Here is a 118,415-nt window from a genome sequence, read left to right as displayed (position 1 = left end):
AGGGTTAGTGCAGCTACAGTCACTAGTTACAGTCACAACCCACAATGACACACAAAGACCACAACTCTGTTGAAAATTAAATAAACTTTATCCGAACAAAAGATGTACATATTGTGTGTGTGAAATATTGTGGTGTCCCCTGGTTGAAGGGCATTTATTGTGGGAATGAGAACTGAATGAGAAATGTACCAGGTGATGCGGTTGTCCTACAGTCTAGCTTTTGAATTAGTCATGAACAAGTCTTGACTCTGTCTAGAAGACAATCATGTGGTATTTGGATTGACTTTTTTTGTGTCGGGATAGGTTATAAACGCATGGCCAAAGGGGCTTTTCATTGTGGTGGATTGTGTGGAGTTGTGTTTTTAATCTGCAAATGTGCTCGGCGGTTTAGAGGCTGTTGTTTGTTTGTTTGTTTGTTTGTTTGTTTGTTTGTTTGTTTGTTTGTTTGTTTGGTTGGTTGGTTGGTTGTTGGTTGGTTGGTTGGTTGGTTGGTTGGTTGGTTGGTTGGTTGGTTGGTTGGTTGGTTGGTTGGTTGGTTGGTTGGTTGGTTGGTTGGTTGAGAGTGTAGAAGGTGCCAGGGCCGGCAGGACTGAGATGGATTGATTTTGTAGGTTTTTAATCTCAACTCAATTGAGTACAAATGCAGCTTGTACCTGACTCCAATAAAGCAAAGCACCAGGTGAAGATTAGAGTTCAGGTATAGTGAGTGAGTGAGTGAGTGAGTGAGTGAGTGAGTGAGTGAGTGAGTGAGTGAGTGAGTGAGTGAGTGAGTGAGTGAGTGAGTGAGTGAGTGAGTGAGTGAGTGAGTGAGTGAGTGAGTGAGTGAGTGAGTGAGTGAGTGAGTGAGTTTTTGTTCTTGTCTTTCCTCTTCATGCATGGAGAGATGAGTGGGGATGGGTAGCATTACCTTGAAGTTTGTACAGATCCCAGTGTAGGATTTCCTGGCCTCTGCTCCTCCAAAAGATTCCAATGGGTCCTCTGCATTTAGATGCTTAGGCATCCATTACTTTGAAGTGTAGGTTTTTAATCTCAACACAATTGAGTACAAATGCAGTTTGTACTTGACTCCAATAAAACCGGTGACACATTGTTTTTTCAAAATAAAAGCAAAATGCTATTTATTATTTGGTGTTGCAGAAAGAGTCCCCAGATTTGTCCAGACAGTCACCTGCAAGAAGACACGACAGGGAAAGCGTTAGCAGTGATATGAGAGATACTTAGGTAAAGTTTGACTTAGGCTGTCCTACACAGCTATGAAGCACAGGGCAGAGAGAGAGAGAGAGAGAGAGAGAGAGAGAGAGAGAGAGAGAGAGAGAGAGAGAGAGAGAGAGAGAGAGAGAGAGAAGCAATGGCCTGGGAGAAGTGCAGAAAAGAGAAGCACCTTACCTTCCCCTGCTCGGTGCCTCCAACCCAGTTCCTCCATCCTCTACAGCTGATAGCAACGAAGCACAGGGCAGAGAGAGTGAGACAGACAATGAAAAGCGGCGTTACTGGCCTCTGTCGGCCTCGTCCGCTCGGTTGAGTCGCGCAGGTAGAGTCGCAGGTCTTTACCCACGTCGGTCTTCACACACGGGCTGCACGCGGGCTGACGCTGGCTGACGCTTCAGCGGTGCGATACTGCTCAAGTACCACACTGCTGATCGCTCACACCTGTGAACGGCCAATCGCGTGGCAGCGGCCGAGCCTCCGCACGGCTGCACCTCGTTAACTCCTAATTGGCTCCTCCTCCTCCTCCTCCTCCTCCTCCTCCTCCTCCTCCTCCTCCTCCTCTTCTTCTCTCTCCCAGCTGACAACACACAAAATCACAAAATCATTCTGACACTTTCCAGCAACAACTATTCCTTTGTACAAAACACAAAAGGTGTATCTCCATTAATCAATCGCTCCCTCTAAAATGACTCTGTTCTGAGTAAAGACATCAAACAATCATTGGAGCTCATTGACATCATTGCCCAAAAACCCACCACCTCTATAGCCATAAACAACAAACTCTTAACACCTTCTGCTTCTTTCAGCAGAAACACAAACAACTTCATCTGCCGGTCCCAGACACGCCGACAGGAAATAGAGACACTGCTGACTCATCTAAACAACACACAAACAAATGACTGAAAATCACTAAAAATACACAGAGCAGTAATGAACTCTTGTTACTGAAAACCACTTTTACTACAGTACAATTCAAAACTCTGCATGAAACTGTTCACACATAAAAGTACCACACAACACAGTCTCTCAATAAACATGTTACATTTTCCTTACCCAACAATCAACTTCCTGCAGTGAACCCTTGTCAACACAAACACAGACATCTCTCTCTCTCTCTCTCTCTCTCTCTCTCTCCATTTCACCTCTGTGTATACACACATTACTGACATTCAGTGCAAACATCTAATCAAAGCATTTCACTCACTAAACATATTACACAAGCTCTATTACTCTTATCTTGTCAAACACGTATCTGCTTTAACTTTGAAGCTACGGTCGGTATGTGGTGCTCCAGCTCGCCCTCTCTCTCTTTCTCTTTCTCTTTCTCTCTCTCTCTCTCTCTCTCTCTCTCTCACTCACACACACAATCTGTCACATCCTGCTCCACTGTCAGGACTGCTGTGTCATCTGTGAACATGAATAAACACTATCCCATCAATAGTAAACACCCAGTAACAAATACAATACAAGCATTCCATCCATCCAACCACAGGAACATTGCCACCTCACCTGTCTGGCAGACTCCAGCAGAGCGGCCACCTCAGCCGCCCCCAGCTGCTGCACCATCTTGTAGAGCGCCCCGTCTTTGTTCTGCAGCAGAGTGAAGGGACGGTCTAGCTCCCGGATGGTTCCACTGTCCAGCACCTTACAACACAAACAATCAATCAATCAATCAATCAATCAATCAATCAAACAAACAAACAAACAAACAAACAAACAAACATCCATCACTTTCATTGTCTAATCTTTTAGCAGCATCCATGCAGGTGTTCAGTAACAGAACAAGTGGACTGCACATGAGTTTAAACAACAACTCAACTTACTTAACTTTAAGTAAGTAAGAAAGTAAGAAAACTAAAAATGCACAAGACAGTAAAACAAGGTGCTTAAACAACCATTCCTACACAGTAATCATGTCCATGTACTTTGTGGATGCAGCTCCACACACACACTTTTTACTATTATTAACGCTGCGTTAACATGAGCTGGAGAACACTCACCAGTATCCGGTCGCTGTCTATGATGGTGTTGAGGCGATGAGCGATGGTGAGCACCGTGCATTCTCGAAACTTGTCCCGGATGGTTCTCTGGATCAGCTCGTCCGTCCTGCACAAAACACAATCACAACACAGACAGTCATCCAGTGGAAACTAAAGGAAACTAAACCTTTACCGCACTCAGGGCTCGTGTGTGTGTGTGTGTGTGTGTGTGTGTGTGTGTGTGTGTGTCTCATACCTGGGGTCCACGTTGGCCGTGGCCTCGTCAATGATGAGGATGCGGTTCTTCCTCAGGATGGCTCTGGCCAGACACACCAGCTGCCTCTGACCCACGCTGAAGTTAGAGCCCGACTCGGCCAGAACCATCTCCAACTTCCCGGGCAGCTCCTCCACGACCGACTTCAGCTGCACCTGCACATGCATACACACAGAGTCAGCTGAAGAACAGGAGATACTGACGCAGCTCTGATCGGATACTCACCTCCTCCAGGGCCCTCCACAGCTCTTCATCGGCATGCTGCCCGAAAGGGTCCAGGTTCTTCCTCACGGTGTCAGTGAACAGCACCGGGTCCTGCGGCACACGGAGCGACAGACACGCTGAAACCACAAGCTGCGCTTCCCTCGCATCCCAAACATCCTTCACTTCAATAACAGCTGCATTACACCGCAGTAAAAACACTGTCATTACAATTGCTCGATTCTAACAAGCATGTTCACAAAATTAAATACCCACGCGTCATCTCTACCTGGGGAATGATGGACATCCTCTGACGCAGGTCGTGGAGGCCGATCTCTGACGTCAGGACGCCGTCTATGTGGATCTCTCCCTGCGGCTCAGCCAGGCGGAACAGGGCCGACACCAGGGAGCTTTTCCCAGCGCCCGTCCTCCCCACGATCCCGACCTGACGCAGCGGGGACACACGGACATGAAACCAGCACGTGCAGTAACGTCATGTGCGTAAAGTCTCTCTTGAACCGTCCGTCACGTCTCACCTTCTCATGCGCTTGGAAAGTGGCGCTGATGTCTCTGAGGACCGGGGGCCCGTCTTCGCTGTAGGACAAGTTCACCCGGCTGAAGGTCACCAGTCCTCGGCTGGGCCAGTCGGCAGGAGGACGGTTCTGGGTCTCCCAGGGTGCCTCGCTCTTCAGCTCTGTGTACTCCACCACCCGCTCCACCGAGGTCATCTGAGGACATAAAGAGGTTGATTGAGTCCCCGGCTCTGACTCGACACCCCCGGACCGGCGGTTCCGTCCTCACCATGTTCTCCACCTCCGCACTCTGCCTCACGGTCCACTGGAAGTTTCCGATCAGCGTCACGGCATAGGTCAGCACGAGCCCCACCCCTCCGGCTTCAAGCCCTGACACACACACACAAGGACAAAGACATGCTGAAATAGGATATTTTTGCATTTTGATGTTTTAGTAAACAAACAAACAAACAAACAAACGAACGAACAAACAAACAAACAAACACACAATGTACCGCCCTGAAACACAGAGAGGCTCCAAAAATAAAATAAACAATAACTACACAAACACTGATTTTTCACAGCACTGGCTCTACACCACCACAACAACTATACTATGACGTTTTGTGCCATTTTTACGCCTTATTAGACTGTGACGTTTTTTGACATTTTATGCCTTATTATACTATGACGTTTTCTGGCATTTTTATGCCTTAGTATACTGTGACGTTTTGTGCCATTTTTATGCCTTATTATACTATGACGTTTTCTGGCATTTTTATGCCTTAGTATACTGTGACGTTTTGTGCCATTTTTATCTTCTACTATACTATGACATTTTTTGACATTTTTACGCCTTATTATACTGTGACGTTTTTTGACATTTTTACGCCTTATTATACTGTGACGTTTTGTGCCATTTTTATGCCTTATTATACTATGACGTTTTCTGGCATTTTTATGCCTTAGTATACTGTGACGTTTTGTGCCTGACTATAATATCACGTTTTTTGGCATTTTTACGCTCTACTATACTATGACGTTTTTTGACATTTTTACGCCTTAGTATACTATGACGTTTTTTGACATTTTTACGCCTTATTATACTGTGACGTTTTTTGACATTTTTATGCTGTACTATACTATGACGTTTTGTGCCATTTTTACGCTCTACTATACTATGACGTTTTTTGACATTTTTATGCCTTAGTATACTGTGACGTTTTGTGCCATTTTTACGCTCTACTATACTATGACGTTTTGTGCCATTTTTACGCTCTACTATACTATGACGTTTTTTGGCATTTTTACGCCTTAGTATACTGTGACGTTTTTTGACATTTTTACGCCTTAGTATACTGTGACGTTTTTTGACATTTTTACGCCTTATTATACTGTGACGTTTTGTGCCTGACTATACTATGACGTTTTTTGACATTTTTACGCCTTATTATACTGTGACGTTTTTTGACATTTTTACGCCTTAGTATACTGTGACGTTTTTTGACATTTTTACGCCTTATTATACTGTGACGTTTTGTGCCTGACTATACTATGACGTTTTTTGACATTTTTACGCCTTATTATACTGTGACGTTTTTTGACATTTTTATGCTGTACTATACTGTGACGTTTTGTGCCATTTTTACGCTCTACTATACTATGACGTTTTTTGACATTTTTACGCCTTATTATACTGTGACGTTTTTTGGCATTTTTACGCCTTAGTATACTGTGACGTTTTTTGACATTTTTACGCCTTAGTATACTGTGACGTTTTTTGACATTTTTACGCCTTATTATACTGTGACGTTTTGTGCCTGACTATACTATGACGTTTTTTGACATTTTTACGCCTTAGTATACTGTGACGTTTTGTGCCATTTTTATGCTCTACTATAATATGACGTTTTTTAGCATTTTTACGCCTTAGTATACTGTGACATTTTGTGCCTGACTATAATATCACGTTTTTTGGCATTTTTACGCTCTACTATACTATGACGTTTTTTGACATTTTTACGCCTTAGTATACTGTGACGTTTTTTGACATTTTTACGCCTTAGTATACTGTGACGTTTTGTGCCATTTTTACGCTCTACTATACTATGACGTTTTGTGCCATTTTTACGCTCTACTATACTATGACGTTTTTTGCCATTTTTACGCTCTACTATACTATGACGTTTTTTGACATTTTTATGCCTTAGTATACTGTGACGTTTTTTGGCATTTTTACGCCTTAGTATACTGTGACGTTTTGTGCCATTTTTACGCTCTACTATACTATGACGTTTTTTGACATTTTTACGCCTTAGTATACTGTGACGTTTTGTGCCATTTTTACGCTCTACTATACTATGACGTTTTGTGCCATTTTTACGCTCTACTATACTATGACGTTTTTTGACATTTTTACGCCTTATTATACTATGACGTTTTTTGACATTTTTATGCCTGATTATACTGTGACGTTTTGTGCCTGACTATACTATGACGTTTTTTGACATTTTTACGCTGTACTATACTGTGACGTTTTTTGACATTTTTACGCCTTATTATACTGTGACGTTTTTTGACATTTTTATGCCTTAGTATACTGTGACATTTTGTGCCATTTTTACGCTCTACTATACTATGACGTTTTGTGCCATTTTTACGCTCTACTATACTATGACGTTTTGTGCCATTTTTACGCTCTACTATACTATGACGTTTTTTGCCATTTTTACGCTCTACTATACTATGACGTTTTTTGACATTTTTACGCCTTAGTATACTATGACGTTTTTTGACATTTTTACGCCTTATTATACTGTGACGTTTTTTGACATTTTTACGCCTTAGTATACTATGACGTTTTTTGACATTTTTACGCCTTAGTATACTATGACGTTTTTTGACATTTTTACGCCTTATTATACTGTGACGTTTTTTGACATTTTTATGCCTTAGTATACTATGACGTTTTTTGACATTTTTACGCCTTATTATACTGTGACGTTTTTTGACATTTTTATGCCTGAGTATACTATGACGTTTTTTGACATTTTTATGCCTGACTATACTATGACGTTTTTTTGGCATTTTTATGCCTTACCATACTGTGACGTTTTGTGCCATTTTTATCTTCTACTATACTATGACGTTTTGTGCCATTTTTACGCTCTACTATACTATGACGTTTTGTGCCATTTTTACGCTCTACTATACTATGACGTTTTGTGCCATTTTTACGCTCTACTATACTATGACGTTTTTTGCCATTTTTACGCTCTACTATACTATGACGTTTTTTGCCATTTTTACGCTCTACTATACTATGACGTTTTTTGACATTTTTACGCCTTATTATACTATGACGTTTTTTGACATTTTTACGCCTTAGTATACTGTGACGTTTTGTGCCTGACTATACTATGACGTTTTTTGACATTTTTAAGCCTTAGTATACTGTGACGTTTTGTGCCATTTTTACGCCTTATTATACTGTGACGTTTTTTGACATTTTTACGCCTTATTATACTGTGACGTTTTGTGCCATTTTTACGCCTTATTATACTGTGACGTTTTGTGCCATTTTTACGCCTTATTATACTGTGACGTTTTGTGCCTGACTATACTATGACGTTTTTTGACATTTTTAAGCCTTAGTATACTGTGACATTTTGTGCCATTTTTACGCCTTATTATACTGTGACGTTTTGTGCCTGACTATACTATGACGTTTTTTGACATTTTTAAGCCTTAGTATACTGTGACGTTTTGTGCCATTTTTACGCCTTATTATACTGTGACATTTTTTGACATTTTTACGCCTTATTATACTGTGACGTTTTGTGCCATTTTTACGCCTTATTATACTGTGACGTTTTGTGCCATTTTTACACCTTATTATACTGTGACGTTTTGTGCCTGACTATACTATGACGTTTTTTGACATTTTTACGCCTTAGTATACTGTGACGTTTTGTGCCATTTTTATGCTCTACTATACTATGACGTTTTGTGCCATTTTTATCTTCTACTATACTATGACGTTTTTTGACATTTTTACGCCTTAGTATACTGTGACGTTTTGTGCCATTTTTATGCTCTACTATACTATGACGTTTTTTGCCATTTTTATGCCTTATTATACTATGACGTTTTGTGCCATTTTTATCTTCTACTATACTATGACGTTTTTTGGCATTTTTATGCTGTACTATACTATGACGTTTTTTGACATTTTTATGCCTTATTATACTATGACGTTTTCTGGCATTTTTACGCCTTAGTATACTGTGACGTTTTTTGACATTTTTACGCCTTATTATACTGTGTCGTTTTTTGACATTTTTACGCCTTAGTATACTGTGACGTTTTTTGCCATTTTTACACCTTAGTATACTGTGACGTTTTTTGCCATTTTTACGCCTTATTATACTGTGACGTTTTTTGACATTTTTATGCTGTACTATACTGTGACGTTTTTTGACATTTTTACGCCTTAGTATACTGTGACGTTTTTTGACATTTTTATGCCTTAGTATACTGTGACATTTTGTGCCATTTTTACGCTCTACTATACTATGACGTTTTGTGCCATTTTTACGCTGTACTATACTGTGACGTTTTGTGCCATTTTTACGCTGTACTATACTATGACGTTTTGTGCCATTTTTACGCTGTACTATACTATGACGTTTTTTGCCATTTTTACGCTCTACTATACTATGACGTTTTTTGACATTTTTACGCCTTAGTATACTATGACGTTTTTTGACATTTTTACGCCTTATTATACTGTGACGTTTTTTGACATTTTTATGCCTTATTATACTGTGACGTTTTGTGCCTGACTATACTATGACGTTTTTTGACATTTTTACGCCTTATTATACTGTGACGTTTTGTGCCTGACTATACTATGACGTTTTTTGACATTTTTACGCTGTACTATACTGTGACGTTTTTTGACATTTTTACGCCTTATTATACTGTGACGTTTTTTGACATTTTTATGCCTTAGTATACTGTGACATTTTGTGCCATTTTTATGCCTTATTATACTGTGACGTTTTGTGCCTGACTATACTATGACGTTTTTTGACATTTTTACGCTGTACTATACTGTGACGTTTTTTGACATTTTTACGCCTTATTATACTGTGACGTTTTTTGACATTTTTATGCCTTAGTATACTGTGACATTTTGTGCCATTTTTACGCTCTACTATACTATGACGTTTTGTGCCATTTTTACGCCTTATTATACTGTGACGTTTTGTGCCTGACTATACTATGACGTTTTTTGACATTTTTACGCTGTACTATACTGTGACGTTTTTTGACATTTTTACGCCTTATTATACTGTGACGTTTTTTGACATTTTTATGCCTTAGTATACTATGACGTTTTTTGCCATTTTTATGCCTTATTATACTGTGACGTTTTGTGCCTGACTATACTATGACGTTTTTTGACATTTTTACGCTGTACTATACTGTGACGTTTTTTGACATTTTTACGCCTTATTATACTGTGACGTTTTTTGACATTTTTATGCCTTAGTATACTGTGACATTTTGTGCCATTTTTACGCTCTACTATACTATGACGTTTTGTGCCATTTTTACGCTCTACTATACTATGACGTTTTTTGACATTTTTATGCCTTAGTATACTGTGACGTTTTGTGCCATTTTTACGCTCTACTATACTATGACGTTTTGTGCCATTTTTACGCTCTACTATACTATGACGTTTTTTGGCATTTTTACGCCTTAGTATACTGTGACGTTTTTTGACATTTTTACGCCTTAGTATACTGTGACGTTTTTTGACATTTTTACGCCTTATTATACTGTGACGTTTTGTGCCTGACTATACTATGACGTTTTTTGACATTTTTACGCCTTAGTATACTGTGACGTTTTGTGCCATTTTTATGCTCTACTATAATATGACGTTTTTTAGCATTTTTACGCCTTAGTATACTGTGACGTTTTTTGCCATTTTTATGCCTTATTATACTATGACGTTTTGTGCCTGACTATAATATGACGTTTTTTGACATTTTTTGACATTTTTACGCTCTACTATACTATGACGTTTTTTGACATTTTTACGCCTTAGTATACTGTGACGTTTTTTGACATTTTTACGCTTAGTATACTGTGACGTTTTGTGCCATTTTTACGCTCTACTATACTATGACGTTTTGTGCCATTTTTACGCTCTACTATACTATGACGTTTTTTGCCATTTTTACGCTCTACTATACTATGACGTTTTTTGACATTTTTATGCCTTAGTATATACTGTGACGTTTTTTGGCATTTTTACGCCTTAGTATACTGTGACGTTTTGTGCCATTTTTACGCTCTACTATACTATGACGTTTTTTGACATTTTTACGCCTTAGTATACTGTGACGTTTTGTGCCATTTTTACGCTCTACTATACTATGACGTTTTGTGCCATTTTTACGCTCTACTATACTATGACGTTTTTTGACATTTTTACGCCTTATTATACTATGACGTTTTTTGACATTTTTATGCCTTAGTATACTATGACGTTTTTTGCCATTTTTATGCCTGATTATACTGTGACGTTTTGTGCCTGACTATACTATGACGTTTTTTGACATTTTTACGCTGTACTATACTGTGACGTTTTTTGACATTTTTACGCCTTATTATACTGTGACGTTTTTTGACATTTTTATGCCTTAGTATACTGTGACATTTTGTGCCATTTTTACGCTCTACTATACTATGACGTTTTGTGCCATTTTTACGCTCTACTATACTATGACGTTTTGTGCCATTTTTACGCTCTACTATACTATGACGTTTTTTGCCATTTTTACGCTCTACTATACTATGACGTTTTTTGACATTTTTACGCCTTAGTATACTATGACGTTTTTTGACATTTTTACGCCTTATTATACTGTGACGTTTTTTGACATTTTTACGCCTTAGTATACTATGACGTTTTTTGACATTTTTACGCCTTAGTATACTATGACGTTTTTTGACATTTTTACGCCTTATTATACTGTGACGTTTTTTGACATTTTTATGCCTTAGTATACTATGACGTTTTTTGACATTTTTACGCCTTATTATACTGTGACGTTTTTTGACATTTTTATGCCTGAGTATACTATGACGTTTTTTGACATTTTTATGCCTGACTATACTATGACGTTTTTTTGGCATTTTTATGCCTTACCATACTGTGACGTTTTGTGCCTGACTATACTGTGACGTTTTGTGCCATTTTTATCTTCTACTATACTATGACGTTTTGTGCCATTTTTACGCTCTACTATACTATGACGTTTTGTGCCATTTTTACGCTCTACTATACTATGACGTTTTGTGCCATTTTTACGCTCTACTATACTATGACGTTTTTTGCCATTTTTACGCTCTACTATACTATGACGTTTTTTGCCATTTTTACGCTCTACTATACTATGACGTTTTTTGCCATTTTTATCTTCTACTATACTATGACGTTTTTTGGCATTTTTACGCCTTAGTATACTGTGACGTTTTGTGCCTGACTATACTATGACGTTTTTTGACATTTTTAAGCCTTAGTATACTGTGACGTTTTGTGCCATTTTTACGCCTTATTATACTGTGACGTTTTTTGACATTTTTACGCCTTATTATACTGTGACGTTTTGTGCCATTTTTACGCCTTATTATACTGTGACGTTTTGTGCCATTTTTACGCCTTATTATACTGTGACGTTTTGTGCCTGACTATACTATGACGTTTTTTGACATTTTTAAGCCTTAGTATACTGTGACGTTTTTTGACATTTTTTGACATTTTTACGCCTTATTATACTGTGACGTTTTTTGACATTTTTATGCTTTACTATACTATGACGTTTTTTGACATTTTTAAGCCTTAGTATACTGTGACGTTTTGTGCCATTTTTACGCCTTATTATACTGTGACATTTTTTGACATTTTTACGCCTTATTATACTGTGACGTTTTGTGCCATTTTTACGCCTTATTATACTGTGACGTTTTGTGCCATTTTTACACCTTATTATACTGTGACGTTTTGTGCCTGACTATACTATGACGTTTTTTGACATTTTTACGCCTTAGTATACTGTGACGTTTTGTGCCATTTTTATGCTCTACTATACTATGACGTTTTGTGCCATTTTTATCTTCTACTATACTATGACGTTTTTTGACATTTTTACGCCTTAGTATACTGTGACGTTTTGTGCCATTTTTATGCTCTACTATACTATGACGTTTTTTGCCATTTTTATGCCTTATTATACTATGACGTTTTGTGCCATTTTTATCTTCTACTATACTATGACGTTTTTTGGCATTTTTATGCTGTACTATACTATGACGTTTTTTGACATTTTTATGCCTTATTATACTATGACGTTTTCTGGCATTTTTATGCCTTATTATACTATGACGTTTTTTGCCATTTTTACGCCTTAGTATACTGTGACGTTTTTTGACATTTTTACGCCTTATTATACTGTGACGTTTTTTGACATTTTTACGCCTTAGTATACTGTGACGTTTTTTGCCATTTTTACACCTTAGTATACTGTGACGTTTTTTGCCATTTTTACGCCTTATTATACTGTGACGTTTTTTGACATTTTTATGCTGTACTATACTGTGACGTTTTTTGACATTTTTACGCCTTAGTATACTGTGACGTTTTTTGACATTTTTATGCCTTAGTATACTGTGACATTTTGTGCCATTTTTACGCTCTACTATACTATGACGTTTTGTGCCATTTTTACGCTGTACTATACTGTGACGTTTTGTGCCATTTTTACGCTGTACTATACTATGACGTTTTGTGCCATTTTTACGCTGTACTATACTATGACGTTTTTTGCCATTTTTACGCTCTACTATACTATGACGTTTTTTGACATTTTTACGCCTTAGTATACTATGACGTTTTTTGACATTTTTACGCCTTATTATACTGTGACGTTTTTTGACATTTTTATGCCTTATTATACTGTGACGTTTTGTGCCATTTTTATCTCTACTATACTATGACGTTTTTTGACATTTTTACGCCTTATTATACTGTGACGTTTTGTGCCTGACTATACTATGACGTTTTTTGACATTTTTACGCTGTACTATACTGTGACGTTTTTTGACATTTTTACGCCTTATTATACTGTGACGTTTTTTGACATTTTTATGCCTTAGTATACTGTGACATTTTGTGCCATTTTTATGCCTTATTATACTGTGACGTTTTGTGCCTGACTATACTATGACGTTTTTTGACATTTTTACGCTGTACTATACTGTGACGTTTTTTGACATTTTTACGCCTTAGTATACTGTGACATTTTGTGCCATTTTTACGCTCTACTATACTATGACGTTTTGTGCCATTTTTACGCCTTATTATACTGTGACGTTTTGTGCCTGACTATACTATGACGTTTTTTGACATTTTTACGCTGTACTATACTGTGACGTTTTTTGACATTTTTACGCCTTATTATACTGTGACGTTTTTTGACATTTTTATGCCTTAGTATACTATGACGTTTTTTGCCATTTTTATGCCTTATTATACTGTGACGTTTTGTGCCTGACTATACTATGACGTTTTTTGACATTTTTACGCTGTACTATACTGTGACGTTTTTTGACATTTTTACGCCTTATTATACTGTGACGTTTTTTGACATTTTTATGCCTTAGTATACTGTGACATTTTGTGCCATTTTTACGCTCTACTATACTATGACGTTTTGTGCCATTTTTACGCTCTACTATACTATGACGTTTTGTGCCATTTTTACGCTCTACTATACTATGACGTTTTTTGCCATTTTTACGCTCTACTATACTATGACGTTTTTTGACATTTTTACGCCTTAGTATACTATGACGTTTTTTGACATTTTTACGCCTTATTATACTGTGACGTTTTTTGACATTTTTATGCCTTAGTATACTATGACGTTTTTTGACATTTTTATGCCTGATTATACTGTGACGTTTTTTGACATTTTTATGCCTTAGTATACTATGACGTTTTTTTGAAATTTTATGCCATACTATACTATGACGTTTTTTTGGCATTTTTATGCCTTACCATACTGTGACGTTTTGTGCCTGACTATACTGTGACGTTTTGTGCCATTTTTATCTTCTACTATACTATGACGTTTTGTGCCATTTTTACGCTCTACTATACTATGACGTTTTGTGCCATTTTTACGCTCTACTATACTATGACGTTTTGTGCCATTTTTACGCTCTACTATACTATGACGTTTTGTGCCATTTTTACGCTCTACTATACTATGACGTTTTTTGACATTTTATGCCTTATTATACTATGACGTTTTTTGCCATTTTTATCTTCTACTATACTATGACGTTTTTTGGCATTTTTACGCCTTAGTATACTGTGACGTTTTGTGCCTGACTATACTATGACGTTTTTTGACATTTTTAAGCCTTAGTATACTGTGACGTTTTGTGCCATTTTTACGCTCTACTATACTATGACGTTTTGTGCCATTTTTACGCTCTACTATACTATGACGTTTTTTGCCATTTTTACGCTCTACTATACTATGACGTTTTTTGACATTTTTACGCCTTAGTATACTATGACGTTTTTTGACATTTTTACGCCTTATTATACTGTGACGTTTTTTGACATTTTTACGCCTTAGTATACTGTGACGTTTTTTGACATTTTTACGCCTTAGTATACTGTGACGTTTTGTGCCATTTTTACGCTCTACTATACTATGACGTTTTTTGACATTTTTACGCCTTAGTATACTGTGACGTTTTGTGCCATTTTTACACTCTACTATACTATGACGTTTTGTGCCATTTTTACGCTCTACTATACTATGACGTTTTTTGGCATTTTTACGCCTTAGTATACTGTGACGTTTTGTGACATTTTTACGCCTTAGTATACTGTGACGTTTTTTGACATTTTTACGCCTTATTATACTGTGACGTTTTGTGCCTGACTATACTATGACGTTTTTTGACATTTTTACGCTGTACTATACTGTGACGTTTTTTGACATTTTTACGCCTTATTATACTGTGACGTTTTTTGACATTTTTATGCTGTACTATACTGTGACGTTTTTTGACATTTTTACGCCTTATTATACTGTGACGTTTTTTGACATTTTTATGCCTTAGTATACTGTGACGTTTTGTGCCATTTTTACGCTCTACTATACTATGACGTTTTGTGCCATTTTTACGCTCTACTATACTATGACGTTTTTTGCCATTTTTACGCTCTACTATACTATCACGTTTTTTGACATTTTTACGCCTTAGTATACTGTGACGTTTTGTGCCATTTTTATGCTCTACTATACTATGACGTTTTGTGCCATTTTTACGCTCTACTATACTATGACGTTTTTTGACATTTTTACGCCTTATTATACTATGACGTTTTGTGCCATTTTTACGCTCTACTATACTATGACGTTTTTTAGCATTTTTACGCCTTAGTATACTGTGACGTTTTGTGCCTGACTATAATATCACGTTTTTTGGCATTTTTATGCTCTACTATACTATGACGTTTTTTGACATTTTTACGCCTTAGTATACTATGACGTTTTTTGACAATTTTACGCCTTATTATACTGTGACGTTTTTTGACATTTTTACGCCTTAGTATACTGTGACGTTTTTTGACATTTTTACGCCTTAGTATACTGTGACGTTTTGTGCCATTTTTACGCTCTACTATACTATGACATTTTGTGCCATTTTTACGCTCTACTATACTATGACGTTTTTTGACATTTTTACGCCTTAGTATACTGTGACGTTTTGTGCCATTTTTACGCTCTACTATACTATGACGTTTTGTGCCATTTTTACGCTCTACTATACTATGACGTTTTTTGGCATTTTTACGCCTTAGTATACTGTGACGTTTTGTGACATTTTTACGCCTTAGTATACTGTGACGTTTTTTGACATTTTTACGCCTTATTATACTGTGACGTTTTGTGCCTGACTATACTATGACGTTTTTTGACATTTTTACGCTGTACTATACTGTGACGTTTTTTGACATTTTTACGCCTTATTATACTGTGACGTTTTTTGACATTTTTATGCTGTACTATACTGTGACGTTTTTTGACATTTTTACGCCTTATTATACTGTGACGTTTTTTGACATTTTTATGCCTTAGTATACTGTGACGTTTTGTGCCATTTTTACGCTCTACTATACTATGACGTTTTGTGCCATTTTTACGCTCTACTATACTATGACGTTTTTTGCCATTTTTACGCTCTACTATACTATCACGTTTTTTGACATTTTTACGCCTTAGTATACTGTGACGTTTTGTGCCATTTTTATGCTCTACTATACTATGACGTTTTGTGCCATTTTTACGCTCTACTATACTATGACGTTTTTTGACATTTTTACGCCTTATTATACTATGACGTTTTGTGCCATTTTTACGCTCTACTATACTATGACGTTTTTTAGCATTTTTACGCCTTAGTATACTGTGACGTTTTGTGCCATTTTTATGCCTTAGTATACTGTGACGTTTTGTGCCTGACTATAATATCACGTTTTTTGGCATTTTTATGCTCTACTATACTATGACGTTTTTTGACATTTTTACGCCTTAGTATACTATGACGTTTTTTGACAATTTTACGCCTTATTATACTGTGACGTTTTTTGACATTTTTATGCCTTAGTATACTGTGACGTTTTTTGACATTTTTACGCCTTAGTATACTGTGACGTTTTGTGCCATTTTTACGCTCTACTATACTATGACGTTTTGTGCCATTTTTACGCTCTACTATACTATGACGTTTTTTGACATTTTTACGCCTTAGTATACTGTGACGTTTTGTGCCATTTTTATGCTCTACTATACTATGACGTTTTGTGCCATTTTTACGCTCTACTATACTATGACGTTTTTTGACATTTTTACGCCTTAGTATACTGTGACGTTTTGTGCCATTTTTACGCTCTACTATACTATGACGTTTTTTGCCATTTTTACGCTCTACTATACTATGACGTTTTGTGCCATTTTTACGCTCTACTATACTATGACGTTTTGTGCCATTTTTACGCTCTACTATACTATGACGTTTTCTGGCATTTTTATGCCTTAGTATACTGTGATGTTTTTTGCCATTTTTACACTCTACTATACTATGACGTTTTGTGCCATTTTTACACTCTACTATACTATGACGTTTTGTGCCATTTTTACGCTCTACTATACTATGACGTTTTCTGGCATTTTTATGCCTTAGTATACTGTGACGTTTTTTGCCATTTTTACACTCTACTATACTATGACGTTTTGTGCCATTTTTACGCTCTACTATACTATGACGTTTTCTGGCATTTTTATGCCTTAGTATACTGTGATGTTTTTTGCCATTTTTACGCCTTAGTATACTATGACGTTTTTTGACATTTTTACGCCTTAGTATACTATGACGTTTTGTGCCATTTTTATCTTCTACTATACTATGACGTTTTTTGGCATTTTTATGCTCTACTATACTGTGACGTTTTTTGACATTTTTACGCCTTATTATACTGTGACGTTTTTTGACATTTTTACGCCTTAGTATACTGTGACGTTTTGTGCCATTTTTATCTTCTACTATACTATGACGTTTTTTGACATTTTTACGCCTTATTATACTGTGACGTTTTTTGACATTTTTACGCCTTAGTATACTGTGACGTTTTTTTGACATTTTTACGCCTTAGTATACTATGACGTTTTGTGCCATTTTTACGCCTTATTATACTATGACGTTTTTTGACATTTTTACGCCTTATTATACTATGACGTTTTTTGCCATTTTTACGCCTTATTATACTGTGACGTTTTTTGACATTTTTACGCCTTAGTATACTGTGACGTTTTGTGCCATTTTTACGCTCTACTATACTGTGACGTTTTTTGACATTTTTACGCCTTAGTATACTATGACGTTTTGTGCCATTTTTATCTTCTACTATACTATGACGTTTTTTGGCATTTTTATGCTCTACTATACTGTGACGTTTTTTGACATTTTTACGCCTTATTATACTGTGACGTTTTTTGACATTTTTACGCCTTATTATACTGTGACGTTTTTTGACATTTTTACGCCTTAGTATACTGTGACGTTTTGTGCCATTTTTATGCTCTACTATACTGTGACGTTTTTTGACATTTTTACGCCTTATTATACTATGACGTTTTATGCCATTTTTACGCTCTACTATACTGTGACGTTTTGTGCCATTTTTACGCTCTACTATACTGTGACGTTTTTTGACATTTTTACGCTCTACTATACTATGACGTTTTGTGCCATTTTTACGCTCTACTATACTATGACGTTTTGTGCCATTTTTACGCTCTACTATACTGTGACGTTTTGTGCCATTTTTATCTTCTACTATACTATGACGTTTTTTGGCATTTTTACGCCTTATTATACTGTGACGTTTTTTGACATTTTTTGACATTTTTACGCCTTAGTATACTATGACATTTTTTGACATTTTTACGCCTTAGTATACTGTGACGTTTTGTGCCTGACTATACTATGACGTTTTTTGACATTTTTACGCCTTATTATACTATGACGTTTTGTGCCATTTTTATCTTCTACTATACTATGACGTTTTTTGGCATTTTTATGCTCTACTATACTATGACGTTTTTTGCCATTTTTACGCTCTACTATACTATGACGTTTTTTGCCATTTTTACGCTCTACTATACTATGACGTTTTTTGCCATTTTTACGCTCTACTATACTATGACGTTTTGTGACATTTTATGCTCTACTATAATATGACGTTTTTTAGCATTTTTACGCCTTATTATACTGTGACGTTTTGTGCCTGACTATAATATCACGTTTTTTGCCATTTTTATTCCTTATTATACTATGACGTTTTCTGGCATTTTTATACCTTAGTATACTATGACGTTTTTTGACATTTTTATGCTCTACTATAATATGACTTTTTTTGGCATTTTTATGCCTTATTATACTATGACGTTTTTTGAAATTTTATACTATACTATGACGTTTTACCATCCATACCTTCAGCTGTAACACAGCCAAAATGATCAGCAAATCAAAAAAGTAAAGAAAATGTCCAAAAAAGGACAGAGGGACCCCTGAGGGTTAATAAATCCCATGAACCGCTATTTAAATTACCACTATTATGTTTTTTTCTGTGCTAAATTTAACATTACTGGGGAGGAGAGCAACGCGACTAGAAGTGACAACGAGAGAGGGCTAGTAGCTTCTCCTCTCCTCTGTCTCAGCGGAGACCGTCACAACTTCATTCACTCTTTTAACAAAACAAAAAAAAAGCAACAAAGGAAGCAGTAAATGGACTTGCATATTTAAGACCTAACTAAATGTCATTTAAGACCTAACATGCGGCTAATGTAAAGCTAGCAGAGCTTGGAGAGTTGGTTATCTGGTTGCTAGGCACACGCAGGTCAGCTGCCGTTGCCATGGCAATGTGAAAATCTGCCCAGAATTTGGCTTCTACATGGCTTCAAACAAACATTTGGCGGAAGAATAATAAACCCGAAACAGAATATTAATAGATGCCCCGAGGCACTCCTCTAGCTGAGCACCCGTGCTACTAACAACAACAACAACAACAACAACAACAACAACAACAACAACAACAACAACAACAACAGCAACAAGTCTCCATTTAAACACTCCAAAGCGCACGGTCTACACTTCATGGCGCAAATCTATGTCACTTTTCACTATTATAATGGCGGGAAAAAACGGTTCCAGCTCCAGGCTCGTGCTTCTACGTGACTCCACTCAGTCTCTTCATTAATCACGGGAGAGCTCTGCCAACCAGCCAATCACAGCGCCATCCCCCGTGCCCTTTAAAAGCCAGGCGGCGCACTTGCAACGTGGCGCATTGATAGTACAATGACGCAGTGACGTCACTGCACAAAGCACGTTATAATGTCACATTATGACATGTGTAAATACGTTTTCGGTTCATTATGAAACTTTGCTAACATACATTTAGCCCAGCTGCTGCTGCTGCTGCTGCTCACTGTGCGCATGCGTTTACTGTTCAATAGCTTTCCGCTGCCTCAACATATCAATGTGCCTCACCACAGCACGCGCATGGACGCACAGGTGCCAACTAGCTGCAGACGGAACACAGGTCGGATGTTGTGTGACGCGGGTGCATACCTCCGGTCACACAGCGCAGCGTGCCGGAGAGACGGCGACACCTGATCAAATACACCTCATAGATCTCTGTGTAACGTCTCGTGTCGGCTTTCACCCCGTCGTTTTCATGGATTTCACACCTGTCTCCACGCGGGGTTGAAGAAGGTTGGTCGTGGACAGGAAGTAGATCAACGCACCGGGTTTTCGGCTGCTCCTGGGCAGGACAAGTATTCCTTTCTTTTTCTTCTTTCTTTCTTTGTATTTTTATTCAACTGTCAACTCTGAACTGAATTTATAAATCCTCCTTATGTTGCATCTGCACAAACACAAATCCTGCTACACTCACCTGTCCTTCAAAAACCTGTGACAGCTGTAATAAACTGTGACTGAGCAGCGAATCCCTGTCACACGAGCTCTAATCAACTCAACGGGTTCTCACCATCTCTGAGTAAGATGCAGCCGAATGTGGTGAAGGTGATGAAGAGGGAGCAGATGCTGTCGAGGCGAAGAGCGAACCAGCGGGACGTCATCAGGAACAGGAACCAGGCCTCTGAGGAGAAGAGCGCAGACACACGGGAACAGGTACGTCACCAAACTGACTGGAATCGTTACACCTTCTTATGTCACCTGCAGTCCCACTTTAAAAACAACTGAGCAGCTGAAAGGGTGAAGCGGAGTCTGACCCGAGTGCAGGTCCTGATGGGCGTCGAAGGATTTCCTTAACCTCTCCTCGGCTCTGAAGGCTCGGATCGTCCACAGACCCTGAAGAGACGAGGACAGGTGGGAGAAGACGGGACTCCGAGCTGCGGGAACACATCATAAACATCTGTTTCTAACACACACACAGTCATTTAGCTTCCTGTTTCAACCCTCGTCGCCCTTCGTAACCTACTTGTGGACTCGAGGCGTTTGACGTCCCGTGACGTGCTGAGGTAGAAGCGTCTCAAGTACAGGAAGATGAACAGCAGAGGAACGACGGGGATCAGGATGAGAGGGATGACCGAGGCCGCCACCGCCACCACGCCCACGTTCTGCAAGAACAACTACAGAACAAGAACCACGCTGACGCTTTCATCTACGACTAAAACATCTGGAAGCAGAGAACAGACAGGGAGGTAATAATGTCTCACTTGATAGAAGTCCACAAAGGTGATGGGTAACATCGAGTCCATCTGGCTGATGTCTTTGGAAAACCTGTTGAGAATTCTTCCTGCAAAGCGGATAAAAGCAAAATCAGACATGAAGTTGATCATATCTTATATCTGGTACTCACTGCATGTAAAACCTGAGGTGCACGAGCCAGGAAGTGACTGAGTGACATGAACAACCGGCAGGTTTTGAAGAGGTGGTGAACTCACCGATGGGATTGGCGTCGAAGAAGGCGACGGGCGTGCGGAGGACGGCGCTGAACATGTGGTTGTGCAGTTTCTGAGCTGATCTCACCAGCCCGTGAAAGATCACTAAGCTCCTGGCGTAGCCGAACACCACGGCGACTGCAGTCAAACCTGGAAGCAGAAGCATGTGTCACACCTGTTCTCATATATATATATATATATATATATATATATATATATATATATATATATATATATATATATATATATATATATATATATATATATATATATATATATATATATATATATATATATATATATATATATATATATATATATATTATATATATATATATATATATATATATATATATATATGTTTTACACCTGGACATGATGGAGCTCACCTGAATAAACACCGAGGTAAAACGTGAGGTCGAACTCTTGATCTGAGTGAGTAGCATTCACTCCATTTCTGATGCTAACAGCTGTGGCCGTGCTGTTGAAATACATCTCTCTCACCCTGTCACACACACACACACACACACACACACACACACACACACACAACACACACACACACACACACACACACAGTCAGAGAGAGAAAAGATCATTCAGCAGGTTCACAAACAGTAACATAAACCACATGTAAACGTCAGATGTGAAGAGCTCACCAGTAGACCAGCCACCAGTCCTGCAGGATATAAGCAACCTGTGGATCGACACAGAGTTCAGTTCAGTAGCTGCATATTCACAATAAATCAGGATCTATCAAAAGAAGTGTGTGATGGAAATGTTGAGTTTGTCTCTAGAATTACAGGAAATGAACCTGAAGGAAGGACGAGGAATTATTTATTATTTGATGTACACATTTATGTATCTGCTCATCTTTTGGTACTTGGATGATTTGTGTTCATTATTAAATAGTGACCCTGTTGTCGGGTTACAGGTGTGACACTGTGCAGCTGTGAGAAGGAGCTCCAGGTGTGAGTGTGAATACTCGAGGCCGGTGAGCCTCGGCTTACCTCGGCCACGACACTGAGCAGCACGATAACCAGTAAGACCACGATGCTGCAGCCTGTGGTGAAGTACTTGAGATAAATGTGACCGGCGACGTCTCCTTCCATCCGACTCTCCTCTGCCGCGGTGCAAACTGTTTCAACCTGCAAAAAACAGGCTGTTAACGACCCACATCTTCACCACAGTTCAGCTTAAAACAAGCAGAATGGAAATCACACAAAAACAGACACTGTGCAATTAAAAGGGTGGTAAGTTACTTTTGCAAACTCATTTTATTTTGAAAATGTACTCACAGGAAGCTGGTCTGTGCAGTTGCTCTCCTGCAGCAGGAGGCTGCTGTGGGAACCGTGCGAGTGGTTCATCTTCTGGCTGTGTAACGACAGTTTGTCCAGGTCGGCCGATCGAGCCCATTGCTCCTGCTCCTCGTCACTCCTCAGCATAGACACTGTGTCCGGATGGGAGGAGCACAGCTCGCTGTAGGAACCCTGAGCCGTCACGTGACCCTGAGACACACACAGGAACAAAACATGAAGTGTAGAATTAAAGAAAACAAACTGCACATTTTCATTCTCTTTAGAAGAGCAAGCTGAAAGCGCCGTCTGAAGTGCAACAAGCGGCAGCAGGTGTCTGTGAATGTGTTGCACAAACCTCCTTCAGGACCAGGATCTGGTCGGCGGCCCTGAGGTGCTGCAGCTGGTGTGTGACCAGGACACGACACTTGTTCTTCAACAGGCCGCAGATGCACCTGCTCGTGAACACACAGACACATTTCGTCCGACACTTTCTACACACTACAATTTTAAGTTCAGCTGTGCAGCACAAGGCGACAGGTGATCACTCACTGCTCAAAAAGATGTTTCCCGACCTCAGCGTCCACTGCGCTTAAAGGATCGTCCAGGAGGTAGATGTCTGCGTCCTGATACACGGCCCTGAAACACACACACACACACACACACACACACACACACACACACACACACACACACACACACACAGTTTAGTGTATGAAGATTAACAATCTTGACGAGACAGAAATTTAATGAAATGTACGTGGACTGTAACAACAGGCCCCAGACTATTACTAACCGTCCTCCTCTGGATTCAGACAAACCTGACCTTGTGCACACCTGCACAAATCAACCTAGCATGTTGCTACATGTTCCCTCCCCCAGAACCCCGAGGGGAGCAGCCCCACAGACAGACACAGTGATGCCTGACATGCTGCTTCACTTCCTGGTCCATGTGAATGCAGACTTTCTGGTTGTGACTCCCTCCTACCTGGCCAGGTTGATACGAGCTTTCTGTCCCCCACTGAGTGTGGCCCCTCTGTCCCCGATCAGCGTCAGGTCTCCGTCCGGGAGCAGCTCCAGGTCCTGCGCTCAAAGATGAAAAACAACTCAAACTCTGACTGAACACCTCGGCTCTGGATTCAAAGTCAGACGTGTTGACACAAACTTCCTAATCTTCTGACTTCCACATCAGTGACAAGACATACAAACAGAAGAGATCATTTCTACTCGCTTCTATTGACAAACACAATCAGAGATAACATTGGACTTCCAATATGGCCGCCACAGAGTCTGCTCCCTCCATCAGCTGACAGGGACCCGCTCACACCCCACCTTCTTTAGAGCGCAGGCTCTGATGACTTTCTCATACCGCTGGAGGTTCAGCTCCCTCCCGAACAGGATATTACTGCGGATGGTTCCCGGAAACACCCAGGGCTGCTGGGACGCATAGGTCAGCTGACCTTTGACCTTCAGACTCCCCGTGTCCTGAGGCAGCTCTCCCAAGATGGCGCTCAGCAGGGAGGACTGGTGGGAACACAAACAGAGTCAACACTTTTCCCTTTGTTGGTGGTCAGGTCAACCGTGTCCCTGTTAGCCTGAAGCTAAGCTTGTTTACACAGGTTCACTCACCTTCCCGGCCCCCACTGGTCCAATTACAATCAGGAGTTGGTGTGACATCACGCTGACGGAGACATTTTGGAGAGATGGAGCGTCCGAACTCTGACGGGAAACATTTAGAGAATTAAAAAGAAAACAAGTGTCAGATCTGAAATCATGTAAAATCAATTTGAAAACTACATTCAGGTTTTTAGTACGCAGGTGCGCTCGCTCCTCATTTCAGAGTTGAAATATTCACCTTATCCCAGTAGCAGGTCAACTTCTCAATCTCTATGGAGCTTTCCTCCTTCCCCTCCAGAGGCAGCCCCGAGGTTTTTCTCTCCACCTCTTCCAGCAGGAGGAAACTCTGGGAAGACGTTAATCAATATGGTTTCTGTTTGCAGTGGTTTCGTTTTAACTCTCTACAACGTCAAACTGCTGCTTCTCAAAAACACACAATTTTTAAACATTCACTGCGATGACAGATTCCTGGAAGTCACTAAAGAAGCAAGGTATGTAATGTGTAACTAAACATTCAGCAAGCACTGCAGTAAATCCTTAAAATGGCTAAAGGTCACATGTTTTCTTCTTCTACTGTGTTTTATTTGAAGTGTTTGATCCATAAGAAGAAATATTAAAAAGAACCAAAAACCATGTCAGTGTAGTTTTACATCTCCTCTCTCAGGCGTCTGTCTGCAGCTCAACAGGTCAGAGAGCCAATCAGGAGAGAGGAGGCTCTGATATACATGTTAAACAAAGTGACTGATTCAACCGATTAAAGAAAACAGAAGTACCGAGATCCTCTGGACGCTGACCGCGGTCTCCGACACCTTCTCCACGGCCAGCGGGAAGAACAGGGTGACCGTGAGCTTGATGGTACCGTAGAGGGACACGGTGACAAACACGCTGCTGGCGGTGATGGCGTTGCCCAGGAGGGCGTAGACGGTGAAGGTAATGAAGACGATGATCTTGCTGCTGGCGAAGAAGGAGGCCATGTTGAGTCCTCGGAGGTAGGAGCTGTACAGTATCTGACGGATCTCTTTCCTGGGAACAGACGACAACACGTACAGAATTTAGATTCATGCTTTCATGTTGTAAAGTTTTGAGTTTCTTTGAGGGTTTGCAGGAACTTTTTTAAAAAAAGGAATGAGGATTTCCTGTTTTATTTACTGCCACACATTCAGCCATTCAATATCTTTATCAGGCACAGATAACTTGACCTCTTTACAAAGTATTACCCTTTTCTTTCAGCTTTAAGCTTCATGCTTTCATGTGTAAAGCCCTTCTTAGGCGCTGAGCCACGACCACCAACTTTCAAAGCAGTGATTTATTTCAGTGGATGGAAACTCCACTTTCATCGTTTGATCTGTCGTTTTTTATGGAGTGATGCTGCTGTTGATCATTTCCACTTGAACACTTTAAAGAGTCAAGATGTTATGTATTTATTTTCTTTTTATCTTTCTACATCACTTCAAACTGCAACTCGAGTCTCACAAAGCGTAGTCGGATCAGGACGGATATTTGATTTTCAATAAGTTTGGAATCTTTTCTGTGTGTGTGTGTGTGTCTGTTTCTTTTCAAGGCACATGTGGGTTAAATGCTCAGCTATGTGAAATATTCAGGGAGAACAGACTCTTTTCCCCCCTCAGTGCATACCACTGCTTCATATGAAGTGTCCTCAGGCGAAATCCACGTTGCTGTAAAAAGAAAAAACGTCAAGATGCTTCGATTCTTTTTCCAGATGAAGATGGAGCTCTTTGCTTTCACCGTTACTTCATAAACACCGTGGGTAATGTTGTTTTTGGTGACATGTCGCTTCGTGTCAATGATTTCCATGTAAGTTCCTAGAAAGGAGTTGGATGTGTAACTGAAACAACTGTTAACGTGACACCATTAATCCATTATGACACACTCTGCCCCTCGGACTGTAAAGTGTTGTTAGAAGGGGTTTCTATCTTCATCTGGCCGGACATGAGTGTTCAGCGTGTTTTAAAAAAGTCAAATAAAGCAAACACTTCACTCAGCTTCACTTTTACTGCTGGAACCAGCTGACGGCTGATAATCCTGACAAACTACTCGTCAACGTGAACAATCTTTCTGTCAAAATATTTTGTCCTCAGTGGAAACGGACTGACAGCTTAATTAATGAAACATAACAATTAGAGCCTCATTTTCACATTGCACCGTGTCAAAACACTTAAGAGGTTCCCGAGGACCATAAATCATGAGCAAAGTCTAAAAGTCTCAGCCTTATCCTCAAGATTTATTCGCCTTTAGCCTAAAATGTGAACTTTGTGGTGATAACTGATCCTGCCATTTTCTGACCTCACTAAAGGGCAGCACACACCAGCGGTGCTGAACCTGCCTGAAACACCCACACCTGCTGTCTGTTAATGATATACTGTGTGTGTGTGTGTGTGTGTGTGTGTTCACCTTAACTGTGCAATAATTCATCCTAGAGTAAGCTGCTTTCATTTAAACATTTGCTCTGACAGTTTGTGTGACAACACCTGATCCTAATGGTTAACACTTCTGATCCACAGCTGTACATTCACCTCCAGTTTGCACCAGCTGTCACTTCTTTCATCGCTCATCCAGTTTGTTTTGGTTTGACTCATGATTCATCAGAAAAATATCCTGATTAGCAAGAGGGCAAAACTAAATGTTGGAACACGTCCTGGCAAAAACAACTGTCCCAGCAAACACATTCCAGTAGATATTATTTCTGTCCTCACCTTCTGACTTCAGTAACCAGAGCTGAGAACGGCTTCTCCCAGGCGTACATCTTGATGATCCTGACGCCGGACACCACCTCGTTCATGATGCGAATTCTATTGTCAGTAAAGACGGACGTTTTGCTCCTGCAAAAAATAAAAAATAAAATAAATAAATAAAATATTTTGCTTCCTAGTGGTCAGATAGAAGAAGAGATGGAAGTCGCAGGAAAGGCGGCGACCACAATCCCCTTCCTAGAGTCACAGTGTTGAAAAATGGCCACTGAAGAACATTATGATGTCACAGTGAAGTTGACCTTTGACCCTTTGGATATAAAATGTAATTATGACGCAGTTTAACTGGTTCCTACCTGAAGATGCCAAAGAGTTTTCCGAACCAGGTCTGCACGGGCAGCATGAGGGCGACGGCCGCCACGCCCGCCAGACACGTCGGGCCGATCTCGTACCAAAGGAAGAAGACGATCACCATCGCTTGTAGAGGCCCCACCCACAGGTAGTGCAGGTTGAGTGTAATCTACGCGCACACCAAAACATTTACATTTTTTTCTCAATTGTCAGCACTCATAAATCTCACAGGTCTCACAACCTCTTTCAAACATTTACTCAAACAAACAAACTAATAAAAAAAAAAAAGGCTTCGAGCCGACAAGGTTAAATGTTAATGTGATTATCGTTAGCTAATACGTATTCAACCATTATCTCTTTCTCAGATTAAATCGAAGGCAACTGGACTTGTATTTGTCTGTGGAAGACGTTTCGCCTCTTATCCAAGCGGGAAAGGACCCAGGTATTTAACCTCTTAAATACCTGGGTCCTACTCCACTTTCTTGGTCAGACTAGTGCGGACTAGAGAGACCAATACATAGGAACTGATGAAGCCGCTTGGATAAGAGGCGAAACGTCTTCCACAGACAAATACAAGTTGCCTTCGATTTAATCTGAGAAAGAGATAACTATGACCTGGACGAATGAGAACTTGCTCAGACGTATTCAACCATTGTTAACCGTTGTACCCTTCAGTCAATCATTTATTGTTGCGTCACCTCATCGAAGCGGTTGACATCATTCGAAAGGAGGTTGACAATCTGTCCGGTGGTGGTTTGTCCCATGGATTCACTGCTGAGAGCCAGAGCCTGAGGGGGGAGGGGGAGGGGGAGGGGGAGAGTAGGACTCTTTAAGACTTGGAAGCATATTTCTAAAGACGTCTTTGAATTCCGCCGAATCTTTCACTTACCTTCCTGTATATCATGTGACACATGGCCACTCGTATCCTCATGCCCATTTTCTGAACCTGGTAGAAGTAGAGATGTTGGAGGATAGTCAGGGCGAAGGCGGAGAGGGACATCGCGGCGGCGTAAACGCAAACCGTGCAGAGACTCCTACGGTCGTCTGGGTCGTAATTCTCAAAGTACAGGATTATTTTCCCCAGTAGCAGCGACTGGATCACTTTAATGGCCTCCTTTTCAAGACAAAAAACACAGGGATGAGAAATACACATTAGGCCGTGAGATCCTGGACGTGGGAAGAAGAGTCACATTAAAAACTGGTTGCTGCTTGTTGTCTCACGCCACAGTTACTCAAACAAGAATCCAACACCTGACATTAGCAGAAACAACATGAACACACCAGTGTAAATGTGAACAACCCAGCCGCGGCGTAGGACCTCCCGTAGCACCGGATGAGGACGCTGGTGAGGTTCGGTTTCCGCAGTTCCTTCGTGGCCTTTTTAACTTCGTGGTCCCAAAGTCTGCAACAGAAAAAACAACAGGTAACAACATTGATTCGACGTACAACTGATTGGTTTCTGGGAAAAGCAAGTGATACCCAACTTCTTTTTGTAATTAAAACCTGAGGAACATCAAGTAACCAAAACATGAGATAACGTCACAGTTTTCACTTTCCTCTTCTTTACAAACACTGGTGTGTTTGGGATCGTCGAGATGTTGGAAAACTCCTCTCCCGCAGAGAGTCCTGAGACCGGGAGTCACCCTTTCATTCGGTATTTGGATAAACAAACTTGGTTCAACCCTGCCAAACAAATTCAATTTGGTTTGATCCGACCAAAGAATGTGCTTCTTCTTGGCGTCTTCACACAGTCTGATCAGTCACTGAAACACCAGTTTCCCACATACCAACCTTAAACAAAGTCAAAAGCACTGACACTTCTGTTTTTCAATGCAAGGCTGTGGCTTCTGTTATTGACAGTGCGGCTCTTCCTGTAGCTCCTGATCACTGCGTTCAGGCAGCTCCTCAACACGTGGAGCCGTGCTGCTTTTCGACACAACCCAGACCAAAAACTGAACAAGCTGCTTCTTTTATGACTTAGAATCTTTTTTATTTAATTATATATATATTCCTTCACCAGAATATATATCTACTTTTAGCCTAAAAAGTAAGATTCCCCCCCTTAAAGCTCTCATTGATTTATTCAAACTCCAGGTCACATTAAAGCCAAAACTACGACTACAACTGAAACATAATTTCATCAAGTCTCTACGTTCTTGGCAAAATAAATGTGCTTGTAGTTTCTGAAACTGCTCAGAAAAAAAAACCATGGTCTTCCCGTTTTGGGAGTGACTTAACGGCGTACCTCTGCAGCGCCTCTCCCAGTGTCTGAGAGCGATCCTCGGGGACAACGCCGTACATGTCACTTTCCTCCAGCCTCCGCTTGTGGCCCAGGTGCAGCAGCGGGGTCAACCAGCTGAAACGGACAGGTAATGATGCAGTTAGAAAGCAGGTAACACAGACACTTGAGTTACTTATTGCTTTTGTGGAAACAGGAGACACCGCCAATGTTTCTCTGCACTAACACAACAACTCTAATAGGTTAGAAGTGATTGGCTTTAATAGAAAAAGGGGGGGGGGGGGGGGGGCGTGAGATGGAAATCAATCATTCAAACATTTCTGTGTTAAGTGGATGATCCGTATGTCTACTGTGTAACCGTTCTGTCTTTACAAACTGATGCACCGAGCAGCTGTCCTCACCTGTAGAAACGACACCCTGGAGTTTTTAATGAAACAACCCCCCCCCCACACACACACACACACACCTTCGGTCATGCTTTTGTCAGCTTCACTGGAATTCTCTCCTTCAAGCTAAAAAACAAACAAAAAAACCCTTTCAACCCCCCACCCCACACCTATGCATGGTTCCAATGCTGTTATCTAGTCTGCTTACAACACAACAGTCTACAAGGAGGAGGTCCAGCACCTGGGGGCATGGTGCGCTGATAACCCAGAGTGCACTGTTCTAACCCTGCTCCTAACCAACGAGCTATTTGTCACATGCAGCGAGGACAGCTTCTACTTTGTCCTTTTCTCTCTGTGCTCCATCATGTTCTTCTAATGTGCATGAAGAGGCACGCTCAAACCTGAGGCTGTGTCACACAGGATCATACACTGCTGCCCGGGTGGGGTTAGGTGGGGTGGGGTGGGGGGGTTGGCTGGAGAGCAACTCCTGCATGTATTCCTTGAATGTTTGTTTTGACCAAACACAGCGGGTAAAAGTCACTGAACAAATGCCACAGGTTGTAAACATCTAACGCCGCCGATTTAATTATCGGCGCGGTAATAAAAGAAGATCTTTGAATTTCTCAGATTGATTAAATCTTAATCCATTTCATGCAAACTGTCAAACTCAGTCGCCAATGCAAAAGGAAATCTAGGAATTACTGTTTCACCGCTTCAGCTTCCAGCCGTGTCTGAAACGTGCAGCTGTAAACATAAAACCTGCGGAGCGCATCGCAGCCGATGGTCCGAAATTCCTCTACACTGCTTTGGAAAACGACTTTGCATGTGAGTTTCCACAGGTGGTTCAAGTTGTGAAAACTCAACTTCTCAAATTAAAACAATTCTAAAAAAAAATCTTCCAAGTGAAACGTTATTTCTAATACGCGACATGTCCTTCCAACTCCAGCTTCAATTGAACAGCTTTCCACACTGATTTACGCACCGCTATACTGATTTATTGAAAACCAATCACTTCACGTACAGGCTGCGTGCCGAATCCAATATCGTGATTTAATCACTTACCACAAAAAGACCCTTGAACAAAAGCCGGCAGTTGCCAGCGGGTTGTGTCCGTCCGCCTTGGTGCTCTCCATGGTGTTTTTGGCTTCAGTTCAGGAGGCTGCACAGGCGCAACTGTCCGCAGCACTCGCGCACTCAGGCACAACTTAATTCAACCACATGTGTAGTTAGGTAACATCATGTAACACTGAGACTCGGCCAATAACAGTGTGACATGCGAGGGTCTGCGCGGAGCCGTCTTCAAGTGCTGTTAAATATATCCTAAACCCCCGGAAGGACGATCGACAGCTGAATGCGAAAGTCTGACACTGTGGAGTGTGACGTCGGGAGCGCGCAGGACCTCACACTGAACAACAATAAACATCTGCATTACGCTGTTATTGATAGCCTGATTGAAAAAAACAAAAAAAAGTTTCAGTAGCCTGAAGGTTTAGATAATCCTTTGTAATTAATATTATTTAATTGATATTGTAATTACTACTATTAGTTTATTACAACTGCAATCTGGTATAACTGCCTTTTTTATAGTAGTATCAGTTGTATTTATCATTATTATTATTATTATTATTATTATTGTTCTTATTATTATTATTATTATTGTTGTTGTTATTGATATTATTATTATTATTAGCAATGCACATATTTTATTGTCTTTTTCCATTTTATTAAATGTATTTTGTGTAACGTCTGGGTTACAGGTTGATCTTTCAAAGTGTATTTGTATCACAGTCATAGATGTAAAGGCTAGACAAGACAAGCTGTTTGCCTCACATTCCACAAACCTATGTTTCCGAGCAGCACTTGAAGGCATCAGTCTGCGCAATTTTTATTTTTTTTTCTCTTTCCACGCCTATCTTCAAAAGTACCAATCACATGCTCTAAGCCGTAGTTAAACAGAACAAACACGTGGACTGGAGCCAAAATTAAGTCCTAAGAGCCACGGTGGTCCAAGATCCGAGACCGGAAATGTAGGTCACAACCTCTCACGGTCTGCGCCTCGTCAACAAAAGCACAATTCACATACAACATACGTAGATCTGCAGCAGCAGCAGCAGCAGCAGCAGGGTGAGGCGCGATGTGCAGGAAATAAAAAAAGCCCCCGCGGCGGGAAGCCCTTATGTCTGAGTTATGAGAAGCAAAGTAGGCCACAGCAGGTTCGAAACACTGGTATCATGTGACTCCTGCTAAATTACAAAACACGTCCCTCAACTTTGACCCTTGGACTTCTAGAGGAATTTCACTGCACGCACATTTCCTTCCAGACACAGCTAGAGACCATTAATAATTATAATAATGTATTTTAATAACTAGATCATTTCATCTTAATTGCTGAATCGAACTTAAGCTAATAATAACAAGGGGCCAGCATATGTTGCTTGGCCCCCTATAGATACAGCACAGTAAAGGATTTGAGTCTTTTGTTTTGAATCTGAGCTGCACCAACATGAGAGGCCCCACAGGAAGCTTTAACGCCCAGTCATTTCATTTTACGCCCAATTTATGCCGTCATTCAAAGTCCACAGTCGTCAGTCGTCCCATCCTGATGGTGTTTCTGATTAAAGACATTATAATATTATTATTATTATTGTTAGAATAGAAATCTTTGAGACAGCTTTGAGGCCTGTAATAACATTAAAGTGGAATATTAGTTAAGTTTTGATGCAGGAGCAGTTTATATTTGTTAAAGCAGGGTCGATTCGATTCATTTGTCCTGTTAATACTATAGTGTTCACTTCTCTCGTGTTGCTGGAAACAGTTTTATGTCATGTTTAAAAGCCACAGAGACACATGCATTATCATGAAATCAGTAGATTTCTCTTATTTAGTCTTGCAGTTCCTGAGCGCCACCAGCAGAGGGCTCAGAGTCCATTCATACAGTGTTCATGCTCTGACAGCAGTCATCTTTAACTGCCTCATTTAAAGAGGATAAAAACAGCATCTAGGCTCCCTGATTTAAAAAAACAAAAACAAAAAGTTTAGTAATTACATTAACCTTATATTGCATTAGCTGGTATTGTTTCCCTGTTGTTGTACTGCAGAGTGTGAGTGAAACACCCTGCAGAGGTGATGGCGCTGTGCTGCAGCTGTGCTGGGACCAGGATCCCTTTGAGTGAAGGTGTAATAAAGATCTGACACCAGACATTTGCATGTGATAAATCTCACAGACGGCAACAGTCAGAACAGTTTACACCTGTCCTCCAGCGTCTACCTGTAATAGTTGACAACTTAAAAAATTAACCTAATTTGATGCTAATTTCTAATTTCAAACTTTACCTGAAGTTGTTATCACTCAATCCGTTTCTATTGGCTGTCATGTCAGCAGTCACTGCTGCATCCCAGGCCACAGCTGTGTGTCTGTGTGTGTGTGTGTGTGTGTCACATCTTATTTACACCAGGGGCCAAGGACTGTGTGTGACCTAGTTACTGAAAAGCCCGAGAGGCAAAGTAAAAAACACGCTGTGCAGTTGGCAGCGAGGGGAAGAAGCCGTTTTCTGTTTGAGACATGGATTGACATTTGTTGATTTGGTGCCAAAAAGAATGATGTGTACTTTACAGTGTGCTTCCAGTTACTTACCACGCGAAGAGAGAGAGGCGGGGACACATCTTGGCAGGCCGGTGTGAGTAACGAGCTTTAATGGGAAGAACATTTTGTCATTTACCTGTACGGAGCCGATACAGATACACTGCAACACGTACCTGGTGCACATAATGAAACAGCACTGTTACAATAGACGTTTTATTAGGTTGGTAACAGGATTTTGACTTGTGATCAATTGAAGTTGTCACTCAGTGTTTCTACTGTTATAGATGACTAATACAGTATGAAAGACATTAGAGCCACACTGATGTGAGCTCCACTTAAGTCCGATTAAAGCTTTATAATTCTGATGACAGTGCGTTTTCTTTGAGAGGAAGCCAATATTAAAACAAGATTTCTTTTGTTTCTAATTTGCAGAGCAGTTGATCTTCATGAGAAGCCGCACAAAAACAGGACAGTGCGGTTTTTCTAGCTGTATGTTATAACCGTGTTCTTCAACATTCAAGTGGCTTGTATCAGGTAAAACACAAAACATCAAATTCTGCTGCCAAAAGGGAGCCTACTGCAGCTGCCCAGTACGACCACCTACTGAGCAGCTGACACACAAGGATCCCTCGACAGCAGTCTGTGAGGTACAACGTGTGACGTGACGCCGAGGGGTTTGTTATAGAGTCCAGGCCAGTTGTGTGAAGTCCCACCTCAGTATCCAGCAGGAAACAGGCAGTAAAAGGCAGCTACTGTCACTAGCTGCTTGAGTCCTGAGCTGCTGCTGCTGCTGCTGCGTCATTCTGCGGTAAACTGAGCAGCTCCTGGATCCTCTCCATGTCCTTATTGGTTTCCTCCGCCTGACAGCTGACGTTCAGATCTCCAATCAGATCGTCCGTCAACTGCAAACGGGCCGTCCTGATGATTTGAAAAAAAAAAAGAAAAAAGGAGAGTCATCAGGACAAAAAGAAACTTTTAATGTCTTGGCGTGTGACAGGATTATTATTAAAATCATCTAAACTTACCATTCTGTCAGTTTGAGCTCATAAAGTTCCCTGCGCTCCCTCCTCCTCCTCTCTCGGACGGTTTCTCCGGCCAGAGACTGCATGCTGATGATCAGAGCGCCAGTGGGAATCCTGAACAGAATCGCTTTATTATAAACAAACATCTAGAATATCTTAAATTGCTTTATATAAAAGCTGCATATGAGACTTTTCCAGTTGACCGTCTCCCGGTGAAATTAGACGACGGATGTCATAAGTTCCTTAAACACTTCCTGTAATTGCATAATCTGTTTTGTACCATGTTCTGTAACCGCAGCTACTTCCATTGCATAAATCCTCCAAGCTGTCAGTCATTTACACAACTGTAGCAACCTTTTCCTCTCAGCTGCGCCGCTCCACCTTCCAGTCACACCTCCACCGTGTGCCTGGACGAGGGGGATGAATCCGGGGCGAGATCTGGAGCGTGATGTGCTTTCCGATTAGCTGCCTGCTTTCATTTCACCCCCTTCTGCCCCGGCTGCACCTGGCGTAGCCGGGGCTGGGGCTGTTTGCACACATCAAACGCTCCAGGTGGCCAGTCACTGAGGCAGACAGTGAGAGGGAGAGCAGGAGGAGGAAGAGGAGGAGGAGGAGGAGGAGGAGGCAAAGCCGGTATAGAGCCAACACAGAGCTGATGATCAGAGACAAGGAACCAGCCCCTCCAGTCTGTTACACCATCAAATACCTCGCACTCAATCTCCATTATACGATCACATTCAAATCTGCTCTTGGCTGTGTTCGCTCGGCTCAGAGAGAAATGAGTGAAAAGTGGGACAGAGAGAGCCGAGGGTTGAGGAGAGAGTCCCGATCAGACCGTGGTAGATGGAGATGAGAGGCTGGAATAACAGAGATGGTATAAATGAAGAGGGGCAGCTGCTGCCTTGGCCTGCCTCCTTGCTCTAGTACCCAAAACATGGCACTCTGTGGTGCACATGAGTCCCCCTGGCAGCCTGAACAGAGTCAGAGGTGGAGAGTGGGGAAGTGGGGTGTGTGTGTGTGTGTGTGTGTGTGTGTGTGTGTGTGTGTGTGTGTGTGTGTGTGTGTGTGTGTGGGGGGGGGGGGGTTCAGCTGGACGGCAGAGGGTCGCTGGGAGGGGTGCAGCTGGCTGCCAGAGTACTCACTGCTCTCAAGCACACAGGCGCGAATGTCGACACGCACGAGCGAATATGCATGTCTGTTAAAAGACACAAACGCTGTAACGAGGATTGAAATCCGTCTCTCAGATCAGTGGCTGTAAAAAAAGTTAACGAGTTGGAGGGTGATCAACGTGTGTGAATGGACGCTCCGCGGAAGCAGAAGCCAAACTCACCCCAGCACTGCTCCGATGATCGTCCCAGCCACCAGGCCTCCGAGGCCCAGGTTCAATCTGAAGAGGCCTCCAGTCACAGCTACACACACACACACACACACACACACACACACACACACACACACACATCATTATCGACATCATTCATAACTCAATGTGCTGGCATGCGTTTTACTGCACGTCTTAAAACAATATGTCATCAGGTTAACGACGGTTATTACAGTTTCATTATTGTTGTCAGTGCCAAAGATTTTACTACGGATGATTTCAGAGGCTGAAAAAACAGTTTCTGCTCAATATAAAAAGACATTTCCAGGACAGTGAATTTCTGGTGTTTTGAAATATTATTTTTGGGGTATTTTAGGCTTTTATTTTGAAAGCTGCATTAGATTAGCTGCATAAAGACAGATGTGGTTTCTGGATGAATGGGATCATGCTGCAGCAGTGAGTTAACACGTTTCTGTGGACATTCGTCAAGTTTATAGCCATGAAAATTAAAAATAAATGATTATATTATTATACAAATATTATTACATAAGTCCTAGATACACTAAAAGGTCAGGCAGAAAGCAGGAACAGGAGTGAACTGTGCAGCAGCTCATTGAAACTGCCGCGGTTTTTATGGGACAACTCCCAGATGGGAGATGTGCGAGTGTGACAGTCATGTTGTGACACAGCTTTCCCTGGATAATAAAAAAAAAAAGAAAAGAAAAGGAGGAGTTATTCATCAGACTCACCTCCAGCTGCTGCATAATTACTGAGGCTGTACTTGTCTCTGTACACAGACAGTCCTGTGCTGACCGAGCTGCAGGGGGAGGGAGGGGACACACAGGTGAGCGAAAGACAGTTAGACACAAACTCTGCTCAGCTGCATTTCGTAATAATAACAACAATAAAGTAAATTAAACATTAAGTGGTTGCGTACAGACCCTATAACAGTGTTCATGTCGGATGCAAAATAACATCATTAAATTATTAAATTGCAATCTCTCAGTTGTGGAAGCAGCAAGCAACTAAAGTGTGAGACAAGTTAGAAAATAACATAACCATCTTAAAGGGAAGCTGTATTATCCTGTACAGAACTTTTCCATTATTGTGTGTATTTTCAAGACAGGAGTTGTCAGAGAGGAGCGCAGTGACCTTTGTTGTTATCATTAGCTATAATAAGGCATGAATCGAGTCTCTATTGTGTCTGTCTCATTTCAGTAGGAATGTGAGGTCACTCTCATATATTCTGGGTATAAATTCTGTGTGAATCTTGCATCCTTTGAACATTTGCACTGTGAGCTCTGGTGTGTAACTTGTTCCCTCGCTGCAAGAATAAATATCCTACTCTTATAATTTTCAGACGGTATTCCTGAGTTTATTTGATAATTTTCCTAACAATCTACTCATCTTCTTTTTGTTGCTTACTTGAACAAGGTGACAAACGCAGCCACCCTCCAGCTCCACCTCCACCCGTATCTCACGAAACCTCGGATAGCTGCATTGTGGGCCGAGCGCTGAGTCAAACAGAAACAGACGCCGTACCGTAAAAACACTGCTGCTTATCCTCATGAAACTCTGACATCATCATTATTATATTATCTATTATTTTTCCGACCTGTGCACTCAAAGTCATCAGGTCAAGGGTTACTCTCACCATTCACACCACTTCCAGATCATCACATCTGGATTATCTCACCAGCAAATTAAGGTTAAGTCGTAATTATTGTGAATCTTCGTCTCAAACGTTCCCTAAACCCTCTCCTAGTTTCCACATGTTCACACACAAACACCGAATACAGATTTCACTTACCACCGCTTCTACACGACTACTGTAGATTTCCGCCTGGCTGACCTGGATGTACCTCTGCCTGGCGTGGCGTGCAGCTGGAAGGCCTCCGTAGATCAAGCCCGCTAGAGCGGCCACTACACCGCTCTTCACCACGTTGGTCAGCTCCTCTGGGTACCTCTGTGTCACACTACAGGCAGACGAGAGCGACAGCGTGTTGCGTTAGCGGTGCTACTTCAGGTTATCTCTGATTCTTCTACGATGCCAGTCTCCCTCTGTTATTGATGAAAAGAGTCCAGTGCACTTCATGTCCCTGAAGGATCTGACTCGGGCTGACGCTACTGTTTGTTTTATTTATCACTTAATCTGCCAATAATTTTTATGATTTAAAGAATCTGAAAAGCTTTACGCTAAAGAGAAAGAAAGAAAAGCATCACATCCTTACAAATAAGAAGCTGGAACTAAAGGATGTTTTGCATTTTTGCTTGAAAAGAGCAAGATCTGAGATCACATCGTCTACATCTGGAGTATAAACAACAACAATACCAACCAAGTGGAAGCAGAGACAGGGACAAACTGTTTCTAACAACGTTCAAGAGATTTAGATTTGAGATTTTGAAAGAGAGCGAGGTGATAAAGGGGTTAAAGACAAAACTCAAGATGGAACAACAAGAGATTGACAAACACTAACTCTCTGTCAAAGAGGTCCTTGATGCGGTCCCATCCTGTGTCTGGGAATTCTGGCTTGCCCAAATTGCTTGGCATGGTGCTCAGAGAGGAGATGGGTGCAGGACTGGTGGAGGAGGAGGAGGAGGAGGAGGAGGGCATCTGTGCAGGCTGGGCAGCAGCCACATCAGCTGCGTGGACCCTGGGGAGCAGGAAGCAGAAGGAGGGAGGCCTGGCGCTGTGGATGAGGCCCTGCAGTAGGCCAGTGCTCGGCGTGCCCCAGGGGGCAGAATCTGCCTGCCATCTTTGCAGAGCGAAGCCTGTTCTGGGCTGCTCTGGACGCATCACGCTTCAGCTGGCGTTAGACTGCAGCAGAGAGGCAGAAACACATGGCCACGGGTTGGGATGTTGCACTCACTGCCTCGACTTAAGCTCCATCCTCAAAACAAATAGCCTTAAGGCAAATGAAATCCTGGCAGGACTACACAGGCTGTCAGACTCAGCAGCTGTTAAATGGTGCAGTCTTATCAAAACACACACAAGCAGATTCCCTGGGAAAACATTTCTTACTTGACCTCAAAATACGTCATTAAGCTTTCAGTGCACTGCTGTCACCCTCAGGTCCTCTGAGTGGGACGCATTGGCTGGTCCAGGGTCAAAGGTTAAGAAATACGGTGACTTTTTATTTACAAATTTAGCTCTATGACTTGGGAAATGCCACCAAATAAATATAAATGTAACACAAGAGCACGAGATCAGTTATTTATTTCATACATCCTCCATAAACATATCCTACATGTCCTTATTTGTCGTTTCATAATGTGTAATATAGTACCATAAACAAATAAGTCTAATTCTGATTTGACACTTTTGAGCAAACAGCTTCACAAATGTGAATAATTTTGGCTTTTGTTTAATTCAGGCATTTATCAATACCTGTGCTATTTCAGGTAGGTAAACTACTAATAGACAAAGTGGTTAAACTAGGAAGAAATAATGACAACAAAGTCAATCGCAGCCATGTTTCTGACAGTCCACCTGCTGACTTTCTCTAATTAGCCTAATGATACAGAGCTGTGTCAGGTCAGCATGACTTCTCCAGTGTTGTTAGCTAGGCTAATGTCACGCTATTTTCCTTTCTCTGTGACGAAGACACCAAACTACTTCACATTATAACGTGTAACATAACGTAAAACTAAGGTTTGAATTCCGGCAGTGTGTTTACATGTCACGTTCCTCCAAAAACTGTAAATAAAAAATGTAAATAATCATGGCTGTCCGATAATGGAGGCATTAGCGCTAGCTGTTTGCATGCTAGTAGCTTCGTGTGATACTAACGGTAATAACAGTTTACCTGCAGCCGAGGCGGGATTTCTCTACGACGAACCGTTTCTTTTATGAATCCTGGTTAATCCCACGTCAACTCCAGATACTGTTTATATTCCGGTTTCTTATCATTGTCCTTCTGCTGTCTTGTTTCTCACCTGTGACTTTCTGACACAGCACCAGCATCCTGACCTCTGTCCTCCGCCAGGAAGCTACTGCACCCAATGTGAAGACAGCGCCGCCTGTCGGTGGAGGACTGAGCATTACACTGAATAGACGGCTAAGAGCTAAGAGTGCTAATTGCAAGTGTTTACAAACCTGTGCACAGGTGAAGACATGTAAATAAAAATAAATAAATAAATAAATTTTAAAAAATCACAAACAAAGACGTCATGAGTGAAATGTTTTTTTTAAGAACCAAAGTTTAAGAACAAAACCGCTGCACAAGCTGTGACAACAATTTGAATGTCACATGATCAGGCACATGATCACAGCTTTTTGGTCAAATCAACATTTTAACGGAGCATTTTTTTTTTTCCCCCACAGTAAAACAGACTGTTAAAAAAAAACATTTAAGAGAACTTGCTTGCTCACAGTACAACGCGAATACTACAACATATTCAACATTATCCTGTATGGATTACACACAATCAGTCATGTCTGAACCCAAATAGAGATTATTTTCAGAATAAAAGTAAAAACAATTAACATGATTCAGAGTGAAACAAATTAAAAGTCATTATTGCTATCTGTTGGCACTTTGTGTGAAATGAAATGCTTGTAATTCTTTTGTACTTTTAAGTCATGGAACCTCAGAACTTATCAAGAAGCTATTATTGCATTGTTTGCATCAACAAGTACATGGATATATACGTTGGTGTAGTGAAACTTGGTAACAGTCTGCTGGAGTTTCTCCGGCGGTCCAGTGGAGGGCGATGTAACAAAACAAAACAAAACAGCTCATATTTAAGCTACTTGAAACACAAAGATCAACAGTCTAAAATGTTCAACATGACACTTTCTCCCATCAAGAACACTAATCCATCTACTTCATATTAACTATCAGCTGAGTGAGTATCACTTTAGGTTATTCTTCATGTTTATATTAACAGGACTTGTGCAGATATGGACCTTAAACCGTTACGTTTCTCAGAGAAGACTGTCTGTATTATTCTATGTACAAAAAGGTCAGACAACGATAGTGGATATTTGCCATTTCTCAAGAAATTCTCCCAACATATTACACTACATTAAATATGCAGCAGCATGACATCTGTAACTATTATTATTGGTACATCCTCTGTGTTAACAGCCAGCAAAACACTTTGCTATAATTTCAAATTAAATATTAGACTTGTAGGTGCGCCACAGCTAAGTGTGCAGGATTCAATTTAAGCGAACGTGTCATTTTTCTTTAGCAAGGCACTGAACCTTTTCTACCCCGTCCTTGTTTTTCATAATAATTTCAAACAAATTCAAAATAATAATGTGAAATTCTGCAAGTCAGATTATACACTGCATGTTAAAGGGGTTGTCCATCAATTCAGCAACTTACTTGATGGAAAAAGGAAAAACAATGGTTGAAATCCTAGCAGCAGAAGCCCAAATATCACAACCTTTACTCCCTTGTTTTGCTCAAACTTAAAAAAAAAAATAAAAAAATAAAAAAAATAAAAAAAAATCCTACATTTCCCATAATGCAATTGTTTTAATTAAACACTTCCTGCCACAGCTTGCCAACTCAAGTTCACACACAGGCTTTGCAGTAGCATTTTTGTGTAAAACCTGTGGAATGCCCCTTTAGTGAGTAAAATAAAAGCTTAGCAACAAACGTCTCCCCCATGTTTCTTTGCTGGTGAGTTTAGTTTGTTATTTTTTGGAACCAGAAAATGATCTATGAAGATTTGAAGATAAGAAGTGGCACCTGAAGATATGGCAGTGAAACCAGAGTCAACTATCAGCTACACCTGTGTAATACTAAGCTCCGCCCCTTGTAACTGTTACTCCTCTAAGAGCACATGGGCGTCAATCGACCAATCGTGCTCTTCGTTAGACTACAACACTGAGCTCATTAAAAAATAAGTGTGAAAAGTATCTGGTCAAAGCTTTTTGACTTTATATCAGCTAAAAACTGTGGCGTTATTTTAACAAAACTGGAACGCGAGTGGTTACATTCATTATCTAGAGTTTCCCTTCACTACAACCGCTCCGGTCCCCGCCGAGCCTCCGTCTTATAGCTCCGTCTTGCTGGGTCTGTGGACAATCTGGTTGTAGCCGTTCCTTCTTTTGGGTTTGTAGGTGAGAAGTTGGCTGAACTCGGTGAGGAGTCTCTCCCAGTAGCAGGAAACATCTCGCATCCGCAGGTGGTCCAGGATGAAGTCCTTACCCCTGCAGGGAGGGGGAACAGGAAGTCAGTCACACTGCTGCTGCATGAGAACAGAGCGATTTCATGGCTGCTACAGTAGGTTTCAGTTATTGGATGTGATCCGTCACCTTGTGGCGATCTCCTGCGCTACGGCATCGTTCTCTTTGACAAACTGTAGAAGTTCCCTGAGGACACAGAGCATGTAAAGACATATTTACAGTTACCAAACACACATTCACACACCTGTGTCCTGGTTCAGGTGCTGACATGTGTCTTTCATTATGAGTTTAAATTACTGACACAGGTGTGTGAATTTTAATATGGAACATCTCCCGTTCCTCCTACTGCGACACGTTCACATGTAACTGCCAACATCCATTCCAGAAGACCAGTTATAAAAGTGTAGATTAAAATAATCTTGATAATTTAGTAATTTAAGTCTTTAATGCTTTTCTGTTCTACCGGATTCTTAACTGTAAAGACATGACATTTTCTAAACCAAAAAAAGCACCAAAAGTTAATCAATAATGAAAATAATTAATAGTTGCAGCCAAATAAAAGTATGATTTTTTTTGCAGGCATCTAATGAAAGTAGATTTTAAAAAATATGAGAGAATATATTTCATCTTCTGAGGTGTTTTTACTTGCTGTGTGTTTTCCCTTCATTGATTTATCTAAGTAACTCACTCACTAACTGTTATTGTAGATTAAGAAAATCAGCAAATATTCACATTTGAACAACTAAAATCAATGAAACCAGAAAGACTTAGACCTGGATTTGAATCCTACAAAGGATTATTATGACAGAGGAGAACAGTACCTGACGTCAGACAGATCCTGCTTGACTGGGATGTAGTGCACCCAGGGCTTGAGCTGAGGGTAGAAAAACTCCTGCCACTCATCCCCCACATGAAACACCAGAGAACCACAGAGGAAGAGATGTTTGAGGCGGAAGCTGGCCGCCACACCCCGGAAGTTAAATAAATACCTTGAAGAGAAGGAGGGTAGGACGTTTGGTGAGAAGGTGCTTCCCCAGAATCGTGGATGAATATTATGTCGAGGTCATCTTCAAATGTTAATGCATTAAAAGACCTTTTCAACTTGTCTACTTTTATTCTTGATCTAAAAACAGAGTGAGGACTCCAGCTTACTTGTATTTGCAGTGATCAACCAGTGGGATTTCTTTGGCTGGGGGTCTCCCTAGTGTATCCTATGACAGAAACAGAAACATGATCGGGTCGTCAAAAAACCGGGAAGAATACTGGAGAAGGATGATTTCAATATTTCATAGCTTTATAGTTATTATGAATGTATTTGACCCCGGCGTAGTTTCAGTATGACAGACCCTCTCAGACTTCCAGGCCTGGTTCTTTGTGTATTCTGCATCCACCAGCTCTGGAGCCTCTCTGGACAGAAGGATCAGAGGGTCTCGCTCTGGACTGGTCCTGTCCAAAAACAGAAAAAAGAAAAGAGTCTGTGTGAAAATCAGAGAAAATACGTCTGGTGGGAATCTTGGCATTACAGGTAGCGAGTAAAAATCTGCCGCCAAAGTTTGCAAGCGAAAGGTGAGGCACTGTTTGACAGGTAAAGATGCAATGAGAGCATTTTCTCTTGCTAAAAGGCACAGTGGCACAAACTGTAAACGCCCCTACAGTGTCTAGCTGGCATTGCTAAGAGATAGTCACCTCGTATAAAGTCTGCACTTTGCCACCAACTGCGATAAGAGGATAGTGGCGTTAAGAATTGTTACCAATGAAAATCAGGTAAGTGACATTTGCACTGTCGTGGAAAAACAAACTCGACTCACCGAGAGCCTCTGAAGAATCCTCTGGACTCCTTCTTCTTCCACGGCCACTGAGCTGCAGACCTAACGGAGCGTATCGTACGGATAAGACACACTGAAATCACACGCTTGATGAAATATGGAGGCATATTATTAGTGTTTATTTGTTCCATTAAATCAGTTTCTAATTTTGTGAACACTTAATTAATAATTTAGCCCATCAAATGGCAAAAATAAGAATCAAAAACAAGTAAGAATCACAAGTTACCAAACCTAAAGTGACTTTTTACCCAAGTATTCTTTTCATCTGGTAAAGCATCATATCTGTGAGTCTAAAATTAGATGATATTTACTATATTTACATTATAAACAAACCAAAACAATTCATGAATCATCAAAGTTGGTTATAAAATGTCTTTTAGGGCTGCATCTAGATTATAAAATGGCAGAAAATGGTGATAAATGTCTTCAAATTTACTTGTTCTGTTTGAAAGAAACTTCTAAAACCCAAAGATATTTAATTATAATCAGAGGACACAAAAACACCTGCAAGTACTCATTCTAGAAAATTTTATCTGTTATCTACTTTATTTCGACAGACTATTAAACTAACTGGTTTATAATTGTGTAAAAGTGATGAGCCTTACTTTTTCAGGTCATCCCTCATCAGATCCCATCTCCCCAGCCCAGTGGGGTATATGGGCCACACAGCGGGCCCGCCCTCCCAAAATGTCCACGCCGGGTACATGATGTCCTGGTAGTCTGAGGTCTGCTCAAACCAAAACACACGCACATCAAAACTAGTTATTGCATCTAATAAACATTCACGTTATGTGTGCATTAAAGTACAGCCCATAGTCTGACCTTACTGAAAGAGAAAACAGGCAGGGTCGGCTGCACCCAGTTGGGGACTTGGGGGTAATCTCTGACATTAACCACCATCTCCAAGTCAGGTAACCTATCGATCACCTCCAGGATGAAATGCTCCACGCCGCTGCACCTGAAAACAGGGAACTGATTTAAGCAAAGCTGTAAATACATGCATGCAAGTTTTGGCTGTTAAAATAAATTGGAGTAATATAACTCTCGATTGAATTTAAACTTTACCTGGCAGGGAACATACAGTTGTTTTCTCTGTACAACTTTTGACCAATAATCTGGTAGTGGGTGCCCACCCCTCTTTGAACAGTTGCAGCCATGAACTCCTCAGAGATTCCTCCTTTAAAGGGACGCAAGTCATGTTGCAGGACACTGAAACAGAAATCAAGAGGAAAAACGATTCCAACTACACATCATTTATTCAATGCTTTAAAAAATTACATTTCTAGTCTGGTTAGTATGTTTAGAAAAACAACCTATTGGGTTGACATTATTTATGAAATCTTGAGGATGGAAAGAATTACTTTATATATTAGGTTGCAACAGGACAAATTCATGAACATATGGGAAAGACAGATAAGGTAAATAACACCTGTACGTTGTTTTATAAAAAGGGTTTTGAGTTATCGGGCAGGAACACCCACTTTTTTTTTGTTATCTGGATCTATTATGTTCTTATGTTTAACTCTGTTTGATATTTTATGTATTAAGTATTTACTTGTTTATGTTTTTGGATTCTATTTAATTTCCTTAATCTTAATCTTGTTGAATGCCTATAATTTAATTTACTTCACTGGTCCCAAATTGTTTCCATATGATCTATTTTGCCCTATTAAATTCCTAATTTTTGTGATAAACAAAAATGCATTGGTTTATTGTATGATTGTTTTCCTGAACTGTGATATAATATTTAAAAAGGACAGATAGACTGGCATCACACTCACCTTAGATGGCAGCTGCAGTTGACAGGGTTGCAGGAAGTGTACTCTTTAACAACATCAGATATATTTTCTCTAATTTTCTTCCACTCTTTGCCTGTTAAAACGCATAAAAATGTCAATATGTGTCAGTAAAGGTTTCAGTATTGTACCAAACCTGCCTCCCTTAATGACGGATCACAATACAGACTCATCCACTGTCAGGAAACAAGAGATTAGTAGGTCATTATCCCTCAATTAGGATCCTCGTGTGTCCTTTACGTTATATTGGTGAGCGCTAATTAGCAGTTAGCACACCTATAGGTAAAAGGTGCGCCCAGTCTTAATGAATATAAACATCTTAGCGAATATACGTCTTATTTTACATTGTTACTGTTAGCGAAAACGCAAACTTTTAACCGCAGTTCACCTTAAAGTTAGCTAACAGCTTAGTTGTGTTAGCTCGTAAGCTAGTTAGCTAGCTCGTGAAGTGATGAATGACTCCCAACATCAAAAGTTATCTCGCGGCGGCGCAGCGAAACAAACGGCGGCAAAGTCTCGCTGCTGCTTTTAAAACCATTTCAATAGTCGTATTTGTTTTGTTTTTTTAAATTAAAAAAAAGTTTTACCTGCTGCAGCGACCAAACATAAATCACAAACTTGCAGGAGTGTTAAAAGCCTCCACAGCCAAAGGCACTCCATTTTTCTCTCTATCCTCTAGCTGCGCCTGATTAGGGGGGGGGATCTGTGATCTGTTATTTCTGTCTGAATCCGGACATTACGGTAATGCGCACAGCAAAATTTAAATTTAACGTTACCGTAACCTTCGAGGAGACTGGCTCAAAGTGGCATTAAAGGGATACTCCTCTCAAAATCTGTATCACAATTATATTCATACCCACTAATGTCTATTCAATCCTCATTAGTTTGAAAGCATGAGATATCTTTTTCATTGCATTTGCATATTCATTTTGATATGGATAATGACATTGCTGATGGAATTCCCAAAGCTTCCCTGCTCTCATTTCTGGATCTATTTCAAGGGGCATGAATGGCCACCTCATGAATGATTGTCCTTTTAATGTGCCTGCCTGACTGGGTTTCTCAGTCAGGAAGAGAAGGAGGAGGAGGAAATAAATCCTCCTGAGATGTGGCCGGTAAAGCTAAGTGACGGAGAGAGGAGGAGACAGAAGACAGGTGGAGAAGGAGTGATATGAAAGGAAGAGAGAGAGAGCGAGAGAGAGAGAGAGAAAACTGGTCAAATATTAGCTAGAGAAGTGACAGAGATCAAATCAGTGGGTGCATTTTATCTTGTGCATGGCATCTCTTCACGCTGGGCCTTGAGAGGTTCTTTGATTTCCCTGCCAACTTCAATCCGGCTCACAGACCACCTCAGCAACAATGCAGCAGCTCTGGCTTCCTCTGCTGTGCGGCCTCTGCCTCCTCCTGGCTTTCCTGTGCAGCGCCGAGGAAGGTCTCGAGTTCCCCAACTTCGATGGGAAGGACAGGGTGCTGGACATGAACGAGCGCAACTACAGGAAGGCTCTGAAGAGGTACGACCTGCTGTGTCTGTTCTACCACGAGCCCCTGCCGGCCAACAAGGGTCTGCAGAAGCGCTTCCAGATGACAGAGCTGGTGCTGGAGGTAAGGCAGGGAGGAGGGGGAGGGGGAAGATGGGAGTAAAGACACATAAAAGCTCAAGATGTCGGAGGAGTGCTGCTATTCTGTCTCTGTCACAAAAGGTTTATAAATGGCATAAACAATTAACCTGTAAGTGCATTATTTAAACTACTTCAGCATCCACACTGACATTGCTACTGGCTTCCTCAGTTACAGATACCTGAGTCCTGCCAAGAAGATGTCATGACTGATCAAAGGCTTTAAAAGATTTATCTACTGTAACATACCGTGCCATGATATATCTAATGTCACCGATAACATGAACATGTCTGAATAGGCTACAGCTCAACCCCCCCCCCCCGGGTTGGCCTCACAGCCATGCTCGTTTGACTCTAACCTGTCATAACAAGTCATTGTATAGTCAGTGAATGCCTCGTTCCTACTCTGTCTCCTTGACGTGCAGCCTGTCTAAGGTTGAAGAGAGGCAGGCTTCATAACTGTCATGCTTTCACAGACTGATAGACAGAGTCAGTGTCTCACCTGCACACGCTCTCAACTGGCAGGTAGTGATTTCAATCCCATTATTCCCCCTCCTCTGTGGTTCGCACATACCCTGGGATTGTTTCTAGGTCATTCTGTTAATTATAGCTTGTTCCCCAAACTCTACTATCTGACTGTGAACTAGAAATAAGTAGATGTATTCAGGGCCGGGATGATGATGATTATTCGCTCTTTGCTTCCTTTTCAGTTGTCAGTTTTTGCATTCCTATTACGTCTCATGCACCGCTTTGAAAGCAGAAACACAAAGAGTAAAACTGAGTTTCAGCCTCTTCAGTGGAATTTATAAATCTCTTTTCCTTCCTCAAGAAGCGCGAGGTGAAAGGCAAAGCAGCTTTCCCTCCAAACAAGTAATCTCCACAGGGGGCTCTCAGCACACACGCACACGCTCACCTCGGTAATGAGTGGATGTATTGACGAAGACAGCAGCAGCTAAGGATGAGAACTCGGATACACAGTGCAGAGAAGGTGTTGATAAAAGGTGTTTTGATCCACGGGTAATTGTTATTGTAATTCCAGTTGCTCTTTTTCAAGGATAACATGTTAATAATCAACACCAATTAAATTATTTTTATGATCCAGATGAGAAAAAACTTCACGAGAAAGAGCAACAATTTTGAAAATAGTATGAAGTAGCCTGTTTTATTAATCATTTCACAACCGTTAAAGTCAAAGTCAACCACGGCCCTGGGTCCTCGGCCCGAGTCTGGCCCATATCCTTCCACATCTGGGCAGAGTCCAGCTGTTTGCCTCCGACACTGACTGCAGAGCAAGAGATAGTTGAGGCTCAATCATTTGTTCTTTTGCGCTGACCTGATGCTAAGTGACATTTGTCTGTGTGAACACTCAGCTCACAGCTCAGGTCCTGGAGAACAAAGACATAGGTTTTGGGATGGTGGACTCCCAGAGGGACGTCAAAGTCGCCAGGAAACTGGGTACGTGTATTCGCACGTTCATCATTCCACAGGAATCAGCCGCTGAATGTTTCTAAAAGTCACAGAAAACACTCCTGTCTGTCTAATTAGGTCTGGAGGAGGTGGGCAGCTTGTACGTTTTCAAGGACGACCGTGTCATTGAGTTTGACGGCGAGCTCTCAGCGGACACGCTGGTGGAGTTCCTGCTGGATGTGAGTGGAGAACTGATTCTGCTACTTTCAGATGTGTAATCTCGTCAACCGCGGAGGGAAGAAATCCTCAAGCAATTAGCAGCTGCAGCCTCATTAAAGTTCTTGTAAATGATGTAATTCACAGTAACACAAGTTTCAGCATGAAAAAACACTCATGTCATTTAACACCAAAGGTATTTCTGATTGATGCCATAATGTGCGACATTTTTTACATCAATAAATTTAAAGAAATAGTTGAAATGAATATGGGGCTACATGGGCTAATATGGGCCAGCTGCTTGTTAGCTTAGCTTAGCTTAGCTTGATGACTGGAACTAGGGGAATCAGCTAGCCTAGCCAAAGGTAACAGAAGTGTAAAAAAGGGGGGTTATGTGCAAGACTGAGCTATTTCTTAGCTAGGATTAGCTCTAGTAAGCAGATATTGTTAGCATTTGACAGAGCAAAGTTAGCTAAACTAAGCTAACCCACTTGTAGCGTCTTATTTAACAGGCGCACATGAGAGTGGTATCAATCTTCTCGTCTAACTCCCAGCGAGAAGATGAATAAGCACATTTCCCAAAAATGTCAAACTGTGTCTTTGAGCTTTGCTGCTCTGTAGCGTGTCTTGGCAGCAAAAATCACCTACCTGTGTCATACTGCCCCCTAGGTGTTGGAGGACCCAGTGGAAATGATCAACACCGCCATGGAGCTGCGAGCCTTCGAGAGAATGGAGGAGGACATCCGCCTCATTGGATACTTTAAGGGAGAAGATTCATGTTAGTTTATCACCAAAACAAACGTGTAAATGAATGTGTTTGTATCTACAAAGACACAGGAGTGTGTGTGGTGGGACGGGAATACATGTACATCTACACTGGCTGTCCCCTCCATACATTCCCCAGACGCTAATGGGATCTAGAGGCTAATGGAGCTACATCACCACGTAGCATAACCGGCTGCTTAAGGGAAACCTGATTCCAGACTGTGGCGCTCTCACTCAGTCCCACGAGAGCCTTTAAATAACTTCTGGTTCTCTGTCTAATAGGTCAAACTGCAATTATAGTTCCTCTCAAAAAAGAAAAAGAAAGGCAGAAAAAGTGAGACCGGGAAGATGCTATCTGGTCCGATATGACAGTGGCATGAAGTTTCATTACAAAGCCTATTTCTGTCCACAGATAGGTTGGTCCTTGGTGGTGACCTTGTTGGGAGCAGAGCCCGGAGCGCGTTACAAGCGTATAAAACTGTATTAAGGGAGACTTCGTTACAAGGGTGAAGACAGTTGAATCATGATGGGAAATTGAATGAACAGAGTGCGGTTTCGCTGCTTGCCTCCCCGATCACATACTGCAGAATCGGCCGGGAATGCGACCAGAATGTGAATGTGGGTTTCCACACTTTAAATCTGTTTTGTTTTTCCTTTTCTCAGCTTCTGTTTCTGTCTCTCTCCCTCTCAGACTATAAAGCTTTCCAGGAGGCATCAGAGCGTTTTCAACCTTACATCAAGTTCTTTGCTACATTTGATAAATCTGTAAGTCTTCATGTACAAATTAAAACCTTTATTCTCCAACACATAAGATTCATTATGCATCTATCACGTTGCTTTAACACACGCATTAAAAGGAATAGAGCAACATTTTGGGGGGAGAGGAGATTAATACCACTCTTATATTCAAACACTGAATATGAAGGTAGAGCCTGCAGCTGGATAGCGTAGCTTAGCATAAATATTGGGAAAAGATTGTGGTTTTACAGCAGGAACATACTTCCTGGAGTTTTGTCATCAGTAATTAATTGAATTTTAGCTTGGAGGAGAGAAACAGCTTAGCTAACCCTGTTTCCCACTAGCTGCTTCCAATGTTTATGCTAAGCTAAGCTCACTGGCTAGTGGCTGTTTCCTTATTTAATTTACAGAAATGAGAGCAGTATCTCTCTTCTTTTTTTTCCTTTACTAATTTAATATTGAACACTTTGGGCTTCCATAATGTCATCTTTTTTACAGTCTTTATGCTAAGCTACGCTAACAAGCTGCGTATTGTAGCTTCATATTTAACCATTAGATATGTGGTATCATTCTTCTCATCTAAGTCATTTCTTTAATGAATAGAAACTTTTTTTTTAAATATAAAGTATATACTCATGATGAAATCCTTATGTTTCAGGTAGCCAAACATCTGTCCCTCAAGATGAACGAGGTGAATTTCTATGAGCCGTTTATGGAGGAGCCTGCCATCCTGCCCGGCAGACCCCTGTCAGAGATGGACATCGTCGAGTTTGTCACCCAACACAGAAGGTTGGTTTGATTTCTATTATTTTAACCGCTGGTGTTTAAGCATTTGGGTGTGGTTTTTTTTTTTAGGGAAATGTGTTTTTTACAGGGCCACGCTGAGGAAGCTCCGGGCAGAGAATATGTTTGAGACATGGGTGAGTAGTGGTTTTGCATAAATGTATTTTCAGTGAAGTGATTAAAACTTATTCGGGGGTGTCACATCAGATCAGGTCTGTAAACGTTCCTCTGTTTCTAGGAAGACGACATGGACGGAATACATATCGTTGCGTTTGCTGAGGAAGAAGATCCAGGTCTGTATCTCTGAATCAAAGCTTTTAGCCTTTAGGATTTGGATTTTATTTCTATTTTTATTTGCTTCAGCACCCGTAGGTGAGCTCAGGTTCCTCTGCTCTGTCATCCCCAGACGGCTACGAGTTCCTGGAGATCCTGAAAGACGTGGCCAGAGACAACACCAACAACCCAGAGCTCAGCATAGTCTGGATCGATCCGGATGACTTCCCTCTGGTTCTGCCTCATCATCATCATCATCATCATCAGAAAACAAATACACACAAAATCTGTACACACTGGTCAACTGATAAACCTAAGTGAATCTGGTTTGTCTTGTCCCTCCAGCTGACCACTTACTGGGAGAAAACCTTCAAGTTGGACCTGTTTCGACCTCAAATTGGTGTCGTCAACGTAACAGATGTAAGTGAGAGAAAAGTGAAGTGTTTCTGTTTTTACCCTCCATCTTGAACCGGATCCTTTGTGTTCCAGGCCGACAGCGTGTGGCTGGACATGTCCAACGACGAGGACTTGCCCACTGCGGAGGAGCTGGAGGACTGGATAGAGGACGTCTTGTCGGGGAGGGTGAACACCGAGGACGACGATGAGTCAGCCGATGACCAGGAAAACCCTGACAGCTACATCACGGAGGATAGCGACGGAAGTCACGACCAAGACGACGATGACGACGGTGATGACTAAACTGAATGTCTCGGGCTCGGCACATTAGAAACAGATTGTTGACTCATTCAAATGTTCTCATTTCAAAGACGTGAAATTGAAAAAAGAAAAGTGAAGTAATTTAATGTCTCCCAAAAATACAAAATCTAGAGAAGTAGGCTGGAGTTTAATTAGTTAGATAAAACAGAGCTGATTAAAGGTCATCGTGGCCCAGTTTATAACAAAGTTAGCCGGGAGCAGTGATTCTCCTAAAGTCACAGAGGATGGAGATATCAGCAAAATAAAGTTTCATGTAAGTTAAAGCTGCAATAATCCATTTTGTCAACACAACTACTGGCCAATGTTGTTGCTTATTCACCCTTAGACACAACATTAGCATTTATTGGGTGTTTATTAAAAAAACCAAAACAAAGAGCTGAAAGATGCATGAAAAAAGCTGAACCGGGTGTGATCACTTCTTCATATAAAAATAATGATTATAGCAGCTTTAAGGTTGAAATAAAGGATTCAGTAGTTAATATAAGGAATTCTGCTGGTGTGTGTTTATGTGAAAATAAAAGACAAATGTTTTGGTTCTAAATAGAATAGCACTTGAATTGTTGTTTTCTCGTGATTAAATTAAGGGCAAATAAAAATTGAACACTTCTATATATTAAATAGTAACAATCTAATACAAACCTGCATTAAAGGAAAGTAATAAAAGCACTTTTTGAATGTAGACTTGGTGCAAATTTTCACAATGTAAAACAAGAGTTAATAAAAGTACATGACTACAATGTGCAGGTGTTTTACTGTGAACTACACACTTTCCTTAAGAGACTCCACATCGAGGCTCAAGACAACAGATTGGCACTTTCTCTCCCTCAGTCAATTAGCAACTTCACCTTGAATTATTCAAACACCGGTGAATAATTCAGCATTGTTATGCCTCCTAAAGGGAGTAGGGACCTGGACCGTGAGGCCGGGGGAGGTCGGAGGGCGAAGGAGTCGGGCTCAAAGGCTGCCCGCCGGGGCCCTACACACTGCATCAGGAGCGGACACACTCCCGCTGAACCCGTACCACTGGACATGAATTAATAATACAGGGCCATGCAAGAATCATTACTCCCCTGGAGGTGGATGTGGTGCGGTGTGTAAACAGGATGCTTGTACGATGGTGTGGGATTTACACATAATCCATGGCACAGACAGAAAGATGAGAACATTAAACGGTGTGTGTGTGTGTGTGTGTGTGTGTGTGAATTTAAATGTGACCTGGGGCACGACGACATGTCACACTCCCTCCTGAGGAAGAGGGAGCAGACAGTGTGCAAGGTGCAAGTGTTGTGATGTTGTGCAGGGGCCTCTAGGTTACATAATCCTGTGAATGTCAAGTGTGATGGTGTTTTACATGAACGCAGACTTAAGGGAGAGCATGAAGACTGATCTCTCTCTCTCGAACACACACACACACACACACACACACACACACACACCCAAGAGAGGAAGAGTGACATCAACACAGTACGAGGATCTAACAGCTTCGATATATAAAACAGCAAAGAACAAAGAAAAGACATGAGTAAGACGCATTAAGGTGGAGATTTGTGTTCAGAAGTGAAACCTGCAGAAGCTAGAGGCATTTCCTGCTCCACGCTTTGATCCGCACATAACCAACCCATTACCAGATAAACAGAGAGGGAGGGATGAAGGCAAGAAAAACATTCCATTTAGATGCAAATGCTCCTCATTTTCCACTCGATCCATCCCTCCGCTCTCCGTCCTGGTCCTGCGTGGATCAGGCGGCTGCGGGAGGGGACGGGAGGGGAGGATGGAGGGTCGGGGGGGGGGGATTAAACCGCGGACAGATGAGTTCCGACAGGCGGCCTCGCGCCACAGGCTCGCAGAAAGGATGAGGTTGTTCGTTTTCAGCATGGGACCCTGACATTGACATTCATTTACCCACGAGGCCCGGCTGCGCAGCTCTGACAGGCTGACGGCAAAGCCAATTACCACAGAGCTCCATGACAACAAAAAGCCACCAAAATAAGGCTGAAAAAAAAAAAAAGAAAAGAAATGTTGCTCCGGCACGTCAGGCAGCAGGAGCAGACGCTTTAATGGGCAGCGACAGAGGTGAGCGTTGAGCCGGCCTGCGGTGGAGGCCAGAAACTGGTGCATATGGAGATGCTGAGGATTAAGCTTGAAGGGATGGCGGAGAGGTAATGAAAGATACCGTGTGCACCTGAAACTGAGCCATTAAGAGAAAAAAAAGAAAAAGAAAAACCCATTTAAAAACAGCTGGTGGTGGGTGCAGACTTTCTAATTTTAGCTTTGCAGTTTGATATCAGTTTACAGTTTGGCTGCGGGGAAAATGGAATAAATAAAAATCATCAATGGTCAACGTTAGTTTTTATGGAAACTGAGAATGTAGGTTCATTATCACGGAATATAAATTAAGTTTTTGACCTGGTTAACACGTCCATGTGGTGTTCACAAGACACATCATGAGCTAAATAATCAGTTAACGCCCTGAACTGCAGTGAACCAATGACAGATTCAGGGTTTCATACGTCACAAACCTTAGGAACCAATCCTGTCACCTTGTGGGGACAGGGGGGCGGGGCTAAATAAACCTGAAACCTCGTCAGTATACAGAAAGAGAGAGTTAGCATTAGCACAACTGCTAACACTGTGTCAGCCACTGCCAGTTAGAAGCTAACAAACAACATAAACAAATGAAAGATGCTAACTATGCTAATGGTTCTGATCCATCTGCTAGCCTCTGGTTCTGGTCTCAGCAGACTCCTCCTCCTCTAACCATCAAGGCCTGATCCAGATCTCACGCAGAAGAAACGGGGGCCCGAGTCTGGCCCGAGTCTGGCCCATATACTTCAACATCTGGGTAGATTAACCTCTGGTATTGACCTGACAGCTGAAAGCTTTTCTGTGTGTGTGCGTGGCTGAATTGGTCCAGATGTGGAAGCGGCATCCCCCAGAACACAACGCCATACAGCAGATATACAGATGTTCATAAAAATGTTTTATTTTTTTTAATTTATTCATTTATTTATTTTTTTTTACAAATGCTAATGCTGTGAAACCGACACATCCGTCACACTGCAGTGTCACGTGATCAGCGTGAAGCTTTTGTCGTCCGACAAAAAAAAACAAAAACAAAAACAAACCAAGTGACATCGGACTGTAACCTGCCGACGGCATGACAGACGGTGGTGATGAAGAGGGGGGGGGGGGCTGGTCATGTGAACTGGAATGGCATACATACATACACACACACACACACACACACACACACACACACACACGCTTGTTTACATAAATAGATACAGTGTAAAAACAGGAGGCACAGTCACATTGGGATCATACAAAGTTCATCTGTCAGTAGGTACAAAACAAACGACCAGGTGCTTAAAAAAAAAGTGTTTGTTTTTTTGTTGTTTTGTTTGTTGTTGTTTTTTTCCAGACAGATTAACAGTTACAAGTTTACAGCGACAGAATGCTTTATGTTTCATATGAAAACATGTCTCCCCCCCCCTCAGGCAGACAGAGTGACAATATTACGTTTACCAGCCAGGGGGCAGCAGGCGACAACCCTGCTCCGACACACAGAGGACATTGTTCTCATGACGCCTTCTTCCTCCTCCAGAGTGAGACGCTCGGTGTGAACCCTTGAACACACCAGGTGAATTTACTGGGAAGTCGAATCAGACCGCATCTTACAAAGTGTCACTTTAGTGCCATTAGCTTCGTTTGACTGTGTTTTCTCTCTCTCTCTCTCTCTCTCTCTCTGGCTTTACAGGAAACGGCCGAGTCATCAGGTGATCCAGTCTTCCAGCGAAGAAGCGTCTCCGTCCTCGAGGGATCCAACAGAGGTGAGACAAGGTAGTGCGGGACAAACCGGACGATCCAGTCGGGAAGGAGGTTCCACCCTCTTCGTGCTGATTCATTATCATCTATTAAATATTCTAGTGATACAAGCGAAACTTTAGACTTTAGAAACGCTGCTAGTTCTCAAACCAGTGGGAGGGAGGAACTGCTCTTTACTTCTCATTTAAACTGAGTATAATGAATATTTCCACAAGCCAAAACAATGTGAAGAAACTTAAACGCTTCCTCCAGGATTTTCACATTAAAATGATCTCAGCCTGGGGCGGGCGAGTAGCCTAATGGTTTTGATGATCTTTGATGCATGTCATACCTCTCTCTCTCTCTCTCTCTCTCTCTCTCTTGTGTTTCCTGTTTCACGGTCAAGTGTAGCAGCATTCCTTCTTTTTACAGGTAGGCTTTTAATGTGAAAAACAAACAAACCTCACAGGTGGTCTGTCGAGACTGAGAGCAAGAAAATAAGATTCTGTTGTTGTGGAAATGTGCATTATACTAAATATGCCGTAGACACATCCACTGAGAACAGACAGTAACCCGCAGTCTGGTCTGGAGTGATCAGTAGTACTTTTTTATCTTTGACATCGTGGCTGCGTCTCTCCTCCTCGCCGCCTTCCCTCTCCATCACGTCAGGCGGCTCCGGCGGACATGAAAGCCCTGAGAAGGTCACTGAAGCGATGAGGCAGGGCAAATGTTTTTGGGCACGTTTCCGTCTCTGTGCATCTCTCATGGTCTGCTTCATCCCGAGCCCAACACAGCATGCGTGTGTTGTTCCCAGCTGGGGTGGAAGTATTTTCCTGATGCGGCTCCATCGCACCTGGAGCCCCAAAGCGTCCGACTTCTGCTGCTAAAACTAGCAGGAAATGTCGGGAGTCTGAGTCTCAAGCGTCGCTGCAGACGTCCTGAAGTAGTGATGAGGAGAGGAGAACAGTCCGAGATCCTGATGAGATCATATATTCCAACCTTTGTAGGCATTTACAAACATACATGAATGTGCATTTAATGCAAAATCTGATAGAAGTTTGGTTTCATTGTTTTGTCAAATGCATTTAATTTGGTTTTTCAAGAGAAATAAATCCAGTTCATTCTCAATCTGTTGACGCCTGAAAACGTCCGCGTACTTTCAAATGTTGTAGACGAGACGGCGGCACAGGTGAGATCTGTCACGCGTTTCCAATCGAGCTTCAAACATCGAACATCAGAGTCACAGCGAGGTCGTCCTTAGTGGTTCGTCCGTCTGTCCGTCCCATGGAAATAAAGGAGAGACCGAGACAAAAAAAAAGTCTCTGTGAGGACGTCAGGAGTGTTTCCGTCTCGTTCGACTCCAGCATCTCAAACACAAAAGGAACGAATGATTGTGACACACACACACACACACACACATTCACACACACTCACTCATACTGTATGTGCACGCAAGTCCATGTCCGAGGTGTCCGAGCTCCTGCGACGATTCTTCTTTTCGTCCAAATCAAACATTAAAAAAAAAAAAAATCAATGTATTCAAACGTGTGTGATATATATAGATTCATATATAATATATAAAAACTCCAAAAAAGTAAAAATAAAAACTGCAAACCCAAAATGAAAACATTTGAGAGCGAGAAAAAAAAGAAAAAGAAAAGAAAAAGAAACGTCCTACACAGATGTTTCGGACTGTAGCCGCAGGACGAACTTGTGTGACTTGGGGTCGATGTATTCCTCCGACATCTGGATGTAAGGGATCTTCTTCGTTGTCACCACCAGGTTGAAGTCCACGCACTTGAGCAGGAAGACGGAGCCGTCCTTCAGGCCGCTGGTGACCGACGCCTCGCTGATCAGCGTCCACTGCCGGGCCAGCCAGTGGTCCCGGCTGTACTGCAGGGTGGGGCCCGGGGTCAGGTAGCTCTCCAGGAACGCCTGCGCAGGAGGGGGTGAAGAAGAAACTCAACTGTCACACCTTGGAACAAGAACCAGGCTGTGTGTGTGTGTGTGTGTGTGTGTGTGTGTGTGAGAGTCTGACCTTGGGCGTCATGTTGTTGGTGATGCAGAAGGCCAGGTGCTGCTGGATGCTCTCCATGCTGTGGCAGTGCTGCTGCTTGGTGGTCCTCAGGTACTTCTGCAGGGCCCGAGCCATGGAGGGGAAGATGGCCTGCGCCGCCTCCCGCGGGTCCATCACGTCCCCCGGAGCCTTCTTCTGATCCTCCTCCTGCATGCGCTTGATGTGAGTGAACGCCTCCTCTACCGCCACCACGAGTCTGGGAGGGAGGGAAGCTCAGATTAGAGTCTGATGATGGGGCGCCGACGTTTTAACGAGTCCAACCAGAAGAGCTCTTTACTCACCGCGCTTTGCGTTTGCGGACACGCCGCTCGTGCTCGGCCTCCTCGTAGTACAGCTCGTTGTGGCTGGAGTCTCGGCGGCGGGCGGCGGCCGCGATCATGGCTCTGGACTGGGAGTGGGCCAGTCCCGTCGCCGCATTGTTCCCCGGGCCTGTCGGGACAAACAGATCGGTTACCGCCGTGTGCGGTTCACAGGTGAAGAGTAAAGGAACAAAGAAATCTGTGGTGATGACATAAAGTGCAATGTGAGGGAACAAGCTGCTTCAGAGTGGAGGGGCAGATTATCGATGCTCATAAACCTTTTATCTCCAGGATTATTAAAAACCCCGGAGCCGACAGGAAAAGCCACAAAGTCGTAATTATAAATTGTTCAAACATCTAAAACTCGGCTATTGATATTCAAACACTCCCATTACTCTGGCCACTCGGCGCCTCAGGGAAGGAACGCGGCGGCCAATTAAACAAGCGTCTCGGGAGAACTTCAAAAGTGTATATTTTGGGAACGAGGAGGCAGCTGATGAACCGTCTGATGTAAGTGCAGGTTAAAAGAAGGAGGAGCGGCTGAATTATTGATGCGGGCCGGAGATCACGCACGGACAGAATAATTCATGGTCCGAGAGCAGCAGCACCGAGTCCTCAGCACTTCCTGCTGCTGCTGTCAGAGATGATCAACCTGCTGGTGTTTATATGTTCTGAAGTTCAACTCGAGCAACAGAAAAATAATACTGCATCAAAACTACAAGTACAATTTATTCAAAGAAGGTACACAACTGAGTGTAAGTCATGACTACACCACCTCCGAACACAACACACACTTCATAATTACATACATAAGTGAATGATAATTAATATAGAAACACATTTAGGACCCACTTATTTCTTTGATTGATTTTGCAGATGCAGTTGGAAAAAACACCTCGTATCTGCTGGGAATCATTTCCAATCCCCGATGTTGTCCAGCAGAGAAAGTAATATGAAAACCAAACGGCTTGTCAGGCGTCATAAAATATCAACTCAGCGTAATTGAGTTCTACAGCTGCTCTGCGCTCAGGGCTTCTCCACTCTTTAATTAAAGAAAGATTATTTTCCGTCCCCGAGTTCGACTTATTTGTTACAGCGGAGAGAAAGAAAGTCGGAGCGGGAAGTAAAAGCTCGAGACGAGGAGAGAGAGAGAGAGAGAGAGAGAGAGAGAGATGAAGAGGCCCCTGACCAGCTGCTGCAGGATGAGAATGAAGGAGGACGAGACACGAGAGAGAAATGACAAGACCGGCAGCGTAATAGCTATTGATTTATCAGCCGTCTCCCACGAACATCTGAGGGGAGGGAGAAGAAAGGAGGGAGACAAATGGTTTCAGAGGAGGAAAAAAAGAAAAGAAAAAGGAAGAGGGAGTCAAGTTAGTGCCATTAAATGAAGCTTGAGTACACTTAAGGGAGAGCGATAATTTAATAGAGGGTTTGTGTTGCAGTCAGCCAGCTGTCGCCAGGACCACGCTGAACTTCTGCATCAACCTGTGGCATGCGGCGAGCGGAGGGGAAGTGGCGAGCGTGTGAAGCAAGACTCAGGAGCGTGTTTGGTTTGTGCAGTGAACGGCGAAGGTGTGTGAAGGCGCTCCGGTTACTTACTGTCCAACAGGTAGGCTTTCAGTTTAGCTTTAAAGACGTCTTAAAGCGAGAGCGACGGTGCAAAGAGACACATGAGGAGAAAGTCAACAGCTGATTCACACCTGCTCCAGAGGTACGAGACGCCGCTCCTCCGACAGAGGCGCGTATCAAATGACCACACTTCCATTTTTGCAGGTTGTAGCCCATTAACTACAAATCACCTGCGTTTCAAGTTACAGTTGACAATTTTTCAATTACGCCTCGTCTACGGATCAATTTACTTCCTTCCAGGCAGCCGTTCGTTTCGGCGCATTCCAGCACAGTCAGGAAATCAAGTCGACCTGCAGGGACTTGAACTGTGAACTCACAGAAGATGGAGGAGGCGTGGCGAGGAGCAACTCGGGGGACAAGCTGAAATATCGTTGAGCGATGATGCAGGAGAAATATTTTAAAGGTCGCATATGTCGAAAGGCAGACGACCATGTGATGTTTGATTATAGATCAGGTCTAGCTTCTATATTAATACTGTGAAAGCATCAAAGCCTCAGTCCACAGAGAAATGCTCACAGCCTGTATTCAGACACTGAGACTTAAAACCAGCTGTTTATGAGGCAAAAATACAAAAGAATTCAGTTTCCTGCAGCTTAAATGTGAGAACTCTCCTCGTCTTTGGGTTTTGGACTGTTGTTCAGATACAACAAGGAATCTGAATAAATGAATTTTTACACAATTTTTATGACATTTCAAAGACAAAATACCCGTCCCGCCCCGAAATCACCGAACTCAATAAACACAACACGTTTTAAATATATACAGATTGTAAATCACAGACAAGACAAACGACACACAGAAAAAAGACCGTCCCACTCACCCTCAGCTGGGGCTGCTGGGAACTCACCATCCACGTTGTAGACCTTGAGGCCGGCCAGGTGCTTGGCGGCGCGGGTCTTGGAGGCGGAGAGCAACGCCGGGTTATTGACTGAGAAGTCACAGTAGTAGTGCTCTAAGATGGCGAGAGCTGCCCGCTGAATACTGAAGGAGAAGAAGAAGAAGACAGGAGGATTAAAATAAGTCGGGTGGCGTATCTTAACATGGGATGTATGTAACTATGCTCCATAGCAACATCATGTCTCTGTCACACAGGAGTGGAAAATAATCAGACATGGGACAGCGGCAGTGTGACGGTTACCATAGCTACCACACACAGACTGATAGCCACAACACAGGAAGTGATGTCTGAGGGGGAGCAGCTCAGATCACCGGTGGATCAGAGAGCGTGCCGGGTCTTGTCCTTCATAACACAGCACCATTAAACCAATTCAACATCATGGTGCGGGGGTGTTTTCATGTTTCACATTTTTTTAAATAATATACAGCCTCACTGTCGTGGAAGTGAGAGGTTAAAGCAAGAGCACATTCTTCCTGTGATACACAGAGTTCTGCTGCTACAGCCGCGCTCGCTGCGGTGTGATGCTAATATCGGCTAATGTTAGCATACTGTAAACAGATACCGCCGCATTAACGGGGCAGTTCACCGACTTCATGACTCCGGTGCTAATTTTACACAATGTTTAGGAATCATCCTGTAACTGACACTCGTGGCCACGGTTTAGCAAAGACCTTTAAACAGCGCAAACAGCTGCGAGTGTGAAGCTACTATAACACATCTTTAATGTCATAATGTCAATATTTCAGTTCCTTCCCGTCGGCAGATTGATTATTTGGCCTGAGGATAATTATAAACACAGTAAAATCTAAATAATACAGCTGTTAAACAAATGGACGGACAGTTAGCAACAAGCTAGTGCAGGTAGCGTTCAGCTGCTAAATGAGTCAGCGGACACCAAGACAGAGCTGATCCTGAATGTTTGAGAGAATATTGGATTTCTCCTCATCAGGTAGAAACACGACCGTGTAAGTTTATAAACACAAATAATCTCCACGTCTCCGGGTTTCCAGGACACGAAATTTGAAGCAGTATTTGGCGGTTGTGCCTTTTGTTGTGACGCCACTACGGCGCTCGGGCAGCAGATGTTGACAGCTGTTCACCGACCGACAGCGCGACTTTACAGCTCGACACTGGAGCCTTCTTCCCTCCCGGGTGTGTTTTGTGTGGACGTCTCCATAACTGTGTGTGAGCCCTCGCTGTGTCCCGTCATTCTTCAGGCCACGTGGAGCGCTAACTCAATATACACGAACAACAGCACATGCTCGCCCGCAGCATGCGCTTCCCATTATCCCAGAGAAGGAGTCGTATCAGGCCCATGACCTCTGACCTTCTGATGTAAGCTCTCTCTTCCACCCCTGGGTCTTTTACCACAAATACAGATACAAACCAGCATTAAAGACGTCATTCCTTAAAAAAACATATTATATTTCTATTTATTTATATGTTTTAAGCTGTTTTACTGGTTAGTTCTTTTATTCTATTCTATTATTTTCCTTATAATAAACTACTTTAATATCTGGTTATTTATTTTATTTCTACTTTTATTTCTGGTTTTACTCACTTCCAAACTTCCCCTCTCTTTTAGCACTTTACTATTTCTTCTTCATTTTTATTTGATCTTTAAAACCGTTTATTTATGTTTTACTCACTTTTTATGTCTCCTCTGTTTCAGTATTTTATTATTTTATTTTTGTTTTCCTGTCTTCAGTATTTCCTCAGTGCAAACTTTCTTCAGTTCCTGTTATTTTTGTCTTATTTCTTTAGTTTGTATGTGTTTGAAAACCAGTGTGTCACACTGTGGGAAAACAAACACACCGCAGGGTGTTGAATATTAAGCCGAGCCGGAGGCAGCGCTCATTCCACCAGAGGAGAGCGTTACAGCAGCTCCCCGGGTTAACTCCAGAAACCCGGACGCCCTCCTGTACAGTGAAGCATTCAAAGGACCATTGTTACGTGCTGAGTAAGAGTTCCTGCTCCTCCCAGCTTCCATCAGTTATTAAGCTGAGCAAACATGACACACAACCATTCACACACAGTGAAGGAAATAAAGCTTTGTGAGCCAGTGTCCCCAGAGAGCGCGGCCGGCTCTCACGCTGCTGCTCAGGACCGACCAGTCAGAGAACCTCAACTGGGAAGTTCCCAGCAGTGAATGTGTTTAACCCCCACCCCTCCGCAACAGCTCTCCCCAGGCCGTGAGGAATGTGTTGGTGCTCGACTTGTCCGGTCTGACGAGGGTGGGGGGAGACAAGAAAAGGATTCCTGTGGCCCTCAGATTGGCATCAAAGGCCAGGCGGACAGAGACAAGCTTTCAGGACCCCAGGGCCCGAGCAGGGTCCCCATTATGATAAGGCTGAGGTTGGATGTCAGGAGAACAGGAATGTGAGCTGCAGCCACGGAGGAGATACACCGAGGAGATAGGCCGAGAAAACTGAGCTTCTCTGTATCATACACTCATTCATGTTCATGTTTGTGGTCCACACGTGCCATTTGCATGTATACGATGCAATTAACCCACAAACACACACACACACACACACACACAAACACACATGCGTGCCTATGTTTGTGCGAGTGAGTCAGGCTGACCAGATGCTCGGCTGCAGTCTGCAGGGAGAACCAATTAGCCGTGTGTTTACAGTCAGACGGACAACAGAGCTGCTGCTGCTGCTGCTGCTGCTGGCCAAGCAGCCATGAATGGCACAGCTTACAGAGGACAACACCCCCAAGGCAGCCAGCTAACACACACACACACACACACACACACACACACACACACACACACACACACACACACACACACACACACACTCGCTTGTCTGACCTGTTTCTATGAATGCAAAAATCAATATGAAAATCAATGCACTCTTCAGCCTAATGCAGGTTCATGTTTCAGGGAATGTGATGTACACATCCCACATTTCAGCCCATTAACCCCCCGAACCACCGGGGCCGGGGGGTCGTCCCTGCGTCCGTGCACTCTCATCAGAAACCAGCAGTCTCACAAACTCATGTTGTTCTTCTAAGATCTTTAGGATGGAGCGTCTGCAGCTGCGAGTCAGGCAGTGTGTGCATTGTGTCTGTGTGTTTCCTGTGCTGTGTAATTTCACTTCAAGGAATCCACTATTTATAGCCGATGATTATACAGTTAAGATTTTGCCAGAATAGACTCGGTGCTTCGGGGTGGGGGTGGGGTGGATGGGTGGGTGGATGGGTGGGTGGGGGCTCTCGAAGTGTCTGAGCTGCAACAGAGACTTTGCTGAGAGAACTACAGTTGAAATGACAATAAAGTTGACTCTGATTGAATCTCTCGTGTGCATTTCTGCCACCTGTAAAACTCCCGAGCGTGTACCTCCGAGTGTAAGAACAGACACAGGATAACGCCCCCCCCCCCCATCCTGTAATAAAATACAAGGTTCATCTATAAATCCATCAGCTTTTTATGAGTTCCCCCGTGAGCGAGGAGCATGTGCATGTGATGCCGGGGGGCTGCAGGAGAGCTGCTGCTGCGTTCGGCTAAAAATGGGATCTTCCTGTTTTCCCTCAGAGACTGGAAGGTCGTAAAAAAAGCTGGTCGGTCTCGTCCGAGCTGTTCTTTCCTACACACACACACACACACACACACACACACTTTCTTTCATTCCCACATACATTTTAGGATTCTTCAACACTACGCTCACATTAACTATTAATCCCTCGTTCTCTGTTCTCTCGTTCGCCCCCTCCCGTCGCGCTCTCTCCTCGCTTCGGCCTCCTGGGTATTTCCTCTGTTCTCCGCCTCAGTCTGCAGCTCGTTTCTGAGGAGTTTCCTCTCTGAAGTCTCCCCCTCCCTCTCGGCACGGTTTCCTCTCCCGACCAGCCACTTTGTGTCTCTGTGTGTTTTCTTCCTTCTCAGGTTTAACATTCAATCTCCCTCTTTCTACCTGATCACCGCTCGTTTCCCTTCCAGCGCTTCTCTCCCTTTCTCCGCTCTCACCTCCGAGTACGTAACCACTTACTTCCTTCTTCCCTTCCTCACGTCTCGTCACCTGAGGTGTCCCAGTTTCTAACTCTCCCTCTGCCTTCATCTCGCCCCCATGTTCTTCCTCTCTATCCCCTGATCGCTCACATCAACCCATCCTTGTATCTCGCCCTCTTCTGCCGTCAGTCTCTACATGCACAGGGGTCATCTGGGGATTCTGCTAACTTCTTCTGAATCTTAACGCCGTCCTCTAAGATTCGCCGAGCAACATGTGCATCTGAATACGCACCTGCGAGTTTCCCCCCCGTCTCATCCCACTGCCGCAGTTAAGGTTTCACACTATCTGCCCACAGAATGTTTCTGGTGTCAGCTTTAGTTCGAAGCCATAAATCTTCTCGGTAACAAGCCCGAACAGCAAGCCGACTCTGCTGAGAGAAAGTCGGACTGACACCAGACGTTCAAGGATAAACGTGACACTTCTCTATATTCGTCTCGTCGACAAATCCCACGACGACACCCAAAAACATCCAACATGTATTGTGTGTGTGTATGTGTGTGTGCGTGTGTCGAAAGCCTGATAAATCATGTCATGAATGAACCACGTCACCACACACCAAACATGTATCAATCCACCGCTGGAAATAGTCCCCAACAAATGCAGCTGCAGTGAGTCTGAGGTCTCATCAGTGTCAGTTTCGGGTCTGTGGAAACCGCTGGAATACAACTGGTTTTCTGGGTGTGAACGACTGAATCCACTAAAGACTCGAGGCTCAGGTCGTTATTATAAATGTCTGACGACATCGTGGACGGGATTACCACGGAAACGGACGTTTAGATCCTTTTTGTTTAACCACAAACAGCCGTTCGACCACGAACAGACTCCATTCACACAAACAGTCATTCACCTCGTGGAACACGGGGGTTTGTGTGACTGTGCAGAACCGTTCACTGCAGCAGAGGATCTGAACACTGACAGTCACACAACAACACAAACAAACTGAAGAAGGAAAACGCCTGAATCTGGAGAAGGCGATGTGTTGGGGCCGAGCAAATACTTGCACGCACACATTCCTGGTAGATTACTTCCCCACATGAACACTGTGTTTCTATTGTTTTGGCTTTTTTTTGCTGGTAATTGCAATGGAAGACTAAATAATTGCCACTGTGACAAACTTTTCCAGAGCTGTAAAATCCCGTCTCTGCGGCGTCTGATCGGCCTCGAAACTCCAGGGTCTTTATTTAAACTCATCACAGCCCACCCACCTACCACCCCCCCCCCCCCCCCCCCCCCCCCCCGTTGTTTCCACGCAGGGTTGATTTATATCTGAACACGTGCAACATCAAAATCACCTGAGCTGTCCCAGGTTGTAGTGCCTCGTCTCTCCGTCCGTGGAGCGCGCCACGCACACGGAGAAGCACGGCTGCAGCTGCCGCAGCTCCAGCAGGACGATGGCCAGGTAGTGGATGAAGAGCAGCGCGTCCACCAGCGACACGGCGTACTGCACGATTCCCTGGTAGTTCTCGTCCTGCGGGGCAGGAACGGTCAAATTTAAAAACAGCAGCTGGAATAATATTCATTCAACTATGTGCAAACGCAGTAAATATGTGCATTTCCAAACAAAAAAACAAGAAGAAGAAGAATTCCTGCAGGGGTTAAAAAGGGAAAATATACACATGTAAGACAAGATGTAGAGCATATGAATATTTAGATCAATTTCAAAGGACTGTAAGCTTCCTAGACCCCCCGATTTCTGCATGTGTGTGTGTGTGTGTGTGTGTGTGTGTGTGTGTGTGTGTGTTTTGCCGCAAGCGTTGTGAGTGAGGGACCAAAAGGGATTTTAAATCATGACTCACAGTAAACATGCCACAGGAGTGAAGTGTTATGGTTGGCATTAAAAATGAATGAGTTGCTGCAGCTGATGGAAATATCTGTGTGTGTGTGTGTGTGTGTGTGTGTGTGTGTGTGTGTGTGTGTGTGAGAGAGAGAACACACGCCTGTGGACTCACTTGGATTTCGGTGTAAACGAACATACATGTAAGGTTATTCTCTCGGCTCACCTGCGAGTCCAGTATCCTCACTCCGTAGAACAGCCAGTAGGAGATCACAAAGAGCAGCACCAGCACGGCGAGCAGCGCCCTGAAGACGAAGACCCGCGGGAGGCCGGCCCGCGGCGGCCTGAAGAAGAGCGCCCAGACGGCCAGCAGCAGTATGAGCAGCTTGAAGGCCACGGAGATGAACAGGCCCTCGCAGGCCGTGCCGCAGCTCTGCAGCCTCTCCGGCCAGAGGAGGTGTGGGAGCACGAGGAAGGCGAGCGGCGTCAGAAACACCAGCAGCCCCAGGATCACAGCCAAGGTCAGGGTGAAGTAACGGCGGCAGTCCAGCCCCACGCTGTCCTCCAGGTCCTTGGTGATGCGGACGATGTCCTCCTGAGAGAGGCTGTGCTCGGACGTGCCGGTGACGGCGGTGGTGGTCTCGCCCCAGTTGTCATCCTGGGAGTGAGAGAGGGAGGAAAACCAGAGAGGAGGTAAGACGACGGCTTCCTCAGTTTCATACACTGAGACAAACACAGCTCAAGACACCTGGGATGTGTTTGATCTGAAGACTCAGCAGCTACAAAGACGCCATCAACGCTGGAGAGTCAATGTCAGAAAACAGCAGCATGCTGGGAAACAGAAGGTGAAGTGCTACAGCTAATATATAAGGTCACACTGTGCTGTAAGACTTTTAATAACGAGTAACTTACAAAGGAAATCCTCACAGTTCCTCAGCACGGTCACCTGACCCTCACACCGCTTTGTTATGGATTAAAATCTCCTTCACTGTGGATCATATCTGATTTATATCGAAAGGTTTCTCCTTAAAATCGGACAAAACTGGGCAACACAGGACAGTGTGTTATCTCCTTTACCTTCTATACACACACACAGTATAACACACACACACACACACACACACACACACACACACACACACACACACACACACACACACACACGTGCATCTCACCGACACGTCAGCTCAACGGAGGCAGCGGAGGTTCGTTTCCAAGCATGAGAGAGAGAGAAAGGAACAGAAGATGGGGAAGTGGAAAAAGTCAACAGAGCGGGCTGCCAGCTTCACGCTGACGTCTGGGCCTGACCGCATCCGCCGATAATGAAGGTCAGCGGTGTCGGAGCGGAGCCGTTACAACAACAAAGATAAGGACTCTTTGCACAGCAGTCATAACAAGCTGCGCCGGCGAGAGGAGGACGGGTGATGAAGAGCCATCAGCTCACTGCAGATGAGCAGCGTTTTTAAGGATTGTGTCATTGATTATTAGCTGCACAGCGGCAGAGAGAGCGGACGTGGTGATGCGTTATGAGGGGGGCGGGGGAGGAGGAGGAGGAGGAGGAGGATGGTGCACTGGGACGGAGAATATCCCAGCGGCCTCGGGGTTAAAACAGCAGAGATGAAGCAGAACAATAGGAGGACCCAGGCAGTACACTCAGGTCGTCTCTGCAGCTTCTGTGTTCGCTCATATTACTAATAATAGAATTTCACCACTACACAGAACATCAATACTTCATGCACTGAATGGATGGGAGAGGAAGAGGAAAAGGACGAGACATTAATCTGCTGATATTCTCCATTTCTCAAGGAAGGAGCTAAAACTAATAATCAGTTTGTTTTTAGCTTTAACATGTATTAGCCTGACCTGTGTTCATCCACAGCTGGAAACAGTCCACACAAACGCAACGTTTGCTAGAAACTACAGTTCAAGCTCTTCTTAAAAATCACAGTCTTGTTTTCGTGGAGTGTTTTTCAATATCCCTGGAAACTAAAAAAATCTCTTTCCTTGATAAAATTACATGTTAAGTGAATAAGCAACAACGTTAAGTTAAAGATCGAACAACACATTCTTAGTTTATTCAGACTTTAACAGTGAAAACCTCAGTTAATCTGCTTCATCAGATCATGATTCAAATATTGTTAAATCCAGCTGACATTGGTCACAAGTTCTGGATGTGGAAGGACGTGAAATGTCCTGAAAACAAGGCAATTTAATCCAATTTCATGTTGTGTTTTATAGCAAACCCCCCCAATAAACCCAAAAATGATGAGCCTTAAACATGAGGTAACATTTATTTATCGCAGCACTGTCACTCATCGGAGACGAGCATCAACTGCTGACTCGCAGGTGAAGCTTTTCCACGGACACAGTCTCTGAAAACTGTCTCGGTTTCTTCTGACCTTTTGACACGACGAGAGTAAGTCGTAAATACTCATCCCTCCATCTTGTGCGTAGATCGAGACGGAGCTGAACATCACGACTGACCCCGGATCATGAGCCGCTGCGAACCAGACAGTGGAATGCATGACTCGGGTTCAAAAGGTCAAAAGGTGCATATGTCACTGTGTCCCTGCGGGGGACACACACACACACACACACACACACACACACACCCTGACATTTATCTGCAGAGGGGCAGACCTGTCCTCTGGAAAACACCACTCCAGAAAGTGCACAAAATGTGTTTGAGTGTGTGTGTGTATGTGTGTGTGTGTAGGGTGGTGTCCACGTATTACCAATGTTGTGGGTACAAATGTGTGTGTGTATATATATTTACTTTCTAACATTAAATGTTACATGCATTATACAAAATGATGAATATTCAAATTTTCACTCCAAATCTCCTAAAAATGGCAACTAACGTGCTGCATATTTACTACAGTTCAACAGAAACACCGAGTTCATGTCTTTCACTTGAGAAATAGAAGCGATAAATTGCATCTGACAGAATATAGTCCAAACAACATGATGCAACATCCAAACAATCATAAATAATACATATTCCAGTCCACTCAATTGGAGTGGAGATTGCTCCTGGAACAGAGCAGGTAGAGCCGCTTCATTAATAATGAAAGGGAGGCTGACTGAAGAGGCCCTCGGCTTCTCCACACAGACCCATGCAACAGGCTTTTTTATTTTACTCACATGAAGCCATTATCCTCTACAGGGAACAAAAGTAAGCAAAACCTCATCATTTTTCTTTGTGTAATAGCAGAGATAAGTGCTCCACAAAAGCCACAAGCCTCAGTTACATAGAGATGCCTAACATAGCTAAGCGGTTACCGAGCAACACAGGAGATGCTTGTTAAAACAAAGTATGTAAGATGTTTTGAAACATTTGAGTAAATATAGCAGATGTGATCCTCATGGTGTGGAGCTCCGAGCATCTTCCCCGCTGCACAGCTGACAGATCCTCTAGTCTTAATCCTGTCTGACCACCGTCTAGCTGCTGAAGACAGGCGAGTGTGTGTGTGTGTGTGTGTGTGAGGAAGGAGATCAATAGGCATTATTTGTAAGGAAGAGTGTCTCTCTGACCACAGTCTACCTTGAGAAAAAACCCCAGGGAGACATGAATCATCGCTTCTCAGCGCTCATCACTCATCGCCCTTGTTTCATACGTCTGAATCACACACTGCTCGAGGACTCTTTAGAGATCTCTATCGCCATCGTTACACGACATGCTCCGACTGTGGCTCCGAATACAATACATAAATTAAGTGATGTGACACCCAGAGCTTTAGTTTTAACAGACTGTTGTCTAGTCGTTTAAACAAATATCACTGGTTTCAGTTTCTCAGATCTTTTAATTTGCATTTTAAGATTATGAACTTGTGACATTCTACATGTAACCAATTTACGGTCAATTAATCAAAAATAAAAAAATAAATAAAAAAGATTTAAGGCTGTTTCATGGCTTTGTTTCCAGAACTTAAATCAAGCTAAAAACAAACCAAACATGAAGCTACAGGCAGGAGACGATTAGCTTAGCTCAGCATGAAGCGTTAGCATAAAAGACTCTACATCTCTATGAGGTTGCCAGGCAACAAACTAAGACTCCAAAAAGTCGCCATGCCCCGTCAAGAAATAGTTCTGCATATAACCGCCTCATAAAACCACTACTTGTTGTTTACACCTCAGATATAATATGCTAATAAATAAGCTTTGGAGGATTGTTACCCGTCACTGAACAGTGTCAAGTCTTCTTGCTAAGCTAAGCTAATTGTGTTCTGGTTCTGGTTTCTCTCTGGAGCTTTGGTAACAAGAGTGATCCACAGAGTGATCCAAAAAAATATAGCAGATTTTAGGGAAAACACTCTTAGAAACCAAATCCTGCAAGTTTTGGATATTGGGTCCAGGTGGGCGGGGCTTGGTGACTGCTTTGTTGTGACATCACAAAGTTACAGGAAGTCCTGACGGCTGGTTTTAAGGCTCAGTTTCTGAATACAGGCTGTGTGCATTTCTCTGTGGACTGAGGCTTTGATACTTTCACAGTATTAATACAGAAGCTAGAGCTGATCTATAATCACACTACACATGGACACAGACCTTTACACTGGAGGAGCTTTAAATGTAATGTACAGTACGTTTCACCCTGTCTGGCTCAGTGCTAATAAAATTCAGGACACTGTTGTTGTTGGATCCTTACTACTGTACCTGGACTTTCCCTCTGCCGACACGACTAAAAATAGACATTAGTGACCCACATTTCCTCCATGGGATTAACCAATCACCACAGGCTGATCTGGTTCAGGACCAGCAGCCTTGCAGGAGTCCCAGTCCCATTTATCACATGAAAATAGGTGAAACACAGAGGAGGAAAAAAGGAGGGAGAACAAGGCAAGAGCACGACATCAATGTGGGATAACAAGACAGCCAATTAAAGAGAGGAGAGGGATTGATCCAGAGAGGGAGGGGAAGCGAGGGCCAGTCGCAGTTCAAGGACCAGGGATGATTAGTTCACGGACAAACCAACATGTGAAATCCTCCACTCACAACCACGGACGCATCACAAAAATACGCACTTCGACTTAACACCTGTCAGGTCGACTCTCGTTCTGCGGCTGCAGTGATTTATTCAACCCAGACGAGGTTTTGTTTTTACCAGGAACTCATCGGTGCTGGGAGGAGCTGAGGCGTTCCTGCACAAACTAAACAGCTGAATAACGGAAAACATCCGATGTGACGTGTTCTTCACATCGCACTAAGCAAGACGAGAGAGCAGAGGAGAACAGACGGGAAACGGTGGATAAAGGGCGGATAAAAATGAACAATGCTTTATTTCTCTGATGAAAATATTCCTCTCGTCCTTTAGGGAGCGATTTTTATCACATTTTTCCAATAGTTACTAAATGCAAGAAGCAAATCAGGCTTCATTCATAAAGCTACAGAGATGACATGATGAGAGTAAAGCTGGGTTCATGTGTCAGTCCCTCCATCGATTGGTTTTTATCTGTTGACAGCACCAACATGGATGTCTGACGAGTTGCATGGCAGGACTGGATTTGCCCTTAAGCTAACTTCCTCTCATTGCTGATCGGAGATTCCTGCTGCGCAAATAAATTTCTGCTTTCTTGCTCTTTCGTTCACCGTGACAGAGAGCGGTGACCACGAGGAGCGGGAGCTTCGCACTGTAAAGGGGAAGATAAGGGAGTGCAACTTGATCCGACCAATCACAGGTCATCGTCTTCTGCTTATTCGTTTTACCGGCAAGTGCAAAACCCACTCCTAATATGGAAGCAAATAAAAGTCTTAAATCGCCACATTTTACTCTAGTGTCAGTTGCCGCACCAGCTGCTCCCGCTCGATGCCGCCGCTCGATGCCGCCGCTCGATGCCCTTGTATTTTGGTTTTAGCGTGGCGATTAAAAATATACCGCATTCCACAGTCTGCTTCGGCATGCGAGGAAGTCAAAAGTTTGACCGTAACCAGCTGCTCACAGCTCGGAATCACATGACTGACAGGACGTAACCTGATAGGCCAGAGGTCTGATCGATTCCCTTCAGGCTCAGTTGCTCATCCTTGGTATCTCGGATATTCAGATTTGAATTTCACATCGTAAATTTTAGGATCTTTGACCAGGATAGAATTTATTACAGGACAAGAATATAGTTGTTTATACTTGAATTTTATATGAAATTGTAAAGCATAAAAATCTATCAATACTTCTAAAACTCATTGATTAACATGTTGACTATAATGTATTAATTAGTACATAAAGAATATTCCCAGGCTTTATGCTAAGCTAAGCTAACCAACAGTCAGCCTCTTTTCTGATTGGCTGACTGTCTTCTAATAACCTGATAAAAATATAGAAGATTTCAGGTAAAACACAGAAACCAAATCCTGCAAGGTTTGGATGGTGGGTCCAGGTGGGCGGGGCTTGTGACTGCTTTGTTGTGACATCACAAAGTTCCAGAAGTCCTGACGGCTGGTTTTAAGGCTCAGTTTCTGAATACAGGCTGTGTGCATTTCTCTGTGGACTGAGGCTTTGATACTTTCACAGTATTAATATAGAAGCTAGAGCTGATCTATAATCACACTACACATGGACATCTCGTGTCATACAATATGGGACCATTAAAATGTTGCCACTCCTCCAGTTTTGCCTCAAAGCACACAACTGGCAACTGTCACCTGCAAAACATAAAACTAAAACGAGCATGAAACGCATCAATAGTCAGGAAAGCAAAGCAACGAAAAAAAAAAAATACTGTGTCTAAAAAGAGCAGTAGTTTAGCACCGAGGCAGGCGTCCATAACCAGCAACATGTGCAGCCAAATCACCTCCTTCATCTCTTTCCACCCGGCAAAAGTTACAGCAGCTTTAAAAACGCCTGTTTCGAAAGCGTGGAGAGAGAGAGAGAGAGAGAGAGAGAGAGAGAGAGAGAGAGAGAGAGAGAGCGCGGTTTGATAAGATGCAGAATGTGCATTCAAAGTATTTCTTTGAGGAAAATGTTGGCGAGGCTGCAAACTAACGGCCGCAACATGATACAGTAGCTGCTGAGCTTTGAACACATCCCGCGACATCTGAACCGCACACAGGCACTTGTCTGGATGCATCATGTTGCATTACAGGATTGCCTGTCGGGATTTTTCTCATGGTGTTGGCTCTCACTCAAAAGACCTGCAGGATTTTCTTGTTTTTATGATAAATCATTCTGCAGTTCCTGGCGTTCCCAGTCAGCTCTGGCGCTCGGTTGAAATCAGAGTAATTTGCATATTTTGCACATTCAAACTACAATAAGTTCAGGCTGCCGGCTCACTAATAACCTGATCCCTGAGCCTTGTTTCTGTCCACTGAACAGCACAAACAGCTGAGCACTAAGTCTGATATCAGCACAGGATGTGCAGATATATATAGCATGCTGGCTACACACAGTAGCATGCCATGTGGGCCAACGTGCATTTACAAAGCTTTCAAGGGAATATTTTCTGCAGAGTCTAAATAACAGCTATTGTCTCTCACAGTAAATCAAACATCCACTAAAAGCCTGTTTGCTGTTGTTCAGCTATAAGTGGCCTGCAAACAAATAAAGTCCCCCCCCCCCCTCCTTCGCTCAGCACAGGAACAAGTGCACTCTACTCACTCCTGGGAGGCAGAGTGTGTGTTAAAATATAGCAGGCATGCATTACCACAGACCTCTTCACAACCATTTAAAAACCGCCTTTGTTCAGACTGCGGACCGCGTGCGAGGCTGCCAAGAACTTGTCATGACAAGGAAGGGAAGCACTTGACAAAGTTTGCTCGACTAATTCGCGGGATCGACGCGCGACTGCGAGACAATGAGAAGACTGACAGCTGAGCAGCGCCTCATGAAGAGGGAAAATTGTAGTATGGTTGAAACGGATCACGCACGGAAACGTCAGTTAACCGTGAAGGGCAGACACAACTTATAATTTAGCGAAACACAGAATCTGGTCCAAGTGTCATGTTCTCTGACAGCGAGAGCTGATGCAGAAACCTGGGTCTGTTGAAGCATGAAGAATATTTATCAATCAGTCAGTGATCACATGATTAATCACATGTAATCAGAGCGGGAAGAGTCAGTCAGAGGAGGATCCACCAAACCGTGCACTTTCTAAATCTTATTTTATCCAGTGAGATTATAAAAAAAAAAACATGTTATATTTAGTTTTTTTTAAAAGTAAAAGGAAAGATTTCACCTCATCACATTAAACTATCCCATCACTGCTGCAGGTGATGTATTATTATATATATCGTACGTGGATATATTTATCTAATTCTTCCGAAACACGTCCCAGAAGGGAAGAGCTGAGCTGCACACGACCTGTGGAGCTCAGGCCCACTTTACGCTGTAATAAATAATACATAGCTTTTATTGTGAAATTTGTGAGTGAGAACATAAACCCTTTCAGTTGCAAGTGCACACACACACACACACAAACACACACTGCTTGGATCTATCTGTCAATCAGCACATCAACAGCCCTGAGCTACGGCGCTTGGCCGTCACCGCTCTCTGCGTGTTGTTACAGCGATCTAACCTCCCACTTTCATTCATTGGTTACGATGCTTTACTGAACTATTTCACATTCCAGGTGTTGAGCTTTAAACCCTCTGACGGCGCAACGGTTGGTGACCTGGATCGATCTGAGTAAAACCTGAGGAGACGTGACTTTCATTAGATCTTTGTTGCGACTCAGACGGTTGGTTACTAGTTTCGAGGCTGTTAAGTTACACTGGTTTAGCTGCGTTGCCGTTCTGTGATGCAACTATAACCACATCTTAAGAAAAAGAGAGACCTAAAAAGGCACCTGCCTTCCAGATGTTCATGCAGTGGCAAAGTGAGAAAGAAGAAAGAATAAGAGCAGCTCCGCTCCGCTCCACCCAACAACCCAGATCAGAAGGAGACAGTTAAACCACCCAGCAAACCGTGTTAGGAAGAACCGCTCTGGCGAACCTGGAGGCAAAACCAAGCCCTCGTGTTTTCCTGGAGCTGCACTGAAGTGAAGAAACACTCATGAGACAACGTGAACGCAACCACGAAACAGATGACGAGATTCCAAACGACCGCGGCGAGGAGAAGAGACGAGGCGCGTTTCAGCAGCCAAAAGCAGAAACAAGAAGAAACTGAATGAGACACGAATCTTCCTGACGTAGATATAATGGATAATAAATAAAGAGAAAAGTCTGAGATCGCCATGACAACAACTTTGTGTGCTATGTAAACACCTACACACCGTAGTCCTGCACCCTGGGTCACACTAATGATCCAAACATAAAAGCAACAGTGAGCACGAGGCTAAACGTCCTCATTTGTTAACGTAGAGTAAGAACTTTTGTTTCCATGGTAACATCCTTTACGTCAGCCAGTCGGATCCGTCGCTTTTACCTGGCTCGGTTTGGTCCCTGGTGAGCTGCCGGCCACCGGAGGCGAGTAAGTATTAGAGTCTTCTTCTGTGGTGGTGACAATCACGTCCTTTACCTCCTCCACCGTCTCACAAACCTCCAGCGCCTCGTTTCCCACCTCCATCACCGTTGGCGACTGCATGTGGAGAGATGCTCAAGCGCCGAACTCAGCTCAGCTCGCACAACGCATCATCCCCTTCCCCTGATCCATCACAGAGTGTGTGTGAGAGTGTGTGTGAGTGACCTCCCTGACTTTCTGCTGATCCACAGCCCAGCCCCCGCTCTATCCGTCTTTATATAGAAATCTCTCCCATCATGCCTCAGGAGGTATTGTATGGGACTGAGCGTGCTCACTTGCCACATAATGTAAGGGGCTTTATGGAGGAAGGCGGAGAGCGAGGGAGTGTGGGAGCGGGTGAGAGGAAGAGGAGTTGAAGGAGGGAGGGGGTGGTGGTTAGGGACGTCATGACAACAGTGAGGATGGAAGTGGAAGGAGAAGAGGAGTAAAAGAGGGTAATACGTAAACATCTGAGTCCACGGAGTAAACTAATGACAAACAAACAAGGTGACATCGTGGTCATCCTCCTCCTCCTCCTCCTCCTCCTCCTCCTCCTCCTCCTCATCCTCCTCCTCCACTCCTTTTATCCATCTCTCCCTGAAGGCATCCTCTCTCCATCTCCTCTCATTCTCTGCTGTCCCTTGCCTCAGCGCCACTCTCCGTCCATTGCTTCCGACTCACTGAGCACTGTGGCGTCGCTGTGTATCACTGCTCCGTGTGTGTGTGTGTGTGTGTGTGTGTGTGTGTGTGTGTGTGTGAGCAAGCGAGGACAAAACCTGTCCATCCAACCCTCAGTGGAACACGACGTCCTGACAGCGCGTCACATCAAAGATAACTCTGTTGATGTCAACAAACCCCAAGTAAAAAAAAAAACTAAAGCATGAATTCCTAATAGAAAAGTATCGAAGCCTGACGGATCTAATTTCTCACCAGCACCAAATGTGTATTAATCCACACGCTGAAAATAGTCCCCAACAAACGCTCCTCTCTTTCGTCCTGTTCGAGAAATATTTGCTAAAAACTCAATAGATCAGATGTTTAAGGAAATCTTTTTTTTTTTATCTAAATATTTTAAAAACATTTAGAGATTTAAAGTTTGACTTTGTTGACAATAAAAAAAGCTGAGTCCTTAAAGCTGCGTCACGTCTGCAGATGCACCAGAATAATATCACTGAGTCACTTCCTGCTGGGCCTTTAAACTATTATTTTTGGAATGATGGCGAGCGGCGTTTTGAAATCACGATGTCATGTAAGATATCGAAACACCGCAGTCCAACAGAAGACAAACAGGAAACTGACCTGAAACACTGAAGTGGTGCCAGAAGTCTCTGACGGTACTGACTTTTCCCACGAGTCTTTAGCCACAAAGTTCGTCCCGGCAGATAAAAAAACTTGAGAATAAGGTGGTGACCATGAAGCAAAACTTCCTCTCTTTGAGTCTGTCCGGCAGCAGGCGACCTTTGCTGCACGTCGTTCCCCATTTTCTCTCTTACTGACTCCTGTCGACTCACTAATAACACACACACACACACACAACAAGAAATCTACCATGGTAAAGTGTTTCTTTCTCTCTCCTGCTTTGCCCACCCACAGAGCTCGCAGCCTGGCGTTGGCACACAGCGTTCAACAAGCACACACACACACACACACACACACACACACACACACACACAAACATAACCACTCTGTCTCCCAGGAGTCTGAACCAGGAGACACTCACCACAGGGAAGAAATCCCAAACATGAACACAAGTGCTCTGCCTCTTCCAGAGAGCCGACACGGCGGCCCGGGCGCCCTGCGGAGTCTGGGGCGGCGGCGCTACCTGCGCCATGGTTTCACCAAGAAAAACGCCAAGAGCGGTGCCGCTGCTACTCGCACCGAGGATCCGGCTCTAAGTTGGCGAGCAGCTGAGATCACAAAGCAGCTGCGTTTAATTGGCTGGGATGAATTGAGCTGCAGGGAGGGTGAGAGGAAGGTGAAGCACCGGGAGGTTGGGGATGCGAATTTTGGGAGTCGGGGAAGAAAAAGGAAGGTGCAGCTGAATTTAGCCGACGCTGCTGTAAAAACATTTCACCATCACACACTCGTTTTATAAAATCTTCTTTTTCATCTCGGCTCACGCACATAGTGACGTTCAAAGACACAGGAAACAGGAAGTAGCAAATCCACTTGATAGTGAGAACAGAGGCAAGAATGTGAGTCGTTTGGTGTAAGGTCGTTATTAAATACACGAGGGAGGCAGAGGTAATGGCACACAGGGAAAATTATTTCAAAATAAACAGGAAATCATCAACACAAAGTCCAAACACACTCACTTTAAGGAGCACAAGAGTCCAGGAAAACAAAAACACAACAACTGTTTTTCTTCCTGTAAATTTCCACCAGGAGCATGATGGGAAATAATCTCAAAAGGAATCTAGTCTTGCAAATAGTGACCCTGCAAGTCTTCTACAAAATCTCACAGAGAGACACTAAAAACCATGTGACATGTGACGCGAGGGAGGTAACATGACACAAGGAAGGTAATTTCAAAATAAAACAGGAAATGATAAGTACAACAGTTATTTTAGGGGCAGATCATGACAAATATAGAACTTTATATAATAAATACTACTACTACTAATAATAATAATAATAGTGACCCAACATGATGTGTGTGATAAACATTATAGACACACAACAAAAACTCAGTCTGACATACAAACTGTAAGAAGAAAGAGTGAAAGAGTTAAAGAGTTAAACGTCCTAAATTTGAATGCAAGTGACAAACGCCACGCGGTCGCATGTAAATGTAAATTGCATATTGTGTTTCCCTGCAGGAGACACCCGACGCCAAGTGAACATAAGAATGGGTGAAGCAGGAACACAGTGTGCAGGAGGCAGGATGGAGAAAACGCACTGATCCGCCACATCACAAATCACACGAGGGTCTTTCTCTAATCTGCAGAAAAATAATCCCAGCTCCACTTTCTCTCTCTCTCCCTTCCTTTGGGACGGGAAGATGCCGACTCCAAAAGAACGCCTCGCGGTGCGAACATATCACATTTCTCCTGTTTGACACCTCATATAATGCCACTCCACTAACACACTCCTAAAGCCGCAAAAAGCTGGCACGCTTCGTTGACCTGAGCGACTCCAATCCACCTCTCACCATCCACTCCGATATCCGGTTACATACGACAATAACAGCAGGATAAACTGTCCTTATTACTCAGGTGATTTAGTGTCAGGCCGCCATACCTCGGCCCAGGCTACACTCACCTCCATTGTCCTTCACAAACATCCAGCCAGCAGAATAAAGCAGACATCGACTGATACCAGCGGTTCCCGCCTTAGAGATCCGGAGTGTGTTTTCCACATTCATGCCTGAACACACGGCCTGGAGCTTTGGCCTGCCTCCTGAAAATGGAGCGAGTGTTCTGTTCAAACGTATCGAGCAATCCTAGAGACGAAAGCTGTGAAGCTTCGGGGTTTTATGAGACACTTCATTGATGCCGCTCTCATGTCGGTATGTTAAATATGCAGCTGATTAGCTTAGCTTAGCATAAAGTCTAGAAACAGAGAGCTATCCAAATAGAAACAGCAGCACGTTTTGTTACACGCGTTTTGTTGCCTTTGGGCAGAGCCAGGCTAACTGTTTCCCCCTGCTTCCAGTCTTTGTGCTAAGCTAAGCTACCTGGCTGCTGGCTCCAGCCTTATATTAAAGGTCTCATCCAGTGTAAAGGTCTCTGTCCATGTGTAGTGTGATTATAGATCAGCTCTAGCTTCTATATTAATACTGTGAAAGTATCAAAGCCTCAGTCCACAGAGAAATGCACACAGCCTGTATTCAGAAACTGAGCCTTAAAACCAGCCGTCAGGACTTCTGGAACTTTGTGATGTCACAACAAAGCAGCCACCGCTCCGTAACTAAAACACAGGAAGAGTGTAAAATGTGGGACCTTGAAGTGAAATCAAGCTACAAAACGTTTCTCATAGTGTCAAACTTTCCCTAAACACATGTTTCCTGCATCTCCTGAATATTTGCTGCAAGTAAAAAGAGAAAGACACAAACACCGTCTCTCACCAGCAGACAAATCCTCCACACAATTCTCTGCATTGACATGTAAAAACAAACCCCCCCTCTTTTTCTCTTCTGTTATAATTCCTGCGGTGCAGCATCGCAGACGCATCACGTCCATGAGAGAAAACGTTTGTGCTGGGTTGTGAGGACATCCCCGCCCGGAGCGACGCGAAGCTCCGTCAGCCAAAAGCCTGATTAAGTCCCAGCAGTGGAGTAATGAGCGGCGCAGTCAGACTCAGAGACGAGGCTGACGCACACACACACAAAAACACTCACAAAACAGGAGCATATGTGAGACAGCAGAAACAAGCACACACACACACACGCTCACACAGAGAAGGATTTGTGCTGAGCCTCTCTCTCAGTAGTATTGGTGGCCCTGATTACTCAAACTAAAGCCAAACAGTCCCCGCCCTGTCAGCAGCAGCACTGCAGGCCGCAGCATGAATAAGACATGAGGAGCGAAAATACTAAGGATGCCTGCGCTCTGTGGCAAATCCTGTCATGTGGCAAAATTAGACACAGTACACTGACAAAACAACACAGTCACACACACCCGGGCGCTGCTAACGAGGCTCGCCACAAGGGAAAGTCTGCGCCAAGTAGGTCAGTAAACGACGGTGAACGGTGGATCGTCTGCGCTCGTGTGTGTGTGTGTGTGTGTGTGTTTGTCATCTTTCGCCTTTCAGCGGGTTAAAGCCGAACACTTGATGAAGGCCACGGTGCCAGACAGTTGTTTGGCTAAAAGGAGGGGTCACTGTGGGGTAAGCCAAGGCTGAGTGTGCGCTAAAATCTCCACTTTCATTAAAACACACTCCACTCTCTGCGGCGGCGAGTCTTGAGAAGTTGCTGCTTTCTGAGCGACGGTGGAAGGATTTCAGGAGACTGACAGCTGCTCATCAAAACGCACCGAGCTTCCGGTCTGAAGCGTGAGCTGGAACTTGTAGATGAAAGCTTTACTGAACTGTGAGCGAGCGAGTGTGAACGCACCTGAGACAAACACGTGCTGCACAATCAGTGGCGCTGCAGCTTCACAATGAACTGAAGATATTCCACTATTTGGAAACACAACAACCCCTCCTCATAACCAGACCCGACAGACCCATCTGTCACAGTCAGAGCGGCTAAAACAACAACAACACATGCATGTTTATTCGCACATGGAGCGATCACCTGAGACGCACGTTAACGTCCGGGCTGAACGTGGCGTCATCCACTGAGCTGAGCGGCTGTTTTCTACTAAAAAACAAAAACAAGTACGGTGGCCCTGAGGGATCACAGTGACAACACGTGTGCTGCAAACACTTCTGTCTCTCAGGGCCACCGTACTTCTAAAGGAGCGTAAGGTTGTGTTACACCTTCAGTTAGTGGGAAGGGAAGCACTGAGTTTTATGATCAGATTTTATGAGACTCAACGTTGATTAGCTGCTCAATATAAAAGATAAACAGTGATTATGATGGAGGGATTTATTTGATGAGAGAATTGTAAACTTTGATTTAGTATTGATAAGGTAAACACACTGACGGTGGCGATGAACTGTTTAGTGATAACACTGCTGCAAACCTGCCGACAGAAACAGGAAATACTGCACCACAAAAAACACCTGAAGCTTTCTCCTGGACAAAGAGTGAGGCGCTGCTAATAACACATCACACACACACACACACACACACACACACACACACACGATGAGGGATTAAACCTCCCTAGCTGAATTTACACAGAAAAGATTGAAGATTTATTTGTTGAAAAGATTTTTTCCGGTTGTGCGTGGACTGTCAGGAACCTGGAAGTGTCTTTATACCCTGATTTATTTTGGGGAATAGATTATTACTACATTACTGCTCTGGTTAAGGATCATTATCTTTTATGATCCGTAAATGTTTAGCTCAACGATGCTAATTGGCTATTACTAATGTTCCCTCCACGTTATTGTTGTTGGACCAATATCCTTCGACTGCTACCAGGAATTTCACGTCTTAACATGCCAGCTTGCAGCCAGCCTGCCCCCCCCACCGACACACAACACAGTGTAATCTGATCAGCCTGTCTTTTAGCCGCTCTGCCTTTTATATGACTCCAGGAAACATAATATGAAAGCGAACACGTCAGGAGACTCAGTTTGTCTCCGACAGCACAGAAGACTAAAGCTAAACGAGTCACCTGATGCTCACACACGCAAACACCAGCCACATAATGTCACACCACCATTTCCTACCTTATATTTCTCTTTTATCAAATAATCCATCACATAATCCATATTTTGATTTTGCACTCACAGACGTCAAAGTCTGCATGATTTCTGAGAACAGAGTTTGAATTTTGACTGACAGTAAAAAAACAAAACAGCTAAGCTGCTGTTTTGGCTTGGCCTGGTCCATTACGGCGGGGGCCACTGTGATAATCTACCCATCTTGCACTGCAGCGAATCATCACTTGACCCAATCCCTGCGGCGAAACACAGACTTTCCCTCCGTTAAACGGGATAAATCAAAGTTGTGCTGACGAGAGGAGCCGCCCGCTGCGTCCGTATCCTGCAGCAGATATTCGTCAGCGATGGATTTCCTGAAAGTGACGGCCCACGCCTCGCCAGGAGTGGACTGGCCCTGCTGGCTTTTGCCCTGAAGTACCAGATGGCCTGTCCCAGCCCAGGCTGATAAACACAATTACCACTCCAACTCATTCTGACTGGTGACTGATAAATCTCCCGTGCTGCAGATCCTGGATGAATCAGACTAACAACATTATCGTATCTTATATTTGAGGCTTCCATCAAGCAACTGGTGTGAGCGTCGTTCAGTGATGGTGGGTCATTCTGCTTTAAAGGTGAGTGGCTTGGTAAAGGCAGTGTTGGTCCTACCTGGACCTGCTCCCCCCGAACGGTCGAGTCGCCCAGCAGCGGCTCCGCGGGCGGCGTGTTGATGGTCACAGACTTTTCCGAGCGGCTGTCTTTACTGCGGGACTTGTGTCGGTCGCGGCTTCGCTCCCTGAGAAAAAAGACAAGATCAAAAAAATGGTTAGTGTTGTACGGATGCCGCCATAAAGAAGAACCAGTACACACACTGAGGTTTCACATCTTCCCAGCAGACGAATAAATACATAAAAACAAAATATTAAAATATAAACTGGAAAATCGTATTGACATTTTATAAAGAAACAGAATCTAAAAAAATTGTCCAAATCAAAACAGCAGAGACTGAGATATCCTGACTAAATCTCCACTAGAGCCTACATTTCCCATGATGCACCATGACAACACCTTTCCAATTGGACTCCGGATTCAATACTGGACTGGATTCCTGTTTGGTGTCCAAACACCACGTCCCCCAGTTTGTATATCGCAGGTTATAATTCATAGTATTAAAACTCAATCCAACATAACCTGGATGACATCACTGTGACATCATCAGATTTTAAAAAGCTCTTCGAGACACACAAAATATCTCTGCTTTTATTTTGACAGGCTGAGTTTTTGCGCCTCACGTGTCTCTATAAAAACATTTCCCTTCGCTTTAACGTTCGTCCCGTTTGGTCGACAACGAACACGTGACAGAAATAAACAGAGACACTGAGAGAAACGTATATGAAGATAATGTACGAACAAAGAGATCAGGGACGGTGTGACAGCAGGCGGCTGCTGTTAGAGTCAGATAAGACCGGAGCTGCCCCCCCCCCCCCGTGTGAAGTTCAAGAAATCACTCGCTTTGTTTCAGCCTCCTTTTATTTTCCAATCACTGACTATAAAGCCCATGCGACCTCTGCCCCACATCAACCCTCTCTCTCTCTCTCTCTCTCTCTCTCTCTCTCTCTCTCTCTATCAGTGCCCCCCCCCTCCATCACTCTCTTTACAAGGCTCTAACATATGAGCTCCATTAGCCACACAGACCCCCAGCACTTACAGCCCCTAATCCTGTGCAGGGCATGAGCGGTGGGTCTCCACATCCTCCGCCAGCATCAGCATCACTACATGGCAGGGTGCCCACTCTGCAGCTCCATTACCACAGAAGAGCTCAACAGCCCCCCCCCCCCCCCCCCCCCAGTTAATCCCTCGTCTGTCTCCTTCCCCCTCCGGCTGCTGACATCTTGGACACAGCAGATCTACAGACAGTATTTTACAGTTGTTACACACTGAACTGAAACGCTGCAAAATAACAGCCGACGCAAAAAGACACAAAATGTAAAAATATGTCAAGATTAATTTGTGCGAGAGCGGCTGAATTTCCCAGATGCTGCGTGATGGAGCTGTTACGAGGCCGACCGGAGTAAATGAGAGACAGACAGACCCCAGAGCCAAGACCATCAGATCTCATATAGATATAACACGCTGAAGACGCTGTGCAGAGATTACTGGACAAACATATCGGACATCGTGTGAATAAAAGACGTCATGTGGTTCCCGCTCAGCTGCACGGCTGAACAGGATCCTTCCACACGCTGTTTGTCTTTGTCTTGCCAAATCCTAATTGAGTTTCCTGCTGTCTCTGAGCATATTGTTTAATGTTAATCACTTCTTTTGTATGAGCACAATTACACAGAAGTGTAACAAATCTAATTTCCACCACAACGCAGGAGGGTTTGTTTTGTGCTGCTCTGAGACTCTCAAGCAACAGAGTGTTTAAACCTGCATTTACTGATTGTTTAGTTACAAAAACATTGCAACGTTAACATTCATTTCCAGGCACCTGACGGAAATAAGTCCAGTGTTAAAGCACAAACACCTGAGGGCAGATCTGGCTCTTTAGCTAGCTAGCTCCACAGCTAACGTTGTTGTTGTTTGACAATCAGTTTGTTTGTAAATACTTACTATAGTATTTAGGTTAATCTGTGATATGCACCATTTATTCCTGCCCCCCCCCTTACGTCTGTGTAGCCTTTGACCATATAAACCTTTGTGTTATTTGTGTTGACTTCAGTGCAGATTGCTGTGTGTGTGTTTGACCTCTGCCGAAGTTAAACGGCCCCTGTTTTGAAATATGTTTCTCTACATTCCCTTGTTTCTTTCAGCTTTAATATAAGTTAAAGTTTAGATAATGAAAGTCTGACACATATAAATAAGATCTGTTGCGCAGAAATACTGAACTAAAAGTGACACACAAAACTCGAGTGACACTTGAATGCTGCTTTCTCACACAATAACAATCCATAAGCATAATGTGCAGGATATCCTGCCTGCAGGGGCAATGGAGGCGTGAGCATGATTGACAGCAGTGAAACTGTTCCCATCCAGCAGAGCTGCATTGCATCCAGCGTGTTTTGATTAAAGGGTGTTAACCTGCGTGCTTTCCGCCTCTATTCCTGTACTTCCTTTCGAATGTTGACGCCATTTCCTGCATAAAGTCAAAACAGCAACTATAACTGTTCGAATCTGAGCAAGAGAAAGCAAATGTTGAATAGCCTGCAGCAACCTCCTGCACAGACAGAGTGACTGACATAATGTTATCTAATGCATCCTGGAGATTAGGCGGTTTTAAATATATTACAACCATCATTATTACGTGATTACTTTAAATATTATCTCTGCAGCGATGGTTTTTCCTATGGGAGCGATCATCAGTCAGAGGCTGCCACTGATTATGATTATTAATTGGGGAGGAGTACTGTAGGAGAGGGAGGAGGGAGGAGGAGCAGCGAGGGGCTCACAAAGCAAGAGATCCTACTTCAAAGTCGTCATCTGAATAATCTGCAGCTCTGGGTACGAGCTGAGGGAACGGCGGCCGTCCCGTTCCTGTAGCAGCAAATACAACAAGACCAGATCAAGCTGAGATCCAACAGCAAATACACAAAAGCAAAATGCAGCAGCGTGTCGTTAAATAAATACACTGGGGTTCCTGCTGTTACAGGTCATGTTGTAAAAGCCCCACTGACAACTAGCAAATTCACTGTGTAGCATTATCCTCCTGGGTGCTAACAGAGCTGTGTGTGTGTAAACTTCCTTGTTGCATTAAGGGGAAGTTTAAACACACAGCAACTTCGATGCTAACGTTAGCTAAACAGTGTTACATTCACCAAACACATCAGTTAGCCTCGCCTCATGTTCTTTGTTCTCATGTCTTCTACTGTAAAAACCTTTTACCTGGAACATGTAAGCTAAAGGCTAACCAGATAAAGCTCAACACACATCTCCACTGCCTCAATTGACCAGAATGCAATGCAGCAACTGCACAAACCACTTTGTGGTCACTGCCCGTGTTAATTTTTGCTGCAAAACAACTCACCCTTGTAGCACGACTCTCCACTTGCACAACCGAGTTGCTTCAAAGCATCATGGGAAATGTAGGAAATCATTAACAGGATAAGAATTAAGTAAAGATGTTCAGTTATACAAAAACCAATCAGTGTTTTGATTTCATCTTGTTTTTGCGAGTGTTCTTGTGATGTACTGAACACTCACTGAAAACACTTCAACAACCTGAGAAAGAAAAATCCACCTTAAACCGCTCAAAGTTCACGTGCACATTAAGGCGGTACCCTGTAATCACAAGTGCTTCACAAGCCAAAAACTGTGTGGAAATGCTGGCACAGGAACAATGTGCGTATATGTCTGTGTGTGCGCTCGGCTTGTGTCGTGCATGATTCACTGTGGAAGACTCGCTGCAGCCAAGAACAAAAGGTGAGGGAACACCTGGTTCTCGCCGAGCCGGCGCTGCTGCAGACGTGTAGGAAAAAGGTGCAAAGAAGATGCGAGTTAAACAAACGGCACAACAAGCGTCCTGAAACACGCAGGAAACACAGAGGCGAGCAGACCTGTGGGCAGCCGGGGAGGGGCTCGAACAGACCGGCCTCTGTCTACCAGCCCCTCCCCTCCCCTCCCCTCCCCCCCCCCAGCCCGTTTTCTCATTCCCCCTTCAGCAAGCTTCTGGGGTGATCACACACACACACACACACACACACACACACACACACACACACACACACACACACACACACACACACACATATACACCTTCTCCCTTTTCCTCCCCCTTCCCACATCCTCTTCCTGCCTCATTAGCATGCAGGCGGCTCGTTGGTATTCCAACAGTGTGCTCTGCTATGATTTGATTAATGGAATTTGACTTCCAGCGTGGATCCCTGAAACGGGTACGGGCTTTTTGGAACAGTGAGGATGGGAGGGGAGGATGGGGGAGGGGCGGGGTTGGGGAGGGGAGGGGAGGTCCTGTGAGGGCAGAGATGCCTGGCGAGCCGGGGCAGACTCCTGCCAATTAGACTGAGAGAGAGAGAGAGAGAGAGAGCACCGAGTCCCTGTAACACCTGAGGATGAGTGCGGCTGTGATCGCGTTCTCCACCTTGCACAGAGCGAGCGAGAGAGAGAGAGAGAGAGAGAGAGCGGCGGCAGGATGGCCACTGAAGAACTACAGCCAACCAGCGTGGCACGCCAAACTGTCTGTGGACCAATTTGTTCTGTGTTCACCTGGCAGAGCAGCCCACACACCTGTGTGACACCGCTCTGTGTCAATGCAGGCGTCCGAGCCAAAGCCGGGGGGGGGGGGCGCAGCCAAATGGGAAATGGGTAAGAGTTAAGAAGCCAAATAATGAACATGCATTTATTCTTTTCAAAGCAATGATCATTGTTCATTTTGGGCACTTTGCCTTTATTATGAGTCACAGTGAGAGAGAGAGAGAGAGAGAGAAAGAAAGAAAGAGAGAGAGAGAGAGAGAGAGAGAGAGAGAGAGAGAGAGAGAGAGAGAGAGAGAGAGAGAGAGAGAGAGAGAGAGAGAGAGAGAGAGAGAGAGAGAGAGAGACTCGAACCCGGGCCGCTGATCTTTGTAAATTCAAAGTGACTGATAAGCTCCGCCCAGCCAAATATAGCGACCACATGCGGTCCGGGTGTGTTGACCCAGGTTGAGTTGAAGGGGCTCTGGGTGTGATAAGCAGCCTCTGCGTCCTGGCTGCTCCCCAGGATTAGCTCCACGCAGATAACGGCCACAGTCAGGTGACACATACCAGTGACAAACAACACGCTGCCACCGCCGCAGAGGTCAGGCTCAGTTATTACACGCCGCCACAGTCTGAAGGTTTGGGCTGACTCTGCAGAGCGACGACACACAGGATTCACAACGAGCGCAAAGTTTCTTTTCATAGTGAAAAACTGTTTCAGCTCTACTGAAGTTCATTTAGAATCTAAGAGCCGTGATTTAGATTAATCAATAAACAAATCTATATGAAATGTCTGTGAGGTGAGAGCGGCGTCCAGGAGCGAGGAACGATGTTACGACTGAATGAAGGAGCTTTAAATCAGCCACTCGGCCCCGTGCGGACGCTGTGTGCCGCTTTGATAATTGGAGTTACACCAATCAAAAGAACCAATTTTCCACATGAGCAGCTGCTAATATGAAATTTGAAATTCAATAATCATTTAAATAGTCAAAATTAACAGAGTGAAGGAGGAAACTTCACACGACTTTACAGTGGATTAAAATAAAGAATAAAGAATAAAAGCTGAAGGTGTATCGAGGAAATATCACGAGAAATACATTAAAATGACAATTTAAAGCCAGAAAAACTTTAAAACTTCTCACTGAAGAAAATGAACTTGAATGTGAATAAATAAAGACAAAAACATGGCGGCCTCTTCGCTAATTCCTAAAACGAGTCCAACGCGTGAAATTACACCGACGCCCTTCCCCCTCAGTTAACTGCCGCTCTCTGGGCATCTCGTGAAGAAGTCGGTGTCTCGGCGTGTTGGCAGGAAGTGATGTCCAAGGAGCGAGCAGCCAATCCGGTGCCACCGCCGAGCCAAGGAAGTGATATGTGTAAGTGTCTTGGACGCTAGTTGAAGATTGTTTGACACAGGAGCCAAAAACACCCTGAACCTTCTGTGGATGGAAACCTCAGCCAACCCCATTTCATTCTTCTTCTTCTTCTTCTATTATACTCTCTTAAAGACACACACACACACACACACACACTTCAGGGTAACACTCTGGTGTGTGTTCACCTGTATGGGTGACCAACACACGTGCCGGCATCTGTTCCCGGCATCAGTGTAATTAGACGACAGTGATCCGGAACTGCCCCACGCGTGGCGTACAAACATCAGCAGCAGCAGGAGCAGGAGGAGGAGGAGGAGGAGGAGGAGGAGGAGGAGAGAGAGCGAGCGGTGTTCAAAAAGGCAACAATTTCATGTTTTTTTTTGTACATGAAATAAGTGGCCAGCCGGCGGCGTTGGCACAGTCGTGGTCAGAGCAGGGGAGCGAGGACGGCGCTTGGCAGCGACGCCGGTACCTTCCTTTCCAATTTGCTGTCACTCGTTTGAAAGGCTGCAGAAAGAGTGAGGAAGCAGGGGACAGGAGCTCCCGCCGCCAACCCCCACCCTACCCAACACCCCCTCCACCCCCATCCACCCCCGCCCCCCCTTCACTCTTTGATTCCAAATCAAGTGAAACCACTTTTACTCCTTGTAACTTTGAGCTACAAGGGCGAATTCCTGCCCCGGGGAACGCCGACCCATCCTCAGAGACCAGCGTGGAATCTGCTGAAGAGGGAGGAGGAGGAGGAGGAGGAGGAGGAGGAGGAGGAGGAGGAGGAGGAGGAGGACGTGACACAGAGGAGAGGTCGAGAACGAGCGAGGAAGGGGCAGCTGCTGCGTTCACATCACGACAGACGCATGGCAGAGTGAGGAAAAGGAATAAAGAGGAGGATAAAGAGTGAGGGGACGGAAAGCGCCCGATGACATGAGAGAGGAGACGATGACAAGAGAGCACCGAGGGCGAAGCTTTACGTTTCAAGAGGACGCAAAACGGCAACAGGTGGCGGCAGGAGAGGGAGCGGCGACAGAGACCCAAGAGAGAGAGATATGTGGCGAGCAAGCAGGGGGGGGGGGGGGGGGGGGGGGGGGGGGGGGGGGGCTGTTGTGGAACAGGGGCCCCTTCCTCTCATCTCCTCTCGGGCTCTGGACATATCTGTTGAGCCATCAGTCAGTCAGGCCTCTTCAGCACCTGTCTCCCGCTGCCTTCCTGAGGCCTGTCAGCCGCAGCCATCTCGCCGCTGACAGACTAATGCGCCCACACGAGCCGCCGCCTCTGCTCATGCTCGGCCAGAGAGGAAGACAGCGATACACGGGGGGGGGGGGGGGGGGGCAGAGAGGGGACATGCGGAGGGGAGAGACAGGAAAGGAAACCCACAGATAAGACCGGAAATCATGATGAACCGAAAGAGAAAATACAGGAAAATATCTGGTTCTTCAGGGGTGAAATTAACTACAACTCCCAAGGTGCATTTCAGACCGACAAACTGACTTCACAAGCTGCAGCTGCAAATCAATTCACTTTTAAATTCTGGACGAATTCAACCAGGAAAGATTTGAATTGATCTGCAGCCATGACTGGTTTCCTCTCCACAAGAACGGCCACTGTGGCTCATGGGTGTTGTAGTGTTATTATATATTATATTAAATTCTGAGTCCTGTGTTTCTATGTTGAAGAAATCGTTTAAAGAAATAGGAAAGATATAAAAGATTCAATACGCTTTAAAAGCCACTTGTTGCATCTAAAACCCAAATATTTGAACTTTACTTGCGTAAATTATAAATGATTAATCAACAATCAAAATTACTTTCTTTAATTAACCGATTAATATTCGTTCCCCTTTGTTGGGGGTGAAAGTGCGAGTTCAGCCACAGAGCCGCAGCCTTGGTGACGAAAGCTGGTTAGGACTTGAACGCCTCGTCACACACTGCGAGCCTGCAGGTAAAAGCAGGAGGAAACACAATCACTGAGGAAGCAGGAGTCTTACCCGTGCCTGTGGGATCCCCGGGAGCGTCCGGAGTAGTAGGAATAGCCCGAGTAGGTGGACTCCGTGTCCATGGTGATGCAGTCCTGCCCAGAGGGGGGAGGGGAGGGGGGGAGGGCCGGGGTGGGGGGGGGCCACACGGAGGCCGCTCTGCTCGACCGCTGGCAGACGCGGCGGAGGCTTGCGTGCTTGTCTTGCTGAGCTGGAAGCGACGGATGGACTCGCTCAGGAGGCTGGCAGAGGTGGCGAGCTGTCAGCAGTCAGGCTTGAAAGCGACCCTGGGGGCGCCCGGTGAGGAAACATCAACCTGGAGGGGGGGAGGGGGGGGGGAGGAGATATGAATTGAAAATGTGAAATGTCTGGGAAACGTGCCCACATGTGACTGTTAGAGACAGGAGGAGCCAGCGAGGATGAGACTGTGTCTGACATGGAACAAAGAGCATCACAGACTCGATCATTCCAGTCACAGGCTTTTTCATCACATCTATTTTTACCTTGTTGGCGCTGCTCATGCATAAACCTTCATACGTGGCTGTGTTTCAATCAGCGTCCTGTGGCTACATCCCTGCACAGCGACAACACTCAGCTCTCAGGAGGTTTCTCTCTCCAGCTGAGCGTTCCAGATGAAAACAAATGAAACAGCAAATTTGCTCTTATTCCCATCAGACCGACAGCTGCTGTTCAGAGGCGGTTTCAAGTCTCTGACGCACAATTTAAGGCCGACGCCGGCGCGCTTTTTTGAGACGCCGAGCACGAAGAGAGAGGGGCGGAGATAAAAGCTTCTTCTCAGAAACTTGGAGGTGTTCCCAGTTTGTGCAACAAGAACTTCAGAGAGCCGACGCTGTAGTTTTACCAACAGGTGACTGTAGACGTTACACCGGGAAGAAAACTCAAACAGACAACGCAACACAAGATCTGAAGAGGCGCGGAGAATCTCTGCAAACCCAACAATGTTTTACAGATGATAATATCGATTATTATCATCTTTATCTATCGTTTAGAACCAGATATCGCTCCTGACCAACGTTGCCGGTTCGATAATATTTCGATGCACCTGCATTGAGTCATTTCCAGTCAGATCGAGCCACGACAGACTGACGAGGCGACTCCCTGCAGCCCGCATGACGAGCGAGGCGAGGCTGTTCGCTGGGTGCGTTTGAGTCAGTCTGATCGGAGCGAGCGGGGCAGAGATATGAGAAAGTGAAAGACGAGAGCGGTGGAGAGGTGGAGAGATACAATCGGCTCAGAGTCATTAAAAGCACTGCACAAAAGGGGGAGGGGGGTGAGATGTGAGTCATAGGTAGCTTGAGGCATGCTGGGAACACACTTGTTTGAAGTACATGCATAACACACACACACACACACACACTGCTCTGGGTCAGATGACAAACGTGTGAATTACACAGGTAGTTAAAGCTCAACTCAAACAGACCTAAATCAAACCTCTGCTCAGACAACACGTCCTCCTCCGTACACGAGCGCTCCGAGCCGCGAGCCCGATGGAGAGAGGAGGACGGGTCCGGCCGACATTAACCTTAAGTTAACAATTTCGAGGTTAGGTGACGCCATGTCTGAGGGCTGAAGTTATCTGTTAAGAGTCCTTCAGAGTCCGTCCCAAGCCGCCCTGAAACTCTCAGGCCGAGGCTTCCCGCACACACACAAAGATTTACGGCTGATTTATGGCTCCAGTTGCCTTAAAGGTGGTGAGAAGACATCCCTGCTTTTCTGCATTCACAACTCCAGGGAAAAAAGAAGAAGTAGAAGAACAAGAAGAAGAAGGAGAAGAAGAAGGAGAGTCACTTAGCCAGATTTAGTGCACAAACTACAATCCTTATCTGCCACTTGGAGGGGAAACACACATCACTGGGTTCAAAAATACACTGTGGCACAAAACATCTAGTGTGACCCAGTTCTTAGGGAGTGTGGTGTTGGCACATCTGTGACTGTGTGTGTGTGTGTGTGTGTGTGTGTGCATGTGCGTGACTGTCGCAGGCTCCTGAAAATGCTTTGAAGGTTGTGCAACTGCATATTTGGATACGCTCATTCTGCAAATCATTCTAAATGCCTGAATCATCCCCATGTGGTGACAAAATCCTCCCTCAACTGGTTCTCCACAGTCTCTCTGCCAGCCAGCTGCACTGCCGGATACTTCCAGTGAAGCAGGGTTTTTTCGAAAGCTTCTGTTAACATGAGGATCTTTTTCTTTTTTAAATCTCCTCTGGTGTAAACACGTCATGAACAGATGGCTTTCTTTCTTTTTTATTTATCTAAGCGATTCAGACGTGGAAATGGAGCCGTCTGTCTGATTAAAGCAGCGGACTTAAATTCAAATTACCTGGGGTCCACTCGTCATGTTCTTCCCTCCCGGAGGACCACATGTTAGAGGGATAGACTCAGATTTTGGGACTGATCTGAGTTAGAAGAGAAGATTTGAAGCTAGAGCCAGCAGCTGGTTAGCGTTAGCATTAGCCTGTCTCCATCCAAAACCTTGGTTTGTTTTATCTATACAAAAATCAAAGTATACAAACAACCAAATACTGATTTACATACATTTGTCCATACCCAGTTCTTATGCTAAGCTATGATAGCTAGCTGCTAGTGGTAGCTTTATATTTCCTGCACGGACATGCAGGTGGAATCAGTCTTCACACCTGTGCACCAGAATTAGCACGTCTAAGCAGGTTATTTAAATGGGAGTAAACCTAATGAAAAAAGGTGAGGGACTCACACACACACACACACACACACACACACACACACACACACACACACACACACACACACACACACACACACACACACACACACACACACAGAGCTGCAGACTGGTAAAACAGATCTGTCACATCTCATCCCCGGGTTGGTGCAACTGTAAAAGCAAATCGTGCGTTTTTGAAACTTATTCCGGGGCTGCAGCTTCACTCTTTCATGACCCGAGCGGTATAACGGTATAACAGCGCCGTACTTGCGACAGGTGTGTTTGCAGTGTCTGCGCTCTGAAAGATGCAACAGCTCAGACGTTACTACGCGAAAACCGGCGCGTTCCACCAGGAAGTTGTGTTTACATCAATGCCGACTGGAGCCGATAAATGACCAGGATGTAAATGCAGATTGTTCCCTTTTTTTCACCAGTGGAAAAAGGTTCTACAGTAGCTCAGTGCAAGAGAGCAAGAGAGTTTTCCTTTAAAAATGTGAAATAAAAACCTTGGTTGGTAAGTGGCCAGGCCCACTGCTCTACTGCAGGAATCCACCTATTGAATAATGGCTGCTAAGTAAAGCTGGACACCATCGCAGAGGCATTTCCATCACCTGCTTTAATCCTCTTAAAAGAAGGGCACGCGGCTCAATGAGGGATTAATGAGCCCGGGTCCAGGTTCAGTCAGAGTGCAGCCGTGAGGAAAGAGAGCGGCCAAGGTTAAAAGCTGATCGATTACTCCCTGCTCCGGACTGTTTCCGCTTAAAATGCAGGACTCCGCGTCTTCAGACCTCGGCCTCTATTTCAAATAATTTATACGGAGCAAGTGCACATCGCCAGGCCGGGCCCCGAGGTCAACATCACATTGAAGTGAAACAGGATAGGTGGGTGTTCTAACATGTGGTTTCTGCCTTTGCAATGCCAGAGAAAACTTGTAAGAGGAACCACTTCAAGTTTGCAGGGAGACTCCAAAGCTGAAATAGGAATCCCCGACTCTGAGAGGGAGGGAGGGAGGGAGGGAGGGAGGGAGGGAGGAGAGGGAGGCCTGGCAAGTTCTTCACAGTAATCCAAGCCCCCTGCTGAGCTGCCGGCTTGTCTGTTTGTCCTGGCAAACAGTGGCAACAAGCAGTGAGACAGGAGGAAGGGCAAAATTATATCATGGCGATCGAGCATGAAGGGTACAGTCTCACAAGGATACTTCATGCACTTTGTGAGAAGAGAAACTCCCTGACGTAACACTGCACCTGGGCGATTTAACTTTGATCTGCAGAACACAAAAAATAAATGATTAAAAGAATTACAAGACTCAGGTGTCGGCACAAAACGCTGCGTCTTTCCTGAATGATAAAAAGCAAACAGGTGTAACAAACCAAGCGCACGGCGACAGAATAAACACCCAGCGGCCTGAACAGGAGATGTAAACAAACAGCCTCATGTAAACAGCCCAAGAAGATAGTTCCCTCTCTGAGCAGAGAGCTGGAGGACAGTAACACCGGAGCCACGAGACGTCTGCCGCTCGGCTGCACCTTTCACATCGCACCCAATAAAAGCCGCCAGCCATTCAACTATCAGCGGCTGACGTGAATATATAGACATACCGACGGTTTGACACTGTAACTGTGGCATGGATGTTTTAAACAGCTCGTGGATTCAACTACAGATCATAAAACACAGCAATGTCTGTCTTATATTGTCCTTTGTGTTTCAGTGTGTAAAGTCTCTAAGGAATTATAGTTCTAGATAAGACGACAATAAAAGAAGCAAAAAGGGAGAAGATTAGCCTTAATATCCAATTAATATAACCACAGGAGCACGACAGCAGAGATTAAAGCTCCTCCAGTGTAAAGGTCTGTGTCCATGTGTAGTGTGATTATAGATCAGCTCTAGCTTCTATATTAATACTGTGAAAGTATCAAAGCCTCAGTCCACAGAGAAATGCACACAGCCTGTATTCAGAAACCGAGCCTTAAAACCAGCCGTCAGGACTTCTGGAACTTTGTGACGTCACAACGAAGAGTGTTTACCTGAAATCTGCTGTGTTTTATATCAGATCACTCATAAAAAAATAAAAAAAAACAGCCAGCCAATCAGAGCAGAGCCTCAGCCTCATTTTCCCTGATCAATCAAACAGTCAGTGATTGGTATCCTACTTAATTCATTTAGCGCTTCCTCCAGTTCTTGGTGGTGATCCCACAGTAATCCCCCTGAAACATTCGTCCTGTCTCTGCCTGTTGATCATCACTCATAACATGCAGTCTATCTGCAGTCTGATGATACTAACAGCTATTCCCTCCAGTTTGTTGTGACACCACAGAAGATGGAGTACAGCACAACCTCTCTCTCTCTCTCTCTCTCTCTCTCTCTCTCTCTCAGTCGTATCCATGTAGCCGTCTCCAACACCGGTCTGGTCAGTTTGTATAACTTCACGTTTTCAGCTCTTGGTTTGTTTATAAAGTGCAAACTGGACCAGAAGGAAGTGAACTGATCTGAACTGCAGCTGCGAAAGCACAAAGATGTTTCACTCAGAGCAATAAAAGTACATGTTTAGATAAATCTGAAGAGTCACACACTAGACTGACCTCTGTGAAGCTGTTCAGGGAAGCACACGGCTGACTCAGAACCCAGTGGACTTACTGACCCCCCCCCCCCCCCCCCGAACAGAAGACGACACCAATATAAGCCTGAAGTCAGTGAACCACCGAGGTGCTGCCCTGCGAAGTGGCCTGTTCCCGAACTTCTGAAGAAACACTTACTGCATGAGTAGGAGTCGAGCAGGGGGGGGGGGGGGGGGGGGGGGCACGGAGACTACTTCCAGTCTTCCTGTGTAAAATGGAAAATTAAGCATCTAATGGGCCAGAGGAGACCCTTCTCATTTGAAACCTCCTTTCAGGCGAGCCGCTCATCCGTTCTTTCTCTCAGCGTCGTCGGGAGTGAAAAGCCTCCTGCAGCTCTTTCACACTCAGCTGCGATTTATACTGAAGTCCCACAGCCTTTCTACACCGGCACAACACCAGCTATTACACTGATCCACGACGGAGACAGCTGTTCCTCTCCTCCTAAAGAGTAACACTCCAACTGAATCACAGCGAAGACAGACTATTGATCAGGAAATGACATTACTCCACGACCACGTGTGGAGAGAAATTGTCTGTTTGAGCTATTAAAAGCTCATCAGCGTTTAGAGATAACGGGGTGCATGAAATCTCTCCAGCGTGACATGATGGGTTTACGTGAAAGAAATTTATCTTATGATCAAGTCTTTGTTTGTCATTAATAAAAATGAAACTAGCTCTGTTACTTCATCAGCATGCAGCTCACTCCTAACACCTCGCCCTCCTCTTTCACCCTCCTCCCTCCGTAACCATGACGCCCCGGTGGCATTGCCTCTGTTATCACTGTGATAACACACATCTCCTCACACCACGATGAGAGACAACCAGAGCTCATGCTAAAATAATGATTTCACCTCGACCTCAGAAGCGTGGTGGGGGGAGGGAGGAGGGGCTGACGCTGCGGCGGCCGCGGTCATGAGACGTGCCGGGACACGAGGGGAAACATAAAACAAGTCACTGTGGAGGTCTGGGTCGGTCACATGCTCGCTGTGTTGCTGTCCATGACTGAGTAAATGAGGGGCCATTACTTCTGTGGAATTCAATCAACATTCCCAAGTGTCGCCGAATTTAAACCCCCCGAGACTTCCGTAGAATAAAGTGATCAATAACCTGCACCAGACCACCTATCAACGATCAGCCTCCACCTGCAGTGAGTGTGAGGTCTGTCTGACTGAACATGATGCTCGATTCACATTTGGCCTTTTACCTGTTGCGGTTTTTGTTACTAGGCAACCACGAGGTTATCTCCCCAGAGGAAAAACGAGACGACGACTGGACTGAAAGCATTTCGGATGAGCTGTTAGCACTTCCTGTATCACGTCTGTGCGTTGACATTTGACTGAGTTACGACTCTGAGAAGGAAACTGTGGCAATCGAGAGCGAAGAATTTTTTTAAAAACATCTCTTACTAACCATAATGATTTGGTTACTACGGTTACCGCTCTAATTTGTGGCCTGTATAATTAACACAATTAGTGGGTTAGCTATCCATCTTTGGGCTTAATGTTTCAGCAGATGACCAATCAGATCACTGGAGGAGTAATAAAGAACAGCAGAAATATTTCCATACATCAGTAGAATGGCTTTTCTTCCCCATGATTAGAAATATTAAATCATTATAATGTTTCCTCTCTGGGTTTAAAACAAGGTGGTGATAACTGAAAGAAAAGATTACACCTTCTGTTGCCTCTAATTGGGAAAATAATCCACACACCTAATTAACATTCATTCACTTTCATTTATTTTTCTTTTCCTCTGAGATTTGGCAGCAAAAAAATAAAAACTTTACTCGACTTTTAACCATTTTTATTCATAACAGTTTGTTCATGTCGACTCCCTCCAGACTATTGAACATATTAAAAATGTCATCCATACTTAAAAAGGCCCATAAATCCTTTCCCGCACTTACTTACAAGATATATGATCTTTAATTTACTTTTAATATTCGGTTATTATTACAGCTGTTTCTACAGTTTCTTATTCTATTGTAGTTGTATGATTGTACTGTACAGAGACAGCATGTAAACAAAAATGGCAGTGATATATTTGTTTCCTCACAACAGACGTCGAACACCGACAGCTGACCTTTCCAGGAAGTGGAGCAAAACAAAAGGCGGGAATGAGAAAGTTTTTCTTTCTTCTTCTGCAGGGACGGCACTATTTTCTTTGGCTCACTGATACTCACAGTGAAAAACTCTAATTCAACATCTCATGCCACATACAACAGTCACATGGTGTAGCTGAACCGCTTGTTTATCAAAATCTCCATGGCAACGGGAAGGCGGCTTGCTGCTGGAGTTGACTGACATCCTCCTGTATTGTGGGCTAATGCCAAGTGGAGGGAATAACCGATGTCCAAAAAAGGGAATGAACCTTAAGTTCAACATCCCCTCAGACCTTGTTCAATAAAATGTCGTCATGCATGTAGTTTCACCGTGCTCAAGCACACAGCTCGAACATCAGAGAGCTCTCGACAGGTGCCGTCATCGCCATCGATATTCTCTCTCTCTCTCTGCAGCTGTCACACAAACCACAGACACTTTTCTGGGACGGGAAGTGAAGAGGAATCCGTGTGTGATGTGATGTTAGTCTCATCCACAACATAAAAGCCCTTATAATAATGAGAGACTTGCATAATTTATGGGAAGAGGGAGAGATTTGTCTTGTCACCGTGCATCCCCCCCCCCCTCAGACAGCTACGCAGAGCTGAGAGTGTGTTTATAGTGAAATGTAGGTGACTCACAGTGTTGTTAGCAGTAATGTTCAATGAAATCATCGTTTTAATACATTTGCCAAGGATGACTGCTCATTTCCTCCTAACTGCCAGATGATGAAGCTATACATCCGCTTGCTAATGCACGCCTGTGGGTCTCAAATCGCATGTATTACGTTCAGGGAATTCAGAGCAGTAGTCTGTAATACAAAGCGGTAATAACTTCATTATTAGTTAATTATATGTGTAAAGATATATAAATATATATCTTTGCTGCTAGTTATTAGCAACGCTAGATGTAATAATCACAACTTAAACTTAAAATTAGTGGTTGAATAATCAATTAGTGGATGGAAAGGAAATGAATCAACAATTTTCAAAGTAAAAGATTACTAGTTTATGTCACTTATCACGAAAGTGTCACCTCTGGCTCTGGCATACTGAGATAAGCATTTTCCACTATATATATATATATATATATATAAATATATATTTTACACTGTTTAGCTAAAGCAAATGATTAATCAACAATAAGCAGATTAATCATTAAGAAAGAATTAATCATCAAACTGTTAAATAAAAGTTTCAAAATAAATAAATAAGCTTCACAGACTGATCAATAAACAAGGCAGACGACAGTCAATATGTAATCCAGCAGCTCAGACGAAACCCATTAACGATTATTAATCAGTACGTCATCATATTGAGCACGTGCTAAAGGAGCACCTGCTCAGTGAGCGTTACTGTCTAAATAAAAGGCTGAATGTTAATAAGTGACTCCAGACAAACGGAGAGTCAACATTGGTGCCGACAAGAAATTAAAGCGAAGAAGAAGAAGAAGAAGAAGAAGAAGAAGAAGAAGAAGAAGAAGTCCGTGTTCTTGTTCTCTTCTTACTTTGAAGTGTCTCTGGTGGAGCTCCAGAGCAGGTTTTACCCGCCCAGCGCCTACCTGTGACCCGGCAGGCACGCGGACCTAGAGGCAGGAAACTCCCTGGTTTCACCGTGGCCTCGAGAGCCCCCCCTCCTCCTCCCACCTCACCTCACCTCTTGCTCTCCTTCACCTCTGAAACCTATTTGTGCGACTACTTTTAAAAAAAAAAAACGAACAAAAAAACAAACAAAGCACGGTGGGGTTTTTTTTTTACAAACTGGTGTCCACTCTACTTCTTTCTTTCTTTCTTTCTTTTTAATTTTATTTCTGAGGGGTGGTGGGTGCTAATTGTTTTCAGGAGGCTTGGAGAGCTACAGTGTATCCGTCCGCGTCAACTCTGTGCCGCCGCAGGTTACAGTTCACAGCTGAGCCGCGGTGCACCAGCCGGGGTAATGCGGATCCAGTCAACCGTACGAAACATAGTTCACTTTTTCTCTCGGTCTCCCAGCGGCTCCGTCAGTTTTCTGCTTCAGCAACAGCGAATGAAACGGATGTTTAACGGAACCGACGGTGTGAAAAATAAAAAAATTAAAAAATAAAAACTGCAGCGGGGAGAAAAAAAATAAATAAAAAATGCAGAAATACAGTTTAACTTCCCCCAGACTGGGTTTGAGCCGTGGTGTCGGTGTGACCGCAGTTTTGAGGGCATTGAAAATGAAGTTGAAAGCGTTTTCTTTCACACAGGTAAAGCAACACAAGCAAAGGGCGTGTTCCCCAAGTCTTTCCCCTATAAAACACACATCCAGCCCGACAGTGAGCAACAGTTTCTCTCCTGTGCACATAAACACGAGAAGACACAGTAACCTACATTTTAGTTGGCTACAGGAATCTAGACAGGACATTAAAGCCAGTAAGGCAGAGAGCTTCACACACTACTGAGCCCGCACACACACACACACACACATCTGCAGCACACACATATGTCCGACACTATCTCCAGCGCTATTAAAACATAACTCACCCTTTATCGGTGGCGATATCATTCCCGGAGTTGATCATTTATCCAGGGGGCTGTTAAACAGTTTGCCCCGGACGCACACGGCGGGGCTGCGGTAGGAAGCAGCCTTGATAACCGGAGGAATCACCCTGGCCGTCAGGAATTTCACAGGGGGCAGTGCTTCCCAGCAAACACGGGGGTGTAGTACCGACACGTGGCGCTAGGGGGCGTCTTCAACTGGGAGTGAACCTGCTGCATATTGAGTTTGAATTCTGTATTATTGATTGTCGCCAATTAGAAAATAGATATCGATATAGAGGAGAAATAAGAGGAGCAAACAAATACATCTTATAGCATATCAAAATATAAACTAAGATAAAAAATAAAACACTCATGATATAATATTATAAAGTTTATTTATATTGTACTTTTCAAAATGAGAGATTACAAAGTGCTTCACAAGGATGAAATAACAAAACAAACAAGAAACACATCCACTCAAGATAAATAAAGAATAAAAAGCAAATGTAAAAATAATTAAAGATATGTTTTAAGACAAATAAAAAATGTTCTGCTTTGAATAAAAAAAGTGTTTAATAGTTTTTTTTTTTTTTTCTTCTTTCAACACAGTTCTGCTCAGTGAAGCTCAAACATCCGACATCAGCAAAACATAATTTTTCACAGCATGAGATGTTCACTCACATGTGCCAAATTCAGTCCAGGAAAACAAACAGCGACGCACATGCTGTATTATCTGAGTTTATAAATGTATTTTTTTTGGGACCCATGCAGTCTCCTTTGTCCCCATCCACCCACACACAGGCAATGTTTCCGTCACAGTTCATGAAGCCGAACAAGGTAAACAGTGATACAACCATCGCTCTCTCAAAGGAACAAACAAAACATGTGGAGTGATAGCGATCAGGCCTGGACACAGTCAGTGAAAGGGACACAATGAAATCACTGAGGCCTTGAAGAAGGGAATGTAAACAAATATTCTTCCACATAACTTCTTCTCCTTTAATAAAGCAGAACACAGAAATATTTGATATTCCCTCCCCTGTCATAACTTACTGTAAACTTGCTCTAAGTATTGCGGGGGCGCCGGGATTCTCGCTGACATGAAATAATACTTCATGGTCCAAGTGTCTCCTGAAGAGAAAATCTATTTAAACAGTTGTTTGGGAATGTGTTTAAATAAACTGTGGCTCCCAGTGAGAATAAAAGAGCTTCATGGGGATGTTCTGGAAATGAAAACACAGTTTAAAGGAGTGTTTCCAAACCTGGGGTTGGGATTCCCTCAAGGGGTCACCAGATGAATCTGAGGAGCCACAGTAGAAGAAGAAGTATTCAGATCATTTAGCATTACAACAGTGTGAAAATACTCTGTTTTACTTAAGTACTTTAAGTATTATCAGCCAAATGTACTTCAGAAGTAAAGTACAAGTCGTACGGTTAATATGTGAAAATAGAAATGAAATTAGTGCTGACTGTGACACTGACTGACGTGGAGCTGGTTATGTACAGTTAGTTAGTTTAGTCCAGTGTTTTGCAACGTATAGTGCACAAGAAACATCCTGAGCGGCGGTGAGATGATTAATGGGAGAGAAATGTGTATTGATTTGTCTCCAGCCTTTACTAGTTTATTAAATATTAGATAACTTACTGAAATTAAAACTATGTGTACAATGGAAATGTTGGGACGCCAACCGGTCTCTGGTTTTTCTAAGGATTTAAACAGAGGTTTGGATTTTGTGAAATTATCTGAATATTATTTTGAGTAAAATGTGATTTTAAAATCAGATTTACCTCTGAAATTTAGAGGAGTAGAAGTATAAAATCTCTCATTGGTTAGTGATGATGTGCACGTCTTAGTTTTAATTGGTCACAAGCCAAAAAGGGGCTGGGAACCTCTGATGTAAAGGAGTCCTCACAAATCCACATGCTGCACCCTGATTGGCTGACATCATCAGCTTGTGTAATGTGTTAATTATAATTATACAATAAATGAAAAAACAGATTAAAACTAAATCACAACAATGCATACATTAATAATCGGGTGCATACCAAGGCACCTTTAACCTGTGTAAGTATATTCGTTTAGATAAAGGTTACACAAAATCAATCACAAGATATACGTCCCCACCGATTGATTTCTCATTGCTCTGTTGTTGCTGCCACTCTTCCTCCATTGTGTCCCCGGACAAAGGGAGCGCAGGGCCACTTCATTCAGACTCCAAACACACATGAAAGTTCAAACCACAAGGCAACAGATGCCTCCAGCAATTACACGGCTCAATATGAATCAATATTTTCTTCCCCTTTGAAGTGATTCCTCACTCCAACACACACACACACACACACACACACACACACTCGTAGATGTATCGCATCCCCTCCAGAACACAATGTAGGTCGTGACTGGGACGTGACCCCTGGGCCTCCCCATGGAGAGCCAAATAAACACCGGTGCAGTGTGGGGGTTGGAAGATAGGGATTGTATGTTAAATTCTCTGTCAGTATCTGTATATAAAGATAAGAGATAAGATCCAAAATATTAAGTGATAATGAAATATTAGGAATGACATCGATGTGGTCGGACTGGTTGATAAACATGATCGATATCAACATATAGCAAGCAATGGTTCAAGTTTTATTTGCACATTTAAATAGGATTTTTGATATTTTTATTTTATATTGTGAGGCATAACATTTACAAATCCTGCTCTATTTAGTTTGTTTGTTTTTAATTTGTCATAATTTAATTTCACTGTTGTGTGGATAAACATCTTTTTGAAAGAATTTGTGCATCTGCTTCTTTCAAACGTCAGAGTTTGAGATTGGTGCGCCACCATGTGGCTGTTTGCCGCCATTACTTCACCTGAAAGTTTCAAAAATGCACATCCATCTGGCACACATGTATTTTCTGTCATTATTGCCTATATTTATTTCTTTATTTATTTTAAATCAAGCTATTGAATTAAATCGTCAAAAAATCCGTCAAAAATCAGTTTGTTCAAATGTGTTTCTGCCATTATTTCATTTCCGGGTTAAAAGTAAAAAGTTTTATATTTATGAGTGATTAATAAAAAGACTTTTAAAAAATCAATACAGCATCTACAAGTTAACAAAAGAGCTCTGTGTGAATCAATCAGCTGCAGTGAAATCACATTACACAGCTGAATGGGAGCGCGAGGTACCCTGGTAGACACGCGCGTATGTAGCAGCACGTGCTGACACTTTTTTCCACGTTTATTCAAAGAGGGAAGCGCGCGCGCAGATGGCCTCTATTGAGGGGCGAGGTGTTTTTTTTTGGGGGGGGGCTGAGATCAATTCAATTTGGTGTCCGGAAGATGGATGGATCCCTCCCCAAAGACACGGGTTTTTATGAGTTTAGAGGTTTTTTTGTAAACAGAGGAGAAAAATGAAAGCGTGTAAAGATGAAGACGAAGTGGGAAGAGATGCAGTTGATGAGACCACACGCAGACATGCAGAGAGACAGAGGGAGAGACGCAGACTTCAGCAGGATGAATGAGATGTTGCGTTCAGGAGCCTCTCGCATCCTGCTGTGACAAACTAGCTTTAAAGTAAGAGCGCGGTTGTGGTTAAAGGTGAGCGATGCAGATGGAGAAACATAAAATAAAACACTGTAAATTCAGACTTTAATTATCCCCCACAGGAAACTTGAAGTCTCACAGAAGGAAAAAAGTGCAAGATGCAAAGATACAAAGATACGTAACATGGAAACATTAAAAATCACATTTAAAGCAACATAAATATCAACTGTGAACCACATTGAGACAAGAACTATAACAAATAACTCATGCTTGGTTACCAACCAACCAAAACAGGCAACTGCCCCGGGGTCCCGGACCCTCAGGAGCCCCGAAGGCCTCCGGATGAATGGTTTTCACAATAAAGTTTTTGCTTTTTTTTTTGGATTAATTGCAAATGTGTGTGGTAATATGCATCACTGAAGTACAATAGAAACTGAAATCATAAAGGCCTTAAGGCGGATTTTGCATTTTTACCTCATTCAGTAAAGAGCCCCACATGCTGGCTTCTGCCCCTGCCCCTCCTTTGCCCCAGGTTGAGGAGAAAAATTACATTCAAAAAAATAGAATAAATAAACAAAATTGAATAGAAGGTGAAGAAAAAACTTAACAAGAAACTGTTTTGATAATCAATAAACAATTAAAGAAATTCTTCAGGCACAACTGAACCTTCCTTGTCTTTAATGATTAACGATAACATCACAATGAACTCTGGGAACTTGAGTTTTTCCCTTTTTTTGTGCTATTTTCTAACATTGTACAGACGCTTGACAAGAAAACAATCTGTGGACTGATCTGTTCTGAAGAGACTCATGAATTGCTGCTGTTCTGTTTCTTCATAATGATAAAATGGAGAGTGATAAATGTTTTGGGGAATTAAGATCAAGACAGTCATAATGACAGGGGGATTAAAGTCCAGATAAGTCTTCCTTAATGTCTTTATGATTCAGTAATTATAAATCTACATCTCGGCGGCGTGTGCGCCCTCTGAGACTCAAAGAAAAAGAAAAAGGGGGAACAGCAGGATGTTGAATAAACTCACGGTGACTCACAACCGCCGAGGCGTCCGCAACAAAGGCCCAACAATTGGATTTAAAAGATCTTAACCAAATTGAAACCCAATGAATATCACCATTTTAACTCGCCAGATTGGGCCGTGCGCCGCGGCCTAATGCATGCACACACACCTTATGACAGGCCGGCGGTACAGATGGTCCGAGCGTGAGTCTGAATGAGAGGGGGACCATCCGCGGCTGCTGACGCATTGTGGGGGGACGGTGTCTTCAATACAGCACTTAATGAGAACAGACTGACTCCTTTCTCCCTCCCCTCCCTTCCCCTTCTTGCATCCTCCGTCCATTCTATTCCTCCCCTCCTCCTCCTCTTCCTCCTCCTCCTCCTCCTCTCTGATTCTCCACTTCTCCTCTCCTCTGCCCATTTCCATCTGTTTGGAGACAAAGGGCCACGAGCCAGCTCGAGCTCCGGGACCCTGCTGGTGAAGTAGGCAGGGATAATACGGCCCATCCCGGGGGCTGCATTTCAACACATGGACCAGGCTTTGTACTTCTGCTGCACGAGCACCCTTCATACACACTCACAGGGACGTGCACACACACACACACACACACCTCCACGAGAGAGGCAAGAGGGGGGAAAAAGGGAGGGAGGGGGGGGGGACAGGAGTTGCAATATTGACGGGGGAGTTCTCGCCTTGAACATGAACACTTCCATAATACCCAACGACGTGGAGAATAAAAGAGAGGGCGAAAAAATGAGGCAGCACAAAAAGCCCCAAATGTTGTTCCTCGTACTGTGAACATATGGCTGTTTGTTGTCATACTCTTTCTCCCTGTCCAATTTACACAGAGCTAGTGAGCTCTCAGAATTAAATGGGTGTGTAGGGCGGTGTGTGTGTGTGTGTGTGTGTGTATGTGTATGTTTGTGTGTGTGTGTGTGTGCTCCTCCTGGCTTTGAGTATACCTGAATGATGATGAGGAGAAGGATGTCCAAACGCTGATAATGGCTGCTGTATAATCCCCTGCCGTCTGCACACACCTCCTGACATATGGTCACTCCTCGGCCTCCACCGTTACATAAGCCCACGGTGCAAAAAGGGTGGGGGGTTGGGTTGTGGTGAAACGTGGTACTTTCTCACACACACACACACACACGCACACACACACACACACACACACACACACATATACAAGCATGCACCGGCCACACTGTCAGCCAGGCTGTTCAGTGCCCTCAGCAGTTTGGGCTTCGCCTGTCACTTTTCTCTCCCCTGCCCCTTCTGGAGGTTTGTAAAGAATAAATTGAAGAGGACTGATGCTACGGAAGCTTTTGGGATGAGGAGCACAAATGGCCTTGTAGTGCTTCACGGCGACGTACAGATGGACTCCTCCATTCAATAAGCTTGAGCAGAAGTCTGTCTCCACGCCATGCCAGAATGGCAGAGCTTGTTTTGTGTTCTGAAGAAGACAATCTGTTGCTGCAACATATTGGTGTTCTTTTCTTTTCTTTCTTTCTTTCTGTTTTTTTTCTTTTGTGTGTGTAAAAGCATTGATAGAGCAGTCTGAAATATTGGACCCGTCAGGTTTGAACGGAGTACAACAAATGTTCTAATGAAAATCAAATGATTATCGAAACATTTAAATGTTTCAAAGTGACTCTTATGTGATGCAAACTGCTGACTGTGCTGGTTTCCGTCGCCTTGTGTGGCTCCTTTTTTACAGTTTCTGTGTTTTCAGAGTGAATTCTCGTGACGGTACGACTGCATACAGAGTCAGCGCAAAGTCACATCTTTAGCTAAACATTAGCACGTAGCGTGGAGCTTAAAGAATCTACACAGGAGAGAGACTGGACGGAAAGCAGCCGATGCTAACTAGCGTTTCTTCAGACAAATCTGAGCAAATTACACAAAAACACACTAATATATTTTCATTTTAAAACATTTCAAAACAAAAACAATCTGTTTTTGCTCCGTCTGCTTAGTATGCAGTTGGTTCGTTGCAGGAAACACTATCCGAACGAGGAAAAACAAAAAGGCAGTTGAATCTTTATAAAATGCAGAATTTAGCTGCACAGCAGCTGCAAGGTCAGCAATGCTTATAACTCATTATCCATGCTGCATTTAGCTTCTCTGTTTATGTCCCTCCAGACGACAACACAACTCTGGACTATAGCAGCACCTTTTTCATTTGAGGGGTTTGAAAACTCCGGCAGGTAAACGAAGCAAAAGTGACGCGTTTTAAAATGAAAACGTCTCATCGTAAGATTCATTTGGTGCGTTGAGTCCATCAGTTTCTCTTCTTTTAGCTCTGTTTTTGGTCTCTACCAACCCCTGAGGGAAACCTCGGTCTCTTTAGCTGCTAAATGCTCCGCTATCTTCGCTAGCTAGCTGCTAACGTTGTCTGTTATTTGATGCTGAACAGGTCGTCTACGCTGGAACTGAAAACAGTTGCCTGCTGCCATTAAAAGCCACAGAGTGAACCAGAACAGTAAAGATGTGTGTGTGAAGCTCCATAAAGCTGAGGTTGGGCGTAGCGATGGCAGGTAGCAACCCCTCCCACATTATCACATCGTTTACATGTTGTCATCTCATGCATTGGTTTAAAAAGAAATATCGCTCACAGCTGCTTTAAATACACTTTTATTATGCTGGCTAACGGAGAGTGGGAGGAAAGGGATCCATGAAGTAAGCTAACTACATCAGTAATGTCAGTTTGCTAATGTTAGCCACCGCAAGCTACAGATCTTAGCGGGCTCCCCTTCCTTGTGTTATTGCTTCTGAACCAAAGTCACTTTAAAAGTTTATCTCCAACATGTCAGTGTGGCGGGTAGAAAGATGCCTTGTCACCGTGGAAACTTTCTCCACCCGAGCGGCTGCAGCTGAAGGTAAAACTAGAAAGTGAGGCAGACGACTGACAGACTGACAGATGCCAAATAGAAAAACGAGGCGATGGAGGCCCTCGAGCCGAGAGGGAAAGAACATTTCACGCCGCCTTCGGCCACCACAGAGGAAACCATTGGAAACAAGAAACATGGCTTTCCTCTGTGCAGCTGCTGTCGACACACACGTAGATGGATTTTTATTTTTTTTTTATAGTTTCTAATCATACATATCCAACGTCATGCATTCAGCTGCTCAATCGGAACAGCTTAACTCTGGAATTTCCTAGGTGAAGGGTTCGATTCCCACTGGAGCCACTGGAGCTCATGCAAAAACAACAAAAAAAAAAGAAAAGGTTCACTCATGATAATCTAATAAGGTTTAGATAAAAGCATTCACACATCCCCCACATCTCCTGTTCTCTAACTCAACTACAAGCTTTTTATAGCACAATCGATGGGAATAGGCGTATACATCACAAATGAATATAAATATTTGGATCTTCTTTGCTCATACCATTTGGCAATATTACATCTCAGCGCTCGCTCGCTCATAAATTTCCATCTCTCCCATCCCTCCTCTCTCCCAGGGTTTCCCACGGGAGGTGCCAGACGGCCAGTAATTTGGTTGTCTTGGCTCGTCTGGAGTAACACCTGCCCCCTCTCTGGGGAGGGAAAGAGCCTTTCAGCCAGGAGCACACATGTAGGCTACCACTGCCTTTAGCTGCTGACCACTGTGTGTGTGTGTGTGTGTGTGTGTGTGTGTGTGTGTGTGTGTGTGTGTGTGTGTGTGAGAGAGCGTGTGTGCAAAGGGTGAGTTTTCTTTATCTGCATGGGTTTGCACTTATTTCATCTTGCAATAGTGTACATCTGTGTGTTTAAATGTAAGTGTGTGTGTGTGTGTGTGTGTGTGTGTGTACAGTAGGTGAGTTTTCATCTGTATGCTAAACTGGGTTCACACGTTTCACCTTGTGTGTGTGTGTGTGTTTGTACAGTGGAATAAATGTGAGTATAGGCTTGTGTGTGTGTGTTTGTTCAGAAGACCTTCTTCTTCTTGTGCTCATTTGCTGATTTGCATGTGCACTTATATTAGCCCCCCACCCCCCCACCCCCGTGTGCGCGCTTCTACGTGAGCGTGAACATGACGTCATCCTGTACAATATAAATCATTCCTATCAGCTGGATTTTTTTTTTTTTACATTTGCAAAGTCAAAAAAACCTTCGTGACTTTATTTTAAAAAATATTTCAAAACAGGAAACAGAATCTTTTTTTTTTTTTCAAGTATTTCCGTTTTAATTAAAAATAACACCGGAAAATATGAAAAGTTTGTCCATTAGAAACCAGCTGTCACACGATACCTCTACTACAAAAGATCTGCATAAAGCAACAAGTAGCCTACACAACCCTGAAGAGACAAAAAATCTTTGGATAGAGGATATGTTTTTTTTTCTTCACTATAAAATTACTTATTGAATTTCGAAATACAAAGCAGAGACAAATAAATAAACCAATTAATCAAAAATAATAATAACATCAAAACATTGAAGATAATAAATTCGAAATTATCAGTATTATTATTTTTTTGGTCACAGCAACAAAAAAAAAAAGAAGAGGTTTAAGAAACAGTTTGATTCTTCACGTGATTACATTATTTTATCAGTGAAGCATATTTTTTTTAAAAATTGAATTGAAATGTAATTATTGTTATTATTATTTCAGCAGCCCAATTCTTATTCCTCGAGCAACCTCTCAACACAACAATGTAGGGAAATAATAAACATTTATGGGGCCAGTGAACCCCATGTTGAAGTGCTTATCGTTGCTATTGATAGACAATAGACTATCAAAATAAAACAAAGATAATGACATACATCAAACGAATAAGTTATGCTATGGATTAACAGAAAGTGCCATTTTCAGTAGAGTAGAACACCATCACTTTCCAAGTTCAATTTCACAGCCTAAAATATAGAAGCAACAAACAATATACATTTATACAAAAAGACGCCGGCCTATGGTACCAACATAAATAAATTAGCCTTAAATATTAACACAATTAAATAAATAATCCCATACACTTTAAAAAAAAATAATAATGATTAAGGTCACAATTTTATATGTCATAAGTGGCACTTACGCATTGAATCTTTTTTTTTTTTTTTTTTTTCTTCCTTTACGGAAAACATCGTCTAAACTAGATCTAAAGCAGCTATCTGGTTTACATCCTTCCCCGGCCTCAGTGCTGCCTCTCACTGCGCACGGCCTCACGCACGGAAAAGTTGAGGCTTTTTACTTGGAGCAGTTGTCGACAACTTTTGCACCTCGCTCCCGCCACCGCAGTAACTAACACCGGGCTCGCAGCTGGAAATATGGCAACGTCTCAGCATCACATGGGTTTGGTTTTTTTTTTTTTTTTTAGAGATTTGATGGATTTTTATTTTTATTTTTTAACAATTTCCGGTTTGCTGATTTTTGTTTGTGTTGTGATAAAAAAAAAAAAAAAGTCAAAGCTGCAGCTGAAGCTCGTGTCACAGGTGTTCATCAGTCTGAATCAGCAGCTTTCTCACTGGAGATAAAGTCAGAATTTTTCCAACCTTCATTGATTGAAATGCACATTCTTTTTTTTTTTTTTAAATTTGAACTTATCTCATTAAACGTGGCTTCAAGAATAAAAGTGATTTTTCACCTAATTTAAAAGCTACAAAAACACTGTCAACCTTGCCATACCCAGCTGACGCCCAGGATGCGCTTGAGTCCAATCTACCAACCCAACCAAACCACTCTGTCTCATGGGGAGGGAGGGGAGGGGAGGGGGGGGGGGGGGTTCACTTTTAGACATCCAACACGTGATTAAGATAGGAGATGTAGCATATAGCCAGTCTGAGGATCTCGATCTTGGAGAGTTTCTTGTCAGGGGGCAAGGTGGGGAGTAATTTCCTCAGCTCCGCGAAGGCCACGTTGAACGCCTCCACCCGGATCCTCTCTCTGGTGGCGTGGGCCGAGCGGTACTTGGCCGTGGCCCTCCGCCTCCTCCGCTTCTCCTCCCTGCTCAGGGGCTGATCGGCTTTACACTTCGCCCTGTCCTCGCCCTCCGCCGGCTCGTCCGAGCCGCAGCCGGCCGACTTGAGGCCGTTGAGCATCGTCTCCGGGTCGGACTGAGTCCAGGAGAGGTCCGCCTCCGCCTGGTCCGGGCTCAGCATCATTTTTATTCTCGGGTGTTGGCAGTCACTCCTCCAGAAGAAGCTGCACGAGAACAACCATTTAGATGTTGATGAATATTATCTGCACCAGTGTCACACTTTATCTCTTCTTTAAAAGTCTGTTGTTGAACGAAAATCATAAAGAAAACAGAAAATTCAAAACAAATTCTGAATGAAATGTAATTGTTTTAAGTGTTTTCTGGCACCCTGAGGCTCCAGCATGAGAAACCCCACAGCGGGAGCTTGTTTGGGTGCCAGGGCCGCCCATAAATACAGTCTACCTTCATTGCATAATAACATTAAACTCCATAAATAATAAATGGCTCGAAATACGAGGGATGGTTAATTTATTAAAGCCTCAGGCCGGAAAAAAGGAGGAAAAACAACATTTCTTTAAGTGTCACATTTCAGTTTTTTCTCACAAATGATCTTTTTTTTTTTTATTTGATGCTGTTTTTAACAAATAAAAAAACAAAACAAGTTGTGATCATTTGTGAAGGAGAAACTCCCTCTTTTTTTTGTGTGAATTAACATATTCAGAATTGGCCATCTGTCACAGTGTGATGAACACATCTGCTTGGCTCAGGCCACAGTGACTTGACAGCATGGAGGCACAAGAGTGCAAAAATAATGTTGACATCTGCTGGACATGGAATTACTGGAGCTGTTGTTTATGTTCTCAAACCCAGGAACGTGACATTTATTTATTTGTAAATAAAACATAATTAAAAACAAGATGGAGGTTTAAACATTTAAAAACTGATATGATGATTATTTTTTAAGTAGATTGGTTTTTTGGGTTTTTTTTTGCACCTTTGACACTCACCTTGACAAACAGTTTGGAGGCAAAATTTTCTTAAAGGAACTTGAAGACGCTCTGGAGCGGAGCCTCAACTCCAAATTAACTCATATTCCACCGAGCAAACAAGCATCAGATGTGACAGAGAGGAGCCTCAGTGTCACCGCGCCCCACAACAAAATGATCACACAAAACTAAAAAAGTACTTCTTTTACTTTTTCAGGCGGGAGCTTGCAGCATGGGAACAACACGGGGGTCAAACCGTGAAAGCAGGGAAATGTTCCTGCGAATCAAAAAGCCCCCAAAGTCTTCAGATGCTGCAGTGATGAGTGGATTAAAAAAAAAGAAAAGAAAAAAGAAAAAGATTTAAAAAAAAAAAAAAAAAAAAGAAAAGGTAATAATGATGTGAGCAGGGATCAGTCAGCCTCCGGTGTGATCCCAGCGATGGAGAGACAATAGACGTGATGGGCAGATAGTGAAAGTGCAGCCGGGGCTACTCGTCCATCCGCCTGGAAGATGCTGAGGATAAAGGGGGCGAGATAAGCGAAGGCGCTCCCCGTGTCAGGAAGCAGCGGATCGGCAGCAGCTCACAGATAATCCCCCTGATTTCTTCCTCCAGTCTTTCTTCCACCGAGTGTCATATGCGAGATAAGATCCAAACGATCCCGACTAATAAAGGCTCACTTCAGGGACGGAGGGAATGGAATATATTTGAGGAATGGTATTGTCTAACGCCGCCCCCTCCCTCCCTCACTCCCTCACCCTCTCTCTCTCTCTCTCTCTCTCTCTCCCTCACACACACACACACACACACCTCCTCCCTCTCTCCTCACGCCCCTCAGCCCTCAAGCGCTCTCCCTCCCGTGGGAGTAGTGGGCAAAGGGAAAGCAGAGATGTGAGCCTGATAAAGGATGGAGGAAAAAATAAATAAATAAAAAAGAATTACGTGTGTCCGCGCGCACGTTTTTGGTGAATAGTAAAAAAAAAAAAAAAAAAACTAATGATGTGTTTTCAAAGTGCACGAAGAGAGAGAGAGAGAGAGGAAGAGAGAGGGAGATTTTCAACTTAAAACACATCCTATATAGAAGCTGATCTCAAGTCAGAAATCCACTGGAAAATGTCTTTTTTTTTCTTCCTACATTGTGATTCAAGGTGAGAAAAGATAAAGGAGGGAAATTCAAAAACACTTCAGGTAGATGGAAAATGTTTGTGTCATTTAAAGGAACTGAAGTACTTTACCTGTTTGTAAAGTGAAGCACAGCTGAGATTTACATTCAACTTGTGCATGTTGATATATATATATTATATAAATTATTTTGACACGTGCATTTCTTGTTGTTATAATAGTATTTAAAAGAGTCGTTTGTGATGCAGATTTGTGTGTGTATGTGTGTGTGTGTGTGGGGGGGGGGGGGCTGTAACTGCACCTGTGGGTGGGACTGACTTTTATTTCTTCAGTGACACACACCTGAGTCTGTTTGATTCCAATTTGATCCAATTTGTGCTCAAAGTGTTTTAATTGTTGTGAGTCGTGTGGGAGATAAAATAAGAAACAGCAGCAGATCAGTGAAGGAGATGGATGGAAATATTTCAGGTTTCCTTTCACCTGTTGGTGAAGAATAAGTGAATAAGTGACGAGTTGTCAATCAAGCTCTTTCATCATCTCTGTGCGTCTGTGCTCTCTATCATCTTTTCATTGTTTTCCTCTGAGTCTTTCTGTCCTGATGTTGAGAACGGAAAGAAAAGAGAGAAAGGGGAAGATTTAAAACTCCTGAATAAGATATTTCTGTTATTTTAACTCGTGGAAAAGAATAAAAGTGTTGAATTGTTCAATAAAATCTTGTTGTTCATCGTGATGAAGAGAGAATGAGCGTTTTATATTTGTCCCTTCTGTAATAGTTTTGTGCAGCCTGTTGTCCCCTCGTTGTCCGTAACAACGCTTGTGGGAGGGAAGAGGAGATTCATTTCTTTGATTCCTCTGAACCTGATTCAGAGGAATCAAAGCTTTGACCATAAAGAACATTTCATCTGGTTTATCATCAACAGTCTTTACTTTAAAGTTCTGCGTGCACACATTCAGGAGATGGGCTTTTTTATTCATTTGTTTTACGCTTGTTCCACATGATGCTTCAGTCGGAGACGAACCTGAACATCGTGTCTGTGCTTCACTTCGCTCAAAGACAAAGGCTGAATGACTCCTGGAAAAGTCACAGGTGATGTTGCAGATAATTTAGTGACGCAACCGCGACGGACCGAAGCAATACTTCTTAAAGCGGACTTGATGGATGCACAGAAGTTTTCTCCTCACGTCCTCCTCCCATCATGCATCTCTGTCTGTGCCCGGTGGCACCACCAGCGTCGGGTCAGGAGGGCACGGTTCCAGAGGAGGGGCAGTGGCCAGTAAGTGTGGGGACTAGCTGCGCCTAACGAGGTGATTAAAACGATAAGGGGAAGCACGGATGACTTGCCGTGGCCTGCAGCCACCACCGTGGTTATTGCCACCACACACACACACACACACACACACACACACACACACAGAATGAGAGAGAGCGAGAAGTACTACCACAGTGCCAGAAGCACCATAATCAGTGAAAACTCAGCATGTGTGTGAGAGAGAGAGACAGAGAGGGAATGTGTGTGTGTGTGTGTGTGTGTGTGTGTGTGTGTGTGTGTGTGTGTGTGTGTGATGACGGACAGCTCGCCCTGGGCTCCGGCCGGGTCCGTGCAGTGTGTGTGACACAGAGAGACTCACAGCGGGGTGTATCGGAGACATGTCAGGACCAGGAGACAGAGGCCTCCTGACAGCTGGAGCCCACGGACACACACTCACACACACACACACACACACACACACACACACACACACACACACACACACACACACACACACCACCCTAATTGCTCCACAGACGGAGAAGTGGAGATGGTCTGTGCTTGGTGGTCTGCGTCGCCCAGACCCCTCCTCAGCCTGCGAGGCCCTCGGCCAAAGACATGAAGGACCCCTCCAAGGCTGTTTTGTTTGTGCCTGCTGCAATTACATCCCCCAGCTGATGTAGTGACTGTGGAGACAGGGAGGCAAACTGCAGGGTGGTGCAGTCCCTTCAGTCGGGGAGGATGACGTGTGCTTTAGTCACGGCGCCGCTGGTAAACGTCTGCGCCCGGCTGCTGGTCGTGTCCGTGCTCTGCGTCTCGCCGCGTTGAGTCAGTCAGTCGCGACGTGAAGGGATGAATTTCTCGCACCTGACCTTCATGTTCCCAAGAAAACAAATACTGCACACGCTCCAGGACCAGAGAAACTACGAAGAGAATAGAAATATCTAAAAGCTGCAGAGTCTCTTCATTATCCTGAGATCATGATATAAAGGCCAATAAAGAAAAACTGAATTCATCAAACTGACAAAGCCCAGCTGGTGGTGACACACTGCACCTCACTTCACATCAGTCTTGTGCTTAAATCAGTTTATACTTGACCTATAACTGCACGATGAGCACTGCAGGGAGTGAAGTTTCCCCTTTCACAAAACGCTATATTCATATATTCAGGTGGGGCCTGATATCAGAGGATCGCGGCCAGGAGAATTCACGATAACGATATTATCGTGATATCGACAGAGAACGTTAAATTCATGGTTTATTGTGTGTTTTTTTTAGTAAACGAATTGGACTCAAGGTGGAGAGAGAGCAAAGTGAAAAGAATGAGAAAGAATTAAACTTCATGGACACGTAGAAGTCGACCAGATGAGCCGATAAACTACGACTGCTCCTCCTACAGCCGCTGGGGAAACATCGCCACCTGCAGGTCGCTGGACGACGAGCGGAGTCTTGATGAATGGGTGAATGTGGCTTCCACTGTAACATGCAATTAAACTAAATATGCTTAAAAAGACATTTCATTATTACATTAAAAAGGAAGAATTGAAGCCAAAGTTTTTACACGCGACTGAAAAACCAACAGATTCAACTTCTCACAGCTTCATGGAGTCGTGTTTGGGGGGTAAATCTCCCACCACCTCAGGAGCAGGAGTTTAGTCCGACTGCTTCCTGTAATCATCCAGAACCACACACACACAGGGAGGAAGCAGATCGCTGATTTATGGTTGTGATTATTCTTTGCAGGGCTTATATCACCGATCCAGCTGAGGCCTAATATCGCAGAGTTTCACAGGAAATAAGATGCAAATTCGAAAATGATCTTTTTTTTTGTTGGGGGGGTCAGACTGTATTCCAGGCTTAAATATCTTCTTTCTTTCTTTCTTTTTGAGTAGGTTGGACGTCACTTTAAAGGAGCTGTCATCATCAGGAGGTCGGGAAGTGACGTCGCTCTGATGAGACGTCTGTGATGGAGTTATTCCTCTAATCAGTCAGAGCTCAGCAGACCCCGCAGCTTTCTTGTTGCAACAACACAAAAAACCAAAAGAAAAAAACACCTTGAACTCATGTGACATATTCCCACCTGTCACCTGTCACACACACACACACACACACACACACGAACATTCCCAGAGAGCAGTGGGATGGAGCTGTGAAATGGGAAGGATTAGTCACTTTGTCAGGAGATGTATGAGGCTTCTCTCAGGTGGACGGCGAGCCACAGGGGGCGTCTGAGAGAGAGAGAGAGAGAGAGAGAGAGAGAGAGAGAGAAATTAGGGAAGAGCAGGCAGGGAGGAGAGACGAGTGGAGGTGTGCGAAAATGAAGACGAAGTGGGAGAAGACGCCATTTGTAAGACGCGGCACAAGTTGACTCGAAATGTGACGGTGATGTAACCGGACTCTTCTCACATTTGCATCGCTCACACACACACACACACACACACACACACACACACACACACACACACACACACACACACACACACACACACACTCGGGGAGGAGGGACACACTCTGGGCAGTGTGTGAACGCCAACTTGCTCATGTGTTGTGTTCTGTCTTTTTCTTCCAGCGTAGTGAAATAGGCAGCGGCCTGGACCCTGGCCTTGTGTGTGTGTGAAGGGGGGGGGGGGGGGGGGGGGGGGGGGGGGGGGGGTTGTTGGTTCAGGCCTGAACAGGAGGTGTGGGATCCAGAAAGCTGGGGGTCCCATGTGAGAATGTGGCCATCGTCAGCGTTGCCGTGGCAGGCCTCGGCACCATCTGTGCTCCCAGCAGGGCGCCCAGCGCGTTCTCCGCCACCCAGACACATATGGACACACAAAGGTGCTCACTTTCCCTCTCATGGACATGCAGTCACACACACACACACACACACACACACCACACACACACACACTGGGAGCAGAGAGAGAGGAACACACTCGGGAGCGAACAGTGAGATGGGAGGAAGGATGATGAGTTTGTTGATTGTGCAGTGAACAGGATGATAGCGTCTTGTTGATGATGCTGACATAAGTGTGATGACTTCAGAGAGCAAGAGGAGGCCTTATTACTCAGCAAACAACCCAGCTGTGCTCTGAAATTCACTCACAACCAACGTCTCTCATCACAGAAAAACTTATTGTATATTCTTCTAAGAATTACAAGCTGTTCGGAAATAGAAAACGCAATTTTCTATTTGAATTTTAAATTAAAATTTTAGTCGTAGCAAAACACCAAGCCAGTCTCTCACTCTAACAAATGTGACTGTGTTCTCGGTCTTGAGCTGTGATTCATTACAAAGTGAGAAAGTCTCATCTAACTCCAGGCAGAAAAGATAACGAGCCTCTTTTCCAAACACTGTTTTTAAAGTTCTTTTTCTTAAGATTCGTAGCGACTGAGTA

The 118,415-nt window shown here is 43.5% G+C and overlaps 6 protein-coding genes across 11 annotated transcripts; 1 reads left to right on the top strand and 5 right to left on the bottom strand.

Annotated features, from left to right (window-relative positions):
* Positions 1-746: 746 nt before the first annotated feature.
* On the bottom strand, positions 747-34,118 carry LOC130165603 (ATP-binding cassette sub-family C member 4-like). Of its 2 annotated transcripts, none has more exons than XM_056370998.1 (32): positions 34,033-34,118; positions 30,019-30,129; positions 29,055-29,175; positions 28,663-28,887; positions 28,472-28,561; positions 27,779-27,942; positions 27,429-27,554; positions 25,488-25,737; positions 24,953-25,060; positions 24,727-24,816; positions 24,430-24,621; positions 24,086-24,180; positions 23,650-23,736; positions 23,456-23,552; positions 23,101-23,310; positions 22,813-22,950; positions 22,462-22,499; positions 22,192-22,307; positions 21,806-21,952; positions 21,578-21,657; positions 21,340-21,490; positions 21,131-21,250; positions 20,887-20,997; positions 4,465-4,565; positions 4,200-4,391; positions 3,953-4,108; positions 3,688-3,777; positions 3,445-3,617; positions 3,210-3,315; positions 2,719-2,853; positions 1,387-1,786; positions 747-1,168 (listed from the first exon to the last, which is right to left on the bottom strand). In XM_056370998.1, exons 1-31 carry the CDS (start codon positions 34,059-34,061, stop codon positions 1,712-1,714), a joined length of 3,924 nt encoding a protein of 1,307 aa, XP_056226973.1. In that variant the 5' UTR covers positions 34,062-34,118; the 3' UTR covers positions 747-1,168; positions 1,387-1,711. The 2 variants fall into 2 exon arrangements, with proteins under 2 accessions (XP_056226973.1, XP_056226972.1); XM_056370997.1 differs by lacking the exon at positions 34,033-34,118 and adding an exon at positions 31,461-33,922.
* Positions 34,063-40,344, bottom strand: timmdc1 (translocase of inner mitochondrial membrane domain containing 1). 2 transcript variants are annotated; one of them, XM_056371001.1, is made up of 8 exons: positions 40,258-40,344; positions 38,799-39,139; positions 38,132-38,297; positions 37,747-37,835; positions 37,071-37,138; positions 36,334-36,412; positions 35,007-35,117; positions 34,063-34,899 (listed from the first exon to the last, which is right to left on the bottom strand). In XM_056371001.1, the coding sequence occupies exons 2-8, from the start codon at positions 39,116-39,118 to the stop codon at positions 34,740-34,742; spliced, it is 993 nt and encodes a 330-aa protein (XP_056226976.1). In that variant the 5' UTR covers positions 39,119-39,139; positions 40,258-40,344; the 3' UTR covers positions 34,063-34,739. The 2 variants fall into 2 exon arrangements, with proteins under 2 accessions (XP_056226976.1, XP_056226975.1); XM_056371000.1 differs by having other exon boundaries at positions 40,128-40,318.
* Positions 40,345-40,492: 148 nt separating this feature from the next.
* poglut1 (protein O-glucosyltransferase 1) lies at positions 40,493-46,949 on the bottom strand. The gene is made up of 11 exons (XM_056370999.1): positions 46,673-46,949; positions 46,071-46,161; positions 45,355-45,498; positions 45,112-45,247; positions 44,895-45,016; positions 44,272-44,331; positions 43,810-43,909; positions 43,616-43,674; positions 43,285-43,452; positions 42,593-42,649; positions 40,493-42,487 (listed from the first exon to the last, which is right to left on the bottom strand). The coding sequence occupies exons 1-11, from the start codon at positions 46,743-46,745 to the stop codon at positions 42,331-42,333; spliced, it is 1,167 nt and encodes a 388-aa protein (XP_056226974.1). The 5' UTR covers positions 46,746-46,949; the 3' UTR covers positions 40,493-42,330.
* Positions 46,950-47,151: 202 nt separating this feature from the next.
* LOC130165139 (calsequestrin-2-like) lies at positions 47,152-53,337 on the top strand. Its single transcript, XM_056370106.1, has 11 exons — positions 47,152-47,687; positions 49,072-49,156; positions 49,247-49,347; positions 49,994-50,102; positions 50,781-50,854; positions 51,486-51,616; positions 51,702-51,747; positions 51,849-51,903; positions 52,017-52,117; positions 52,229-52,303; positions 52,373-53,337. The coding sequence occupies exons 1-11, from the start codon at positions 47,445-47,447 to the stop codon at positions 52,580-52,582; spliced, it is 1,230 nt and encodes a 409-aa protein (XP_056226081.1). The 5' UTR covers positions 47,152-47,444; the 3' UTR covers positions 52,583-53,337.
* Positions 53,338-55,559: 2,222 nt separating this feature from the next.
* On the bottom strand, positions 55,560-101,368 carry LOC130165539 (vang-like protein 1). 4 transcript variants are annotated; one of them, XM_056370883.1, is made up of 9 exons: positions 101,236-101,368; positions 91,327-91,630; positions 83,452-83,578; positions 67,327-67,758; positions 66,619-66,794; positions 61,233-61,393; positions 58,763-58,910; positions 58,443-58,677; positions 55,560-58,339 (listed from the first exon to the last, which is right to left on the bottom strand). In XM_056370883.1, the coding sequence occupies exons 2-9, from the start codon at positions 91,395-91,397 to the stop codon at positions 58,079-58,081; spliced, it is 1,611 nt and encodes a 536-aa protein (XP_056226858.1). In that variant the 5' UTR covers positions 91,398-91,630; positions 101,236-101,368; the 3' UTR covers positions 55,560-58,078. The 4 variants fall into 4 exon arrangements, with proteins under 4 accessions (XP_056226858.1, XP_056226860.1, XP_056226859.1 ...); XM_056370885.1 differs by having other exon boundaries at positions 61,260-61,393; XM_056370884.1 differs by lacking the exon at positions 101,236-101,368 and adding an exon at positions 100,239-101,131.
* Positions 101,369-109,945: 8,577 nt separating this feature from the next.
* Positions 109,946-113,444, bottom strand: LOC130165352 (helix-loop-helix protein 2-like). Its single transcript, XM_056370561.1, has 2 exons — positions 112,687-113,444; positions 109,946-111,903 (listed from the first exon to the last, which is right to left on the bottom strand). Exon 2 carries the CDS (start codon positions 111,861-111,863, stop codon positions 111,492-111,494), a length of 372 nt encoding a protein of 123 aa, XP_056226536.1. The 5' UTR covers positions 111,864-111,903; positions 112,687-113,444; the 3' UTR covers positions 109,946-111,491.
* Positions 113,445-118,415: the final 4,971 nt, after the last annotated feature.

Source organism: Seriola aureovittata, chromosome 24, assembly GCF_021018895.1.
Source record: "Seriola aureovittata isolate HTS-2021-v1 ecotype China chromosome 24, ASM2101889v1, whole genome shotgun sequence".
Lineage (NCBI taxonomy): Eukaryota > Metazoa > Chordata > Actinopteri > Carangiformes > Carangidae > Seriola > Seriola aureovittata.
Note: the sequence above shows the minus strand (reverse complement) of the source record. Positions and strands in the feature narration are given on the sequence as shown.

Excerpts from the sequence above, each read along its gene's own strand:
- LOC130165603 (XM_056370997.1), bottom strand. The coding sequence starts at position 31,531 with ATGGAGAGCACCAAGGCGGACGGACACAACCCGCTGGCAACTGCCGGC. Across the intron at positions 22,951-23,100 it reads ACTGCACAGACCAGCTTCCT|GTTGAAACAGTTTGCACCGC; the intron begins GTGAGTACATTT and ends TGTTTTTTGCAG. Across the intron at positions 3,778-3,952 it reads GGATGTCCATCATTCCCCAG|GACCCGGTGCTGTTCACTGA; the intron begins GTAGAGATGACG and ends CGTGTGCCGCAG.
- timmdc1 (XM_056371001.1), bottom strand. The coding sequence starts at position 39,118 with ATGCGTCCAGAGCAGCCCAGAACAGGCTTCGCTCTGCAAAGATGGCAG. Across the intron at positions 38,298-38,798 it reads AAGGACCTCTTTGACAGAGA|TGTGACACAGAGGTACCCAG; the intron begins GTTAGTGTTTGT and ends GTCTGCCTGTAG. Across the intron at positions 34,900-35,006 it reads GAGCTCAAACTGACAGAATG|GACGGCCCGTTTGCAGTTGA; the intron begins GTAAGTTTAGAT and ends TCAAATCATCAG.
- poglut1 (XM_056370999.1), bottom strand. The coding sequence starts at position 46,745 with ATGGAGTGCCTTTGGCTGTGGAGGCTTTTAACACTCCTGCAAGTTTGT. Across the intron at positions 45,017-45,111 it reads CTGTTTTCTCTTTCAGTAAG|ACCTCAGACTACCAGGACAT; the intron begins GTCAGACTATGG and ends TGGTTTGAGCAG. Across the intron at positions 42,488-42,592 it reads GCGCAGGAGATCGCCACAAG|GGGTAAGGACTTCATCCTGG; the intron begins GTGACGGATCAC and ends CCCTCCCTGCAG.
- LOC130165139 (XM_056370106.1), top strand. The coding sequence starts at position 47,445 with ATGCAGCAGCTCTGGCTTCCTCTGCTGTGCGGCCTCTGCCTCCTCCTG. Across the intron at positions 51,617-51,701 it reads TTTGTCACCCAACACAGAAG|GGCCACGCTGAGGAAGCTCC; the intron begins GTTGGTTTGATT and ends TGTTTTTTACAG. Across the intron at positions 52,304-52,372 it reads GTGTCGTCAACGTAACAGAT|GCCGACAGCGTGTGGCTGGA; the intron begins GTAAGTGAGAGA and ends TTTGTGTTCCAG.
- LOC130165539 (XM_056370883.1), bottom strand. The coding sequence starts at position 91,397 with ATGGACACGGAGTCCACCTACTCGGGCTATTCCTACTACTCCGGACGC. Across the intron at positions 83,579-91,326 it reads CGGGGATCCCACAGGCACGG|GGAGCGAAGCCGCGACCGAC; the intron begins GTAAGACTCCTG and ends CTTTTTTCTCAG. Across the intron at positions 61,394-66,618 it reads TACAACCTGGGACAGCTCAG|TATTCAGCGGGCAGCTCTCG; the intron begins GTGATTTTGATG and ends CTTCTCCTTCAG.
- LOC130165352 (XM_056370561.1), bottom strand. The coding sequence starts at position 111,863 with ATGATGCTGAGCCCGGACCAGGCGGAGGCGGACCTCTCCTGGACTCAG.